Raw genomic sequence first — 136,658 nt, forward strand, 5'->3', positions numbered from 1 at the left:
CCCCACATCGGGCTCTGTGCTGACAGCTCAGAGCCTGGAGCCTACTTCAGATTCTGTAACTCTCTCTCTCTCTCTGACCCTCCCCTGCTCTCGCTGTCTGTCTCTCTCTCTCAGAAAAAAAAAAAACTAAAAAAAGAAAATTACATTATCACACCAAAAAAAACCCCCAATGATTCATGAATAGAAACAGCTATCCAGTTTATATTTCCTCTATTATCTTACAGCTTTCTTTTCTCTCATTTTTTAATTTAATTTTTTTTCATGTTCATTTATTTTAAGAGAGAGAGCACGCGTGCATGTGAGCATGCAGTGAGCCAGGGAGGGGCAGGGAGAGAGGGAGAGAAGGCGAGAGAGAATCCCAAGCAGTCTCCGCACTGTCAGCACAGAGCCCCATGCAGGGCTCCATCCTACGAACCGTGAGATCATGACCTAAGCCTAAATCAAGAGTCAGACGCTTTAACCAACAGAGCCACCCAGGCAGCCCTGGGTTATTTTGTTTTTAAGGTTCACGCTTTTTTACCTTAACACACACCTGAAAAGAGTGAAATACTTACCGGCTGGGCCCCAGGCCAGCGTGAGGGGTCCGCTGGCTCTAGGTGTGTACCCATTCCCTGGGCCTGGACTTCCTACCCCGTGCCACAGAGCTCCAGCAGGGACAGTCACCAGTCTACAAGAAAGAAGGGCTCATGATCTGCCTGGAATTGGGAGATGCTGGCATCGGCCTTCAAAGGCCTAGCGGGGGGCCCTTGCAGTTTTCTTGGGTGGTTAAGGAAGCCCCGTGCATGCATGTCTACTGACTCCCTCAAACTCAGCGTGCCTACTCCTAGTCAGCTCTTAAGGGACCCTGGAACTGAAGCACGCCTCTGGGCTGATTGTATGCTTTGAGAAAAGTACCGTGGAAGGAAGGGAAGGCTTTTCTGAAGAAAGGTAGACTAGGTAGAGAAAGTGAGGAAACTCTGGGTTAAATCTTGGTGCGGCAGCCTGTACACCATATGGTCTTGGGCCAACTCTGTAGGCCTCAGTTTTCCTCATCTACAAAATGGGAACCAAAGTGACTATCCCAATATGGTTTTCAGGATTCACTGAGATAATGCATATAAAGCACTCAGTGACTAGCACATCATAAAGCTTCAAAAAGTGGTAGCGTTAGCTGTTATGATTATCGACTGGCCCATTTTCCCAAATAGGGCACAAAGGTAAATTCCGGGAACTTCAGAAAAGGATGCTTGATTTTCACATTGGACAATTTTAGAAGAAATACTAAAGTATATATTAAGCATTTTGAACGAGTGACATTTACTTCTGTATCTGGCAATATGCAGGCTAGTTGAGTGGTGAAATCTTTCCCTAAAAATGCTGAATATAAAAACTATGTATTTTTAAAAATTCTGTTTTAATGTTTATTTTTTATTTTTGAGAGAGAGACACACATACAACATGAGCAGGGGAGGGGCAGAGAGAGAGGGAGACACAGAATCTGAAGCAGGCTCCAGGCTCTGAGCTGTCAGCACAGAGCCCGACGCAGAGCTCAGACTCACAAACTGTAAGATCATGACCTGAGCTGAAGTCAGATGCTTAACTGACTGAGCCACCAGGAGCCCCTAAAAACTGTGTATTTAAAGCACAGATGAACTAGTGTGAAGGAAGAGAATCAGGCAGAAGCCAGAATAACAAGGGGACACGACCTCCCCAAGAGTTAGCCTGCATCAGAGCCTGTGCTCCCTGAGGGCCTGGTTTGTAAATGGCCGCTCCCAGGCGCTACTTCCGTCCCACTCTGACTCTGCCCACTGCGAAGGCGACCACCTCGTATGGGTTTTAGCCAGTGTCTTGCAGGTGCCACTCCCCTCGGACACTTGTGTCCTACTTCTCACTTCCTGCCCGGGTCTATTCGGACTCCACAGAGTAGGGTCCCCTTGGGAACCCCTGGACCTCCACACAGGTACAGCTGGGGAAGTCAATGCCTGTAGGGCCACTCTTGATCACTGGGTGACAGAAGCAGTAACTGTTTCTCCCTTCAGCCCCTATTTCACAAGGCTCCTCAGAAGGTTCTGTGAGAATCAAGAAGTATCAAACTTGGTAAGGTGACCTTGTACTGGCTTCTCTTCTTTCTTTCTTCCACTCTCCCCATCCCTCACTCCTGTTCCCTGGAATCACTTCCTAAAGGAACTACATGCAAGCCTTTGTCTGAAGCTCTGATTTTAGGAGAACCAAAACAAAGCAGAGAAGAAAAAGCCTTCAGTCTGGGCCTGGGAGAGAAGTCATCAAGGACCCCTTCTCTATCCCAAATTTGGGGCTTCTCAAAAGTCGGGACTCTAGGGAAGAAACAGGGGTAAAAGTTTCATCCACAGAAGGCTTTCCTATATCCACTTAGCTCTGGGTGGAGGAGGAACACAGGGAATAGAAGAAGTCTGCTAGGATTCCTGACACAAGCTAACACCCGTGCAGAGGGAAGCTCCAAATCATGTTCCCTATGTGACTGCATAAAACCCAAGACAAAACTTACTTTAAGTAGTTCTGAGTTCAGGTGCTTTGGTGGCTCGGTTGATTGAGTGTCCAACTCTTGACTTTGGCTCAGGTCATGATCTCACAGTTCGTGAGTTAGAGCCCCACATCGGGCTCTGTGCTGGCAGTGCAGACCCTGCTTAGGAATCTGTCTCCCTCTCTCTCTGTCTCTCTCCAGCTTGCTCCCTCTCCCTCACCAAAAAAAAAAACCTTAAAAAAAAAAAAGTAGTTCTGAGTTGGAAGTACCCTAGGTGACTGGCAGAAGCAAACAAAATCCTCTATGGAGTAATACATTTCATTCATTCATTCATTCATTTTTGAGAGAGAGAGAGCGCAAGTTGGGAAGGGGCAGAGAGAGAGGGACAGAGGATGCGAAGAAGCAGGCCCTGCATCCGATGCAGGGCTTGAACTCACGATCCCAAGAGATCATGACCTAAGGCAAAGTCCAACGCTCAAAAAGCTGAGCCACCCACATACCCCTGTGATAACGGATTTTAAACACAAATCTCAAAGAATTCCAAGGAACATAAGCTCAAAATCAAAGATCAATAAACTCATGAGGAAACAAACCACAAGGATCATGAATTAGCAGAAGCAACACACAGCATGGTGAAATCTACAAATGCTGCATTAAATGGAATAAGAAATAAAATAGAAAAAAGTACTTTAATATGTTTAAAGTTTAAAAATATATTGAAAATATGATGACAGAATAATATACTAACAAAATTATCTAGATATATTTGAATACGAACCAGATAAAACTTTAAGAAATGAAAACTAATAATTCAAGTTAAAAACCTCATAGGACAAGATCAAAAGCCGAGTAGACAAAGTCAAAGAGAGAATTACTAAACTGAAATATAAAGCCTAAAAATTACCAAGAATTCAGCAATGAATGATAAAAATACTAAATATTTTTTTTAAAAGTTAAGAGGAATAGAAGAGATTCAATATTTATTCCTGATAAAAATATCTCAGCAAACTAAGAATTAAAGGGAATTTCTCCAACTCTATGAAAGATGTCCACTAAAAACCTACATCTCATATTTTAAGGTGAAACATTAATGCTTCTCTCTCTAAGTTCAAGAACAAGCAAAGATATACACTCTTACCACTCTTGTTGCGCATTTTTTTTTTTAATGTTTCTTTATTTTTGAGAGAGAGCACAGGTGCATGCACAAGTGAGGGGTAGGGCAGAGAGAGAATCCCAAGCAGGCCTTGTGCTAAGTGCAGAGCCCAACATGGGGCGTGATCTCACCAACCATGAGTAAAATCAAGAGTCGGGCACTTACCTACTGAGCTGCCCAGGCACCCCTCCTGTTGAATATTTAAATGGATGTCCTAACCAGTGTAATCATTCAAGAAAAAGAAATAAAAGGCAAATAGACTGGAAGGGAAGAAGTAAACTGCCTTGGGGCGCCTGAGTGGCTCAGTTGGCTGAGGTCTGACTTCAGCTCAGATAGTGATCTCAGGGTTCATGGGTTCGAGCCCTGCGTCAGGCTCTGTGCTGAATGCTTGCTCAGAGCCTGGAGCCTGTTTCAGAGTCTTATCTCCTTCTCTCTCTCCCCCTCCCCCGCTCACGCTCTGTCTTACTCTGTCTCTCAAAAATAAATAAACGTAAAAAATGCCTCTGTTAGCAAAGAACATAACTGTCTATGTAGAAAATCACAAAGATTACAAAAAAACTACTCTAATAAAGTTACAGGATACAAAGTCTACACAAAAAAACCCATTGTATTCTATATACTTGCAATGAAAAATTCAAATGAAAATTTATTAAAAAAAATTTTTTTAATGTTTTATATATTTCTGAGAGAGAGAGAGACAGTGTGAGCAGGGGAGGGTCAGAGAGAGGGGGAGATACAGAATCTGAAACAGGCTGCAGGCTCTGAGCTGGCAGTCAGCACAGAACCCCACGTGGGGCTCGAACCCAGGAACCGTGAGATCCTGACCTGAGCTGAAGTCGGACACTTAACCGACTCTGCCACCCAGGGACCCCTCAAATGGAAATTTAAAAAGTAGTATCATTACAACAGCAAAAAAGCATAAAATACTTGGTATAAAATCATAAAATATAGGGGCGCCTGGGTGGCTTAGTCGGTTAAGCGTCCGACTTTTGCTTAGGTCATGATCTCGCGATTCGTGGGTTCGAGCCCCACGTCGGGCTCTGTGCTGACTGCCAGCTTGGAGCCTGGAGCCTGTTTCAGTCTGTGACTCCCTCTCTCTCTGACCCTCCCCTGCTTACGCTGTCTCTCTCTCTCTCTCTCCTAGAAATAAATAAAGCATTAAAAAAATTTTTTTTAAAGTCATAAAATATATGCAAGCTTGGTACTCTGAAAACAACAAAATAAGAGAAACTAAAGAAGATCTAAATAAGTATTTAAGGATTGGAAAAATCAATATTGTTAAGAGGTCAATCCTTCCCAACTTGATTTTTAGATGTAATGCAATCCCAATCAGAATCCCAGCAGGTGTTTTCATAGAAATCAACAAGGGGATTCAAAAATATTTATGGAAATACAAAGGAACTTGAACGTCCAAAAAAACAACATTGACAAAAAAACACCCTACTTTATTTTAAAGATTTGCTATAAAGCTACAATATTCAAGACAGTGTAGCATTGACACAGGATAGACACATAAGTCCATTAAACTGTTAAAGTAGTTATACAAGAAGGCCATTAGACTGAGGAGGCTCTAATGCTTTGGCATTCTACGTAAGCAAACTGAACCCAATCCAGAGTAAATCCTGTAAATGCCTCATGGTTAAGAAGTCAAAACTTAGGGGCGCCTGGGTGGCTCAGTCGGTTAAGCGTCTGACTTCAGCTCAGGTCATGATCTAACAGCTTGCGAGTTAGAGCCTGGAGTTGAGCTCTGTACTGACAGCTAAGATTCTGTGTCTCCCTCTCTCTTTCTCTGTTCCTCCCCTGCTCACACTCTGTCTCTCCTTCAAAAATAATAAATAAACATTAAAAAATTTTTTTTTATTTAATGTACTTTAGTCTATCTTTCAACAGATCAGAATTGAGAGTCCAGAGTTATACATGTACGGTCAGCTGAACTTCGACAAAGGTGCTAAGTCTATTCAATGGCAAATAATATTCTTCTCAACAAATTGTGCTGTGACAATTGGACATTCATTAAAAAAAAAAAGAAAAACCTCAACTTATTAAAAAATTAGCTTTAAAGTGGACCATAGACAGAAATAGAAAACTTAAAACTATAAACTTTCTAAAAATACACATAGTAGAAAAATCTTTGTGACTTTGGGTCAGGCCAAGCTTTCTTAGCTATCATACCGAAAGCACAATCTATAAAGAAAAAAAAATCAGTAAACTATATTTTATAAAAAATTTTAAGGTTTTCCTCTTCAAAACACCCTGTTAAGTAGATAAAAAGACAAGCCACAGCCTGGAAGAAAATATTTACAATACACATATCTGATAAAGGACTAGTATCCAGAAGGCATAAAGAATTCTCAAAAAGTCAGTAACAGGAAGGGGGCCTTCTGGCTGAGGTGACATGAAGAGGTTGGCAAATACTCTTCCCCCAAAACAAGTATAAAACTGGACACATTTTTCAAAAAACAAAACAAAAAAAGGAAACAAACAAACAACCTTTAGAGGGCTCCAGAAATTAACCAAAGAAAACAACAGGGTTCTGGAAATTAACCAAAGGCAAACAACTAATTGAGAAACATTTATTCATGAAAAAATGCTACAACTTTGGAACAACAGAGTTTTGCAGTTTTCCTGCCTAGGGCTGTTTCCCGTATCCCCCCACCCCTAGCTCAGTCATTAAGAATGATAGTGTTGGGGCGCCTGGGTGGCTCAGTCAGTTAAGTGTCCTGACTTCGGCTCAGGTCATGATCTGGGCTGTATCCCGTATCCCCCCACCCCTAGCTCAGTCCTTAAGAATGAGTGTTGGGGTGCCTGGGTGGCTCAGTCAGTTAAGTGTCCTGACTTCGGCTCAGGTCATGATCTCACGGTTCCTGGGTTCGAGCCCCATGCTGGGCTCTGTGCTGACAGCTCAGAGCCTGGAGCCTGTTTCAGATTCTGTGTCTCCCTCTATCTCTAACCTTCCCCTGCTCACACTGTCTCTCTCTCAGAAATAAATAAAACATTAAAAAATATATTTTTTAAGAATGATAGTGCTTCAGAGTGGGGAAAATGATGAAAACCAGAAGTATATCTACAAGAGGGGACATATTTGAATTGAAGTAAGTAAAAACTGAAGTCAGCAGCATTGTCAGTAAGTGTAGGAAACAAGTGGGAGAAATCTGCAGCTCCGCTAGCCTGCTTGGGGTGAGCAACCAGCCATTGAGAAATTTAATGGGGAGATCCTTGATATTAGAGAGCCATAGAAGGGCTAGCTAGACTCCATAGAGGCCTGGCTGACTGAGAAGTGTTTATATTCACAAAGGAGATCCAGGAGAGCTCTAGTGAGAAGTACAAGTAAAGGCAGTCTTGAGAACTAGATAAACCATGAATAAACTCCACACCCACACACAGGTCAATCGGCAAACCTTACATACAGATTCAAGGTAGTTGAGCACAGCGTCTGCCCAAATTCTTGGCAGATCACTAAGCTATAGAGATGAAGGGCGATCTCTAGGAAGTCAGGGTAACCCTGAAAATAAGAAAGAAAGATGAGAAAAACACTCTAAACAGAGATGCCAGTGGAGATACACCACAGGGGAGAGAATCTGCAATTTAAGTCCAGGCAAATTACAAACAAAAGCAAAAGCAGAAACAAAACACCCTTAGGAAAAATAAAATCATAACCCAGAGCGTCTCAATATTACTATCAATAAACAATTATGAGACCTACAAAGGAATGAGGGAGTATCATCCACTCAGGGGAAAAAAAGTTCAACAGGAACAGACGGATCGGGTACAGATGTTGGATTTATCAGACAAATATTCAAAGGTGCTTTTATAAATATGTTCAAAGCATTAAGGAAAATATGATGACAAGAATCCAACAAACAGAAATTCTCAATAGAAAAATAGAAACGTTAAGAACTGAAAAGTAAGAGTTAAATTTCTGAAAAGAAAAATTCAGTCTAAAGGCTGAACTGCAGAACTGAGTTAGCAGAAGAAACAGTGGACTTGAAAACAGTTAAGAAGAAATTATTTAATCTGAAGAACAAAAATGAAAGAAAGAAAGATTGAAGAAAGTTGAAATTCTGTACCCATCAAATACTAACTCCTCATCCTCCCCACCAACCAGCCCTGGCAATCACCATTCCACTTTTTGTCTCTATAAATTTAACTACTGTTAGAAACCTCATATAAGTGGCATTGTATGCTATTTGTCCTTTTGTGACTATCTTACTTCATTTAATTTCTTTAAGAAGAATAAAACTATACAAAACAGTAATTATAACATTGTATTGTTAAGTTTATAACATATATTGGGGCGCCTGGGTGGCTCAGTTGGGTAAGTGTCCGACTTCAGCTCAAGTCATGATCTCCCAGTTCGTGGGTTCGAGCCCCGCGTCGGGCTCTGTGCTGACAGCTAGCTCAGAGCCTGGAGCCTGCTTCAGATTCTGTATCTCCCTCTCTGACCCTCCCCTGCTCTCTCTCTCTCTCAGAAATAAATAAACATTAAAAAAATTTAAAGTTTATAACATATAAACATATATGTGTGTATAACATATATAAATGTGTATTTCTATATCTGTATGTATAGGCACCAAAGAAGGGAGAGGAAATGGAGTTGTATTAGAGGAAAGTTACTATATTTTACCAGAATTAAGTCAATATAAAAGTGGATAGTGATAAATTAGGATTTTAACCACTTAGCAACTACTAAGAAAATAACTTTAAAAATATGATTTAGGGGCACCTGAGAGGCTCAGTTGGTTAAGCATCCCACTTTGGCTTAGGTCATGATCTTGCAGTTCATGAGTTTGAGCCCTGTGTCAGGCTCTGTGCTGATAGCTCAGAGCTTGGAGCCTGCTTCGGATTCTGTGTCCCCCTCTCTCTCTCTGCCCCTTACCCCGCTCACACTCTGTCTCTCAAAAATAAACAAACACGGGCGCCTGGGTGGCTTAGTCGGTTAAGCGTCCGACTTTCGCTTAGGTCATGATCTCGTGGTTCGTGGGTTCGAGCCCCGCATCGGGCTCTGGGCTGACTGCCAGCTCGGAGCCCGGAGCCTGTTTCAGTCTGTGACTCCCTCTCTCTCTGACCCTCCCCTGCTCACACTGTCTCTCTCTCTCCTAGAAATAAATAAAAACATTAAAAAAAAAAAAAAAGATTTAAAAAAAATAAAAAAATAAACAAACATCTTTCAAAAATTAAAATATTTGTTTGACACTTAAAAATTTAAATTTAGGAGCGCCTGGGTGGCTCAGCCGGTTGAGCGTCTGGCTCAGGTCATGATCTCAACATTCTGGGTTTGAGCCACGTGTCGGGCTCTGTGCTGACAGCTAGCTCAGAGCCTGGAGCCTTTTTCAGATTCTGTGTCTCCCTCTCTCTCTGACCCTTCCCTGCTCATGCTGTCTCTCTCTCTCAGAAATAAATGAAACATTAAAAAATTTATAAAAATTTATGAAATTTTTTAAATTTAAAAATGAAAATTTTAAATATTAAATTTTAAAAATTAAAATATTTGTAAGCACTCCAAAGAAAATATAGACTGTCAGAATGGATCCAACTATATGCTGTCTATACAGGGTATATTTTTAATTCAAAGACATAAGTAGCTTGAAAGTAAAAAAGATAAAAAATGAAAAATGTCAACAATAACACAAAAGAGTGGGAGTAGCTATGTTAATACCAGACAAAATTAAACTTTAAGACAAGAAACAGTACTATAGACAGGGAGATAGTCTATAATGATAAAAGTATCACTACATTAGGAAGGTAAAACAATTATAAATAAATAAATATGCTCTTAATAATAGGGTCCCAACATTTAGGAAGCAAAAACTGAGAGAATTGAAAGGAAAAATAGACAATTCAACAATTATGCCTCATCAGTAACTGATTAAACATATAATCATAAAGTATTAAGGATGCAGAAGACTTGAGCAGCACCATCAAACAACTTCATCCAGTTTCTATAGAAAACTCAAACCAGTAACAGTGAAACAGCACATTTTTTTCAAGCAAACATGTAACATTCTTTTGGAGAGATAATATACTAAGTCATAAAAGAAGACTCAGTAAATTTTTAAGAATTGAGATCATACCAAGTATTTTCTCCATATGCAACAAAATCAAATTAGAACTCAAAAAGAGAAGAAAATGGTGAAATCTTCAAGTTTTGGAAATTAAACCAGGCCTTTAATAACCCATGACTCAAAAAAAAGAAAACAAAATGCAAATTAAAGGATAAATCGACCTGAAAGAATTCAACACGGCACATCAATATGTACAGCAAGTCATTAAAGCAATGCTTAGAGGCAAGTTTATAGTTTTAAGTGCTTATATGAGATGGGAAGAAAGATCAGGCATTGATAATGTAAGCTTTGCCTCAAAGTGTTTTTTATAAAAGCAAATCAAGCACAAAGTAAGAAGGGGGAGGGAATAATAGAGATAAAAGCAGAAATCTATGAAATAGAAAAAAATACAGAAAATCAGTGATATAAAAATTTGGTTCTTTAAAATGATCAACAAAACTCGTAAAGTTGACTAAGAAGAAAGGCGAGAATACACAAATTACCAATATCAGCAATGAAAGAGAGGCCACCACAATACACTGATTACAAAAAGTCTACAGCTAACTTAACAGTGCAAATGAATGTTCTCCTAAGATTAAGGCAAGAATTCTCTCTTGTACTTTTTTTTTTACTTTTATTTACTTAAGTAATCTTTACACCCAACATGGGGCTCAAATTCACAGCCCTGAGATCGAAAGTTACACCTCTTCTGACTGAGGCAGCCAGGCACCCACTCTCTCTTCTGTACTTCGATTCAACAGTGTACTGGAGGTTCTAGCCAGTGCAACAGGAAAAAGAAGTTAAAGGCATGCAGATTGGAAAGTAAGAAGTAAAAGTGTCTTTAGGGATGCTTGGGTGGCTCAGTTAGTTGAGCATCCAACTTCAGCTCAGGTCATGATCTTGTGGTTTGTGAGTTCAAGCCCTGCTTTGGGCTCACTGATGTCAGTGTAGAGCCTGCTTCAGATCCTCTGTCCCCTTTTCTCTCTCTGCCCTTTCCTCCCTGTGCTCTCTCTCTCAAAACTAAATAAAACAGGGGCGCCTGGGTGGCTCAGTTAGTTGAGCATCCGACTTCGGCTCAGGTCATGATCTCATGGTTCGTGAATTCAAGCCCTGTGTTGGGCTCTGTGCTGACAGCTCAGAGCCTGGAGCCTGCTTCAGATCCTGTTTCCCTCTCTCTCTGCCCCTCCCCCGCTCGTGCTCTGTCTCTTTCTCTCTTAGAGATAATAAACATTAAAAAACTTTTTAAAAATAAATTACTTAGGAAAAAAATTTAACAAAAGAAGTGTAAGATGTACACTGACAACTGCAAGCCATCATTGAAATAAATTAAAGAAACATCACTGAAAGAAATTAAAGGCATAAATAAATAGAAAGATATCCCTCTTCTTGGATTGAAAGACTTGATATTGTTAAGATGGCAATGTTCTCTAAACTGATCTACAGATTGAGTGAGTGGAATCTCTAGCAAACTCCCAGTTACCTCTCTTGCAGAAACTAAAAAGTTGATTCTGAAATCCATATAGAAATTCAAGAAAACCAGAATAGCCAAAATAATCTGGAAAAAGAACAAGTTTGGAGAACTCACACTTCCTGATTTCAAAACTTCCTACTGAGCTACAGTAATCAAGACTGTGTACTGTCATATGGGTAGATATATAAATCAATGGAATATAATTGAGAGTCCAGAAATAAACCCTTATATTATGATCAATTAATTTTCAATATGGGCGACATGACAATTCAATAGGAAAAAAATAGTCTTTTCAACAAACAATTCCAGACAGCTGGATATCTACATGCAAAAGGATGAAGTTAATCCCTTCTTACCTCACACAAAAGTTGCTCCAAATGGATCATATACCTAAGTATAATAGCTGAAATTATAAAACACTTAGAAGGAAACCTAAGCATAAACTTTCATGACCTTGGATGAGGCAAAACCTGTGTAGATGAAACAGCAAAAGCGTAAGCAACTAAAGAAGAAATAAAGGAGCTGTGCTTCAAAATTAGAACTCTTGGGGGCATCTGGCTGGGTCAGTCAGTAAAATATGTGACTCCTGATCTCTGGGTCATGGGTTCAAGCCCCATGTTAGGTGTAGAGCTTATTTAAACAACAATTAAATAAAACTCTTGGCTTCAAAGGACACTATCTAGAAAAATGAAAAGATAAACCAAAGAATGGGAGAAATTATTTGCAAATCATATATCTGCTAAAGGACTTACATCCAGAACACATAAAGAGCTTTGTAATTCAATAGTAACAACCCAGTTTAAAAATGAGCAAAAGGTTAAATAAATATTTGACCAAAGAAAGTTCCTTAAAAAGTTAAACATATGCTTACTATACAATAGAGCAAAACCACTCTTAGTTATCTAGCCAAAAGAAATAAAAACATATGTTCAAAGACTTCCATGTGGACATTCATAGTAGCATTGTTCATAATAGCCAAAAGTTGGTAACAATCCAGATGTTCATCAACTGGTGAATGGATATATAAATGTGATATATCCTCATAATGTAACAGTAGTCAGCAATGAGAAATAAAGAAACTAGAGGCACCTAGGTGGTTCAGCATCCCACTCTTGATATCAGCTAAGGTCATGATCCCAGGGTCATGGGATGGAGTCCTATGTCAGGCTCTGCACTGAGCATGGAGCTTGCTTAAGATTCTCTCTCTCTCTCTCTCTCTCTCTCTCTCCCTCTCTCTGCCCCTCTCCCTTGCTCACTCTCTCTCTTAAATAAATAAATACATGAAACAATCTATTGGTAGACGCTGTAACATCAAGAATCTCAAAAACATTAAATGGAAGAAACTCGACATAAGATACTGCAAATTGTATCATTCCATTTATATAAAATTCAAATAATACAATTCTATATATACAGATTAGTAGTTGCATGGGCTTTGGGGTGGGAGCAGAGATTGGAAGCAAATGGGCACAAGAAAAGTATTTGGGGTGATAAAAATGTACTAAAAGTGTATTGTGCTAGGGGTGCCTGGGTGACTTGGTTGGGTGTTCAACTCTTCATTTCGGCTCAGGTCATAATTCTAGGGTCATGGGATTGAACCCCGTATCAGACTCTGCGCTGACGGTGTGAAGCCTGCTTGAGATTCTGTCTCCCTCTCTCTCTGCCCCTCCCCCGCGGGCACGCACATGCACGTTCACACTCTCTCTCTCTCAAAAATAAATAATAAAAATAAACACTTAAAAAGCTGTATTGTGCTGACATTGCACAACTTTACACTTATGAGGAGTGAATTTAATGTCATGTAAATTATACCTCAATACAGCTGCTTTTTAAAGTCTACAATCGGGAACACCTGGGTGGCTCAGTTGGTTGGGCGTCCGACTTCAGCTCAGGTCATGATCCCATGGTTTGTCGGTTCGAGCCCTGCGTCGGACTCTGTGCTGACAGCTAGCTGAGAGCCTGGAGCCTGCTTCAGATTCTGTATCTCCCTCTCTCTCTGACCCTCCCCTGCTCACGCTGTCTCTCTCTCTCTCTCTCAAAATAAATAAAAACATTAAAAAAAAATAAAGTCTACAATCAGGGGGGAGCCTGGGTGGCTCAGTGGGTTAAGCGTCTGACTTCGACTTCGGCTCAGGTCATGATTTCACGGTTCGTAGGTTTGAGGCCCCTGTCGGGCTCTGTACTGACAGCTCAGAGCCTGGAGCCTATCTTCGGATTCTGTATCTCCCTCTCTCTCTGACCCTCCTCTGCTCATGCTGTCTCTGTCTCTGTCTCTCTGTCTCTCTCTCTCTCAAAAATAAATAAAACATTAAATAAATTAATTAAATTAATAAATAAATAAAAATCAAAACAAAATAAAATCTTCAATCAGGGGTGCCTGGGTGGCTCAGTTGGCTAAGCGTCCAACTTCAGCTCATGGTTTGTGAGTTCAAGTCCCAAGATGAGCTTTATGCTGATGGCTTGGAGCCTGGAGCCTGTTTCTGATTCTGTGTCTCCTTCTCTCTCTCCCCCTCACCTGCTCACATTCTGTCTCTCTCTGTCTCAAAAATAAATAAACATTAAAATTTTTTTTAAATCTTCAATCATATGACCAAAAACAACCTAGTTAAAAAAATTGGGAAAACATTTTAACAGAAAACTCCTCAAAGACTATATATAGATGGCAAGAGCACATTTTAAATTGTCAGTATCATCAGTCATTAGGGAAATGAAAATTTAAATCACAATGTGATACCATTACACACCTATGAGAATGGCTAAAAGAAAAATGGGGAGAATGGAGAGCTTCTGGAATTCTTATGTTACCGAGTGAAACTGTAAAATAGTGCAAAGAATTTTCAAGGTGGAATTGCACAATGGTACAGCCACTTGGGAAGACAATTTGGCAGTTTCTTACAGTAAAATACACATTTACCATATGACTCAGCAATCTGACACTTAAGTATTTAACCATGAGAAAAGAAAACATGTATCTACACAAAAACCTGTATGTTAATGTTTATACCAGAGGAGACAGAGTTGAGAATTCCAGAAGGAGAAAGGGGCTAGAATTTGCAATGCAAAGTACTGGAGACAGCAAAGTTTCATGAAAAAGAGAGCTCCAGTAATCTGCAATCTTCAGATGAGTACTGATCCAGCATAGATCTGTGAGAAAGTTACCAAAGCTGGGGAAAAAGCCACTGAAAAGAATGGAGTAACAATTACCAACACAGAGCTGGGAACAGTTCACGTTTCCAACAGCAGAGAGGAACGACCTCCTGACAAACCAGGCATCACACAGTGGTCTCAGAAGGGTATTGCCAAGTGAGCTCTAGATCAAAGACTATTCTGGACCCATGTTAAAAAGCTTACAAGCAGGTCTCAAGAATCAGATTGTTTCAAGTAACTTAACAACATCCAAGATCAAAGCTCAAAATTAAAAGAATTAAAAAAAAAAAAAACCCTCCAGAACACAACGCTTAAAATCACAATGCCTGACATCCAACAAAAGGTTACCAGGTAGAGAAAAATCTTCTGGGAAGATGGTGGAGGAAGAAGCACAAAGAATCTGTCTCCCCATCTAGGCGACAATGGCACTGGCAGAGTCTGTTTGATAGAACTATTTTAGTGCTCTGGAGCCTGTTGAAGTCTTACAGCTTCCAGGGAAAGACTCTGAAGGTAATGCGGTTAATTTCAGTCAATTTCAGCTCTCAGCACTATAGCAGCTACCCATCCTCCACCTCCAGCCACATGGCAGACAGCTGTACACATATCCCTGGAGAGAGCACAAAAAGGGCCCTGTCCTCTGACTGTCAGGCATCTCGGTTCTGATTTGCTGATTGCTTCAATAGAGGTGCAGACAGACAGGAGGGCAGCCATTGTTTTTGCACCTCCCCTCTGGCTGAAGTGACTTCCAAGAGATGTAAAGGGTCAGCATCCTATTATTCCCCACTTTATTTTTCATTTTTTCCCTTTTGAAAACCAGACATTAAAGACTAGGACATTAAAAAACAACTGCATAGTGGGGCGCCTGGGTGGCTTAGTCGGTTAAGCGTCTGACTTCGGCTGAGGTCATGATCTTGTGGTCTGTGAGTTTGAGCCTGTGAGTTTGAGCCTCGTGTTGGGCTCTGTGCTGATGGCTCACAGCCTGGAAACTGCTTCAATTCTGTCTCTCTCTCTCTGCCCCTCCCCTGCTCATGTTCTTTCTCTCAAAAATAAATAAACATTAAAAAATTTTTTAAATTGCATATAGAGGGAAAATTAGAAAGTTACCATGCATTCCCAGAAAAAGGCTCAGAAAGGCCTAAGAAACCTTAAGTTTACACTTCAGGCTGACTCTCAACACAGGGACAGCATGCAACAATATAAAAAAATAGATAAATAATAAACACAAAACAAAAATAGGAAAATATGGACAACTTAAAGGCAAAAAATAAACATACTCTCCCTGAAAAAGACATAATGGCAGATATACTAGGCAAAACCAAGAAAACAACTATATTAAAGATGCTCAAAAAGAACTAAAGGAAGATGTCAAGAAAGTCAAGAAAATGATGTGTGAACAATGTGGAAATATGAATAAAGGGAGAGAAAACTTAAAAATAAACCAAAAAGACATTCAGAAGTTGTAAAGTACAATAATTAAAATGAAAAATTCACTAGAGGAATTCAAAGACAGATTTGAGCAGGCAGAAGGAAAAAATCACTGAGCTTGAAAATAGGACAATGGAAATGATCGAATCTAAGGAGCATAAAGAAAAAAGATTAAAGAAAGCAAACAGAGCCTAAAAGACCCGCAGGACATCATCAATCAGACCCAACATATATTTTGTGAGAGTACCAGAATACCATAAAGAAAAAAGGGAACAGAGACTATTTGGAGAAACTATGGCTGAAAACTTCCCAAATCTGATGAAAGATATGAATATAAACATCCAAGAAGCTCGACAAACTCCAAGAAAGATAAACTAAAAAAGACCACACTGAGATATGTTAAGATAAAACTTTCAAAAGACAAAGACAGAGTATTGAAAGCAGCAAGAGAGAAGCAAAACATCACGTACAAGGAATCCTCAATAAGATACATGTAGATTTCTCATCAGAGATTTTGGAGGCCAGGAGATAGCCAGGGCTTTATTCAAAATACTAAAAGGAAAGAAGGTCAGCCAAGAAGCCTATATCCAGCAACCAAGAAGCCTATATCCAGCAAAACTTCAAATCCTATATCCTTCAAAAGTAATGGAGAAATTAAGACATTCCAAGTTTTTAAAAAAAGCTGAGGAAGTTTGTGACCACTAGACCTGTCCTGTAAGTAATGTTGAAAGGAGTCCTACAAGATGAAACAAAAGGACATTTGACAATAACTCAAAGCCATTACAGAAATAAAGATCTCAGTAAAAGTAAACGGGTAATTATAAAAGCTAGTTTTATTGTAACAATGGCTTACACCTTTTTGTTCTCTACATGATTTAAGAGATTGATATGTTAAAAGAAAATTATTAGTGTAAAAGCTAGAATTGATGTAACTTTGGTTTTTAACTCCAAATTTTGTTTTCTACACAATTAATAGTAATGCACTTATAAATAATTTTATGTTTATTTATTTCGAGAGAGAGAAAGCACAAGCTGGGGAGGAGCAGATAGAGAAGGAGAGAGAGAATCCCAAGCAGGCTCTGCACTGTCAGCACAGGGCCCGATGTGGGACTCGATCCCATGAACCATGAGATCAGGACCTGAGCTGAGATCAAAGGTCTCATGCTTAACCAACTAAGCCACCCAGGCACCCCTAAAGAATTATTAATTTATTGGCACCTGGATGGCTCAGTCAGTCAGGCGTCTGACTTTGGCTCAGGTCATGATCTCACAGTTTGTGGGTTCAAGCCCTGTGTCAGGCTCTGTGCTGACAGCTCAGAGCTTGGAGCCTGCTTTGGATTCTGTGTCTCCCTCTCCCTTTGCCTCCCCCTGTTCTCACTCTGTCTCTCTCAAAAACAAATAAACATTAAAAAAACAAGAATTATTAATTTATATTTGGGGACATACAATGTATAAAGATCTAATTGTGTGCTATCAACAGCTGAAAGGAGTGGGTAAGGAGCTGTAGAGGAACAGAGATTTTGTATGTTATTGAAGTTAAGCTGGTAGGGGCGCCTGGGTGGCCCAGTCGGTTAAGTGTTCGATTAATCATGTGAGAGTCATGATCTCACAGTCCATGCGTTCGAGCCCTGTGTCAGGCTCTGTGCTGACAGCTCAGAGCCTGGAGCCTGCTTCAGATTCTGTGTCTCCCTCTCTCTCCGCCCCTGCCCCGCTCGGTCTCTATCTCTGTCTCTCAAAAATAAAATAAAGACATAAAAAAATGTTTTTAATAAAATAAAATTAAGCTGGTATAAATTCAAATTATAACTTGAAGATGTTAGCTACAATCCACATGGTAACCACAAAGAAAATAACTATAGAATATACACAAAAGGAAATGAAAAAGAAATTTAGGCATTTCACTACAAAAAAAGAAATAAACACCAAAGAAGACAGTAATGCAGAAATGAGTGATAAAGGGCTATAAGCCATGTAGAAAACAAATAGCACAATGACAGAAGTAAGTCCCTATTTATCAATAATTACTTTAAATGTAAATGGAGTAGGAGCACCTGGGTGGCTTAGTTGGTTAAGCATTAGACTTTAGCTCAGGTCATGATCTCCCAGTTCATGAGTTCAAGCCCCACATCGGGCTCCGTGCTGACAGCTCAGAGCCTGGAGCCTGCTTTGAATTCTATGTCTCCTTCTCTCTCTGCTCACCCCATGCCTCGCTCTCTCTCTCTGTCTCTCAAAAATAAGTAAACATTAAAAATAAAATAAAATAAATGTAAATGGAGTAAGCTCTCTAATCAAAAAACAGATATTGCAAAAATGGATTTAAAAAGTCTGATCCAACTATATGCTGTCTACAAGAGACTCACTTGATATCCAAACACACAAGCAAGTTGCTATTGAAAGGATCAAAAAAGATATTCCATGCAAAGTGACCAAAGGGGAATAGTGGTGGCTGTCCTGATACCAGAGAAAATAGACTTTACTTATTTTTTTAAGAAAAAATTTTTAAATGTTTTATTTATTTCTGAGAGAAAGAGAGAGAGACAGCATGAGCAGGAGAGGGTCAGAGAGGGAGGGAGACACAGAATCCAAAGCAGGCTCCAGGCTCTGAGCTAGCTGTCAGCACAGAGCCCAAAGCAAAGCTCGAACCCATGAACCGTGAGATCATGACCTAAGCAGAAGTCGGACGCTTAACCAACTGAGCCACCCAGGTGCCCCCAAAATAGACTTTAAATAAGAAACAGGTTATATGAGAAAAAAATGACAGCATAGGTGTATGTATTTTTTACATTATTTATTTATTTTGAGACAGAGAGAGAGAACAGAAGAGGGGCAGAGAGAGAAGGAAAGAGAGAATCCCAAGCAGGCTCCACACTGTCAGCACAGAGCCCAGCGTGGGGTTGATCCCATGAACAGTGAGATCATGACCTGAGCTGAAATCAAGAGTCAGATGCTCAACCAACTGAGCCCCCTAGGCACACCTAACCAACACAATTTTATTTTTTTATTTAAAAAATTTTTTAATGTTTATTTTTTTTGTGTGTGCTTTTTTTTTTTTTTTACAAATAGTTTATTGTCAAATTAGTTTCCACATAACACTCAGTGCTCATCCCCACAAGTGCCCTCCTCCATGCCCATCCCTCCTCCCCCCCACATCCATCAGTCCTCAGTTTTTGTCAGCATTCAAGAATCTCTCATGGTTTGCCTCTCTCCCTTTCCCCCACCATTTCCCCCCTTCTTCTCTCCCTTGTTCCTCCGTCATATTTTTGGGGTTTTTTTTGAAAGAGAGAGAAAGAGACAGAGCAAGAGTGGGGGAGGGGCAGGAAGAAAAGGTAACACAAGATCTGAAGCAGGCTCCAAGCTCTGAGCTATGAGCACAGAGCCCAACACGGGGCTCAAACCCACAAAGTGTGAGATCATGACCTGAGCTGAAGTTGGCACTTAACCAACTGTGCCACCCAGGTGCCCCAACAACACACTTTTTTTAAAAAAAATTTTAATGTTTTATTTATTTCTAGGAGAGAGAGAGAGACAGTGTGATCAGGGGAGGGTCAGAGAGAGAGGGAGACACAGAATTTGAAACAGGCTCCAGGCTCCGAGCTGGCTGTCAGCACAGAGCCCAACGCGGGGCTCGAGCCCATGAACTGTGAGATCATGACCTAACCGAAAGTTGGACGCTTAACCGACTAAGCCACCCAGGCGCCCCCCAACAACACACTTTTAAACAACTAATGGATCAAAGAAGAAATCACACGGGAAATTAGAAAATACTTAAAATGAAAATGAAAACCCAAATTCTCAATGTACCAAAAATTATGGGATGCAGCAAAAGTGGAGCTAAGGGGAAATGTATAGTTATAATTGCTTACATTAAAAAATAAGAAAGAGGTGCCTTGGTGGCTCAGTTGGTTGAGCATCTGACTTCAGCTCAGGTCATGATCTCGTGGTTTGTGAGTTCAAGCCCTGCATCAGGCTCTTTGCTGACAGCTCAGAGCCTTGAGCCTGCTTCAGATCCTGTGTCTCCCTCTCTCTCTGCTCCTCCCCCACGCATGCTTTGTCTCTCTCTCTCTTTCTCAAAAATAAAAATTTTTTAAAATTTTTAAATAAATAAATAAAATAAGAAAGATCTCAAATCAGCAACCTAATTTTGCAATGTCAGGATGTGGACAAAAAAGAACAAGCTAAGCTAGAAGAAGGAAGAAAAATAAAACTTAAAGCCAAGATGAGTGAAATAGAGAATAGGAAAACAATAGAGAGGGTCACCTGGGTGGCTCGGTCAGCTAAGTGTCCAACTTCAGCTCAGGTCATGATCTCACAGTTTGTGGGTTTGAGCCCTGCGTCGGGCTCTATGCTGACAGCTAGCTCAGAGCCTGGAGCCTGTCTTCGGATTCTGTGTCTCCTTCTCTCTCTGACCCTCCCCTGCTCATGCTATCTCCACCTCTCTCTCAAAAATAAATAAAAAACATTTAAAAAATTAACAATAGTGAAAGACAATGAAATCAAAAGTCAGTTCTTTGAAAAAAAACTAACAAAACTGACAAATCTTAGCTAGATAGACTGAGGGAGGAAAAGGCTGAAATTACTAAAATCAGAAATGGAAACGGGGACATTCTTACCAATTCTACAGAATTAAGGATTATGAGAGTACAATGACTATTGTACATCAACAAGCTGGATAACCTAGATGAAATGGAAAAATTCCTAGGGGCTCCTGGGTGTCTCAGTCAGTTAAACATCTAACTTCGGCTCAGGTCATGATCTTATAGTCGATGGGTTTGAGCCCCACATCGGGCTCTGTGCTGACAGCTCGGAGTCTGGAGCCCGCTTCAGGATCTGTGACCCCCTCTCTCTCTGTCCCTCCCCTGCTCTCTCTCTCTCTCTCTCTCTGTCAAAAATAAATAAATTATTTTTTTAAAAAAGGAAAAATTCCTAGACACACAAAACCTACCAAGACCAAATCATGGAATGAAGAAAGAAAGAAAGAAAGAAAGAAAGAAAGAAAGAAAGAAAGAAAGAAAGAAAGCAAGCGAGAGGGAGGAAGGATGACAGGGAGGGAGGGAAGAAAGGAAGAGAAGGAAAGAAAATCTGAATGGACCTAGAATTAGTAGGTCTATTGAATCAGGAATAAAAAACCTTCCAACAAAGAAAAGCCTTGGACCTGATGCTTTTACTGGTTAATTCTATGAATTATTAAGAGAACAATTAACACCAATCCTTCTCAGATTTTCCCCAAATACACAGAGTAGGAAACACTTCCTAACTCATTCTATGAGACCCGAATAAGCCTGATATTAATCCCACACAAAGACACTACAAGAAAAGGTAGCTACAGACCAATATGTCCCTTATGAACACAGATGCAAAAATCCTCAATGAATACTAGCAAAACAGAATTCAGCAGCATATTAAAAGGATTACACACAAGTTCATATGGGATTTATTCTTGGAATGCAATGATGATAATAACTTACAAAAATCAACCAATCCGATACTCCACATCAACAGGACAAAAAACCCACCTGATAACCTCAATTGACAAAAAAAAAGTATTTGAGAAAATTCAGCACCAGTTAATTAATTAATTAATTAAAGTGGGCTTCATGCCTAGTGCAGAGCCCAATGTGAGGCTTGAACTCACGACTCTGAGATCAAGACCTGAGCTGAGGGGTGTTTGGGTGGCTCAGTTGGTTAAGTGTCCAACTTTAGCTCAGGTCATGATCTCTTGGTTCATGAGTTTGAGCCCCGTATTGGGCTCTCTGCTGTCAGCTTGGAGCCTGCTTCAGATCTTCAGATCTTCTGTCTCCTTCTCTCTTTGTCCCTCCCCCATTTGTTCTCTCTCTCTTACTGTCTCTTCCTTTCTCTCTCTCTCTCTCTCTCTCTAAAAAATAAATAAACATTAGGAAAACAGTACCAAGTTTTCTCAAAAAATTAAAAATAGAATTATCTTACAACCCAGCAATTGCACTACTGAAAATTCATCTAAAGGATACAAGAGTACTGATTCAAAGGGACACATGTACCCCAATGTTTATAGCAGCCCTGTCAACAATAGTCAAATTATGGAAAGAGCCCAAATGTCCATCAACTGATGACTGGATTAAGAAGATGTGGTATATATATATACAATGAAATACTACTTGGCAATGAAAACGAATGAAATCTTGCCATTTGCAACAACGTGGGTGGAACTGGAGGGTATTATGCTAAGCAAAATAAGTTGGTCAGAGAAAGACAGATACCACATGATTTCACTAATATGTGGAATTTGAGAAACTTATCAGATGATCCTAGAGGAAGGGAAGGAAAAATAAGATAAAAACAGAGAAGGAGGCAAACCATAAGAGATTCTTAAATACAGAGAACAAACTGAAGGTTGAGGAGCGTGGGGAAAATGGGTGATGGGCATTAAGGAGGCCACTTGTTGGGGTGAGCACTGGGTGTTGTATGCAAGTGACAAATCACTGGATTTTACTTCTGAAGCCAAGACTACATTGTATGTTATCTAACTTGAGAATGAAAAAAATAGTTAATTTCAGAGGATTTGTGTGGGAACAAATTTGAAAAAAATAAACATTAAAAAAATAAATAAATAAAGTAAAATCTTAAGGGGAAAAAAAAAAAGATCTGAGCTGAGATCAAAATTCAGATGCTTAGGGGCACCTGGGTGCCTCAATTGGTTAAGCATCAGATTCCTGATTTCTGCTTGGGTTATGAGCTCACAGTTTGTGAGTTCGAGTTCCACACTGAGCTCTTCAATGACTATGTGGAACCTGCTTGGGATTTTCTCCCTTTCTCTCTCTCTGCCCCTCCCTGCTCACATGAGCATGTGTGCTCTCTCTCTGACTCAAAATAAATAAATATTTTAAAATAAATACATAAAAGTTAAAAAATATGACATAAAGATATGAAAATACAACCCACGTTCATGAATTGGAAGGGTTAATATTATTAAAATGTCATTACCCAAAGTGATCTACAGAGTCAATGCAATCCTGTCAAAATCCCAATTACTTTGTTGCAGAAATAGGAAAATTCATCCTAAAATCCACATGGAATCTTAAGGGGACAGCAAATAAGCAAAATAGTCTTGAAAAGAAGGTCAAAACTGGAGGACTCACCTTTCCTGATTTCAAAACTTACTATAAATCTACAGTAATCAAAATACTGTGGTACTGGCATAAAGACAGACATATAGACTAATGGAATAGAAGAGGGAGCCCAGAAATAAACCCTCACATATATGGTCAAATGATTTTTGACATGGGTACCAAGACCATTCAATGGGAGAAGGATATCTTTTGAATAAATGGTGCTGGGAAAATTGGGTAACCACATGTCAAAGAATGAAGTTGTACCCTTATTTAACACCATATACAAAAATTAATTTAAAATGGATCAAGGAAGGACCTTCAATGTTAGACCTAAAACAGTTAAACTCAGAAGAAAGCATAGGACAGAAGCTTCATTGGATTTAGCAATGATTTCTTGGCTATGATACAATAGGCACAGGTAATAAAAGAAAAAAATAGATAAATTGGGCTTCATGAAAATAAAAAGATTCTGTCATTAGTAGACATTATCCACACAGTAAAGGGTCAACTCACAGAACAGGAGGAAATGATTGCAAATCGTATACCCAAACAGGGATTAATATCCAGAATATATAGAGAACTCCTGACACTCAACAACAAAAAGAAACAATCAAGATTAAAAAATGGGCAAACAACTTGAATAGACATTTCTCCAAGGAACATACAAGATTGACCAAGCACATAAAAAGATGCTCAACATCACTGATCATGAGGGAAATGCAAATGAAAACTATAATGAGATACCACATCATACCCATTAGGATGGCTACTATGGAAAAACCAGGAAACAAGTGTTGGCAAAGCTATGGACAAATTGGAATCCTGTGCACTGTTGGTGGGAATGGAAAATGGTACAGTTGCTGTGGAAAGCAGTATGGCTTCTCAAAAAATTAAAAATAGAATTACCATATGGTCCAGCAACTCTGCTCTGGGTATATACCCAAAAGAATGGAAAGTAAGGACTCAAAGAGATATTTGTACCTCCATATTTGCGGCAACATTATTTACAGTGGTAAAACATGGAAGCAACCCAAGTGTCCATCAACAGATAAATGCATATACAAAAGGTGGTATATAAATATTACGAAATATTATTCAGCCTTAAAAAGGAAGGGAAGTGATGCTAGCTTCAATGAGTATGAGTCTTGAGAACAAGACTTGTTTATGTTATGAAACAAGCCAGTCATAACAAATAACCATCATATGATTCCACTTACATGATGTACAGAGAGTGGTCAGAAATAAAGACAGAAAGCAGAATGGTGGTTGCCAGGAGCTGGGGAGAGGGGAGAATGGCGTATTATTGTTAAATGGGGACAGACTTTCACTTTTACAAGATGGAAAGAGTTATGGGGCCAGACGGTGCGGATGGCTGCACAACAGTGGGAATGTACTTAACTGCGCACTTAAAAATGATGAGGTTGGTAAATGTTATGTGTACTTTACCACAGTTTTCAAAAAGAAGAGGAAGAAGAACCTGGAGAACCCTGGAGACTACACTGTTCGACCACAAGCACCATGGGAGTCACAGAAGACTTCACGCGGTCAGATCCGGAAGTATAACTCTGCAATGGTGAGAAGTAGCCACAGAGCCTGACTCCAGGGTAGGCTGGGAGGCGACCGGCTGGCAGGAACAGAGGCCAAGCTGGAAGGCACTCAGAAATTCCATGGCATAGTCAGAGCAAGGTCGCACTGCAGACATTACTGGCAGTGATAGTCTAGAAAGATGGTCAGGAATACAGGACGCAAGCTGGAGCACAGCAGCCACTGGTCAGCAGCTGTGAGCAAGAAGAACCTGAGCTAAGGAGTCACAGCAGAAATAGAAAAAAAAAAAGGAAAGAGAAAGGAAGAGATGGATAGAGGGAGGGAAAGAAAGAGAGGGACTGCCTTAGTGAGAGAAGAAATGGGCACCAAGAAGAAAAAGGCAGAGTCAATCAAGGTCAGTCAGACGCATTATTGCCAACAGAAAAGGCATCCTTAGGAATAGTAATTCAACACCTCACACGTGCTCATCACATCCTACCCTTCCGACAAGAGTTCATAAGAGAAGCTGTTCCCATAATGTAAAAAAGCATTTCTCCCTGTGCCTCTGTCCACTTACTAAATGTAAAATTGTGCCACTGAGCCTGCCTACTAGCAGTCCCCAGCCCAGTGGAAGAAGAGGACAGCATTCTAACTTGTAACAAGGTGACACAAAGTGGGGGGGGAGGGGGGCGGGAGGGGTGGCAAAGAGAGGGTGACACTGGCAAGGCACTCAGAAGGAGCCCGCCCAGGAATCCACAGACACCCCCCACCCGCAAAAGAGGCTTACTCGGGAGCTGGGCCTAAGGGCAGGCAGATGGGACCACGCGAGGAAAAGCACGAGTCAGGAGCCAAGGAACCGAATACCGACCGCCAAGACCGCCGTAGGGACACACCAGGAGAAACCGTGAATTTGTGTGGGAGCCAGACTAGGAGGAGGCTTTAATGCCATCATGCTGAAAGTGACAACAGACCGTAGAGGGATGCCAGCAAGAGAGCCACGCGGAGGTGAAACCGACAAAAGCGGCTGCGGTGGGTCAGAGGCCTTGCCGTTGCGCCGGTGCTGATTGACGCACAGCTAGGAATTCCCTCCAGGAAACGAAGTTGCATAGAAATGTCTTGTCTGTCCGCCAACTAAGGGATGGGCAACCTGCAGGATTTGCATCCCTAAGGTTGAGAAAAAGCGCTGCGGGTAGCCTGTGCCCATTTCCTTTTTTTTTTTTTTTAATGTTTATTTATTTTTGAGAGAGACAGAACGCCAAAGGGGGAGGGGCAGAGAGAGAGGGAGACACAGAATCTGAAGCAGGCTCCAGGCTCTGAGCTGTCAGCACAGAGCCAGATATGGGGCTCAAACTCACACAGTATGGTCATGACCTGAACTGAAGTCAGACACTCAACCGACTGAGCTCACCCCTCCTCACCCCCCCCACCTCACCCCCTCCCCGTGTCTGCGCCTGCACGCCCATTTCCAATTCCCTCCTGTCACTGTGTGGGGCTGCTGGTCTGAGGCGACACCACTTCCTGCCCTCTGCTAATCTGCCCAAGTGATACTGCTGGTTGGGGAGGGGGAAGGCGGGGATGAGCCTAGTGGCTCTATTCATACACAATGTGTCCTCATTATGTCTTTCTGTTCCTGATGACAGGCACCTCAGGCCACCTGACACAGAGGGGTTCTCTGTGACAACCGATAAAAGGATATAGACTTAAGGTTGCCATGATCTTGACAGAAGAACTGCCCCCTTTCCTGTTTATGCAATGTTCTGCTTAGGCAAGCATCTATATCCATATTATTTCACTCTTCCTTCTCACACATTCTTTGAAGCAGCATACTTTGGTCACCTTGCTGGTTTCTTGCTAGCAAGTTAATAAACTTGATATATTCTCAAGAAAAAAAATTATCAGGTATATGAAGAAGCAGGAAAATATGACTCATAATGAGAAAAGTAAGTCAATAGAGACAGACCCAGAAACCACACAGAGGATAGAATTAGTAGACAAGGACATTAACACGGCAATTATAAATATATTCCATATCTTTGAGAAGTAGACAAAAGCCTGAGCATAGTAAGAGACATGAAATCTATTTCTAAAAACCCAAATTTAATTACTAGATAAGAAAAATACAGTATGTGAGGTTAAAATACACTTGATAGAATTAGCAGCAGACTAGACAATGAAGAATGATTAGTGAATTAATATTTTTTTATTTATTTTTGAGAGACAGTGTGAGCAGGGGAGGGACAGAGAGAGAGGGAGACACAGAATCCGAAGCAGGCTCCGGGCTCTGAGTTGTCAACATAGAGCCTGATGCAGGGCTCGAATTCACAAGCCACGAGATCATGGCCTGAGCCAAAGTAGGCCACTTAACCGACTGAGCCACCCAAGGAGCCCCAAATGATTAGTGAATTTGAAAATACAGAGTAGAAACTATCCAAAATGTAATACAGACAGAAAAAGACAGAAAACCCAATATACATCTAATTGAGGTTCCAGAAGAAGAGAAGAGGGAGACACAGAAAAGGGTTTGAAGAAGTAATGGTAGCATAAAATTCCCATATTTATGAAAATTACCAATAATTATAACAAAGCTCACTGAACCCCAAACAGAAGAAACATGAAGAAAATTATACCAAGGAATGTCATAATCGAAATGCTTAAAACCAGCAATCTTCAAGACACTCTACAAGGGACACCAGGGTAGCTCAGTGGGTTGAGCATCTGGCTCTTGATTTCGGCCCAGGTCATGATCTCACAGTTTATGGGATGGAGCCCCACATCAGGCTCCACACTGATAGTGTAGAACCTGCTTGGGATTCTCTCTCTCTCCCTCTCTCTCTGCCCAGCCCCCACCCCCTGATCGTACACATGATCTCTCTCTCTCTCAATACAAACAAACATTAAAAAAAAAAAACACTCTATAAAATGAAAAGGCAATCCATACCCTGAGAGTAGATTTCTAAACATCAGCAATAAAGTTAGAAAATGCAATTAAAAACTTACAACACAGTAAACTATTAAAAAAAAAAACACCTTACAAGAGCAATGAAAAATATAAGGTAGAAAGTATAGAAAGTATAAAAAGTATAGAAAATAAATCTAACAAAAGTTGTGCAAAATCTTTATGTAGAAAATTATAAGACCTTATTGGAAGACAATAAGAAAACCAAATGGAGAGCAATACCATGTTCTTTGATAGAAAGTTTCAATACTGTGAAATTGTTATTTTTCCCTAAATGATTAATAGCTTTATTGCTATTCCAGTCAAATCCTAACAAAATTTTACACACATAAAGCCCCCAAAAATTTAGTAGTCAGATCTTATAAATCAGTTAGGAGGACAACCAATCCAATAGGACATTTTTTAAGAACATGAGCAAATGTTTTCAAAAACATTTGTTTTTCACAAAAGACAAAACACAAATGCCCCACTGAATTTATGAAAATATACTCAACCTTATAAGTAAAAAGAGAAATGCCAATATAACCACAAATTAACATTCATGCCCACTGGTGTGGAAAAAATTGAAAATATTGACAAAATCCTGGTGAAATGTAACTTAAGCTGCCATGGGCCTAGAAACTACTATGCTCACCTTAAAGAATAAGTTTGCATTATTTGGTACAGATGAACATTCATGTACCTGATGATCCAGCAATTTCACTTCTGGAGACATGAAGGGAATATTTTATTCTATTCTATAAATATCACTATTTATAATAGCAAAGAAAGAAAAGAAAGGAAAGGAAAGGAAAGGAAAGGAAAGGAAGGAAGGAAGGAAGGAAGGAAGGAAGGAAGGAAGGAAGGAAGGGAGAGAAACAACTGAAATGTCCACTATAGTAAAATGAAATAAATTGTGGCTCAATCACACAATAAATTATTATCATAAAATAGAAAACCATAGGGTCACCTGGGTGTCTCAGTCAGTTAAGCATCTGATTCTTGATTTCAGCTCAGGTCCCGGTCTCATGGTCTGTGGGATCAGGCCCCACATTGTGCTGTGTGCTGACAGCGTAAGTTCTCTCTTTCCCACTCTCTCTGTCTCTCCCCCATTCATGGATGCATTCTGTCTCTTTCAAGATAAATAAATGTTTTAAAAAATAGAAATCTGTAGCTCCACGCATCAACACGGATGAAGCCAATTATATTTTCCAAAGATGGCCACCACAATATATCCCATTGCACATGCTCTTCTCTCATTCTTAGATGAAAATGACATGAATATTAGATCATTTGTCATAATCCTACAGGTGTCTAAGGCTCTGCTTACTTCTACTTTCTCTCTGTTGTTCAGATTAGGTAATTTCTGTCATTCATAGATTCTTTTTTCTGTCCCCCTCCATTTTGGTGCTGAGCACATCCACTGAGTTTTTATTTTGGTTATTGTACTTTTTAGTTCTAAAATTTCCATTTGATTCTTCTTCATATCTCCTATTTATTTGACAAGACGTTCTCTTTTTTCATGTTGCTAGTGTGTTTACAATTGTTTAATAAAGTGTTTTATGATGGTTGTTTTAGAATCTTCCTCAGATAGGAAATCAAAAAATACATGGAGAAAAATGAAAATGAAAATGAAAACACAATGGCCCCAAATCTTTGGGATGCAGCAAAAGCTGCTCTAAGAGGGAAGTTTATAGCAATACAATTGCTCTAATACAATACAATTCTTCAAGAAGAAGGAAAAAAATCACCTCAAATAAACAACCTAACTTTATACTTAAAGCAGCTAGAAAAAGAAGAAAAAAAGAAAAGAGTAGAAGGAAGGAAATAATAAAGATTAGAGCAGAAATAAACAAAATAGAAACCAAACCTAAACTAACTAACTAACAACAATAAAACAGATCAACGAAACCAGGAGACGGTTCTTTGAAAAGATCAGCAAAATTTATTAACCTTTAGCCAGACTCATCAAATAGTCATCAAATAAAATCAGAAATGAAAGAGGAGAAATAACAACAAACATCATGGAAATACAAAAGACTGTAAGAGAATATTATGAAAAATTATATGTCAACCAATTGGACAACCTAGAAAAAAAAAATGGGTAAATTCCCAGAAACATATAACCTCTCGAAGCTGAACCAAGAATAAATAGAACGTTTGAACAGACCAATCACTAGCAATGAAATTGAATCAGTAATCAAAAAAACAAAACAAACAAACAAAAAAAACAACAACAAAGAAAAGTCCAGGACCAGATGACTTCACAGGCAAATTCTTTCAAACATTTAAAGAAGAGTTAATAGGGGCGCCTGGGTGGCTTAGTCGGTTGAGCGTCCGACTTTCGCTTAGGTCATGATCTCGCGGTTCGTGGGTTTGAGCCCCGCGTCGGGCTCTGTGCTGACTGCCAGCTCAGAGCCTGGAGCCTGTTTCAGTCTGTGACTCCCTCTCTCTCTGACCCTCTCCTGCTCACGCTGTCTCTCTCTCTCTCTCCTAGAAATAAATAAAACATTTAAAAAATAAAATAAAATAAAGAAGAGTTAATAATACCTATTCTTCTCAAACTATTCCTAAAAAATGAAAGAGAGGGAAACTTCGAAACTCATTCTATAAGGCCAGCATTACCCAGATACCAAAACCAGATAATGATACCACAGAAAAAAAGAACTACAGTCTGATATCTCTGATGAATAAAGATACAAAAATCCTCAACAAAATATTATCAAACCATATCCAACAATACATTTTAAAAAATCACTTACCATGAGCAAGTGGGATTCATTTTTTTTTTAATATTTTATTTATTTCTGAGAGAGAGAGAAAGAGTACAAGCAGGGGAGAGGCAGAGAGAGAGACACACACACAGAAGCAGGCTCCAGGCTCTAAGCCACAAGCCCAGAGTCTGACATTGGGCTCGAACTCGTGAACCATGAGATCATGACCTGAGCCGAAGTTGGACACCTAACCAACTGAGTCACCCAGGCACCCCAGGTGGGATTTATTCCCGGATGCAAGGATGGATCAATATTGATAAATCAATCAATGTGATACATCAATTCAACAAGAGAAGGGATAAAAACCATATGATTATTTCAATAGATGCAGAAAAGGGATTTGACAAAGTACACATTCATCCATGATAAAAACTCTCAACAAAGTAAGGGAACATACCCCAACGTAATAAAGACCATGTATGAAAAACTGCCAGCTAACATCATATTCAATGGTGGAAAACGGAGAGCTTTCCCCCTAAGGTCAAGGACAAGATAGGGATATCCATTCTTACCACTTTTATTCAGCATAGTACTGGAAATCCTAGCCACAACAATCAGACAAGAAAGAGGAATAAAAGGCATCCAAATTGGTAAGAAGGAAGTAAAACTTTCACTATTTGCAGATGACATGATACTATATATGAAAAACCCTGAAGATTTCAACAAAGAAGTATTAGAACTGATAAGTGAAGTCAGTAGAGTTGCATGATATAAAATCAATGTACAGAAATCCACTGCATTTATATACAATAATAATGAGACAATAGAAAGGGAAATTAAGAAAATAGTCCCATTTACAACTGCACGAAAACTAGTAAGACACCAAGGAATAAACCTAACCAAAGGGGTGAAAGACCTGTACTCTGAAAACTATAAAACATTGTTGAAATAGATTAATGACACAAATGGGGCACCTGGGTGGCTCAGTTGGTTGAACGTCCGACTTCAGCTGAGGTCATGATCTCCATTCCGTGGGTTTGAGCCCGGTGTCAGGCTCTGTGCTAACAGCTCAGAGCCTGGAGCCTGCTTCAGATTCTGTGTCTCCCTCTCTCTCTCTCTGCCCCTCCTCCACTCACTCTCTGTCTCTGTCTCTCAAAATAAAATAAAGACATAAAAAAATAAAAAATAAATAAATAGATAAAGATGACACAAACAAATGGAAAGATATTCCATGCTCATGGATTGGAAGAACAAATATTGCAGAGATGTCCATAATACCTAAAGCAATCTACAGATTTAATGCAAGCCCTATCAAAATACCAACAGCAGTTTTTCACAGAACTAGAATAAACAGTACTAACATTTGTATGCAACCTCAAAAGACCGTGAATAGCCCCAGCAATACTGAAAACAAAATGCAAAGCTGGAGGTATTACCACTCCAGATTTTAAGTTATACGATAAAGCTGTAATAATCAAAATAGTATGGTGCTGGCACAAGAAAATAGACACATGTACAATGGAACAGGATAGAGACCCCAGAAGCAAACCCATGATTATATTGTCAATTAATCTATGGAGGCAAGAATATACTATGGGAAAAAGACAGTCTCTTCAACAAATGGTTGGGGAAACTGGGCTGCTACATGCAAAAGAATGAAACTGGACCACTTTCTTATACCCTACACAAAAATAAATTCAAAATGGATTAACAACTTAAATGTGAAACTTGAAACCATAAAATTACTAGAAGAAAGCATGGGAAGTAATTTCTCTGACATCAGCCGTAGCTACATTTTTCTAGATATGTCTCCTGGGGCAAGGAAAACAAAAGAAAAACTATTGACACTACATCAAAATAAAAAGCTTCTGCACAGCAAAGGAAACAGTCAACAAAACTACAAGATAACTTACTGAATGGGAGAAGATATTTGCAAATGACAAATCTAGTAAAAGGTTAATATCCAAAATATATAAAGAACTCATAAAACTCAACACCCAAATGCCCACGAAAAATCCAATTAAAAAATGGGCAGGGGCCCCTAGGTGGCTCAGTTGGTTAAGCATCCCACTTCAGCTCAGGTCATGATCTCATGCACGGTTCATGAGTTTGAGCTCTCTGTTGTGAGTTCAGAGCCTGCTTCAGATCCTCTGTCTCCCTTTCCTTCTGCCCCGCCCCTGCTCATGCTCTCTCTCTCTCAAAAATTAACTTTAAAAAATGGACAGAAGATACGAACAGACGTTTTTTTCAAAGAAGACATCCAGATGGCGAACAGACACCTGAAAAGATGCTCAACATCCCTCATCATCAGGGAAATACAAATCAAAACTACAACGAACTATCACTTCACGCCTGTCGGAATGGCTAACATCAAAAACACAAGAAACATCAAGTTTGGTGAGGATGTGGAGAAAAAAAGAACGCTTGTGCACGATTGGTGGGAATGCAAACTGGTGCAGCCACTGTGGGAGACAGTGTGGAGATTCCTCCGGGCACCTGGGTGGCTCAGTTGGTTAAGCAACTGACTTCAGCTCAGGTCATGATCTCACAGTTCGTGGGTTCGAGTCCCACGTCAGGTTCTGTGCTGACAGCTCAAAGTCTGGAGCCTACTTCAGAGTCTGGGTCTTCCTCTCTCTCTGCCCTCTCCTGCTCACATTCAGTCTCTCTCTCTCTCAAAACTAAAAATAAACATTAAAAAAAATAAAAAACAAAAACCAAGAGATTCCTCAAAATATTAAAAATAGAAATACCCTATGATCTAGTAATTGTACTAGTAGTGGTATTTACTGGGTATTTACTAATTTGAAAAGCTATATGCACCCTATGTTTATAGCATCATTATTTACAATAGCTAAATTATGGAAGCAGCCCAAGGGTCGATCACTAGATGAATGGATAAAGAAGAGGTGGTATATATATATATATATATATATATACAATGGAATATTGTTCAGCCATAAAAAAAATAATGAAATCTTGCCATTTGTGACAACATAGATGGATCTAAAGAGTATAACACTAAGTGAAATAAGTCAATGAAAGACAATACAATATGATGTCACACATATGTGGAATTTAAGAAACAGAACAAATGAGCAAAGGGGGAAAAAGAAACAAAACAAAATAACCAGATTCTTAACTATAGAGAAGAGAGAGGTTGTCGTGGGGGTGGGGGGGAATGGGTGAAATAGGTGAAGGGGAGTAAGTACACTCATCACAATGAGCACTGAGCAATGTATAGAATTGTTGAATCACTGTATTGTCCACCTGCAACTAATATTAACACTGTTAACTATACTGGAATTAAAATTTAAATTTGGGCCCCTGAGTGGCTCAGTTGGTTAAGCATCCGACTTCGGCTCAGGTCATGATCTCACGGTTCATGGGTTCGAGCCCTGCATCGGGCTCTGTGCTGACTACCAGCTCAGAGCCTGGAATCTGCTTTGGATTCTCTCTCTCTCTCTCTCTCTCTCTCTGACCCTCCCCTGCTCACGCTCTCTCTCTCTCTCTCTCTCTCAGAAATAAATAAAATAATTTCAACTTTTTTAATTTAAATTTTAAAAAATTCAAAAAAACAAAAACAAACAAAAATCTTCCTTTGATAATCGTAACATTTCTGTCATCTTGACATTAGCATCTATTAACTGTCTTCTTTTCATGCAGTGTGAGACCCTCCTGGTTTTGGGTCTGACAATAATCTCTTGAAACCAGGGCATTTTAGGTAGTATGTTGTGAGACTCTGGATCTTATTTAAACCTTCCATTTTGACACTACTCCAGAAGAGAAAGAGAGACGCCACCTCGTTACTGCAAGGAGGGACTCGAGGTCCAGGTTCCTCACTCAGCCTCTAGGGCTGCCATACAGGAGGTACCACAGAAGGTTATGTTAAAGAACATAAGTTTATTTTCTCCTGGTTCTGGAGGCTGGAAGTCCAAGATGAAGGTGTTGGTAGGGCTGGTTCCTTGATGAGACTTTTCTCTTTGGTTTGAAGACAAACTACCTTCTCACTGTGTGCTCACGTGGCCTTTTCTGTTGGCACATCCCTAGAGTCTCTAACTCTTCTTATAGGGACACTAGTCTTATTGGATTAGGGACTGGGACTCCTTATTATTCCATTTAACATTAATGACCTCCTTAAAGGCACTGTCTCCAAATACAGTCGCATTGGGGGGTTAGGGCTTCAACCTATGGCTGAGGGGGAGGGGCAACAATCCAGTTTCCAACTGTCTCCATTGACTCTTGAGCTGGAAGGGCATGAGAGTTCTGGCTCCCACTGCACCCCCATTGCTAACTCTCTGGCTGTGAGGGGCAGGTATGTCTCCTTACTGCCCCCCACATGGCCTCCACTTACACTGGACTGCTCAGGGCAGTCGTAACCTCTAGAGTGGAAAGAGGAGATATAATTTGGGAGGAGATAAAAGAGGTTTCAAGGAACTGGGAATGTTTTATTTTTTAGTTGGGTGATAGGTATGCACGTGTTCATTTTATTGTTATGTTAACTGCACATATGTTACATAAGGCATACCCTTTTGTATATATGATATATTCTAGAATTTAAAAAGTAAAAAACTAGAAAAATCCACCCCCAATAGAAAAACTGAACCACAACAAAAAAGAAATATGGTCTCTTAAAATATTTATAAGTGGACAGAGAATCTAAATAGATATGTTTCCAAAGAAGACATACAGATGACCAACAGGTACATGAAAAGGTGCTCAACCTCACTCATTATCAGAGAAATGCAAATCAAAACCACAATGAATTATCACCTCACACCTGTTAGAATGGCCATTACCAAAAAGACAAGAAAGAACAAGTGTAGGCAATGACATGGAAAAAGGGAACACTTTTGCACTGTTGGTGGGGACATACATTAGTGGAGTCACAATGGAAAACAGTATGGAGATTCCCAAAAATTTTAAAAATAAAATTACCATTTGACCCAGCAATTCCACTTCTGGGTACTTATCTGAAGGGGGGAAAACATTAATTAAAGAAGCTATACACAACCTCATGTTCATAGCAGCATTATTAACAACAGTCAAGGGGCGCCTGGGTGGCTCAGTCAGTTAAGCGTCCGATTTTAGCTCAGGTCATGATCTTGCAGTTCATGGGTTCAGGCCCCACATTGGGCTCTGTGCTGACAGTCAGCTCAGAGCCTGGAGTCTGTTTCAGATTCTGTGTCTCCCTCTCTCTCTGACCCTCCCCTACTCATGCTCTCTCTCGCTCTCTCTTTCAGAAATAAATAAAACATTTAAAAAAATTTTTTCCTAGAAAATTATTTAAAAAAAAAAATCAAGACATGAAAGCAACCTAAGTATGCACCAGCGGATGAATGGATAAAGAAGATGTGGTCTATATGTACGATGGAATATTATTTAGCCATAAAAAAGAATGAAATCTTGGGGTGTCTGGGTGGTTCAATCGGTTAAGCATCCAACTTTGGCTAAGGTCAAGATCTCGTGGTTTGTGAGTTCGAGCCCCATGTCTGAGCTGTCAGCACAGAGCCTGGAGCCTGCTTCGGGTTCTGTGTCTCCCTCTCTCTGCCCCTTCCCAACTTGAGCTCTCTTTCTCTCTCTCAAAAATGAATAAGCATTAAAAAAATCTTTTTCTTAAAGAATGATATCTTGCCATTTTCTAAAATATGGTTGAAACTTGAAGGCATTATGCTAAGTGAAATAAGTCAGACAAAGAAAGATAAATACTATATGATCTCATTAAATGTGGAATCTAAAACAAAAACAAACAGAGAAAACAAGCTCATAGATATAGAGAACAGATTGATGGTTGCCAGTGGTGGGGTCTGGGGGATGGACAAAATGGGTGACGGGTGTCAAAAGGTACAAACTTCCAGTTATAAATAAGTCCTGGAATGGCAACAGCATGGTGACTATAGTTAATAACAATACTGTAGTATAGTTATTTGAAAGTTTGTAAAAGAGTAGATTTTAAGAGTTCTTACCACAAGAAAAAAAATGTGTCACTATGTATGGTGATGGGTATTAACTAGACTTATTGTGGAGATAATTTTACAATATATACAAATATCAGATCATTATGTTGTATACCCAAAACTAATATAATTTATGTCAATCATGTCTCAATTAAGAAAAGAATATTTAGGGGCACCTGGGTGGCTCAGTCAGTTAAGTGTCTGATTTTGGCTTGGGTCATGATCTCATGGTTTGTGAGTTCGAGCCCCGCATCAGGTTCTGTGCTAACAGCTCAGAGCCTGGAGCCTGTTTCAGATTCTGTGTGTGTGCCCCTCCCTCTCTCTCTCTCTCTCAAAAATAAATAAATGTTAAAAAAAATGTTTTTAAAGAATACTTATAACAAAGCAAAGGTCTTTAGAAATAACAGTCTAACATCTGTGTAAGTAGGCATTATTTATGTAGCAGGCAGTGTGCCTAAGCACTTTACACATATCATCTTATTTATTCCTTACCACACTCCTAGGAAGTAGATATTAACCCATATTACAGACGAGTAAGTTTAGATTCAAAGAGGTTATGTCACATGTCCATAATCACAGAGACGGGGTTCAAGCCCAGGCCTGTCTACAGAGCCCATACTCTTTAATCCCATAACACACTGAACAAGGTTAAAGCCAAGTAATATCTTTCAGCATAATCATTGCATGCTATGTACCTGCCACAGCTAATAAAGCCTGACAGGGAACATTAGACTCCACAGGACAGATAATGACTCTTGTGAGTACAAGGGGTGCCTGTGCCCAAATTAACACAGGCTATGACCTGAAGTGGACCAGGATCCACCCAGGTGAGTGGGGCTTGGGCTGGCCAGCCAAGAGCTGTGTTGAAGCCTGTCAAACCATGTGGGCAGGGCCTTGAAATACAGCAGAATGGGGAGGAAGGAGAGCCAGAGATAGGGAACCATGAAAGGTATCTCATCTCTTCTTTCAGAGGGAGGGATTCCAACAGTGGGGCAGGAGCTGTTGGTGCGGGAAGGCTGGAATGGTGTCTGAAACAGGAAAATACTAGAGATCAGAGCTAGCAGTTGAGGCAGGGGCTAGATCTACAGCCACAGAGACCCAGACACAATGTCTGGGTCCCACACCTTCTCTGAAGCAGAGAAGAGGAAGGCCACAGAAATCAAGTGATGATGTGCTAAGGTGGCCGTGCTGGGGAGCTGCGGGCCCTGCCCTAAACCACCTGCCCAACAACTGAGTGGCAAAGACCTGCCTGTTCACTAGGCTGAGGGAATGGGCTGAGCCACCAGCCAGGAGCCCACATGGTCACTGACCATGGGGATGGTGGTTAAGACCAGCAAGATGGAATTCTCCAGAGAGGACTATCAACCCCCACGCTAAGGTCACAGGCCCTGTAGGCCACTCCAGAGGCAAGCTTGGAGTGATTGTGCACCCCAGATTCAGGCTGAATCCCTAGCAGCTGAGCGCTTGCCTACGATGAGGGAGACATATCTGGGTACTCTTTTAGACCTCAAACAGAGTGACTGTGACTAGGGTGGCAAGTGGCCCATACCCTCCCCCTCAGAGCTGCTGAAAGGGCAGTTCTCCCAGCCCCAGTTTATTTGGGGATGGGGAAGGGCAGCCAATTCACAGCTGATGGTGGCTTGAAACCTGGTCTGGCTGTACAAGTGGGACAAATAGATAACTCCTTGGGAATTTTACATTATGAAATATCCTTCTTTTCCTCTCATAATATTTCTAAAAAGCCTGTATTTCTAATATTAATGTATCCATATCAGCTTTCTTTGGTTAATGTTTATAGGCATCTGCTCTATAACCTTTTCCTTTACTTTCTGTGTTTTTCTACTTAAAGTGAGCCTTTTGTTGGCAGCAGGATTGAATTTTGGTTTTTTATCAAATCTGATAATCCTTGTCTTTTAATGGCATATTTATACTATTTACATTCATTGTAATTACTGATACAGTTGAATGTATCTTGCTATTTGTTTTCTACTTATTCTTTGTACTTTTATTCCTTTTTTCACTTCCCTTTGGGTTAATCAAGTTTTTATTATTGCGGTTGTTATTCCATTTTGCTCAACTATTAGCTTTTTTCCCCTAATGTTTATTTTTGAGAGAGAGGGAGAGGCAGAGAAAGAAGGAGACAGAAGAGGGAGACAGAGGATCCAAAGCAGACTCAGCACTGAGAGCTCAGAGCCTGATGTGGGTGTCAAACTCACAAACTGTGAGATGAGATCATAATCTGAGCTGAAGCTGGATGCTTAACCAACTGAGCCACCCAGGCATTCCTCAACTATTAGCTTTTTATAACTCCATTTAGTTCTCTCCTATCTTTGGTGCTATTGTTGTACATTTATTTTTATGTTAAATTATTATGAGATATTTTTGTTATTTAAAATACTCAATAATAACTTATAATCATATACATGCTTACCCTTTGCCCATAGTCTTCATTCCTTCCTGCAGTTCCATCAGAGGTCATTTTCTTTCAGCCTATAGAACTCCCTAAGGATTTCTTGTAGGGCACCTGGCTGGCTCAGTTGGTGGAGTGTATGACTCTTGATCTCAAGGTTATGGGTTTAGGCTGCACATTGGGTGTAAAGGTTACTTAAATATAAAATCTTTTTTTTTTTAAATTTTTAACATTTATTCATTTTTCAAGAGATAGAGAGTTAAGTCGGGGGAGGGATAGAGAGTGAGAGAGACACAGAATCTGAAGCAGGCTCCAGGCTCTGAACTGACACAGAGCCCAACACAGGGGTCGAACACAGGCTCTGGCACAGAACCCAACACAGGGGTCGAACTCATGGACTGTGAGATCATGATCTAAGCCGAGGTCAGATGCTTAACCGACTGAGCCACCCAGGTGCCCCTTAAATATAAAATCTTTAAAAAAAAAGAACTTCCTGTGGTAGAGATGTGTACTTCTGACAAACGAAATTCTTTCAATTTTTGTCATCTGGACACATTTATTTTGCCTTTATTTTTTAAGAATATTTTGCTGGGCATAGACTAAATTGACAGGGGTTTTTCTGTTAGCACTTTAAAAATGTAATTTCATAGTTTTCTGGCTTCCATAGTCAGCCACCAAGTGTATCATTGATATTCTGTCCTCTCTGTTTAGAAATATGGTTGCTTTAGGGTTACCTGGGTGGCTCTAACTCGACATCAGCTCGGGTCATGATCTCATGGTTCATAAGTTCAACCCCTGCGTCAGCCTCTGCACTGATAGTACGGAGTCTGCTTGGTATTCTCTCTCTCTGCCCCTCCCATACACTGTCTCTAAACAAACAAACAAACAAATAAATAAATAAATAAATGAAATGGTTGCTTTCGGCTCAGGTCATGATCTCACAGTTCGTGGGTTCAAGCCCCACATCGGGCTCTGTGCTGACAGCTAGCTCACAGCCTGGAGCCTGTTTCAGATACTGTATCTCCCTCTCTCTCTGACCCTCCCCTGTTCATGCTGTCTCTCTCTCTCTCTCTCTCTCAGAAATAAAGAAAACATTTTTAAAATTTTTTTTAAAAAAGATTTTATGCTTTGTCTAAATTTTCAGAAATTTAACTATGATAGGCCTAGGCATAGTTTTCTTTACACTTACCCTGCTAGGAGCTCATTGATATTCTTGAATCTGTGGCTTGATGTCTTTCTTCATATTTGGAAAATCCTCAGTCATGACGTCTTCAAATATTGCTTTTGTCCTATTTTTTTTTCTTCTCTCCTTGTGAGATTCAAAACACATATTAGACTTTTTGAGCATGTCTTACACACCTCTTATGGTCAGTTCTGTTTATTACTCTATTTTTGTTCATTCCATGCTTAAATTTGGATAATTTCTTTTTTTTTTTTTTAATGTTTTATTTATTTCTAGGAGAGAGAGAGACAGCGTGAGCAGGGGAGGGTCAGAGAGAGAGGGAGTCACAGACTGAAACAGGCTCCAGGCTCTGAGCTGGCAGTCAGCACAGAGCCCGACGCGGGGCTCGAACCCACGAACCGCGAGATCATGACCTGAGCGAAAGTCGGACGCTTAACCGACTAAGCCACCCAGGCGCCCCAAATTTGGATAATTTCTATTGACTGGTCACTACCCTGTCTTCTGCTGTATCCAATCTTCTGTTAAACCCATACAGCACGTTCTTAATTTCAAATATTTTATTCTGCAGCCTCCAGTGTCACTTTTTCATTTTTATAGATTCAAATGTTCTGTTTAAATACTCAGTCTTTTCACTCACTTTACCCATCTTTTGTTCTATTCTCTTCAATATATTAACCTTATTTATTTTATTTTTTAAAAGTTTATTTATTTACTTTTTAGAGAGACACAGCATAAGCAGGGGAGGGGCTGAGAGGGAGGGAGACAGGAGACAGAGAATCCCAAGCAGGCTCTGTGCTGCAGGGTTCAAACTCCCGAATCACAAGATCATGATCTGAGCCAAAATCAAGAGCTGAACGCTTAACTGACTGAGCCACCCAGGTGTCCCATTCTTACTTGATTTAAACCCCTTGTTTGCTAAATCCAATATCTGGATCATCTCTCAACCCATTACCTCTTTTATCTTTTGATTCTGTGTCATGTTTTCCTGTTTCTTCATAGATCTAATAATTCTTGCTTGTAGTGACTACACTTTAGAATCTGTAAATCTTACTATCTTCCTCTGACAAGTGTTAGGTTGCGTTCTGGGAAGCATGTAAACTACCAGTGGATCACCTTCATCTGCAGAGGTTTGGTTTTAGGCTTTCTTAAGCCTGAAAGTCTTCAGTTTTGCCCTTTCTTCTAGAGTTTAGCCTTTACTCCTAGGGTATAGCCTTTCTAGAATCCTTATTGGAATACTTACCAATATCGCTCCCCTTTACTTGGGCCTGAATTTTAAAGTGTCCTGGGGAGTAGGGCACCTGAAGGGTTTAGTCAGTTGGGCTTCTGACTTTGGCTCATGTCACGATCTCACGTTTTGTGAGTTCAAGCCCCACGTCAGGCTCTGTGCTGACACCTCACAGCCTGAAGCCTGCTTTGGATTCTATGTCTCATTCTCTCTCTGCCCCTCCCCCCCACTTGTGCTCTGTCTCTCTCTGTCTCTCAAAAATAAATAAATGTAAACAAAATTTAAAAATTTAAAGTGTCCCCAGGATTTTCAGCCTCTGCAGTCTGCCCAGCTCCCAGGCTTCTCTGCTGGATCTTTCAAAGCCTCACCCTGAAACATGTGCAGGTTAGGGGTTGACCAAGAAACCAAAAGGAATTTTTACAAAGATGTTTCCATCCTACACTCCAAATCCAAGTGCACATATCTAATTTGGCTGGGGAGGGGGGTGCCGAGTGAGACACTCACTTCCTTCTTGATCCAACTCCCTGCATTTCATTTTGGAAAACAGCCTCAGGGGGAAAACTGGGTAAATTTAGGGCTCACCTGTGTGCCCTCTGTCTGTCAATGATCATAACCCTACACTGGCTGTTGTCTAGTGCCTGCAAACTATTGTTACATATATTTTATTCTGAGGATTTATAGTTGTTTACCAGGGAAGATTCAACCCTAAAACCAATGACCTCTACCATGGCTGGAAGTTCCTCTCTTTGGAATTTAAGAGTTTGAGGCTGAGAAAGTTGAAAGGGGGAGTATCAGAGAGGCCATGAAGCTATGTCTGAGCTCAGAGGTCATGCCGAGTAAGCTAAAAGATGAAGTAGAAACAAAGAATTTGCAGAAGCTATGAGGAAGAGAAAATCTGGAGAGTCTGGAGACATTATCTTTGTGTGTGGTATGTGTGTGTTTTAGCTTCCATTGCACACAGATGAGACTTCAGATTATTTCATTTTCCTACAAAGAAGAAGGAGAAGACTGACAGAAGAAGACATTTCATGGTTATTACAATGCAATGGTTATGCTGCATGGTTATTACGTACAGCAGCAACCTGTGATGATGGTAAAATTGTTGTATAAGCTAAGTTGCAGACCATGAATCTTCAGGTGAGGATATCCTAGATGAATTTCCTCAAATTCAAGAATTGTCCCCATTTTCCTGAGGGATCAGGAAAGAGGAGATCAGAGAGGGGTGGTTCTTGTTCTTGCTCTGTCTTGTTACACAGGGATCTGTGACCGATCCATTCTTTCTCACATCTTAAAATAGGTTCTCCTTGCCACACAGGATAGGGATGGCTCTTGAGGTGAGGAGGCTGTCCAAGTGCTCGAGTGCTGGTGCTCGCCCAGCTCACCCTGCCACCTTTTCTTAAGCCTTGGGGCTCTTGAAGCTGTGGTTTTCCTCTGGGTGGTGACTCAGTGGCCAGGGACCACCCTGAAAGTGATCCTCTCTTCCCCTGGGCCTCACTGACCACCCTGAGGAGGAGGTAGCTGTGGTTTCCCCTGAAGCAACAGCCACAAACTGCCAAGCCCATTCCACCTACCCTCCATTCCCCACCCCACCCCTCAGTGGACTTGCCCTAACCTCAGGGTGTCAACGGTAAGAGAACTGGGAAGGGCTCATACATCCAAGGGTTGTGGTGTTTTTAATGAACATTGCCTTTCACAGCATGAGTGTAGAAGATAAACACATTAAATAGATGTAGAGAAGGAGGCTGAAATGTTTTAGGGGCTTCTTTCAAAGTAATCAACTCATTCATTCATTCAGCATTCCTCAAAAGCCCACTAAAATCCAGGACAGTAGACTCAGAGATGCAGTGCCTATGTTCCCCTTCAGGGAAAGACTTGGTGCCCAGGAGGGGTGGAAGGTCAAGGTGGGGCAGTAGCAGATGCTGGGTCTGGTCTGGGATACCTGGAGGGGAGAAGACAAGAGCGCAGCAGGGAGCAGGCACAGGATGATGGTCTTGATGTACCACTGAGTCATAAAATGTCAAGGCAGACAGGAAGCTGTAAGGCTTTCCTGACCCTTCACCAGACACGGTGAGAAGTAGGTCCACAGCAGAGGAACTTTCCTAAGGTCCCACAGTGACATGGAAGCAGAGCAGAGTGTGGATTCTTGGTATTAAAGATCAGCCTTGGGCAGAAGGGGAGACTGCGTGGCCCTCAAGGCCAGCAGAGGACTCTTGGAGAAGGCCTAGGGAGACAGAGGAGGGGACAGAAGGAAGTCCTTCCTAATTATTTGACTTGTCCAGCTCTGGGACCTCTCCTGGGGCTGATAAGAGATAAGAGTGGCTAGAAGTCGGCCTCCCTCCCAACTGACCCTAGAGGGCTGCCTAGAGGAAACATCCATCAATAAGAGCAGGGCAGCAGCTGCAATAAGCCAGTGTTCCGGCAACTCCTGGAAACCATGTTGGAGAAATGCTGACCTGGTGAAAGATGGGAGTGAAGAGTCCAGTGTGGGAAGCAGCCAGTTCAAGGTTGTATTTGAATATTCTGATTAGTGAGATTACTCCCTTGCAGCAGAGAAGCTGTAAAAAGTGCTTTCGATGCCAGACTCGTTTGTTTTGAGCAAGGATGACTCATCACAGAGTGCACCATGGGCCCCACAATCCTCCACCCGCACAAGGAGGAGCAGTGGGAGGGGACAGAAATGGACTGGGCACAGATTGTGGCTTTGAGTCTTGTCCAAGACGGAGGGAAACCACGTCAGAAAGTTTAGCCAGGCCGCAGCTGCACCAGCTCTGTCCCTGAGATGGCCCTAGAGGGGATGGGACCCGGCCATCCATGTCTTCTAGGCCAGGCCCAACTCATGTTCAGTTGTAAACACTATTAAGGAAGCTAGTGGCAAGGGGGTGAGGGCTCTGTCTGCCACCAGCATCAGGACTGTCTATGACCAGGATCAGGGCTCCCAGTGTGGCCAGGGTGAGAGCTCAGTCTGTGATGGCATCAGGGCCCTCACATTAAGGATTACCCTCCAGGTGGGGCTCAGAGCCAGGGAAGTTGTGGACAGTGTTGGAAGGCAAGGGGTGGGGGCTGCCTGGGGGAGAGGGGAGAGGAGGAAGCATGAGTGCTAAGAGGTAGCTGTGCCTGAAGCCAGCTGAGTAGAAACAGGACAGGCGGTCAGAACTCCAGCTGCGCCACTACCTGGCTGTGTGATTTGGAAGGCTACTTCCCTTTTGGGGGGTCTCTTTTTTTGTATGTGTAAATTGGAGATATTTCCTTCTGCCATGCCTAATACCAGCCAGCTACAAACCATGCCACTTCCTGTTTTACAAAGCACCTTCTCCTTTGACCCTCATAAGAACCCCACCAAGGCCTGCCTCCCAGGCACACTTCTAAGGGTGAGAATGCACTTTGTGGCATAACTGAACAAACTGGATAGAACGATTTGCTCAGTTTTTAAAGGGGAATTGCTTCAGAGGACAGGAAACTCTCAAAAGGGAAGACCCTTATTGTTGTCACGGTTTCTCCTCATGTCTTTTAATTTTTATTTTCCAAGGTAATACATGCAAAGCGTTTGCAGAGTCAAAGTGGGCTAAAGGGCTGTAACAGAAACAGCACTCTCTCAGCCCACTCTGTTCTGCTCTCCAAAAGCAACTACTCTGGCTCATTCAGTTGTTTCCTCTGGTTTTTGACTCCTAAATAAAGCATTTATTGCTATTATTGCTATCTCCAGAGAGGTCCAATCTAGATACCGTCTCTTTGGTCTTCCTACCATGACAAGTGAAGTTCACTTACACCCTTTCTCCTCTCCTTTCAGTATCACAACACCACATTTCTTAGTTACATTCTCATCAGTAAATAGCATTCTCTTTTCCTTGTGCTATTATTATTAGATATTGTTGTTATATATGTTAATACATTTATAAATTATGTTTATAAATGTCTATACATTACATATTCAACAGTACATTGTTGAGATTATTACATTTATATATTTGTATGTTTTTGAAAGAAGCTGAGAGAACAGTATATATAGTTTGTTACTTACCCATTTTGATGTCTTCACTTGTTCCTGTGGATCCAAGTTAAAACTTGTTGTTATTGCCTTACTCCAATACAGCAGTTTCCACCCACCTCCTTTCTGCTGTTATTGTCAAATTTATTCCATTTCTATAGGTTATAGACCGAACGATACAATTATAGATATTGTTCTATACAATTGCCTTCTAACATACTGTCTTTTATAATTACTTTACCAGCACTCTGGTTTTTCATATGGTTTTGAATTACTTTCTGGGTTCACTTGCTTTCAGTCTGAAGAACTTCCTTTAGTACAACTTATAAGATAGGTCTGCTGGTCACCAATTCTCTCAATTCTTAGTTGGGAATGTCTTTATTTCACTTTCACTTAAAAATTTTTTTTAATGTTTTATTTATTTTTGAGAGCAAGGAGAAGAGTGCAAGTGGGGGAGGGGCAGAGAGAGAGAGCGAGACACAGAATCTGAAGCAGGATCCAGGCTCTAAGCTGTCAGCACAGAGCTCCACGTGGGGCTCGAACTCACAGACCACGACATCATGACCTGAGCCAAAGCCAGATGCTTAACCGACTGAGCCACCCAGGCGCCCCATTCACTTTCATTTTTGAAAGCTAGTTTTGCTGAATATAAGATTCTGGGTTGACAGTTTTTTTCTTTCAGCATTTTGAATATGTCATCGCTCTGCCTTCTGGCCTCCATTGTATTTGATGAGAAAGTAGCTGTTATTTTTATTAGGGTTTACTTGGATATAACAAGTCATTTTTCTCTTGCTATTTTCAAGATTTTTCTTTGTCCCGGACTTTCAAAAAGCTACTACAATGTATGCGTGTGTGTGTGTGTGTGTGTGTGTGTGTGTGTGTATCTCTTCATGTTTATCCTACTTGGAGTTCATTAAGCATCTTAGATGTGTAATGTTTTTCATCAAATTTGGGAAGTTTTCAGCCATTCTTTCTTCAAATATTTTTTTAAAAATTTATTTCTAGGAAAGAGAAAGAGAGAGACAACGTGAGCAGGGGAGGGTCAGAGAGAGAGGGAGTCACAGACTCTGAAACAGGCTCCAGGCTCTGAGTTGGCAGTCAGCACAGAGCCCGATGCGGGGCTCGAACCCACGAACCGGGAGATCATGACCTAAGCAAAAGTCGGACGCTTAACCGACTAAGCCACCCAGGCATCCCATCTTCAAATATTTTTTATGTTCTTTTCTCTTTCTCCTCTCTTTCTGGTACTATCATGCTTATGTTGGTGCACTAAACAGTATCCCACTCCTCTCTAAAGCTGTGTACATTTTTCTTAAATCCTTTTTCTCTTCTTCAGACTGCATATTCTCTATCAATCTATCTTCAAGTTTGCTGATTCTTTCTTCTGCCAGCTTAAATCTACTTTGAGCCTCTCTAGTGGATTTTTCATTTCAGTTCTTATATTTTTCAACTTCGGAATTTCCATTAGGTTCTTTCATATAATGTCTATCTCTTTATGGATGCCATTTGATGAGATAGTATCATTGTACTTTCTTTTACTTCTATATGCATGGTTTCCTTTGGTTCTTTTTTTTAAATGTTTATTTATTATTGAGAGACAGAGCATGAGCACGGGAGAAGCAGAAAGGGAGACACAGACTCTGAAGCAGGCTCCAGGCTGTCAGCACAAAATGTGGGGCTCAAACACACAAACTGCGAGATCATGACCTGAGCTGAAGTCGGACGCTTAACCGACTGAGCCACCCACGCTCTCCTCCTTTGGTTCTTTGAACAGATTTATAATGACTCCTGTAAAGTCTTTGCATGTTACGTCTCACATCGGGACCAAGAGGCAGCTTTGTTGTTTACTCCTTTTTTCTTGTGTATTGGTAACACTCCTGTTTCTTTGCATGTCTCATATTTTTTTGTTGAAAACTGTATTTTATTTATTTACTATATTATGCATGTACACTTGTAGTATAAAAGTATATTAACATTTTAGATAATATACTGCAGCAATTGGATATTAGCCTCAACCCCAACACAGTTCACTCTTGCAATTTGCTAATTTATTTAGTGATCTGGCTGGACTATTTTAAAAAGTATTTCTTTTGCAGTGTGCAGCCTCTGATGTCACTCCTAAAAGGCACAACCTTGGGCGTGTTGCACTGTCACCTTGGGATGACAGTGGTTTCAGCAGGGCTTTGTCTCTTTCCTCGACTTTCTGTTAAGCTGTCTCTGTTGGTATCACACCCAGCTGTTAGTCTCCACTAATTGTTAACTGATTACTCTATCATTTTCAACAATGGCCTAGGTCATAAATTGCTTCACAGTCTAATCCAATTAAATTAAGCCCCTTTGCAAGGGCTGTCTTTGAGGCTAGACTTTGAGATCTATTTTGAACCCAGAAGGGCTCTTCTCAGCTGTCTCTTTCCCTTCTCTCTGGTAAACTTCTAGCTGGTTAAATGTTTAGCTTGTTTTTCTCATGGAGCTACCAGTTTTATCTCCGTTGCTTACCACCAATATCTCCATTGTTTTTGAGAGCACCCATAGGCTTGAGTTTCCCCATCCTCTGTTCCAAATAAAATCAGTTCCCTTGGGGAGAGCTTCAGGGCTCTGTTCTCAGGGCCATCCTCTCTCCCTGTACCAAACCTTTAAGGTGGGTGTCTTGGGGTGAGTCCCCTACATTACAAGGGTGTTGGGCTGGAGCAGTAGCCTCTGGTTTTCTAAACTAGCCTCTCCCAGTGTGGAAACTCTATGAGTGAAGCAGAGTGATGAAGATCAGGGCCCAAATATTCTCAGCCTGCCATGTTCAGGATAGATTTCTCACCCTACGAGTTGGGGATGGGTTGAGGAAGAAAGTCCTAGTCCTCTTAGCTACTCTTTCCTGAAATAGAACTTCTGCAACACAGGGATGAGGGAAATGGTAAATGCTAGTGGTCTGTCACCCCCAGAGAGATACAGTAGCCCTCAAGTGGGAGCAAGGGTAGCAAGAGCCCTGTGTTCTTGGCTGTACTCTCCTGGAGTGGTACTTCTGTTACTGTGAGCTGGAAAGAGAGAGGGAGGAAGCAAGTCACAGCTCAAGTGACACAGTCTCCCATCCTTCTTACCAAGTTTTAGTAGATCTTAACCAAATGTTACTTTATTTGCTGTATGTCTTTAGGATACTTTCTAGAGGATTTTTAAATTAAATTTCATTGGTTATCATTGTTTTATTGGAGAGAAGATCTGTGGAGCTTTTCTTGACACCATTCCAGAAATCATCTCCCTAAGATCTTTTATATCCTGGTGTTCTAAGATTTCACAATAATGAGCCTTGGTGAGAGGTTTAGGTTTCTTTTGTTTTCATTTACTGCACCGGACAGTCAGCGAACTCAATCTGAAAATGTTTATTGTGGGTTTTAGCTGTAGATGGATACAGATAGATATAGATATAAACATATGATATGAGATACCATATATCATAAGATATAAGAAGATATATATTTTCCCCCTGACAGTTGTCTCTGTTCTATCAGGAAATGGAATCAGTCAGATTGATGGTGAATCTCACATAGATCTAATTTTCTTATCTCTTTTATCCTGTTATCTATCTCTGTTTCTTTCTGTTTAACTCTCTGAAAGGTTTCCTTGACTATCTTTTCTATCACTTAAATGTACATGTTCTCTCATTGTTCCCCTTCTTGTGGCATCTTGTTCTTGTTTCAGTGTGTAACATTCTTTCCATTCTCTCAGATTATCAATGATAGTTTCTTTGAGGTTTTCTTCTGCTCTTTGCAGCATCTTCACTCTGAGACCTTTGTTTCTGAATTCTTTTTTTTTTTTTTTTCCTGTTGTTTTGGCCTCTCTTACATGCTGGCAGCTTCCCTCAAATGTCAGGAGATTGGCTCTTTGTTTTGAAGCTAGACATCCCATCCTGAAGTTATGTTCATGGCACCTGGAGATCACTTTCCATGGAGCAGAAAAAGAGCCGGCTCTGCAGTTAGTCACACATGACTCACACTTCACCTCCACATCTTCCTGCTGCTTGGATCTGATGGGTAAATCCCCTGAAGATCAGTTTCTCTTTTAGTAGAATAAGAATAATAATACACACTTGCAGATCCCAGCCTTTCCCATTCATAACCCAATGTAAGGCACTTTCGTTAATCCTCATTATCTCCATTGAGTATTGATGTGCACTCTCCTTCTCTCCCTCCTTTCCTATCTGACATATGCTCATGATCATGTCTCTGCCAATTATGGAGGGGCAGACCATTCCTGATCATAAGAACTTGCCATCATGCTGTCTTAAGCAGAGTTGTTAACTAGACAGATTTTGGTGTCAGGTTGGCCTGGGATGCAAGTCCTGCACTGAGCCCTGAAATAACAGATATGACGTAAAAGCAAAGATTCACCCAGTGTCCCCAAGCCTTATGTGAGACCCGTATTTACTACATTTAAAAGGATAAGAGGAGGGGGTTCCTGGCTGGCTCAGTTGGTTAAGCATCCAACTCTTGATTTCAGCTCAGGTCATGATCTTGCAGTTTGTGAGTTTGAGCTCCACTGACAGTGCAGAGCCTGCTTGGGATCCTCTCTCCCTCTCTCACTGCCTCTCCCTTTCTCTCTTCCTCAAAATAAATAAACATTTAAAAACATTTAAAAATTAAAAAATAAGCAAAAATGATGAGAGGAACCAGGAACATACTCTGAGGGAAGCAGAGCCCACCCAAGGGGAAGACCCTCAGTGACAACAGGCAGCTGGACCCCAGAAGAGAGGTTCCTCTCTGCTCCCCAAAGAACTGGAAAGTTGTGTCTTAGAGCAAAGAGCACATCTTCAAGTCTCAACAGCCTGGAGAAGACCCGGTTGGACTTCATGTGCCCCATGCACATGCTTCCCTGGCTCCCCACCCCCTCCAACTCCTTCCTGACAGTGCCACTGTACTGCTCAAGCCCAGGCTCTATTTTCTTGAGGGTACCATGTCCCAAGCAAGGTTATGAACTAAGAGGAGGGAAGGGACAGGCTCTCCCAGGGAAGGGCGGCCAGCAGGGGAGGTCTTGGCCTCCTAGTGAGAATCCATGCCCCCTGAACGCCCTCAGAGCATTCTGCACCAAGCATTCAAAGTCTCCTCTGAGTTGGGTCTGGCCCTATTCCTTCAAGCCTCTGAACCAAACATGGCTAGTGTTCAAACCAGTGGTCTCTGGGCCCAGGTTGGGAGCTTGGCTAGCACCTATACCATAGATAGTGCCTTCTGGGAAGGGCATCCATGCAAGGAGTTCCACACACCCGAGCCCTCCGTTGAGAATACTTGCCTCCAGGCCTGTGTACATCATGGGGGAGCAGAACCAACACACTCAGTGCTCAGGGACTGTCCTGCACTCCCGCGACCCCCTCCCTCATCTCTGTCACCTCTCCCACATTTCTGAGGGACACAAATTGGGCACATATTCTGATATATACTCAGCAAGCTCTACACACCTCCATCTAATGGGCCTCAAGAGGCACCTCCTACGGGCATTGCTCTGTGCTAGGTCAGGATGAGGCAAAAACAGGGAGCAGGATGTATCCCTGTCCTCCAGCCAGTTGGAATAAAAGGCAATACTTGCCAAGTGTCCAATAGTAATGCAGTAGGAGCCTAGAGGGATGGATCTATTTTATTTTATTTTTAATATATTTTATTTATTTCTAGGAGAGAGAGAGAGACAGCGTGAGCAGGGGAGGGTCAGAGAGAGAGGGAGATACAGACTCTGAAACAGGCTCCAGGCTCTGGGCTGGCAGTCAGCATAGAGCTCGACGCGGGGCTCAAACCCACGAACCGCAAGATCATGACCTAAGCGAAAGTCGGACGCTTAACCGACTAAGCCACCCAGGCACCCCAGGATGGATCTATTTTAAAACAATGGACCTGAGAGGCACCTGCATGGCTCACTGGGTTGAGTGTCTGACTTTGGCTCAGGTCATGATCTCACAATTTGTGAGTTTGAGCCCTACATTGGGCTCTCTGCAGTCAGCACGGAGCCCAGTTCAGGTCCTTTGTGCCCCCACCACCCCCAGCCGTTCCTCCATGCTCTCTCACTCTCAAAAATAAACATTTAAAAATTAAAAAAAAAAAAAAAAAAAGACTGGACCTGGAGATGTTCTCGAGCCTGCTCTGGGTGGTAGTCACACAGGTGTATGCACATGCAGAAATTATCAAGCTGTACAGTTAAGATACATATGCTTCAGTTACAAAAAAACTGTAACTGGCCCCAACCCCAGAACTCAGCAGAGAGTAGACAAGTAGGGATGGCAGGTGGCAGTGTCATGGGGAAGAACAGGTCTAGAGGCTGTGGTGGCAGTGGGAAGGAGCTACGAGCACAGGATGGAGCTGTTGTCAAGAAAGACGACACAGGCCTGGGGACTAACAGAATGGCAGAGACAGAGAGGATCCAGAGTGACAGTTCTGGGGTACAAAAACCACAGCAGCCATTTCTTTAGGGAAACAGGAGTTCTGGGAAGTCTCAGCACACGCACAGCTGATGGGGAAGTGAGGGAGGGATTTGTGGGCTACTACCTTTAGATCCTGACTGAATGGGGACCGTACGACGGACAGCTGGAATGTCCAGGGCAGGATCCTGAAGTGATTTCAAATGATGACCAGCAGCAGCCGGCCCACAGCCCTGAGACCTCCCCCTCCCCAATGTCTGGTTTCCTGAAAGCAATCGAAACAGAACAAACTGGAGCCCACCCTAGGCTAGCCAAGGTCAGCCCACCACCATCTTGGCCCGGTATTCTGGGGACGTGTGTGGTAGGTCTCCAACTCAGAGGTGGAAGGGAGAGGGCAGACAGGATGCGCTGCATCAGTGCTGAGGGCCGAATCTAGACCGCCCATTAGGCTAAGCAGGGTCCCTCCCCACATCTCTGATCCCCCAGAGCAGAAGGCTCAGCACCTCACAGTAGCTCCCTCCATTCTTCATAAACCCTAAGTGCCAGGATGTTTTTCTCTCTCTGGGGTGGAACTTTGTCTCCAGTAGAGTCTTTGGAGGTCTAGTACACACTCCTGTCCCCTGGGGGCTGCTCTTCTCTGCTCATCCAGCATTCTCGTGCACCAGTTTACTGGCTCTTCTGCAGATAGTGGGTAGTGAAGGTTCTGAAAGGATCACAATCCTTCAGGTGCAGTCTGGGCCAGAAGGAGAAACAATCACCTCCTTTGATCTGTACGCTGTGCCACTGTTAATGCAGCCCAAACTTCTGGGGAAGATACATGCATTGTTGTGTGTTCTCTCATTTACCTCATGGCAAAGAGAGGAAGCTTTCATTTCACAGGCACCTGTCTTGGTTTCCCACAGCTACTTGCTGTGGCCCCTCCAAACCCTGCCCCATTGGGCCTCTGCCCATCCTATCCACCTTCACCCACTACCCTCTGCCCTATTCAAGACCCATCTTTCAGTTCCCCCAGCTAGCCCTCTCCTTCCTACCTTTGCACATGTCATAGCCTTGGCCTGGAATGTTCTGGCTTATCTTCCCCAACGAGCTCCTGGTCACTCACATTGCCTCTGCTCCTTTCCTCCATAAATCTTCCCCGAAGCCCCTCTCTTGTCCTCACTAACTTAGGCCCCATGGTTACCGCTGAGAGTGGCATTCAGTACTTCCTGGTGCTTATCAGAGTGTTTCCTCTTCCTTATCTGATAAAGGTCTGTCTCTCCCATTAGGTAGCTAGCCCCCAAGCGCAGGGTGCCTACCTGCTTCTGCTCCTCACTCTACCCCCAACACCGAACACGGTGCCGGGCATGAGGTATATGCAGGAAAAACAGGGATCAAGGGAATGAATGAATAAGTGAACGAATGATGTGGCACACCACTCCATCCCGCCAACACAGAGCAGAGGATGCAATGTGGAATGTGGGCTTTAGACACAGGCCCACCTGGGCTACCTGTATTCCAGCGCTGCCACTTAGCAGATGATGTCACTTCACCTCTCCAAGCTTCGGTTCACTCACCAGGAAAACGGGAGTGATAACAGTATGTACCCCACAGGACGACAGGTGAAATACAGTCATGTACACAAAGGATCTGACACGCAGCGCTCAGAACATAATGAGTCTCCTTTCCGGGTCGTGAGAAGGGCCTGTTCCCATCCTAGGACCCCCAACAGGTATGTCCTCATCACCTGTGCTGCCCCCAAAGCAGGCGGGGTGGGGAAGAGGCTGTCCCTCATAGGAGACTTGCTCTGGGGATTCTCTAAGTCCCTAAATAGTTTGGGACTATCTTCACTCTCAGAGGGCCTCAGAGCCCCTTCATCCTAGTCCCTCTATCAGAATCACAGGGAAAGGGCACACTTGACTGTCTCCATTTTCTGACCAAGCAAGCAGAGGCTCTGCGGCCTGGCTGCATGGGGCACCCTCACCTCCTCCAGGCCTGGTGATGCCCCTCACAGGAGGCTCTGGGGCCCAGGAGACTGTGGCTGTGCCTCGGGCTTGCTAGGGAGAGGGGTCCAAGTCCTTGCCCTCTTGGTGGTTTGTTGGCTCACGCTATTAGAAAGGCGTATTCCTGGGGCACCTGAGTGACTGAGTCGCTGAAGCAACGAACTCTTGATTTCCGCTCAGGTCATCATATCCCGGTTCATGAGATGGAGTCCCACATGGTGGGGTGGGGCGGGAGGGCATGCTTCTGATTCTCTCTGCCCCTCCACCACTCACACTGGCTCTCTCTCAAAATAAATAAATACACTGTAAAAAGTAAAAAAAGAAAGAAAGGCATTTTCCTTTGGGATGACTGGGTGGCTCAGTCAGTTGACCACTGGACTCTTGATTTTGGCTCTGGTATGATCTCATGAACCAAGCTCTACATGAGGCTCTGTGCTGACAGCTCGGAACCCGCTGGGGATTCTCTCTCTCCCTCACTCTCTGCCCCTCCCCCCCAAAATAAATAAGAAGAAAAGGGTTTTCCTTTTCCTCCTGCCCCTTTCCTACAATAACCACGAGGGATAAATAAATGGAGAAAACCTTCCATGATCTAAGAAGCCCTTCTAGCCACAGACTCGTGCCAGGTGGGTCTTATCTGCTTCTCTGTGAGAATAAGACTGAGTGGTCAGGGCTATTTCTGGGCAGAAGGGAAGGGGGCATCAGCCCCTGGCCATCAGAAAAACGACCCTGTCCTCAAGGGGCTTGCATTTGAGGCATCAGTGAAAACCTCTGAAGCATCTTCAGAACACATTTAAAGCCACAAACTGCCCAATCCAGTATCTGAGTTTCCCCAGGCTCTTTTTTTTTTTTTTTTAATGTTTTATTTATTTCTAGGAGAGAGAGACAGCGTGAGCAGGGGAGGGTCAGAGAGAGAGGGAGTCACAGACTGAAACAGGCTCCAGGCTCTGAGCTGGCAGTCAGCACAGAGCCCGACGCGGGGCTCGAACCCATGAACCGCAAGATCATGACCTAAGCGAAAGTCGGACACTTAACCGACTAAGCCACCCAGGCACCCCTCCCCAGGCTCTTTTAAGGGCGTTGCTGGCCTAGCCCACACCAGTAAGCTCTCCTGCCTGCTCTGGCCCATCTGAGCCCCTCCTTTTCACACTAAACCCCTTAGTTTTAGGCTCTGCAGGATGGGATTACTCCTGCCTCCACCTACCACATCCAAACTCAAAGCCAGACCCAGAACCTGGATCAGATGTGCCAGCTAGCCCCAGGCCTTTGCACACACTCCCCTTTGCACCCAACTCCTGCTCTCCCTGTCATCTTTGTTAACGCCTACCCCTCTTTTAGAGTTCACCCCAGGCAGCCTCCTTACAGAGCTCCTCATTCCTCTGAAACATCTGCAGGCCCGGTGGGTTGTCCTGCTGAGCTCCCTTGGTACCCTAGGGTTGCTTACCTCGCCCCTTACCCCCTCCCTGGGCTGGTCTATCTGCTCTTCTGTCTTTTTCACTAAAAAGGAAGTGCCCTAAGAACAAGGCTGGGACTTGCTCCAGGACAGTGTCTGGACACAGAGTTCGAAAAATGAATGACTACAAGGAGGCCGTGCGTGTGCTGGGGTTGGGGTATATAGGGACTCACTAGACTTTCCACTCAATTTTGCCGCGAATCTCAAGCTGCTCTAAAAAGTAAAGTCTATTCATTCTTTTTTAAGTGAATGAAGGAGGGGCGCCTGGGTGGCTCAGTCTGTTAGGCGTCCGACTTTGGCTCAGGTCATGATCTCACAGTTCGTGGGTTCAAGCCTCGCATCGGGCTCTGTGCTGACAGCTAGCTCAGAGTCTGGAGGCTGCTTCGGATTCTGTGTCTCCCTCTCTCTCTGACCCTCCCCTGCTCACGCTGTCTCTCTCTCTCTCTCAGAAATAAATAAAACATTAAAATAAATAAATAAAATGAATGAAGGAATGAAGAAACATGATCAGCCCTGATTACACAACATTGGCTTACAGAGACCTCAGGCCACTGTACTTGTGTGAGATGCCCCTGACAGTAGGGTCATCCCTAAGGGACAGGACTTTCCTCCCTTGACAGTCCTGACAACCTGCAACCCACCAGGACGTGGGTACACCTGGGGGAGTGTGGTCTGCCCTGCTGGATGCCCGGCGGCCAACCCTGACCATCCACCTGGGACACAGTATGTCGACGGGCCTGCAAAAGCCATCTGACCTTTGGGCTGGGCCCTCCCCGTCTGCCACTGACCCACTCCCGGGAGGCTAGACCGACCGGTGAATGTAGGAGGAACCGGGAGGCCCACAACCCCTCCAGGCATGCGTGGTCTTACTCACTCTCTGCCCATAACCTAGAGTATTCCGGCATCCCAGACTACCAGTCTCTCCAGGAGCCCCTGAAGGACTGAACCAGAGCCATGGCAGGATCTTTAGACCAGAGGGGACAGTCCTCACCAGGAAGTATGCCACGAGATTTCTCAGTGTTCCTGTTCACCAATCATAGGAATGGGGCAACTCAGTGAAGACTCTTTTCCCCCAGAAATTCCATGCCTTGGCCACTGCACCCCTGGAGGTCCAGGCAGATCAGGAAAGGCTGCAGAAGCCTTTGGGGCCTCCACACTGTCCCAGCCCCCTACCACACACTCACTCACCTTCCCCAGCCGCTGCTTGCAGCCAGTCCTGGAGGAGGCCACACGGAGACTGCAGGGACAGCCCGCCACACAGTCACACTCCAAGACCCAAGCTTTCCAGCTGTTTCTCCAGTTGGCCTCTTCCTCTGGTCATCCTCCAAAGGCTCTGAGCCTGGGAGGCGGCAAGGGCTTCAAGCCGGCCAGCGCTTCCCCACTTCAAAGCTGTAGGAAGTTAAGCCTCAGTTTGCTCATCTGCCAAATGGGGGTAATATCCACATTAGGGACTGCCATGAGGATTACATTATAAACGGTGTCTGTCACTTCCCTCCGGTGCCCTATGTGTAGGTGACCACGCAGCCCGGTTTATTCAGGTCAGTCCCAGTCGATGCCTGTTGTCCTATTGTGTGTGTTGCCCCTTTTTACTCTCAGAAGTGCTCGCTTTGGATGACAAAAGACATCTTCAGCCTACCTGCATGTCTTTCTATTTCAAGTTCAGCCTCTGCCCATGTGAGCAGCACCACCCACCTCTACTCTCTCCTCTAAGAGGCCATCTCTTGGTCTGTAGTCAGGACAACTTTTACACCATCTCTCTGAGCCTCAGCTTCTTTATTTTAACGGGATAGCAATGCCTACCTTGAAGAATGGTTAGAATTAAATGAGATAAGCAAGATTTCCCTTCCATGGCCTCTCTCCCTGGTTCCCATCATGCCGATTTCCCCACAAGAGTGGAGCTCCAGGGCTCCAATCAAGACACTGACTGTTAGGGGGCACCTGGGGGGCTCAGTCGGTTGAGCATCCAACTTCAGCTCAGGTCGTGATCTCACAGTTCTAAGTTTGAGCCCCACATCGGGCTCTCTGCTATCAGCAAAGAGCCCACTTCAGATCCTCTGTCCCCCTCTCTCTCTGCTCCTCTCCCTCTTGTGTTCTCTCAGAAACAAAACATTAAAAAAGAGAGAGAGAGTGATTGTTAAAAGTCCCACATTGGTGAGGGAGCATAGGGAAGCTGACACACACACACACCCTCCCTGCAGGTGGGAGGAGATGTATGACATTCCTCAGTCACTCCTGGCTGCTCAAGAACAACGGAAAGGACAGAAAACAAATGGTTAAATTGATAAGAGTCTCCATCAGTTTACAAATAAATATCTTAGTAATATTAGAAGAAAAGGGCAATCTTATCAATAGCCTAATCTCCAGGAACACCCTACTGTCTTAATGTTAGCGCTTTACTAGAGGGGAAAACAATAGAGATTCCTCCAGGAATCTGTGAGTCATTTTTAGCATATGTAAATCCCTTTAAGAAACTTCCTCTTGACTCTACCTCCCCCAGCTCCATAGTATATAACCAGTCACTCGTCACAACCTCAGTGCAGCTCTTTCTGCCAATGGGTCCTGTCCCGTGCTTTCATAAAATCACCTTTTTTGCACCCAAGAAGGCTCTCAAGAATTCTTTCTTGGCTCTTGGCTCCAGACCCCACCAAAACCCCATCAAAGTGACATAGGAGCTCCCAAGCTGTGCTCTAGAGCCAGAAGTGATCTTCACCCCCGCCCCCAGGCTCCACGGGGCCTCCCAGCCTCCCCTTCCCGCTTGCACCCTTGTGTTTCTGCCCACGCCCGCCGCTACAGCTGGAAACCCTCAGCCCTCACCCACCTGGCCCACATGGAGTGAAGGCACCTTTGAACTCTCTCTGCTCTTCCAGGAATCCAGAGGCCCAACAGGGAATTCGTTGGGCCTCCAATCCCCAGGGACCTGCTATCTGGGCCAACAGGCAAAGGGTAACCATGTAATTTCAGCAGATAAAGCCACCATGGGACCAGCCCGTCTCAGCAAGAGAATGGCCCGTTCTCAGATAATAGCTGGATTCGCAGCAAGTCCTCCAAAGGCCCCAAAGCCCAAGTCTCCCTTGCCTCTTGCCCTCTTGTCCTGACCTTTGCTGTTGGACAACTGACAGTTCCTCTGGCCTGATCCTTGCCTTGCCCCAGGTAGTACCAAACCTGCCCTGAACACTCTAGAATATTCGGTTCCACCAGGAAGCTCTTGGTATAAACAACCTGTCAGTCACCAGGATCTGATTCCAGGGCTCTTTGTTCAGAGGCATTTGCATGACATTTCAGATTTCTGTGCTGCTCTAGAAACCACAATGCATGTATGAAGGAAGCCATGGGAGGAAAAAGCTAACGAGGCAGCTACTGACTTGGGGCTAAGGAAAACAGGCATCTGGTGGTAGTAGTGGTGTGTGGTGGCTGGAGTGTTTCAAAGGGCCCCAGCGACGCAAATGCTAATGCAGGTGGAGCTCAGGTTCTGAGGCCACAGGCAGAGAGGAGGCACCTATAGGACAGAAAGAGAAACTGGGTGGGGGACCCTTACTTGCCCATCTGTAAGATGGAATTAAATCTACTAGTTGACTCCATCACAAAGCTGTTGTGTTGGGAGGGTGAAATGAGATCCAGGAACACACAACACACGCACACAACCTGAATATAATCCAGGGCTCCAGCTAGCTCAGTCCCACACAGAGTCACACTCAGAGGAGCAAACACTGGTGGAGGAATTTTTTTTTAATTTTTTAATGTTTTATTTATTTCTTTTTTTTAATAATTTTTTTTAATGTTTTATTTATTTCTAGGAGAGAGAGAGAGAGACAGCGTGAGCAGGGGAGGGTCAGAGAGAGAGGGAGTCACAGACTGAAACAGGCCCCAGGCTCTAAGCTGGCAGTCAGCACAGAGCCCGACGCGGGGCTCGAACCCACGAACCGCGAGATCATGACCTAAGCGAAAGTCGGACGCCTAACCGACTAAGCCACCCAGGCGCCCCAATGTTTTATTTATTTCTGAGAGAGAGAGAGAGAGAGAGAGGGAGAGCATGAGCAGGGGAGGGTCAGAGAGAGAGAGAGATACAGAATCTGAATCAGGCTCCAGGCTCTGAGCTAGCTGTCAGCACAGAGCCCGACGCGGGGCTCGAACCCACAAACCATGAGATCATGGCCTGAGCCGAAGTCAGACGCTTAACCGACTGAGCCACCCAGGAGCCACTGGCGGAAGAATTTAAACAGAACGCCAATCCTGGGGCACCTGGCTGGCTCAGTCAGCTAAGCGTCCGACTTCAGTTCGGGTCATGATCTCCGGGTTCATGGGCTCGAGCCCAGCATTGGGCTCAGTGCTGTCAGCGCAGAGTCTGCTTTGGATCCTTGGTCCCCCTCACTGTCCCTCTCCCACTCACATTCTCTCTCAAAAATAAACATTAAAAAAAAGTGAACCACGATCCTTACCTGGGTCTCTTGAAGAACCTTTAGGTGTGTCCTGTTAACAATCCTCAGAGATGAGGGAGCGTAGGCAAGCTGACAGGCAGCAAACACCCCACCCCCGCCCCGGGGCACTCCTGGCTGCCCAAGAACAAAGGAAAGGCGGAAAACAAAAGGTTAGCTGATAGAGATCATAGTCCTGCAGGACTTGAGTCTCCATCTATTTACAAATATCTTAGTAAATTATAAGAAAAAGGCAATCTTATCAATAGCCTAATTTCTAGAAACCTATAGACTCCGTTTCCTGGAGCCCCAACATCACCCCTCCACAGTGATATGGGAAACGAAGGCAGAAGGCGATGGCAGACAGAACTACATTTCCTGGTAACCTGCAGCCCACTGACAATTACTTGAGGCAGGCAGAGGGAACGTTTCTCCAAGAACTCCCTACTGTCCTAAAGCATTAGCTTTGCTAGAGGGAAAACCACCTTAGCTTGACAGTAGCTAGGCCTCCAGGATCCTGGGAGTCTTCTTTAGCACTCGGAAATCTCACTGGAAACTTCCTCTGGACTTTACCTCCCCCAACCCCATAGTATAAAACCAGTCTCTCCTCATGGCCCCGGGGCAGTTCTTCCAGTCTCCGTGCTTTAATAAAATCACCTTTCTCTTCAAGATTTCTTTCTTGGTCATCGGCTCCGGACCCCACGAACCCCACTGTCACCCCCAGAAACCTCATCACTCAGCAACATCCCTCAAAAATCTCTTTTTTCCCCACCTCCAGCTTCTTGTGCCCCTTAGCAGCTCAAAGACGATTAAGCTAACACCCAAAGTGTTTCCCAACTCGCGGCCAACCTGCATAGCCTTTCGCTAGAGTCTCTCTCAGCTCATTATTGTGGAGTTGATCAAGTCTCTGCTCCTGGCTTTAATTTCTCTCATTAACCCAGTACCGGAATGTACCACACAAAGGAGACACAACCCCAAAAGTAAGACTCCCTCCCTTTCCCTTTCTTCCCATCTCGCCAGTTCTCTAGCTCAGTCTGTTCTTTGTAGTTTTATACCACAAAATGCCCAGGAACCTGGAGGGCAGACTAAACAATCCCGAGGGGAAAAAAACAGTGGTGGACAAAGCAAAAAATTTTTTAGTGAGTGGCACTGGGGACTGTTCATAAATCTTGCAGTAACACGCACACAAAACTGCCATTAAGTAACCCCCGCAGCCTCCAGCCACGAGGACAGTGGTAAGACTTACACTTTCAAATCATGCGGACTTTTCTTCACGTTGGCACTCGCTTTTGCGCCCCCTTTCCTTTCCAGAACCACGTCTCACTAAGGCCTTCAGCACAGCCTCGTTTCCCCAGCTTCGCATCCGGCCTCCTCCCTGGAGGAGTCTAAAATCTAAAGTAGTGGAGGGTCTAAATCCTCCACTCTGTCCCATGAACCACACGGCTGATCCTTGCCTCACTCCACCTTGGCCCCACTCCCCTGATGAAGCCCCCAACACCCCACTGCACACGGAGCCCCAGTGCCTACCCACGTGCCCCACATGAAGCACCACCCTTCACATCCACTTTTTTTTTTTTTAATGTTTATTGGAGGGGGCAGAGAGAAAGAAAGACAGAGGATCAGAAGCAGGCTCTGCACTGACAGCAGAGAGCCTAATGTGGGGCGTGAACCCACCAACCATGAGATCATGACCTGAGCTCAAGTTGGACACTTAACCGACTGAGCCACGCAGGCGCCCCAGCTTCACACCCACTTTTAACTTCTCTGGTCCTCCAGTCCACATGGGCCTGAGCTCCCCGCCCTCTACAGGGGCCCCTCCCTCCCCGACTTCTTCTCTGTTCTGAACACACTTTGTACCACAGTGTCATGTTTGATTCTGTCATTTGATTGTTCTAAATTAGCCTTAGATCTCCTTCCCATAAGCTCCTTGAGATCAGGGGCCTCAAAGCCTTGTAAGTAGCACCCAGTGGTATTAAAATTTGTCCTCTATTATCTCATGACAAGGAAAACAGATCCGTTTCTACTCCAAAGGCCTTGATGGAAATCTCCAGGCGCCCCTGCCAAGTCTTTCACATTAGCTCCCTGCCAAGTCATTTTTAGGAACTTCTGGCTAACGGACAGAAGGAACCCTTTTTAAAATGTGTGTGTTTACCACTGTCATGGTAAAGAATACACTCATCGGCCTCGCAACTTAAACAGAAGTCAGCCTCTCACAGTTCTGAACCACCTAGCTCTGTGGCCAAGAGGCAAACAATGGCCTGGCTTCCTGTTTATTTTCAATAGGTGTTTGATGCCTCTACAAGCCAATAGGCATCCTTTCTTCCTCTGGGGGAGAGGGGCCCTTTTTTTTTATACACAAGCTAGCATGCAAGGACATTGTTCTGCATCTCACATTCTCTGCTTAGCAATGTATCTCAGGCAGCATCCCCTATCGGCACCTAGAGAGCTTCCTCACACTTATCTTGTAGCTACGTAGTGTCCAGTGTAGGGACAGTGCTAATTTAGGGAACCAAAGCTCCAGTTGCTCAGATAGTGAGGGTGTTCCCAGCCTTTTACAGCCACGTACAATGCGGTAGTGAATAGCCTCATTCAGACATAATGTCATATACATGAGTGTATCTGTGGGACAAATCCCTGGAGGTAGAATTGCTGGGTCAAAGGGTAAATACATATGTAATTTTGATAGATGTTTCCAGATTGTTCTCCAACAAGGTTGTATCAAGTCTGCACTCCCACTAGGGTGCCAGTGCCCTCGCCCTCACTGATCTAGTAGACAAAACCTCCCTTGCAGCACAGTCCCCATTTGGTTTGCACCGCTCTCCTCATGCATGTGGTCCAGTTTCTTTTCTTTTTTTAATATTTATTTTTGAGAAAGAAAGAGACAGAGAGAGTGAGCAGGGGAAGGGCAGAGAGAGGGAGACACAGAATCTGAAGCAGGCTCCAGGCTCTGAGCTGCCAGCACAGAGCTTGATGTGGGGTTTGAACTCACAAACCATGAGATCACGACCTGAGTGAAAGAGTCTGACCTTCAACTGACTGAGCCACCCAGGTGCCCCTGTTTGAGTAGCTTTTAATGTTTAAGAGCCATGTGTCGTGCACACACGTACTATTTTTTATCCTCTGCTCACTTTCCCTTTGTATTCTTGGTCTCTTATTTACTTATTTACTTATTGAGAGAGAGAGAGAATCCCAAGCAGACTCCGCACTATCAGCACAGAGCCCTACACGGGGCTCAATCCCACAAACCGTGAGAAAAAACAACCTGAGCCGAAGTCAGGAGTCAGATGCTTAACCAACTGAGCTGCCTCGGCGCCCCATTCTTGGTCTTTTTCTAATCAATGTATGGTTTTTTGTGCATTAGGGGAATTAGTCCTTTGTTATGTGACCTGCAGATAATTTCTCATTTACATTTGTCTTTTGACCTGGTCTATGGGCTATTGCTAGGCGGAATTGTTTATTTTTCTGTAGGCAAATGTATCAGGCTTTGCCTTTATGGCTCCTAGGTTGTATGTCTTTCTCAGAAACAAGTAGGTTGCCCACCCCCCCCAAACACACACACCTTTTAAAAAATTCTGTTAGTATAAGAAGCTTGGAATGACTTGCCAGGTTTTGTGAGGAACAGGGCTACTCCCGCCCTCCAGATCCCAATTTCAGTGGACAATACTAGGGCCCGGGCAAGGACCACTTAATCTAGCCTGAAGTGACCAAGGTGTATCAAAGGCATGGGTAGGAGTTAGCTGGGTGAAGAATGGCCTTCCAGTATGGCAGCAAGTGCAAAGGCAAGAAGCTACAGGGCTCGGTCAAGACAGTCCAGTCTGGCTAGAAGACAGGGAGCCCTGCGTGGTGGCATGTAATAGGGGTGGAGCTAGAAAGGTAGGCAGGGGCCAGATCATGGGGGGCCAAGTGTACTGCCCAGGAGTCAGGGCCTTACCCTGAGGCAGTGGGAAGGCATCCGAAGGTTGCAGAATAGAAACATTCCAGTGTAGAGGCTGGGCTCTGGGGTGAAAACTTCCACCTCTCACACGGCAGTAGCCACAGGAGTGTAGAGAGGTTCCAGGCTGCCAAATGAGGCTATGACTTTTAGGCCCAAATATTCTATTCTGTCAAACTTCCAGAACTCTATAAACATGATCAGAGAAACTAGCACCTTCTCTGAGAAACACTCGAACTTAAATGCTGACGACTTGAAGAGCTTTGACTCTTGGCAGGGAAAAGCTGTGGCCACAATGCCCACCTCCGCAGTCCTCTGCAGCTGGGGCCTGCTCAGCGCAGTCTGGGAACTAACTGCCCTCTCCTCTTAACTCCAACCTTTCCTTCCAGCCACCAAGGCTCAGTCCTGCTCTGAAGAGCCACAGCTCTTTGCAGAAGTATTAAGTTCAGGCCTATCAACCTCTCTGCTCCTGTGGCCTTTAAAATCAGGCATTGTGGGGGCACCTGGGTGGCTCAGTCTGTTGAACGCCCAACTGCTGAATGTTAGAAAAACTCACTGGCTCAGGTACAATCTCAGGGTTTCGGGGATGGAGCACCGTGTCAGGCTCTGCACTGACGGCATGGAGCCGGCTTGGGATTCTCTCTCTGCTCCTCCCCTGCTCGCACACGCCATGTGTGTGCTCTCAAAATAAACTTAAAATAAAAATTAAAACAGACATTGTGTCACAGGTCTCCTGGGCAGCTGTCTTCCCTAAAGTGCCCAGCACAAAGCCTTGTACACAATAAGCACTCGGTAAATGGCAGCAGTTCCTGGTAATATTGGAGAGCCTCACCACACATTAGCACGTTGCTGAGGAAAACAAAGGGCAACATGGACGTCAGGAGGGAAGTTGGAAACCATTTAAGTGGACCTTTGGGATTGCCTCTGGATGTCAATTATCTCGGTCCTCCCCATACCTCAAGCCTGTCAAAGAGGTTGGTTTGTGATGCTACCATTTTAGTTATAGTTTCTTTATTGCCCTAAGGCAATTTCACCCCAAAGGGCCACTTGATGAAGCCAAGCACTGTAGAGATAAAGGCTCTCGGAGGCTACCGGAGGTCTCGGTCCCAGCCAGCAGGCTTACTGGTGGCCCTCAAAGGGGCCTCTACCATCAGTGGTCCAAGGGCATGTATGGAGAGCCCACTCACCCATGGTCTGGAAGGCAGGAAGCCACCCCTGACCTCAGCTCCAAATGGGCAAACAAGCCCCTCCCCACTGCAGCCGCCAAACAGCAATTAGATCAAAGGCAGGATGGTGGGGTTTCCTAGGGCAGAACATGCTTCTCTTTGGAGTCTACATCCCGGATTCACGGGGGCCACTGGGTGGGGTTGGAGGGGAGGCAGAGACACCCAGGTCCCAGTCTTAGGGGCAGCAAAGCTGATAAGGACATCAGGAAGCAAGGGGCCTGAATTCCCAGGGTTCCGACCCTGCAGTCTGTGTGCCTGCCATTTGCATAAAGGCCATGTCAGCTTAGTGTTGGGGATTTTATTTTTCCCAAAATAAGAGGGTCTATTTCGGTAAATGTTAGAAAAACTCACTGGTCTAAATGCAAATCTAGCTTTAACTTCCCTTTATTGACATTTATTATGTAAGGGGGGGGAGGTATCTTGCACACATTATCTCATTTAATCCTCTCAACAATTTCATGAGGGTAGGATAATATGGATGAGGAAAGTGAGGGTCAGAAAGGCTGAGCCCTGAGCCAAGGTCCACTGCTAGCACATGGTAGAGCTGGAATTTGAACTAGGGTCTGTCTGGCTTCAGAGCCCTCTGCCCTTAACCACCATATGATATCAGCCAGTCGTCAGCCCAGCCCCTCCCTCAGCCACACCAAGCAATGCCCCTGATCTCTGAGACCACAAGTAAAGGAAGGACACAGTCTCCTAAAGGTCACCTTCCTTTATTCCCCAGGACTCCCAATCTCACAGCACAGTCTGTGGAGAATCTGAGCATCTTGCCAGCTTATAGGCTTCCCCAACTGCATGGCAGCCAGGCAGCCCACCAAGGAGCTGAAGCGACTTCCGCCCACGAGGCAAAATCAGGGGTTTTCAGTCAGCCCTCAGTCCCCCTCCCCGAACACAGCACCACGCAGATACAGGCTTGCTGTGGCCATCCCAGGAGAATGTGGGGAGGGGCCCAGAGAGCAGCCATCTCTTGGTTGGAAAGAAGTTGGGACCTGGAACTTTGGTCTAATTTAACCTGAGCAAGCCAGGCCCCTGGGGAGGCTCTGGAACGGGCCCAGGCTACACCCCTACTCAGCAAACCCAGAAGTCTTCACCATATTTTGCCAATGTCCACCTTCTTCACAGACTTGGCCTGAAAACACGCGGAGTGCAGAGGGAGACACACAACAAAAATGCCAGGTTCAGCTCTGCTGAGAGCCGCCATGCCAGAAGAGGACTTCTTTCACCTTGTCCACAATGGTGCCCACCTCAGCCATGGCCCCTAGACCTAGGGAGCAAAGTTCTGCTGTGGCCCGCTGACTGAGGCAGGGCCCATCCCCCACCCACCCTGCTCAATGCCCCTCTGAGTGCTCCACCCAAAGCCCAAGGCCTTGAAGGCCAGAACCCTCTCTGTGTGAGCCAGACCCATCAAATCCCTTCCAAGGCACCCCCAGGGCAGGCCCCAGTAATAGGTACGGGAGCACCATGCACTGTACCTGGGCTGCATGCCAGGGACAATGCAGGCACTTTACATATACTACCTCGTTCAATCCTACCAACTCTGAGAGGAACTATGACTTCCATTTCCCAGATGAGAAAGCAGAGCTCAGAGAATGGGTTTGCCCAAGGTCACATCACACTGGAGTATGACCCCAGAGCTGAGCCCTTCTACGACCCTGGGCTGTGAGCCGGTCCAGATGCCCACCTTCGTCTCCACACACCAACTTCTTGGCCACACAAGGGATCTCCACATAGCCGAAGGCCTTGAGCAGGCCCACCTGCTGCGCAGTGATGGGGTGCTTCCACATGGCCGTGTTCATCGCAGGGCAGAAGAGCAGGGGCTTTCGGCAGTCCCAGGCGCGGATGACACAGGTCTGTGAAGAAGGGCTGGAGTGGGGCAGGTGGGTGCCTGCTGCTCCGCCCCCCCCCCCCAAAGCACTCCCAAATCCCACCCACCATCCTCTGGGTCATAGCCAACTGTGGGCTTGGGATGATCGGGTGCTATTTCTCGGTATTCCCCTACCTTGCATCTCCTTACCCCTCCCCCTTGTCCCCTCCCTGCAGGTGCTGGCACAGGGCCTGACACACAGGAGGTCCTCCAACACTCACGATGGCCCAGCCACCTCCACGCGGACCTCCACTCCCATGCAGAGATCTCTCTGGATCTCTCTGAGCCGAAGCACAAGGCTTCTCCACTGTGGGACATACTCCGCAGACAGAAAACAGCCAGGGGAGAAGAAGTCAAGCTTCACAGTTACCCCCAAAGCAAAGGCCCAGACCACTCATCAGGTGGGGCCCACCTACCCCAACACAGGCTCAACTTTGAGGCCGACTAAAGTTTGGCAATGAGAACACGTGCCATGTGACAAAAACCCTCTGATACGTATTCTCCGGTGCACCTTCACCGCAACCCCGTAGAGAAGGTGCTGTCCTGTTTCCCAGATGGGGGAGTTGCATTCCCCATGGAAACTATGATCCGGGGCATGAAGCTTTGCACGCCACCCCATGTGGTCCTCCACCGAGGCCATCCCACCAAATCCACAGCAGCTGTGAGAGGGACCCGCTGGTTCAGTGACTTGCGGAATCCTGTCGACCTGGGTTCAAATCTTGGCCGTGCTATGTACTATTATTGCTAGCTGTGAGAACCTGGGGGAGTAACTTAACCCGACTCTTAGCTTCCTCTCTGCAAAAGCTCACTGGATGGTTGTGAGCACAGGAGGTGAACATGCTTAAAGCTCTTCACGCAGGGCCTGGCCTCATGTATATACTCCAGAAACAGGAGCTCCTATGATTAATACAGGCACAGGCCCCCTGGACCAGGCGCTGTCCAGGGGAGAAATAAGCCCTGGGGCCCGCAGGAGGATGCTCCCCTGGGCCCTGGTGCTCCAGCACCTCCTGCCCATCTGTGGGCCCCATGGGGAGACAGCAGTCAGCACACCCCTTCCCTGAAGCACGGCCCATCTGGGAAAAGATGGCAGAGTCCAGAAGACGATGCCGTGACCAGGCCAGAGCTGCTGCCCACCCCTCTCAGGGCCCCCTGCCCGTTCCCAGGGACAGGAAGGAAGTGGGACAGCACACAGCCTCAGGATCAGGCTGCCTGCATCGTCCCAGACACCAGCATCTGTTTCCCACCAAGTCCACCCAATTTGGCAACTGGGCTGAGTGGACAGTTTCAGTCACACTTCCTCTTGGCCCCGTGCCACCTGCTGCTTCTGCAAAAGCCACAAACATACCTAGAAGAGTCCCCTGACCGAGTGTGGCGTATGGTGGGGGCTGGGCTGGGGTTTCTGAGCGTCTTCAGAGCAAAGCACACCAAACCAGAAAAGAAACCAGGATGTCTCATGCCTCTCTAGCTTTTCCACCTCATCTCGAAGCTCAGCGCTTCCTGGACAAACCACAGCTCCTCTGAACCTTCTGGCAGCAGGAGGGACTAGAGGAGGCATCAGTTCCTACAGTCATGCTGTTCAGCCAATGCTGTGTTCAGTACCTCAGGCTCTGTCCCTGAGAACCCACCTGGTGGAGAGAAGGCCTAGATCCTGATCAGGAGACCAGCTCCCAGTTGACTGGTGACCCAGGGAAGTCACCTCCTCTTTTTAGATCTGCTTAGCTATTTAAAAAAAAATTTTTTAAAGTAATCTCTACACCCAATGTGGGGCTTAAACTCAACCCCAAGATTAAGAGTTGTATGCTCTAATGACTGAGCCGACCAGGTGCCCCGCTGCTGGGCTCTTCAGCACACAGAAGGGGCCAGGGCCCGGGTGGGTCAGAGGGCAGATGGAGATGCACACACCCAGGCCAAGGGCCCAGAGGTCTGTGCACAGGTCACACACAGCATGCTCTGAAGGCCCCATGAGTTCTAGGCACTGGAAAAGGGACAAGATCTGAGGAAAGGGGGCAGCAGGGCCATCTTTTCAGGGATGAAAGGATAAAACACCTTCTGAGTGAGGACAGTGCCACAAAGCAAGGATAATGACAGTCTGAACTTTGAGATGTGTAATTGCTTGAAATATTTGTGCCTTCAAGAGAAACCTTTAGAGGCAAAAAAAAATCCTGGGGGAACATATTCCACTGGTCAGCCAACTCAGGAGGAGGGAACCCCCAAGATTTCAGGGAGTAGGGGCAGCTATGATGAAAAAAAAGGAAGCAGAGCTCTGGAGGGGAAGAAGAAGCCCTCTGAGAGCCAGCCCAGCCCGGGGCATGGCTCCCAGAGGCCACTGTGTTTCATCATATTGACTGGTGCTGGCCAGCTGGTGGGAAGCCCAGAGGTCACACACGGCCCAGACGTACTGAGATGAAAGTGGCCAGGAGCCTCACCTGCTCCAACTGCACAGTCAGCCATGCACCAGCCCCACCGGGAAGCCTTCCTGATAGCACTGCCCCTAGGCTTACCCCTCTCTCTACTTCCCTACTCCTGCTCCTTGCCCTACAATCTGTGTGTTGCTCTTCTTCCAGTCACCACGTGCTTATTCAAATGATGTTTCAGTCACTAGCAAGTTCTTTGGGAAGTACCTTACGCACCATCAACAAGCATATAGGGAGACTAACCTCCTTTCTGACCACCAAAAATTTAGACCCAGCTTCATTATTCACTCCTTCATCATATTAAACTGTGAAAAACTCCTTGCTCTTTGCCAAAGTAGAATAATTACCTTGCATGTACAGTATTCACTGAGCATTTACTATATGCCCAGCAAAGCGGTGAGTCCACTGTCAAAGGACCAACAGGGGTCATTTAAGACTGTACCACACACCAGAGCACACTGCCTTCTCACCTGTATGGGTAACCAAAACCCTTTCCTTCCAGACCGGGAACTCCATGTGTCCTGTGGGTCCCTCAGCATGGGGCCCGGCTCATGGTAGGAAAAAACTCAGTGCGCGAGGGAAGCAGGGTCCCAATGGAGAGGGAGAGGGGAGAGAGATCACACACCTAGCTCCTCCCATGATGATCGCATAAACAAGGTCTCTTAGGACAACAGGTCCCTGGAGGTCCCTTAGACCAAAGACAGTCTCCATTTTGTGCAGCTGGACTTCTGTTCCTCTCCTCCACCATCCATCGGCTGGCACCGCTCAGCCTTGCTTCTCTCTTCCCCTCTGAGCTTCCCAGAACATACAGGAAAACCGCATTTCTGCCTCGTGGCCAATGCCACTGGAGAGATAAGTGTGCACAAGAGATCCACGAGGAAGTAAACACTCTTATCAGATTGCACACGTTGATTCCCAGATCCCGGGGAGAAAGCAGAGCTAAGCAGGGTAGATGGTGGGACTGGGCAGGGAGACCAACAGCAGACCACGTGGAGGGCAGCCCGCGAACGACGGACAAAGTGTCAAGGGGCAGGTGAGAGGTGGACACCCTCACAGAGCGCACACAAGGTGCATCCATCGTCTGCCCACTTGCTGGAACACCGCTGAGACCCGGCGGGGGGTCAGGGGGCCCAGGGGGTAAACCAGCCCACCATGAAAGAATTCCAGGGCAAGAATCCCATATGAAGGCAATCCTGCAGCTCAGAAAATGGGGAGTGGAGGCCCAGGGAGGGGAGGAAGGAAGGCAGAGTCACTCACAAGCAGGTTGTCACATACGCCACTGGCCACCTTCCCCAGGGTGTTGGCATCCAGAGGAGCCACCAGCATGAGGTCTGCCCACCTCCGTAGGTCAATGTGGAGAACTGGGTCAGATCGGCACTTCCACATCTGGCAGAGGGAAGGAAATGGGGTCACTAAGTTGGCTACTCTCTCGGCATGGAAGGAGGACGCGGTGGGGGGTAGGGGGGTAACGAAGGCCAGGTACACGACGTCAGAAACCGAGGATGACCACCTGAGCGCCCCTGCCTGAGTCCACCGCCGTTCCCTCTCCTGGCGGAGCTGGTGAGCACCGGCTGTGGAGCCAACAGCCTGAGAGAAACCAGGCCTGAGGAAACAAACGCCCCTTGTCTCTCCAAGCTATTCCCTTTATGGTTTGGTTTTCAAGAGAACTGACATCTGGCAGGGAACTCCTGGCCTGTCTGCTAGAGGCGGATGCTTGGGCTGTCCAAGCCAGTGGAAGGGCTCTGCGGCGGTGAGAACGGAGGGGGTGGGGTGAAGAAGACAGGCCAGCCAGAAATGTTCGAGGCTGAGAATGTTTAAAAAGGCCTGGCAGGGCACCCCTGTGAGGCCCACACTCGAAGTCTGGTGAACCAGCCGGTGCCCGCCCCTCCGCGGGAGAGCGGAGGCAGAGCCCAGCGGCCGTGGGAAGTGAGGCGCTCTCGACAGGCCCGACACTGGGAGCCACGTGGACAAGGGTGGTGGGAACAGAGCTCCTCTGTGGTTTCATCAGCCCAGATAAGTACAAGGACACTCAACCTCAGGCACGGGGCCAACGCCGAGCTCTGCCTGGGCTGGGAGGAGACTCCGGGCCTCCTGCAGGCCAGAAGCTAGACAGATGTTTTCCTCATCGCCTCTGCCCAGAGGGGCCCGACCACGGACTTGAGCCGGGCCTGTCTGCTCTGGCCACCAGGACCAGGAGCTGCAGGGAGGACACTCCTGCCCTGTGGGTGGAAACACGACGGAACTAAGCCCTGGGGGCCCCCAGCACTGACCTCCCATTCATCAGCGTCGCTGTAGAGAGTGACAGGAATGTCCTGGGGGCTGTAGAAATGTTTGGCTCTCTCGGTTGTGACCACTGCTACTTCCAGCTGTCACCAAGAGAAAAAAAAATGGAGGCGGGGAGAGAGACGGAAAGAAAACTGTTACCAGAGCCACCGGCCTGGAGGCCATACGGGGCAGGCTGGGCTTTCTGCACAGCCGGGCTGTGGAGACTTCTCCCTCCTCCGCAGGGAGCCCCATGTTTGCATAGCCACTTCCGCTGTCACCCAAAGGTCAGGCCCCACCAGATGTGGCTGTTTCACTTCCCTATCTGAGGGGCTGCCGAGGAATGAGTCACCAACTGCCCAGTGCATATAAAGCCGCAGGCTCCCGCCACTCAGGCAGAAAGACAGAGGCAGACGGGAAGGAATGCAGGGCAGGAGGGCCCTGGAAGGCAGGAGGGGCCACCTCAAAGTGGCTCACAGGTCCTGAGCTCTAATCCACACGGCAACCCTGCCCTCTGCAGGCCATGGTACTGGGGAGCTGGGGCCTGACTCGCAGTGGCTGCCTCCAAGCCCCAGCGAGAGGACAGGAGGTCCCTTCTCTGCTTCTAGGCCAGGCCTCGGGGGCTCTGGTTCCAGACAGACTCCAGGGAAACCAGACCTGGAAGCGTGCCCTTTACTCATGGGGCAAAAACAAAGTTCACCTTCATGCTACTCATTCACAAGGAATTAAAAAAGCAAACAGGGAGGAGGGCTAAGGTGCTCAGCGGAACTAATGGCCATCATTTGTAAAATGAGATGTTAAACTAAGACAGCAGAGTAAAGGGGCTCAGAAGCAGCAGCTGGGAGGGGACAGAAAATCCTATCTTTGGGGGACATTTATCCAGGAGACAGAGGGGTCCAGGGTGACAAAGAGAGAGCCATCAAGTGACTAGAAGAGGAACCATGCGTGGCATGCAGGCCAGACCCAGCCTGCAGACACGCTATTTGGCCTGCATGAGGTTATACATATCTTTGAGCCAATATATACAAAACGGGAGATTTCACATAGAAAATCTAATTTCCTGGCTTCTCTTGAAAACTAAAAGCTCTGGTACTGCCCGGCCCACATTCCTACTCGATAATGGTGGTATTGCGGCCATTGCGTAACAGCCACCTCTTGGGATGGGGCGTGTCCATGCCAACCCTCCCTACTGTCTGGCTGAGGCCCCCTCATGCTTCCTGCCTACCAAGAGACAGCATTCTGCATAGCATGTGAGAGCGAAGCGGGCACCAGGCAGTAGAAGGCTCAGGGAGGCAGAATGCACGACTTCAGAAGGCCCACCGCCCCTAGCTCTGCTGGAGAGCTGTCACACACATCCACTCTCTCACTCCCCCTTAGAACCTAGCATCCCCAGAACTTGCACAAAACCTCGGTGACCTTTTGAAAGGTCATTTAAACCAAATTCCCACTGAGCACCGGAGCCCCCTCTAGGACAGCTCTAAACAAGCCTTGTCTGGCTCTGAACAATGGCAGTGGGGCAGCTGGGTGACTCAGTCAGTTAAGCACCCGACTCTTGATTTAAGCTCAGGTCATGAACTCATGGTTCATGAGATCAAGCCCCACCTGGGGCTCTGCACTGACGGTGCAGAGACTGTTTAGGATTCTCTCTTTCTCTCTCAAAATAAGTAAATAAATATTTTTTAAATTAAAAAATAAAAAATAAAATCTTAAGAAAAAATCCTGAACAGAACAAGGTCAAGAGAACAGCTCCTCCCTAAGGTCCACAGGGTGGGTGTGAGAGATGGGAAAAAAAAAAAAAATGAGTCCTCTCTGGGGTGCTTGGGTGGCTCATTCAGTTAAGTGACCGACTCTTGGTTTCGGCTCAGGTCATGATCTCGCGGTTTGTGGGTTCAAGTCCCACATCAGGCTTTGTACTGTGACAGCGTGGAGGCTGCTTGGGATTCTCTCTCATTCTCTCCCTCTCTCTCTCTGCCCCTTCCCTCCTCTCTCTCTCAAAATAAATAAATAAACTTTAAAGAATGTTTTTTTAAAAAAAGAACATTCTAGTTCATCCTCTTTTCTGAAATGTAGAAAGCAGCTTCCAGATCTAGTTCCCCTATTTTCCCTAACTCCCAAACTGCCTGCCAGTTGTCAAATGAGGATTGTGCCCAGGGCCAGCCTTCAGAAACATTCCCAATTTGGTAATGGTCCTGTTCTAGGGCTCCCTCCTCCCTCTCAACTCTGCCTACATCCCCCTCACGGTTTGAGCTCCACCTCCCCTGGCCCCTAGGGAGTTCTGACCAGGGAGCCAGGTGACCCTCCCACCCTGGGTTCCTGCATGAATTATTCCTCTGAGCTCCTCCCCAGTGTCTAAATCAATCCCTTCTCTGGCAACCCTCCCAGGGTGCATAGCCATTGTTTCGGAGCTTCCCGGGGTCAATGTCCTTACCTCAAATGAAGAGTATGTGATGAGCCAACCTTCCCCTTGACCATCCCCTGACCCCACCGAAGCAGCTACCTCTCCTTGGCAGTGACCCTGACCCCCATGCTGTCCAGCAGGCCCAGGCCAGTTTTTCTGGTTTTAGAAGGATGTCACTTGATCTGATTCATCAGCCCCATGGGCTTTGTTCTTTCATTTTCATTCACTTTGCCAAACGTCCTAGGAGCCAAGGGCTAGGTCCTAGGGTTGCACACACTTTAAAAAAAAAAAGGACATGTTGTGTTACCCACCCTGACCTTTCCCCTAGCAAATGTCAAGGAGCCCTGGTGGGGCAGAAAACTCCTAAAGGCAAGGCCCCTCCTTTCTCTTACACCCTTCATGGGTCCTGGCAGAAGCAGGGCTGGGATGAAAACAATCGCCCCCATGCTAGAGAGTTCCTGAAAGGCAGCTCTGTGCTTGGTCCCCTGGTGAGAGCCCTGCCAAGAGTTTTTATATCTCATATTTAAGACCTGACCGTCTTTGTGTGATGTGACTGAGGTTTGGCCAGACTCTTATCATATAAGCTGTCTGCATTTGGCCTGGCATTTACAGAGGTTCCTTCCTGAAACCAGTTGGCAAGTCTGGTTTCCTTTCCTCTGCTGAAGGTACGTTAGCGATCCCATCTGGGGTTCCTGGAGAGGCAGAGCGGGGAAACGGAGACATATTTGGGGGCGATGCCTCCACTTCGACTTTCAGGCCCCTCGTCTGGCCCAGGTGGCCTCTGTGGCCGACTACCAAAGGATCTTGGGAAGCAGCACTGTCACGGCCATAGGATGAGACAAATCCCATGGCCTGACATCTCCCCTCCAATCCCATCTCTGGCCTCTACCTACTATAACCAGGAGCCAGCAGAACCCCCTGCCCAAGTCAAGCAAACATGTCTCTGAACATTGTCCAATGTCCCCTGGGAGGCCACACTGCCCCAGTTGAGAGCCACCACTCTGCACAATTATCCCACAGGAGTCTGCAGTGAGAGAAACATGTCACACCCATGCTATCCCGTGGGGCAGTCTCTGGCCACATATGGCTACTGAACATTTGAGGCGTGGCTAGAGTGACTGAGAAACTAAAGTTTGGGTTTTATTTAATTTTCATAATTTAAATTTAAATTTGAATGTGGCTAGTGGTTACGGTATTAGACAGCACAGCTCTGGTGTATACGAGTAAAGGGGAGGCCCAGCCGAGTGACCTGAAAGGAGCAGGTGTTTCTAGTAGGGTGTGTGAGGATGGCTCCACGGGAGGCTGACAAGGATCCTAAAGGGGAAGCACCTGTCCCGATACGACCCGCAAGGCAAGGAACCCAGAGATTTGGTAGCTCAGGCCTCTGGGCCGACCCACACAGCAGAGACGCCGATGCTGTGCTGACCAGTGTGGACACTGGCAGTGCCCAGGGCCTGGGGAAGGGCCAAAATGCTGACCCGAACCTGAGCGTGGGGGTGGTGGGTATACTCTAGGAAAAAGGGCTCTTGGTGCCCAGAGCAGTTAGCGCACAGGGTGGGGAGCTGTGGAAGAGATGGCCTCACGAACAAACCCCGCGAGTGTGCAGGCTGGCTACGTGGGTGTCCCAACTCCTAATGTTCCAGCTCATAACGATGCCTTGACTTGTTAAACAGTTACTGAGCCTACTATATACATGGGGGCCATAGGGCGTGGGGGAGAGGGTCTTGGCGAATCCCCTTCCTCTCTGACCCTGGTTTCCCCTTCTGAGCCAGGAGCCACTTAAACCCCATGGCTTTCAGGGGCCCGTCCTGCTCACTCCGCTGGCCAAGCCTTCTGCGGCCCTTGCCCTTTCCCACCAGGCTCTGTGGGGAAAGCTGCTCTCCTCGGCCTCCTCAGGGGCCTCCCGGGGGAGCCTGTGTTCCAGGCTCACCAGCCCTTCCTGCCATTCAAGTGAGACCAAGCTGCCAGTCCCTCTGCAGCCTTTCCCAGCTGGAGAAAATTCTCGAGACTGGAACTGCAGAGTAGAGCCCCTGGAGGAGCAGGCCAGGGACAGAAGGGCCCGGCCAAGGCAGCAGCAGGCCAGGTACGCGCCTCAGAGCACTACTGCCGAACATACCCTTTTGCACAACAGGACCACAGAGCAGGCAGGTGGCGCCCGCCCAGAGAAAGGAAAACCTCAAACCGGGTCGTGTTTCTCCTGCTTCCTTTCCTCCGTGAGCATTAAAAATAAAAAAGCATAAAGTTACAAAGAACGTTCAATCATATTCCCACTAAGAGTCCCACTGACTGTACACAGAGATGAGAAAATTAAGATTGAGCAGAATGATGCCAAATGCAAGTCTCCTTTCCCTGCCCCCCTTTACTGCACAGAGGTAACTACCTCCAGAGGAAAATCTGCAGGTAGTAACTCAGATATGTGAGCATATAAAAGGAACCAGACAATATGCCAGCAGTCAGCACACTTTTCCGATAAAGGGCCAGATACTATTTTCGGTTCTGTCACAACGACTCAACTCTGTAAAAGCAAGACTGCCGTCATAGGCAATACTTAAACAAATGTGTGGCTGCGTTTCAATAAAGCGTTATGGACACACAAATTTGAATTTCACGTAATTTTGTGTTCTGAAAATATTCTTTTTTAAATTTGTTAACCACTTGAAAATATGAAAACCATTCCGGCTCACAAACCATACAAAAGCAGGTAATGAGTTCAGATTCAGCCTGTAGCCCACAGTTTGCTAACTCCCATCACCAAACTCATTTCACTTCTATCTTGAGGACTATCCCACATCAACACAGAGATGCAGCCATTGTTCGGAACAGCGCCTGTCATCCACTGGGAGGTGGCACCAAAGCTCGCTCTCTCCTTGGACATTGTGTTCCCACTTTTATTTTTGTTTTGAAATTATAAGCAATGCTATAATGAGGATCCTCCTACATAGGGTGAATTTCGGCACACTGCAAGATTCAACCCTCTGGATGAATCAAGAGCTGTGAACACTTTTGCCCTCTCCAGACACTGTCGAACGGTCCTCCAGAGAAGCAGCATTCACTTCACACTGCGCATGGGCGGGAACTTCTTCCCCTCACCCTCGGCAGCCCTGAATGTTCTGACAGGCATTCTAGAAACTTAATCTTCTCTAAGCCCAAGGCCTGCCAACTCCCCATGCTTTCTCCACCTTTAGACCTTTCCAGGGGTGCCTGGGTGACTCAGTCGGCTAAGTGTCCGACTCTCCCAGGTCATGATCTCAAGGTTCGTGAGTTCGAGTCCTGCATTGGGCCCTGCACTGACAGTGTGGAGCCTGCTTGGGATTCTTTCCCTCTCTCTCTGCCCCTCCCCTGCTCACATGTTGTCTTCCTCAAAATAAACTTAAAAAGTACTGTAAAAAATTTTAGAAATCGCCTTCTGGCTCCAGCCCTGCTGACTCCTGCCCTGGCAAAAGCTAGAGAGGATACTTTTGCCAAGGGTGCAAAGGGTTTTTTTGTTTTTGTTTTTGTTTGTTTATTTGTTTATTTATTTAGAGAGAGAGGCAGGGAAGGGCAGAGAGAGAGGAGAAAAAGAGAATCGCAAGCAGGCTCTGCACTGTCAGCACACAGCCCTGTGAGGAACTTGAACCCACGAACCATAAGATCATGATCTGAGCTGAAAGCAAGAGGTGGACACTTAGCCCACTGAGCCACCCAGGTGCCCCAGGGCATCACTTTAGAAAACCACTACACACGCACAGAGGGCACCGCTTCTGAAAACTAGCAGAGCTCCTCTGGCACAGAGATGGCACATTAGAGAACTACTCTGACCTCACCACAATGCCCTTCCCTCTATAAAAGCTGTGGATTAAGGTCCAGATCTTGCAGAGAATAGCTGCACAGCACCTGGGTCCTCAACTGCCCAACGTTTCTGCCCTCCCTCCCGCTCATCAGTAAGTTACCCTGAATAAATCTCTATGAACGGTATGGGGTGGCTCAAAGTGCCTTCTCAGCCTGAAGGATGCTTTACTCTCTCTCACCCACTTCTAACAATATCTTCATTAAAAGTATCTTACTGCTGGAGGCACCTGGGTGGCTCAGTCGGTTAAGCATCTGACTTTGGCTCAGATCATGATCTCACAGTTCCTAAATTCAAGCCCTGCGTCAGGCTCTGTGCTGACAGCTCAGAGCGTGGAGCCTGCTTCAGATTCTGTGTCTCCCTCTCTCTCTGTCCCTCCCTACCTCTCCCCAAAGCAAATGTTTTTTAAAAAGTACCTTATTGCTAAAAAGGCTAACTCATCTCAATCTTCAGCAAGTTGTAATCACTGATCACAGATCACCATGACAAATATAATAATGAAAAAGTTTGAAATATTATGAGAATTACCAAAATGTGACATAAAGTGAGCCAATGCAGTTGGAAAAATGTCACCAGTAGACTTGTTCAATGCAGGGTTGGCACAAATCTTCAATGTGTAAGAAAGCTCAGTATCTCCGAAGCACAATTGAACGAAGTATGCCTGCAGTTATGAGCCAGGTCTGTAGACTCACTCAGCCCCCTGCGCCCCACACTTCAGCGTCCTCTCTGCTGGTCAAACTATCGAGATGCCCAGGGAGCTCAGGGGAGACCCAAGCATGTGAATTCATGATGGAGGCAAGGGGCTGAGAAGGATCTTGCCAAGCGACAAAGACCGCTCCTGGGGGTGACCCAGAGAGAGGACACTGGGCAGATCAGTACCATCAGGGAGCATGGGAGTGTCGGAGGTGGGGGGAGGGGAGCGAGGCAAGCAAGGATCCCCCTTTGGCTACCTACACCTAACAAGGACTCCCCCAAGCAAACCCAGGCTCTCCGGAGGGCTGTTCTATCTGGAGGATGAGGTGAGAGGGTGGCGGGCCCCTCCACAGGAGCGGAGGGGCTGTGGCTTTTCCCACATGGGCTGTCCTGCCAACCCAACAACCCCACCACGTGGTTGGCCCAAAGGACATGACAGCAAAGGGAAAGGAGAGGGTGACGGAGAGGAAAGGAACACTGTTAAGTGCTTCGGTGTGCCAGGAGCTACACCTTGTTATTGACACAAGATGAGAAATTGTTTCATTTCTATCCCTCCCGAAGCCTTTACAAGAGCCTCAGGGGATGGGTGGCAGTAATCAGCTTTATTTTATTTTATTTTTTTAAAGTTTATTTTTGAGAGAGAAAGAGAGCATGAGCAGGGGAGGGGCAGAGAGAGAGGGAGAGAAAGAGAATCCCAAGCAGGTTCTGCACAGTGCGGAGCCCACTGTGGGGCTCAAACCCACACACTGAGATCATGAACTGAGCTGAAATCAAGAGTCAGATGCTTAAGAGTCACATGCTTAACTCTTAACCGACTGAGCCACCCAGGTGCCCCAGTAATCAGCTTTGTTTTAAATGAGAAAGGAAGGGAGCACCTGGGTGGCTCAGTGGATTAAGTGTCTGACTTCAGCTCAGGTCATCATCTCGCAGTCCTGAGTCCAAGCTCTGTGTTGGGCTCTGTGCTGACAGCTCAGAGCTCAGAGCCTGGAGCCTGCCTCAGATTCTGTGTCTCCCTCTCTCTCTCTGCCCCTCCCCACTCACACGCTGTCTCTCAAAAATGAATAAATTAAAAAAAGAAAAAACATAAATGAGAAAGGGAGGCTCTAAGAGGCTGAGTCAGGGAGTCTTCCCTTCTAGGTCAGTGCCCTTCTGGCCGCCTGCCCTTCAGCTTCAACTCCAGCCAGAAAAGGAGGGCCAAGTTCCTGTTCTAGACAAGGCTTGTCCCCCACAGTGCGCCAGGCCAGAAGGCCTAGGGTGGGCTGGAGAGCCTCCCCACTTCAGGCAACCCTCTCCTCACACCCCTGTCAATGCTGGCTGTGTGGGATGACAGGAAGCTGTGGAGTTGCCATTTCCCTCCGCTCTGAGGCTGCCCATCTGTTTCCTGGGATAGGACGCCCTGCCCCCACTCACCCCCAGTCCGGAAATCCACTTGCTCTGGGGCTCTGGGAAAAGGGAACTGCATGGTTCCCTCCCTCCAGACGGGGCAGAGGCTGTCACTGCTGCAACAACCCTTTCCAGGTCCCAGGCCTCCCCCTACTTCGTGTGTAGCTAGCCAGCTTGTACCAAAGGTTCTGGGCATGTGTGTGGGTCGGGAGAGGCCACAGGTGGTGCTGCTGGGCAGTCCCAGTGCCTGGCCTCAGAGCAGCCATGAGACTCCCCTTCCTTCCCCCTTCAGACCTGGCTGGCATCCCTGGCGGCCTTTCACTGCTAGTCCCAGCATGAGGGGTGGGCTGAGGAGGTGACTTTCTGGGTAGAAGTTTGTGCAAAGTAAGAAGAAAAAAAATGAAAGATTTCTCACCCCTGCCTTCAGTACTGACATGGTCATCTGCTAGTGAGCACTGCCCCCTGCTGGACACACTGGGCACATGCACCAGCGTCACCGCATTAAGTTACCCACTACCCACCGGGCAGATACAGGGGGAAAGCACAGCCTGGGCCCCAGCAGCGCACACCACAAAAGCAACGTGCAACAACATGAGTAATATCAAAGGCAACCTATGATCCCACATCTTGGCCAAGATGTGGTCAAACTCTAGTCAGGCTCCTATGTGCCCTTTTTTTGACTAGGGCCTTATTGGCTCCTATAGCTCCTGGAGCAGGCTCCAGGCTCTGAGCCCATTTCTAAAAAATTTTTTAATGTTTTTTATTTATTTCTGAGAGAGAGAGAGAGCGTGAACAGGGGAGGGTCAGAGAGAGAGGGAGACACAGAATCCAAAACAGGCTCCAGGCTCTGAGCTGGCTGTCAGCACAGAGCCCAACGCGGGGCTTGAACCCACGAACTGTGAGATCATGACCTGAGCCGAAGCTGGACGCCCAACCAGCTGAGCCACCCAGGCTCCCCTCTGAGCCCATTTTTTTTTAAGTAGGTTTCACGCCTAGCACAGAGCCCAGTGTGAGGCTTGAACTCACGACCCTGAAATCAAGGTCTGAGCTGAGACCAAGAGTCGGATGTTTAATGGACAGAGCTACCCAGGCACCTCTCTGGTTTTTCTTTAATATATCAAATGAGTTTTATTAATCTATTTCTTTAGTTAGTTTATTTATTTTGAGAGGGAGAGAGAGAATGCAAGCAGGGAAGGGGTAGAGAGAGGGACAGAAAGAATTCCAAGCAGATTCCATGCTGTCAGTGCAGAGCCCAACGCAGGTCTCGAACTCACAAACCATGAGATCACAACCTGAGCCAAGACCAAGAGTCAGATGTTTAACCAAATGAGCCACCCAGGTGCCCCCAGTATTTTATTTATTTATTTATTTATTTTTCATGTTTATTCATTTTTGACAGAGTGCGAGTGGGGGAGGGGCAGAGAGAGGAGACACAGAATCTGAAGCAGGCTCCATGCTCTGAGCTGTCAGCACAGAGCCCAATGTAGGGCTCAAACCCACAAACTGCACAATCATGACCTGAGTCGAGGTCCAACGCTTAATCAACTGAGCCACCCAGGTGTTCCTATTTATTTTTAAGTGACTTCTATGCCCAACCTGGGGCTTGAACTCACAACCTGGATATCAAGAGTTGTGTGCTCTACCAACTGGCTGTCCAGCCACCCCTCATCAAATGAGTTTTAAAAGGAGCAGGCCAAAGCCACATGGGATGAGGCAGGCCAGGAAGGTTTTCTTGTGAAGTATTTGTGTAGAAATCAGAGAGGCAGAGGAGCAGGATGGCAGCACAGCCTGGCAGGGGCCAGGCCAAAGCAGAGGCATCGGGGTGGAGTGTAGGCAGTTGGAGTTCAACAGACAAATGTAGGACCTTAGATGCTAGACAAGGAAATGAGGTTATTACCTGCTGGCTTTCACACGGTCTAAAGCCTTGAACTTTTCCCACAGAAGAATCTGCCCCAGAACCCCAATATATTAAAAAATATATAAATACACAAAACTGACCAAAATTAAGGTACCCCTCCTCAATACACTGTGGTGGTCCCTAGGCATCTCTGAACACCTGCAGGAGCAGTTTGACACCAGAGCCACAGGCAACGGGGTGCCCCTAAGGCTCCAGTGCAGGTGGACTCACAGGACAGCCATGGCGTCCGACAAGGAGGGAGAACAGAGCGGCAGCGTTCAAGATGCAGTGGAAGCTGGGGTGGGGAGCCCAAGGCGGCAAGGGGACCCAGTGAATGTGCCGCATTTCTCCAGCTGGCCTTCCTCCCATGCCAGAACTTCAGGGAACCAGGGCCAACATATGGGAAGCCAAACCCTCCACTCAGCAAGGCATTCCTCCACTCATGCTCTGTCCACACCCGCTCATCTACCTTCTGACTCGGGGATCCCCTACACACCAGTGCACACAGAGGGCTTCCACAAACACTACCAGTAACAAAAACCCCATGCGCTACACAAAACAGGCTGGCCCCGGGAGCAGCAGCTCCTCAAGGCCAGAGGCTTCCATGCCTCTCTAACAAGGATACTCACGCCAGGAATGTCCAGAAGCCTAGACACCAGAAGAGGCAACTTCAGGGCTGCCACACTCCCAGTGACGCCCACGAGCACACGAAACGGTCTCTCCGTCACGGGTGCAGCAGCTGCTGGACATGAGACACTCGATTCCATGTGGGGTCTGATGGCTTCGACTCCTGGAAGACTGCCAGGACTGGCCTCCAGTGGGCTCTGGCAGGGCTTAGAATCTAAAAGCAGAACAATGGGCACCCACTTCATTCATACATCCGACCAAAACGTACGGAGTGCCCTGGGCCGGCTGCTGGGGCTGAGGAGGGGTCAGCTGTCCCAGCTGCCGGGAGAATACAATTTTATGGGGTCAGACACGGTGGCCAGACACAGGTCAGTCACCATGTAACGTGGCCTCGTGCTGTGAAGAACGTCTATACCAGGGGCTGTGGCTGCCCAGAAGTAACTGAGAAAGTCAGGGACCAAAAAAATGACATTCAGATTGAGTCCTGAAGACGAGTACGTTTTCCAGAGAAAGAAGCAAATAACTTTGCAAGAGGAACAGTCTCACAAAGGTGAAGAGGCCTAAGGAGGGCGGCAGTTTTGGGAACAAAGAGACACTCAGTAGTGAGGCTAAAGTGTGCTGGGAGCTTGGGGGTGGCAGGAGGTAAGGCTGCAATCAGGTGGAGGGCGGTGAGGGCCAAGTGAGCTTTCATTTTAGAAACACAGTGCTGGCGCCAAGTGTGGCGGGGGCCCAGGGGGTGGGGATGGGAAGAGGCTGGGCTGACCGAAGGGAGGAGCGGGATGCGATGAGCGCAGGGATGCCTGAGAGGCGGTAAAACCCTAGGCAACAAGGGGACTTGGGTGCTCCAGGCAGTTGAGAGATTGGCCTGTCACTGTCCCTGCCTCTCAAACTGGACACCACCCTATAAATCCAAGTCCAGGAAGAAACAAGCATAAAGGGGATGTTGGCCACTCCCATGACACCAGCTGCTTGGTTTCTTCCTCTGGCCCTCAGATGTTTCTAGAAACCAGTGCCACGATAATATGGCTGATGGACCCATCAAAACCTACACTCTGCAAGCCAGGTCGGCAAAACGTACCCACTCCATCGGCAACAATCTCTAGGGACCCTTAGCAATGGGCAAAGGAATTGTGGGAGACATCCCGCTGCCTTCAGGGAATCTGTAGATGAGTTGAGAAGACAGGAGTCACACATGAAATCATCTGAGATGGCCCCTACTCTGGGATGCACCTCTCTGGTGATTGGTGATTCAACGTGTTCATCTGTTTCCTTGCCTCTCCCTCTACATTTCTCCACTGCCACCGCTGCCACCAGCAAGCTCCCTGCACTGTGACCAGGTCTAATCATCAACCACCAGGCACCTGGTGGGTCCTGACCATCTGCTGGATGAATAATAAACTGTGCCTTCTAGAGCAAGGTGGGGCACAGAAGCCTGGCTGGTGAAATAGGAGCCCTAGGCCCTGTCCATGTTTGTGCTCCTGAGCTGGTGTGTGAGCTCGGCTCAGGGTATTTCCCTCCGTGAACCTGTCTCTTCATCTGAAAGATAATGGAGGTAGGACCGGGTGATCTCCTTTCAGCTGAAACTTCTGAGTCGGTGTATAAAAGACAGCAGTAAGGACTCTCTGTACAAGAGTCCTGGGAGAGGCCCTCAAAATGGGCAGAATCAGCAGAAAAGGGAGACACCAAGGACAGCTCCAAGGAGGCAGCATCTGTGAGCTGCTACCTCTGTGACTGCATACCCATAGGGTCTTCCTCTTCACTCTACTGACCTCTTGGCTCCCTAGGGTCTCTTTGTCCAGTACTTGCCGAGACTCTAGCACACACCCACATGAGCTGAGGATCATATTTTGGGTCTATTATCCCACTCCTACTGGAAAGGTCTCCCAGAGGCCCAGACCCCAGGGTTCATCAGCAGGAGTTAAGCACAGGCCAGTTCCCTAGAGCAAGACTCCCCCAAAGTTCTATTTGCCAGTAATTCCAATCTCTGCTCTACATCAGAGCCTCGGCCAGGGCCATGCTTGCCCAGAGCAGAACTGAGTCTACTCCTTGGGGCTTGGGGAGAGCCCTGTTAGCAACTGGCAAGGTCTAGAGGGCTTATGAGCTGACTCCTTCCCAGGACTAATCAGTGTGATTAGCACCTTCAGTAGGTGATGGAAGCACATTTCTTGACTCTCCAGGGAAACCCACCTTCCAGATCTCAAACCCTGACCCTGTCCCTCCCCAGCTGCTGCCAGGACAGAGAAATTCCTGCCAAACCAGAGGCTGCACTTCATCTCTCCAGCCCCTTAACCTCCTCTACATCAAGCTGATATCATTCCTAAGGAACATGTTACTGAAAGTAATCCGCTAAAATTAGGGCACAGATGCATGTTGGCGACCTCAACTACCTCCCCACAGTTAGGCGGTATGGCCCGAGATTTCCTACTTAGCCTGCTGAGCAAGTTTTGCTAAGGGCCAAAGCCTACCTACCTTTCTAGAAAAAGTGTGTGTGTGTTGTGGGGCTGAGGGACAGATGTACTTGGGAATAGAAAGTGGATAATTTAACCAACATTTGAAAGTGGGGTCAAACCAATTTGAACGGTCAACCGTTTTGTGAAGGGTGAGAGCCGGCAGTTCTCTATGTTTACTCTCAAAAAAAGATAAAATCCCAAACCAGTAGGTCTGTTACTCTAGTTAGTTCCTGTCAGAACTACCTACTTGCACAGCCAAGGAAGCTGTGGACAGTGCTTGATTTTTCTGAACTTTGCTGGACTCATAGGAACACCTGAGCAACAGGAAGAGTTGGCAGGTGGAGAGGTTGTAGGGTTGAAGGCTAAGATTACTGAGCCTCAAGCTCCCAGGACACCAGGTAGGCAGTTAAGCCACATCCAGAAAAATGGCAGGTTCTCTATCATTTAGACAGGCCAGAAGAAAGAGTCTCAGCATGTGGCAACCTTCTGATGTGTAAGCCTCCTCCGTTGAGTTTAATTAGGGCAGAGTTAAGTGAAGGTTTCAGAAATACCCGCCTGGCACAATAGGGGCACGTGTGGAGCCCCACGGAACCAGGGCTAAAAAACAGGCCAGACGGTATGAACCCTGCCCAACACAGGAAGAGTGAGGGGCTGGAGTCTAGAACAAAGCAGAACCAAACATGGAGGGCTGGGGGTACAGGGGTCCAGGATCCATTAAGACTTTGTAACTTTTAGCCTAACATCAAAGTCCTTCCCTGCTGGCTTCTGCTCTGGCCTTACCTCCCACCAGTCAACACACTCTCCTCTCTGCCCCCATAAATAATGAACAACTAGCTCCCCCAAATGTCACCCTGCTCCCAAACTCAAAGACACTAAAAGGCCACGGGCACTTTACAATTCCTGGCCCCAAGGTAAGGCCAGGATCTCAAGAGAAAGCTCAAGGGCTTGGTATTCTGTTAAGACTGCTCTTCTCTCTCACTAGAGGCAGGCATGCTTGACTCTGCAGCTTCTGAAATCCCATTCAGCCACTCCTCTTCAAGCCCACGTGTTGGGCATATATACATATATGCTACATTATACGTATTATATACATATTTGTACTACATTAAGTCATATATAACATTCTCACATTGCGCGCGCGCGCGCGCACACACACACACACAGAGGCTACCAGCAAGGCGGTACAGCTACTGCAGGAGATGTGCAGGAAAACCCTGCTCCCCGACATTCACCACTTTCCCTACTTAGGAATCTCTCCTACGTATCCTCCCGAACAGGCCTCTAAATACGTCTAAAGACAGTAGGAAGTTTTTCTCTTACAAAATTTAGCCTCTAACTTAAATACCATTCAGCAGTTTTAGGAGGATCTAGGGGATATAATTCCACCATGCCAAGACTCTACATTTTACCAACTTTTAAAATAAGGGGAAGCGACGGGGCACTGAATGCATTTAGTTTAAATGGCACTAAACAATGGCAGTGCGGCAAAAAGCAGGTGTGGGAGCGCACAGATACAAATCCCCCATTCCGGCCTCGGGCCAGGAAGGTCTCTACTGCTCCGGCCCTACGGGCAGATAGGACAGTACAGTCCCAAAGGTTTGACAGCCCCTACGCAGACACAGCGGCTAATCCCAGGGGCGAGCGGGGCTTCACAGGCACAGATAGGAAATTGAGGTCACACACACACACACACACACCCTGCGGACCCACAGCCTTCACACTCACACACGCGCGCGCGCCCGCATGGAAAGTAAGGTCACGCACAGTCGCTGATCCACAATCAAGCGAAGCTCCCCAGACCTCCCTACCGCCGGGCGGAGAGAACACAACCTCCAAGTACCCTCAGATTCCACTCTCGCGCCAGGGGCGGCTCGGGCAACCCCAAATATCGCGATATCTCGGGCGCCCCCCCGCCGTTTCCGCCTAGTAGGTAACCTCACGAGAGCACCCGTCTGTCTACGTGCTCGCGCAGCCTTCTGGGAGTTGTAGTCTATTTCTCTGCCTTCCGCTAGTGTAGTCTATTCGGTGGGGATCCTTACGCGGACATCCGCCAACTACTTTTGATACTAGTGGTGCTCTCGCCTGGCCGGGACCTGATTGTCTGACCTCCTCACCCACACTCTCGTGCCACATATACGCATTGTTCATAATTGCGGCACTTCATATTGAACATTTGCCAAGCCTTTCCTGTGTTTAAGTGTACAGGATACGGGGCTAAATCAGAACTGTCCGTGCTCGAGACAAGCAGGGACCCAGTGAATTACAGAATAAGATCCTCCATGGGGAAGCCTGGGGGCCAAACAACGAGACACAGGGAAGCCCTCTCAGGGGAGTCACTCAAGGTGAATCTTGAAGGATGACCAGAAGCTTAAAGTGCCAGCACAGCAACCCAAATGGAGGGCACAGCCTTGGCAAAGGGGAAGCAAAATAAGAAAGCATATTGGGTACACTTCACTGCCTTCTTTCTCTGGCATCCAGAGACCCCCAGAAGCCCTGTGTTTGTTGAGGCTGCACAATCAGCTGCCAGTCTCCATCAGTGTGCCCTGAAGTGGGGCCCTCTGTGTTCCACCCTTGGCCTTGCCTGCAGCAACCATCTGGACCAAACCACCCCTCACCCATTAATCCAGGCTTCTACCTCCTCCTCAGCCAACTCAGAATTCCTCCTTCTAACAGGCAGGAAGCCTCTGTGGTAATTTCAAGGCCTACTCAAGGCTGCCTCAGAGAAAGAACCACACACAGATGTATGACTGTGAGCCCTGGGAATGACAGGCCACAGGCCTACTTGACCCACCCTACCTCCAAGTCCCACAGCCCACAGTGAGGCTCCACACAGGCCCACATGAAGACACATGACACAGCAGGACACACAGGGCCAAATGTTCCCCTTTATTATGGTTCACTCAGTTACCACAGACAGACATTAGCTCAGGCAGGTCAACTGCCAGTTGGACAATGGTCTGTGTCTCCCAGAAACAAGGAGGAGCAGTGGGCACCAGCAAGATGCAAAAGCAGGTCACTGGCTGGCCAGACCTGAGGATTCCCAGAACTGACCTGGGCCTTCCTCCACCACACCCCCAAAACAGACCATCCAGCAGAGATGAATTTGTGCCCAGCGCCTACTTCTCATACTGGTTCCCACCCTAGGAAAGTGCATAGTTGCCTGGAGATGCAGCATCCCAGGGCCCGGACAAGCTGGGCCACAACCAGGTAGCAGGCCTTCCCAAGAGCAGAGCCAGGGTGCGGCCATATAGGTCTGAGCCAGGAAAGAAGAGGGGCAGGTAGGACAGCCAATCGACCACAGGTGGCATCCAACAGGAATGGGAACAACCACAACCCTCCTGGAGCCACCAGAGACTAAGAGAAAGGGAGCCAGATGTCTAGGGTAGGGGAAAGGAAAAGTAAAGAAAACCTAGACCTAGGGTCTCTTTTTAGGTACTAGAGGCTGTGACAACTGCCTTCCGGAGAGAAAATGGTAGAGCAGAGAGCCAATCATACTCTGGCCCAAGCCTAAATAACCATTAGGAAAAGAATTTTTCAGAGGCCTTGGCTCCCCTTACAGGAAAATGAAGTACCGGGAGCTCAAAGCCCAGATGGCACCTGGGAGCCCAAGTCCTGGGTTCCAAGCTGGAGCCAGCCCAGAGTGACCAAGCCAGGTTTGGGTTTTCAGACTAAATAGCCTAGGCAGAAGGGAGGATGGAAAACAGGCTCCTTTGGTGAGAATCCACTCCCCTCCAGGCCTCAGAAAGAGCCAGGGCCTCTACTGCAACATTTTCATGATGCTTGGAACAGAACAGCCCCACAAGCCTTAAATCACCACCCTGCAAGGGAAAGAGAGTTCTGACAGGGTGAGGAAGGGCTGAAAACCAAATCTAATAGGCAAAAGGAGCAACTTGATTTGAAAAAATAAAAAAAAATTTTTTTAATAAAAGGAAGCCAGAGGGCTTCCCCTGCCACCCGGCCTAACCTGAAATCCCATTCCAGCCATTCATTGTGCTTGCAGATAGGACTGGCCATGTGCTTCTTCCTGGGCCCTGACTTCAAGTGCCCAGAGCTGCTCTGTGACCAAAAGCAAGCCAGGGTGGGAGGAGGCACGCTCTCCTCACACTAGGCCCTGCCTGCCTTCTCCTCCAATCTTCCCTCCCGGCCCACCCCTCTGAGCCTGCCCCTCTACCAGACCCAAACAATAGGAGTTATTGCTCCCAGGAATCCAGTGGTCTTTCAGAGATACCTGGCACCTGCCCAGTAGGCTTGGGCCAGCCAGATCTCTCCCTCAGAGACCAATAATTATTTACATACCCTCTGCTCCTACCTTTATACCCCCAAATCACCTGGACACCACCCAGCTCTTCAGAGAAGGCAGTGGAATCTGCCCTCATGGGGAGCAGATGTCATCTAGCATGGGGCGAGGGGAGGGACATTGGCAGAGAGGTTCAAGGGGACTCTGGAAGGAGAAGGAGGGGAAGCAGGACAGAGAAGAGAGGAGCCTACCCCTGTAGGCTGAGCTCTGAGAATCAAGGAGTCACCCTGCATTTCCACTCGCTGGGAGTCAGTACCCAGGTGGGCTCTGCACCTCCCTCTGTGTGCCCTCCCACATCACCACTAAAGCTCGGCTCCGTCTACTTCCTTGACCTGGGAATGGGCTCAGTCTCAGGAGCAGATACAACTGGGACACTCAGCCTCAGGGAAGACAAAGAAAAGCCATATAGGGAAGAGAGAGACCCTGGGCAAGAAAAGAAGCCACAGGGAATCTGACACCAGGAAAAGAGGGGCAAAGGGGGAGGTGGGGGAGACCAGATCAGAAGGAGCAAAGGAAGATCCCTGGCCTCTCCCTACCCTCCTACCTACCACCCCCATGAGGGCTAAATACTGTTGCTTCCCAGTAAGACCAAAAGTGGAGACAGTTTCAGCTCGTGACCCTGGGGAGGAGGCCAGGTTTTCTGCTATGCCTCCCCCTGGCCCATGAGGGATCCCTGGGCCAAGGCCAGATCCCTGGTGGAGGGTGGGGGCTGGTTGAGTTCTAAACATACATCTAGCACCACAACAACAGAGACCTCCACTGCGTACTATTTCACAAGGGGACACGGACATAGCTACCACTGCACGGGACAGCTCCACGCGCAGCCCACAGCTCTCAGAGTACTGAGAGCAAGATCCAGAGGGGTGGGGAAAGGGGGGAGACATATACATATATATATATATAACTCTGATTCTTTGTACAAAGTGAGGGAGGAGAAAGGGGAGGGGGGGAACCCTGCTTGGTCACCACAACTGACAATGTGGCTTGAGTCCCCGTCCCAGTGACCCCCAGCCCTGCCCTCCTCATAGGCGTGGCTGGCTCACATCTCATTGGAGTATGTGTAGTTGGGGGTGGCGGAATACTGAGTCTGCGGCTGATTCATGGCACCCTGGGCTGCCCCCATGGCTGCATTCTGGGCCGCCTGCTGCACATGTGGGTTCTTCCATGCCCCCGTGGTCCACTCCTCCTGAGCTTTGCTGAAACTCCCCCCACTGCCCCGGTAGAATTTATGAACCTGTAGGAGGAAGAACACAAGGAAGTGTTAATCAAAGGGAAGGGGCAGACCATCCAGGAAAGACCTGGAAGCCAGAGACAAGTCCCTGTAAAAGCCAGTCCTCCCTCCCACACCTTCCCTGTGTACTAGGAGCCAAGTCCACCAAGCCATTCTAAAGTGCGTCCCTTAGAAGCCCTCTGGGTCCTCCTGTAACTTGGAGGAGGGTTGTTACAGATCGTAGCCCCTTCCCAAAGCCACCCTCCCAACCTTGAGGTGACCACATACCATGCTGAGGGCGATGAAGGAAAACACAGCCACAACCGTGAACATGATGGTGGGAATGAGCATCACCACTGCTGAGCCAACGTTTGTTCCGAAGAAGGAGATGGTAGCAATCCAGCCGCTGTAGGAAAAGGCCAGCTGTGGGGCTGCCGGCATGGTGAGGGGTAGCTGGGAGCCACCCAACCACAACCAGGAGCCATCTCAATGCCACAAGGAGGGGCCATATCATCGGATGCAGAGACCATCCAAAGGGCCCGTGTCAATGGTTCAAAAGAATCCTTCCCCGTGGCTCAGGAAACAAGCTCCTCAGGTATAAGGCTTCCTTCCCTTGGATTTTCTCATGATGCTTGACACCCCTTGTACCCCCAAAAGCCACTGAGGTTCTCCTTCTCCTCTGATGCTATGGGTATGTCACAATGATGACTAGACTACCATGAATCCTCTCACAGGCTAGGCAGCTAACACACAGAGGTACACAAAGGACACACCCAAAGTGCCACCCACACCAGCCCTGGGTCAATCCCGGACACCCCGGTCTCTTACCAGACACCCCAGCCTGGGATGCCCACAGCCTGGATGATGCTGATGACCAGCTGGGCCATGAAGGTAAAGAAGAATGCCATGAAGCTGAAGGAGCTGTCAGTCCTACACCAAAAGAGATGACTTCCATCACCTGGGAAGAGGGCCAGCTTTTCCCTGCCTTCAAGACCCCCGAGCCCTTCCAAGTTTAAATGAGTATGCAATGGACAGAAGACACTCAAAAGCCTTAATTGAGAGGCAAAAAATGGGACAGTATTTACATGGATCTTTGCAAGTTTTCATGTGTTAATCTTGTGTGTGCAACATTACATAGGGAGAGATCTCCTCATAAATAGACCACTCACAGTACATGGATGGGTGGCCCTACTGGCATAGAAATGGAAGGGTCGATTATAATAGGAATAAATAACCCCATTGTCAAGGAGATGGACAGCCTTACTGGCACCAAGATATCTAGCTCCACTGGTACCTGGATGGACATTCCTATAAGCTCAAAGACAGAAAGTCCCATTGGTACAAAAATGGAACCTACTGGCACCAAATTGTAGCCTAACTGGTATACAGTTGGATGCTCTGATTGGCAAAGACAACTGAGGCCCCATCAGCACTGAGATGGATATTCCACTGGCACCAAGACAGATGGCCTCATTGGTACACAGATGCATGTGACCAAGACAGAAGATCTGTTTTATACAAGGTAGACACCCACTGGCACCAAGAGAGTCAGCCCCACTTGTACATGGACGGGTGTTCCCTTTAGCACACTTAGCATCCAATGAGTTGGAGAGTACCTGGATGACTGGTTCCATTAGCACGTGGGAGACAGTCCACTCGGTACCAAATCAGCTAGCCCCACAGGCACAAAGACGGGCAGCTCCACCATGACAGGTGGCCCCATTGGCAAAATTTAACATACAGCTGCCTGGGGAAGGCAAAACTAAAACAGGTCTGATGTCTGTGTTGTGCCCACCCAAGGAAGTGAGAAAGTAAGTGAGGAATGAGGGGTGAGAAAGGAAGGAACTAAGACTCTGACTCCCAGCACTGAGCTCTCAGGAAGCCCAAGTTCTACCTGGCGGTCTGAGCTGAGGGTGCACAAGTGACAGTGAGTATAGGGGGTAGTCGAAAAAAAAGTGAGAAAATACATAGAGAAGAAACAGGGTAGATGGGCAAAGAGACAGGGTTAGGATCTGGGGTCCGCACCAACCACTTACTTGAAGGCCTTGTAAATGGGCCGAAACCAGCAGACGTAGGAGCAGGGTGTGAAGAGGATGAGCCAGAGAAAGGCCAGGCCAAAGTTGGTGGCTCCCCCGCCTCCGATCAGCCACGCGAGACAGCCCACCAGGTTCACGGCCAGCGTGACGCTGTTCACTGCAGACCCAGGAGCACATGCACACACAGAGACAAACACCAGACACGCACACAGACATCCAGGCCCATGCAGAGATACGTGAGTACCCGGACATGGACACACACACCCATAACTCAACGGACCCACAATCAAACACATGGAAACAGCATATGCACAGAAAGGTAGATACAAACATGCACGAAGACCACATTTACAGAGATTCACACCCACAACGCACATCAGGGAATACACACACAGATACAAGAGACACACACACATAAACACACAGAGGGAGTACAGACTGTAAGAAAGAAAGCTGGAAGCTCAGACCAATTCCATTCCCCTCCCCACACCCACTCCTAGAGATGAGAAATCCAGAGAACAAAGAGTCTCCAGAGCAGGAACCCAGAGCCTCAGCCCAACAAGCCCCAGCAAAGGGCCCCCAAAGCCTCCAGGTAGTAGAAATGCTCTTCTTATAAGAATGCCCTCAGCTGCTGACCCTCCCAGACTCCAAGCAATCACCAAACCCAAGGGACAGGCGACCCTTATATCTTCTCTTGCAAGGGGTCCAAAAAGTGGAAAGTAAAAGGCCTCTGGAAACATCTCTTCAAGCCATTGTACCCTCTGCCCTGCTCTTAAAATGGGGCATGCAGCAGTGGCTGGGATCTCAGGCTCTAGCTAATTCATTTCTTAGATAACTTTCATGCCACTTCCTCCAAGGAGCCTTTCTTTACTACTCCAGCCTCACTCATGCCCCATCCCTCTGACCTCCTGCAGACCTGGGCTATTCTTGTGCATTGTTCCCCAAGTACAAATCCCAGCCCATCAACCACACTAGAAGCTCTCCAAGAGCAGATCCAGGCTCCCTCTCCTCTGTGCCCATATACTCTAGGTAAATTCAGAGTCACAGGATCACTGAGACACAGCCAGCAGACACCTCACACACGGGCTTCTGACCTCAGGGTGCTCCCTTCCTCAAACATTAGGTTGAGTCCCTTCGAGGCTCCACAAAGATCCGCTGAATAAACAAAGGCAGGTGGGCTCACTCGTGGCCTCACACAGCCAGGCATCTGGTCTTGGTTTCTGAATAGAACCCTTAAGTATCTCAAGGGTTATATACGTTTCCTTGGGAGCATAGCATCTGGCGGGGACCTAGTGAGGACTTAGGAAGATATTTATAACCCTTAAATCCAGCCCCTGGATAAGATTTTCTCAGGGGCAGAGTTCTGAGAGCTCAGGGTCAGGTGGGGTGCTCCCCAAGTCTGCCCTGACAATGCTGTCACCTGGGCAGGAACACCCATCTCAGGGCCCCTCCTAACACCTGGGAGCATTTCTTCCGGGCACTTCAGCCATGTTTCCTCCATCTCTGTGTACTGCCCCCCAATACCCCACAACTTTAGTGTTCTTCCTGATTTTATTTGCTCTTTACATAGAATAGACATTAACTTGTTTTTATATTGGTTTATGGCTCTCTTCCCAGATCCCATCTCTCTCCAGCACCTTGGATCTAGTAGTGCCACTGTTGTAATTATTCCACTACCTCTTTGGAATAGACATTCATTAACTTGGCTACTCTCTCTCCAGCCAATCAGCCTTTTCCTATCTCCACTTCTCTCTCTGTCCAACTTGAATTCCATAATTCATTACACCTTTTCTAATTCCCTCCCGTGCCCTGTCTTCTGGTTATAATCACCCATGATGAACACAATGCCCATCTGCACTTGAACTCAATGTTGCTAGAAAAGGAGCCTGCAGAGAAGCCTGGGAGGACTATGAATTCACAGCCACCAACCCCAAATGGACCCTGAGCATGGTCAGAAATCTGGGGGGTCATGTGTCTTTGGATAGTGTCCTCACCCTCTGTCCACAAATTCTCTCATTCTAGTCCCACTCTCCTCAAAGCTCCCCTCCTCACTTCTATATCACATTTGATGCGAAGAAGTAGAAACCATCAAAGGCAACCCTTTCATTCTCTTCCCAGCATCTACAGACCTACTCACACCTGCCCCATCTCTTCCTTCTCTCATGTTACAGGGGGTTCCTGTTAAAGGTTCCTTCTCTGCCCAAAGGCTAAGCCAGGACTTGAATGTGAGTCTGTCTGTCTCCACACTCCTTCTATCACTCCATGAAGCACCTGCTGCAAAGACAGCATTCTTTACCACCTTCCTGCCACAAGCAATCACCTCCCCAAGTCAGCAGCTAAGTGCAGGCTTGACTCAAGGCAACATCACACCTGACTGACCCTGCTGTGGTCACACTACAGGTCTAAGGTCCCTTGAGGCCAATACCCAGCACAGGAAAACCAGCCTGCCTGCCTTGTGTGTACACGCCTAAGAGGTACCTTTGACCAGCCTGGGCACAGACAAGTACCATCCCCCTAAGATAGCGTTTTCCCACCAACTTGCCCTAGACCATCAGCAACTGGGGCCTTTAAACTCTGGCTCTCGACACTGCAGAACATCAGAACTCTAGATTCTTAGAGAAGTACAGACCACACAGCACAGAGCTCCTTGGGACCACAGTGATCACTGAGCCAATGCCCTCTTTCTATCAGTGAGGAATCTGTGGCTTAGGAAGTAGGGCAACCAGCCCAGTTTGATCCCGTATCTCGCAGGTCCCAGTCAGTGCTCTTTTCTCTGAGCGGTTTCCCAAAGAAAGCGAGACAAATGTGGCTTTGAGACAAAGATTCCGCTCCGAATCCAGAATCCTGAGGTCCTGGCAGCCACCTGGGGGAGAACCACTCTAGGGGGAAGGGGAAGGGGAAGGGAAAGCAAAAGCGAGAAATGCTGCTGCAGACAGAGCTCCTCACCCAGATGCTCTGTGAACGGGAAGTGAAGGGTGAGAAGGGACGAGGGGCCTAGATGGGGGCCAGGGAGGAGGGAACCCGGGAACCAGATGGGGAGCCAGCCCACGAGTGGAACATGCTAGAAGGTGGCCTGTGCAGATGCTGCAAGGGTGGACAGCCAGGCCTGCAGGCACCCCACCCTGATGCCCGGCCCGCACCAGCCCACTTCCCTCCCCCACTCCACCCCGTGGCCCACCCCCATCCTACAGCACTCACACATCCAGAGGTAGTAGAGGCGCTTGGTCATGCTGAGATGCTGAGGAGGAATGTCTGCCTCAAAGTCTTGGTAGAAACATGGCTTCAGGGGGATGAATTTGGGCAACGGTGGGAAGTTGTTCACTTTCTCTGTGGGTGAAGAATACCGCATAGCATCACCATGAACATCCCCCTCCTCGACGCCCCATTGCAATCATTCTTGCCCTGGTCTCAGCTGCCCCCTGGCCCCTGTGGTCACAGGTGACTTTGCTATCCCCACACGGCCATCCCTGCTTCCTCATATCTCCCACAAGGGTCCCACAATGACCAAAGGCCCCATGGCAGTGTGCTGTCTCTCAGAAGAGGAACATAAATGCTGTCCACCAGAGGCACAGCCCCCTCCATGGTGGGGGAGCCAACTCCAATGAAGCAGGTGGGTGAGCCTGGGGACAGGAGTGCCCGTGTCCACTCCAGTCACATTCGGGGGCAAGTTACCACCCCTCCCAGGACCTCCGTTTATCCAGTTGGATGGGGCTTGAGCTAGATAGTCTCTAAAGGTCCCTCCGGCTCTGGCATTCTGTACTTGAGCCTTTGGAAACCAAACAACTCAGAAATCAGAAGGAAAGGGTCTCAGAGTATTAAAGAGCAATCGTGACAAGAGGGGACAGGGACTGAGCCACCCATGCTGTTCATCATTCAGTCAGCAGGATCAGGGCATCAGGGTGCTCAATCTCTGGTCCCAAGGGTCGGAGATCTGACAGAGAGCTTGACAATGTCATGTTGAGGGTCTTGGATATATAGGCCTAAGTGGGGGGCCAGGGAAATCCTGGGGAGGACTGAAAGAAGGACAGAAACAACTTGACTTCCAAAAGCTAAAAGAGATAAGGAGACTGGGAAGGGGGCCACCCACCCTGTGCTCACCTGCATGTCCTATCCACATGACCCTGTCCTTACCTGCCATGATGGCACAGGTGGCACCAGCTGGCCCAGAGGCCTGCCAACGCCTTTTGTCTCAACCTGGAAGGAAAGAAAAAGCCAGAGAAGGATGAGGATCAGGCCCGGCCCAACCCAGTCCCTCTCTCAGCCCCTGCAGGGCTGGGAGCTCCTCGGGGAAGAACCGGGCTCTGGCCCCCACAGTGGGATGAGCCCGAGGGAGGCAGATCCCACACACTGAGGCACCAGCCCTCCAGCCCTCCTTCTAAGCCCTCCTGCCCTTTGCCTCAAGGCATAAAGTCCGTCTTCACAGAACCAGATCCAAGGAACCTGGGAGGGGACCCCATGAGGGAAAGGCAAGTGACAGAGAAGGCCTGAGGAGACTAGAGACCTCCTAAAGAGAAAATTCTATTCCATGGCCCTGAACATGGCAGACTTGGCATCAGTCACAGGCGGGCCTCCTTGCTTTCCCGCCTTTGCCTTCGGTCAACTGTTCACTTAGTGGGGGTTTGTAATACGCCAGGCACAGGGCAGGCAGCACAACGTGGTTCCTGCCCTCGGCATGAAACCGTCAATAATGCCTTACCTACTCTAAAGGGGAAGGGGGACCACCATGAAAATATGCACAATATGGCGCAAGGTGATCTAACCCGGTGTGGGGAGTCAGGGAAATTCAGTGTGAGCAGTGAGCCTGAAGAATACAGAGGACTTGCCCGGGGCAAGGCAGCTTTCTGGGCAGGTGGAAAGCAAGCACAGACTCTAATGCGGGAAGAAGCCTCACACTTTTAAGGGAAAGAAAGCAACCTTGGCCAAAGCAGAGTACAAATGGGAAGCAGCAGGAGTGAGGCTGGGGTGGGGGGAGCAGGGAGTGATTCTTGAGGCCCTTAGGAGGCAAGTTGGAAAGGGCTCTGGGGTGGATTTGGGGAGTGGGGGGAGTGAGACCATAAAGATGACTTCCTGCCAGCTTAAACTGCTGAGTGCATGATGGTGGGGCTCTTAACTGAGAGTCTCATCATGGGCAGAAACCAGAAGAACAGGCGCAGCATCCCAGGAAAGACAAGAAGCTGCTGCCTTACAGACATACTGACTCCAGGGCCCTGACTGCCTTGTAGGCCCTGGAGATATTCAAGATCAGAAAATGGTCTATGAACAAGCTCCAAGGTAATGCAACACTTAAAAGTTGGGTAGAGAGTTCTATAAAGCTTAAAAATAAGCAAAACACTGCTTTAGATTCTGTGTCTCCCTCTCTCTCTGACCCTCCCCTGCTCACATGGTCTCTCTCTCTCTCTCTCTCTCAGAAATAAATAAAACATTAAAGATTTTTTTTAAAAAATAGGCAAAACAGGGGGAGCCTGGGTGGCTCAGTTGTTTGAATGTTGGACTCTTGACTTCAGCTCAGGTCATGATCTCATGGTTCATGGGATCAAGCCCCATGTAGGGCTCTGTGCTGACAGCACGGAGCCTGCTTGGGATTCTCTCTCCCCCTCTCTCTGTGCCCTTCCCTGCTCTCATTCTCTTGTTCTTGCACTCTCTCTCAAAATAAATAAACTTTATATATATATATATATATATATATATATATATATATATATATATAGGCAAAATGAATCTATGGTGTTAAAAGTCAAGAGGCAGGAAAAAAAAAAAGATTGCAGTTAAGATAGTGTTACCCTTGAGGGAGCAGGGAGCATAAGCTGAGGTTTTGGTAATGGTCTGTTGCTGGGTCTGGGAGCTGGCTACATAGTGTTGACTTTGTGCAAATTCATCAAGCATGAGATTAAATTTGTACACTTTCCTGTGTGTTAACACACAGGGGGGAAAAGTGTGCATAAAAAACAAAACAAAACAAAACCAAAAAAACCCTCCTAGAGTTCCAGTCATATTTTTCTTTTTTTCTTTTTTTTTTACGTTTTTATTTATTATTTTTAAGAGACAGAGACAGAGCATGAGCAGGGGAGGGTCAGAGAGAGAGGGAGACACAGAATTCGAAGCAGGCTCCAGGCTCCACCCTATCAGCACAGCTCTAAGCAGGGCTTGAACTCCAGGAACTGTAAGTTCATGACCTGGGCGGACATCAGAAGCTCAACGGACTGAGCCACCCAGGTGCCCGGGGCAGTTACAATCTTTAATGGCCCCTTTGTCATATGAAATCAAATACAGATATAAAAACCCAACAACACCTACCATAAAAGGGAAAAAGGCATGATAGAGGCCCACATGAAATGATACCCTTATAGAGCTGCATTCATTGTAACATTGTTTGTAACACCTCAAGATTGGAAACAATCTTCACATCAATGGGGGAGGACTGATTAAATAAACGGTACAAGTCATACAATGGGCTGTTTTGTAGTTTTTAAAATCCCCTGCAGCTATTTTTTTTAATGTTTATTTATTTTTGAGAGAGAGGACCAGCAGGGGAAGAGCAGAGAGGGGAAAAGAGGATCTGAAGCGGGCTCTTCACAGACTGCAGAGAGCCCGAGGCAGGGCGAGGCAGGGCTCAAACTCACGAGCCAAGAGCCGAGCCGTGAGATCATGACTTGAACTGAAGTCAGATGCTCAACAGACTGAGCCACTCAAGCAACCCTCTCCGCAGCTATTATTTAAAAAAAAAAAAAAATACTGATGTAGGGGCATCTGGGTGGCTCAGTCAGTTAAGCATCCAACTCTTGATCTCAACCTAGGTCTTGATGTCAAGCTAGTGAGTTTAGCTCCGCAGTGGGCTCCACGCCTACTTAAAAAAAATACAGAAAGATCTTCAGTTACTATTCATTGGAAAAATGACAGACATAAAAACAGTCTAGACAACAGACAACAAAAGATACATAGTCAAAACAATATGCAATCCTTCATAGTAAAAAAAAAAAAAAAAAAAAAGGAGGGGAGAGGAGAATAAAAATGTTTTTTTTTCCCTTTTGACCCAAGAATCCTACTTATGGTTATCTACCCATAAATAAGAAACAATAAATACGTATGTCATTCACTGTGACACTATTTTGCAATAGCAAAATGTTGGAAGTAACCTAAATGCAACTGTTTGAATAAACTAAGGTATATCATCGATATCTACATAGATGTCAAAAAGAATGAAGATGATCTCTATTAATTGCTGTGGAATGAGGTCCAGGATATACTGTTAAATGAAAAAAGCAAAATACAAACAAGTATGAATACTATGATATCCTTTATGTAAAAAGGGGCGGGAGGGGGAAAGAACATACATACAAATTTGCTTATTTTTGCAAAAGAAGCACAGGAAAAATAAACCAGACACTAAAAAAAAATGGTTACCTACGTGGGAGAAGAGCTAGGAGGAGTAGGGAGACTTCCCTGGGTACAGATTTGCACAGATAATATCTTACACATTCAAAAACTTAGACCAGAAAGAAAAGCCACCCTAAAACTGAAGTAAAATCAAATGACGCTAACTGCACTGGAAAGTGATAACACAACCACATAGAAAAAAGAACTGCCCAAGTAACTTGATCAGAGCATTCTGTGTTCTCTTACAAAAATACATCTCAAGGACAAAAATAACCGGAAAGAAGCCTGAAATATAAGCAGCTTTACTGTTACTGTTGGTATAGTGTAGCAGTGCCGAAACCTTATCATATGTACCCGAGGAGAGGACATAGGATGTATGGGTTGATGTTGTTGGAACCTGGGTTCTCACTGTTAAGAGAGAGAATATGCAATGTGGGAAAGTAAGAGCCCAGGGAAAAAAAGTTTTTTTATACATGTTTCAGTATTATAAGATCTTAGTATTATTATGAAAATATGGGGTTTTTTTTAAGTTTATTTATCTTAGAGTGTGTGTGCAAGTGCAAACGGGAGGGGCTGAGAGAGAAAATCCCAGAACAGGCTCCAGGCAGTCAGCCCAGAGCCCAACATGGGGCTCGAACTCACAAACTATGAGACCATGATCTGAGCCAAAATCAAGAGTCAGACGCTTACCCCACTGAGCCACTCAGGCGACCCCGGGACATCTTTCTGAATTAAAAATCACATAAATGTATTTCCTGTTCAAAAATATAAATGGGAGGGGAAAGAAGTCAGCAGAAGAGGATGAGGTGACAAAGAATGAGAAGGAGCAGCCACTGAGGCAGGAGGAAAGGCAGGAAAGCCAGGAGTAGACAGTGGACAAATATGACAGATGCCACTGAGAGGTCTGGCATGAAAAGGGCTGAACGCTGAGGTGTGTCTAACACCCAATAACATCAAGTCACCTGTGACCCTGGCAGGAACTGTTTTGATGGCCATGGAGGTGTGGGGGGTGGGCAGTAGAAGCCAAATTAGAGCTAGTTGAACAGGCCAGCTAACAGTAGGCAGGGACAGCTCTTTGAAGAAGCCTGCCCAGGAAGAGACTAGAGATAGGTGAGATAGTCAGGTGAGAGACAGAGTCCGGGGAGGGCTATAGTTGATGGATGACTGCTTGTTTCAGGAAATAAGCTAGGGATGTGAAAGATCCAGGGAAAGGCTGCAATTACAACAGACACAGAGGTTAACCAATAGAGCAAGCCCCTAAAAAGGGGAGATGCATGAGGTCAAGGAGATGAAACAAGCCCCGATGCTAGCAGATGGGAAAGGGAACATGATACAAGCAGATACAGGTTTGAGACCCCGGAAAGGACAGTAAGAGTCGCATCTTTATATGTGCTTCAATTTTCTCTATCGTATAGGAGACAGGGTGGGTTGAGAAGAAGGAGGTCAGGGAGGAGAACCCAGTTAAGTCAACGGGCAATTACAACACAGCCTGAGAAATGCCCTAGAACAGCAAGTACAAAAAGCTGTGGGAACACAGAGGAGCACCTCCCTGGTCTGTTCCTGGAGGAGCCACAGAGGGCTTCATAGAAGAAGCGATGATATCAGAGCTGAATCCTGAAGGATGACTAGGAGTCAGCTAGGAAAAGATAGGAAAGCAGGTGCAAAAGTCAGAAGAGCAATAGTACGCATATTCAAGGGATTGCAAGGGTAAAGCAAGGATGAAGCTCAAGGTGAAGGGAGGTGAAGAAAGGCAAAGATAGTGTTGAAAGGTAGGAGGGGCCAGGTTATCCTGGCCTTGAAGGCCAAAGGCAGAATTTGGGCTTTATCCTCAAGAGTCTTGCAAGCCAGTGAAATATTACATTCCTCTTCTTCTTTTAAAAAATATAGCTTTGGGGCACCTTGGTGGTTCGGTTTGTTAAGTATCCAACTTTGGCTCAGGTCATGATCTCATGGTTTGTGAGTTCGAGTCCCACATTGGGGGCTCTCGGCACTTCCACTTCAGATCCTCTGTCCCCCTCTCTCTCTGCCCTCCCCACTCATGTTCTCTCTCTCTCTCTCAAAAAAAAATAAATAAATAGGGGCTCCTGGGTAGCTCAGTCAGTTGAGTGTCCAACTTCAGCTCAGGTCACAGTCTCATGGTTCATGAGTTCAAGCCCTGCTTCAGATGACCTCAAGCCCCACTTCAGGCTCTGCACAGACAGTGCAGAACATGCATGGGATTCTCTCTCTCTCCCTCTCCCTCTCCCTCTCCTTTTCCCTCTCTCTCTATGCCCCTCACTCACTGGAACTATTTCTCTCTCAAAAATAAATTAACTTTAAAATATATTTAAAAAACAGGGGCGCCTGGGTGGCTTAGTCGGTTAAGCGTCCGACTTTCGCTTAGGTCATGATCTCGCGGTTCGTGGGTTCGAGCCCCGCGTCGGGCTCTGTGCTGACTGCCAGCTCAGAGCCTGGAGCCTATTTCAGTCTGTGACTCCCTCTCTCTCTGACCCTCCCCTGCTCACGCTGTCTCTCTCTCTCTCTCTCCTAGAAATAAATAAAACATTAAAAAAATTTTTTAAAAATATATTTAAAAAACATATATGTAGCCTCGTTGGGCACCTGGCTGGCTCAGCCAGTACAGCAGGTAACTCTTGATCTCAGGGTTGTGAGTTCAAGCCCTACACTGGGCATAAAACTCACTTAAAAAAAAAAAAAAGAAAGAAAGAAAAAAAGAGGAGGGGAGCAACTGGCTGGCTCAGTCAGCAGAGCATGGAACTCTTGATCTCAGGGTTGTAAGTTCCAGCCCCATGTTGGATGCAGTGACTACTTAAAAACAAAATCTTAGTTTTTGAGAACTAGGGAAAGAGAGAGAGAGAAAAAGTCTCAGTGTTAACTAATTGTAATTTAAATAAAAACTAAAAATATATTTGTATAGCCTCACCATTTTTTTATAAAATGAAAATATGTTGCTTTTTAGCTATGTATAAAAATATTTGCGAGTTATAAAAAAAAAAAACAAAGTGTACAGGACACTGGGGTGGCGCAATCGGTTGAGTGTCCAACTCTTCATTCTGGCTCAGGTCATGATGCCTAGGTTGTGAAATTGAGCCCCATGCTGGGCTCCACACTAAGCATGGAGCCTGTTCAAGATTCTCTCTCCCTCTGCCCCTCTCCCATGCTCAAGCTCTCTCACTCTCTCTCTCTGTCAAAAAAGTGTTTTCAGGACACCTGGGTGGCTCAGTCAGTTGGATGTCCGACTTTGGCTCAGGTCATGATCTCATGGTTTATGGGTTCGAGCCCCACATCGGGCTCTGTGCTAACAGCTCAGAGCCTGAAGCCTGCTTCAGATTCTGTGTTTCCCTCTGTCTCTGCCCCTCTCCACGCATGCTCTGTCTCTGTCTCAAAAATAAACATAAAAAATTAAAAATAAATAAAATAAATGTTTTTAATCTTAAAAAAACAGTGCATAAAGTTGAAAATAAAAGTTCTTCTAAATCCACCTTCTCAGAGGCCACATCTTGAACAGTTTGACCTTTACGGTTTTGTTTTTAAAGTATATATTAGCATACATGACCAAAACGAGATCATTTTATACATCCTGTTTTATAACCTGGTTTTTTCCACTCAGCAATATCTCTTGAAAATGTTTCATGTCAATGAATACAGGCCATCTCAATATTTTTAATGACCAATCAACTGGGTTGACACTATCATGGTCATGAAGCAGTCAGGTATGACACGGGCTCATTTTGGAGGCCAGTTTCAGGAAGTGGTGGGGTAGAGGCCAGCTGCCAAGAAATGATAACTGGAGGGAGAGGAAGAAGGAACAAGTCTAGCAGACTAGGTTTTCAAAAATTTTGATTGCAATTTTAAATACACACACACACAAAATCAGTGACAACACTGAAACGCCATATACCAAAGAATGAATAGCAGTCATCTCTGGATAGTGAAGTTATAAGTTTTTGGTTTTCTTTTTATCTTTATTTTCTAAAATTTCTACAATGGTTTCATATCACTTTTGTAGAGGACAAAGCAACAGGTTTAAAACAGCAGCAGTTGGAGGAAGACATAGGGTTAGAAAGGTTTATCCAGATAGAATACTTGAGCATATATACTTAGAAGTGGGAGGAAGGCAGTACAGAAAACAGTGGAGAGGGTGAAGATACAAGAGAAGGGAAAACAGCTGATGGACACTGGGACCTCAGAAGACAGAAAGGGCCAGCATCCATAGCACAGAGCAGGAGCCTTAGACTACAAGCCTTCCTTCCACTGGGATTTGAGAAATCCAGTTCAAGAAATGGGGAAACATGGGTACAGCTTCACCTCCCACCCACCTACCCAACCACCCTCTCTGTGAGTAAAGGGCTGTGGGAGAGTAGTCCAGTTTGGAAAACTCCTCCCATGAAATGGAATGGGAAGCTGATGGGAAGAGGGATAGGGTTTCTACAAGTGATGGACGGACAGCTGAGGCTGTAGACCATGCTCTGAACTAGAACCAGACTGCCCTGGTATGTGACAGCCCCCACAAACGTTCACATCCTGAGTGTAGAATCCAGACTTGAGGGGTCTGCTGCTAGAGTGGGACACAGACAAAGCTGTATGACTGTTGAGAGCACGGGCCAGTGGGCCATGGGGTCTGGGAAGGATGTGGAAGGTGTGGGACAGAGAAAATGGAGATGTCAGAAAACTAGAGGTCTCCTTGAGGTCACAAAGCAGATAAAATAGAAGTTGGACTGTGCTTCAAGGAGACTGAAGCTGGGGCGCCTGGGTGGCTTAGTCGGTTAAGCGTCTGACTTTCGCTTAGGTCATGATCTCGCGGTTCGTGGATTGAGCCCTGCATCGGGCTCTGTGCTGACTACCAGCTCAGAACCTGGTGCCTGCTTCAGATTCTGTGACTCCCTCTCTCTCTGACCCTCCCCTGCTCACGCTCGCTCTCTCTCTCCTAGAAATAAATAAATAAATAAATAAATAAATAAATAAAAAAAGGAGACTGAAGCTTAAGATTTCAGAGGTAGTCATATGCCGATGATGACCTGACTCAAATGTGGCTGGTAGAAAGGGTGGTAGGAGGCACTGGAGTGAACGGCTGCAGTCCAGCGCTAAAGTCCTCCAGGAAAACAAGGAAGAGGGGTATGTATGCATAGGGGGCAGGTCATAACTTAGATTGTGGGAGACTCAGAGCAGGAGACTCTAACTCTGCTCCAGCCTGACTTCCATCCTGATCCCAGGCTGTCTCCCAAAGGTGTGCCCATGGTTACGGAGAAGTCGGTGTAGCACACTATGGATGACTCAGTGCAGGAGAAGCCAGAGGACAGAGCAAGGCTGCTTCCTTTGTTAGTCCAGAGAATTTAGGCTTGGGAGGGCTATAGATGGTTAGGGCCACAGTAATGGAGGGCTCTAAGCTACTCTGCCCTTATTTCAGGGCTAGCCTCTGTGTGTGTGTGTCTGTGTCTGTGTCTGTGTCTGTGTGAGTGTGTGAGTGAGAGAGAGAGAGAAAGCATGCAATCACTGGCCTCTGCAAATCAAAATTCTTTTCTTTTTTCTTTTTTTAAAATGTTTTATTTATTTCTGAGAGAGAAAGAGAGAGAGCATGAGCAGGGGATGGTCAGAGAGAGAGGGAGATACAGAATCCAAAGGAGGTTCCAGGCTCTGAGCTGTCAGCACAGAGCCCGACGCGGGGCTCAAACCCACGAACCATGAGATCATGACCTGAGCTGAAGTCAGACGCTTAACCGACTGAGCCACCCAGGCACCCCTGAAAATCAAAATTCTTAGACTGCAAAATGGGAGAAGGAACAATTTGCTCTTCAACTGAGGTTTTCATAATATTAGGTAGAGTGCTAGAGCGGTGTTACAAATCCCCTAAAGATGTAGATTGAAGGAAACCCCTCCTTAGTTATTAGTAAGATAACAAACACTGCCTGAATTTTGTTCCAAAGAACCCAAACTGGCATTTATTCCATTTCTTACTATGAGGCTGGGAGGACAGAAGACCTTAAAGTGGAGTGAGTGAGGTCCATGGCAGAGAGAAGGGAGTCAACTCTGGCCTCAGATCAGGCTAGAGATCTGGGGCTAGTTCCAGGGCTTCCTGCTTCCCAGCCTTCCCTCCTCTCTAGCATGAGTCTCTCATCCTTGGCTTAGTAATGGTCATTTTCTTCCTACCTGTCCAGAGCCTATCTACTAAGATGGAAGTTCCTCCCTCTTGCTCTACCTCTGGTCCCCTTATCCCACCCTAAGCCCCACATCCCCAACCCTAAAGTCCCAGAACTATGAATCATCCTCAGAAAACAGCACTCTCCTGGAATTGCTATCACTGTCCTATGATCACTCTTCAGTACCCATGCTGATCCCGAGCTTCGCATTCAAGGCCTCGTGTCAATCAGCTACAAATATCCCAAACCACCACCTTTGCCTCTCCACCAGAGGCTGACCTGCCTCCCACACAACCCAGTTTCATGCAGAAGATCATGTCCAGCCACCTCCTTGGTCTCTAGTGTCCCTAAGTCCTGTCAACTCCTCTTAGTCCTATTTTTTCACATCCCACCTTTCTAGACATCCCTGCTGCACATCTCACCGCTTAAATCCTGAACCAGTTATTGGGCAGCAAGTGCTCACTCATTCTCATCCAATCACTTCCTCACTCCCTTATGGATGTGTCTTCCAGGAGGGATGCGGCATAGGGTTGGGCACAGAGCACAGTCAATCCTGTTCTGGGTTAAGACTTGAATACCCCACCAAGGGGTGAGAATGGAGCACCTGCTGCCCTCCCCCCAGTCAGGCTAAGCCCACAACCTCTGCCAACCCTGCTCTACCACACTTCCTCCAGAAACTTTCAGATTCCAGGCTGTCAGCAGGGAACAAAGTGCAGCCAGTAGAGGAAATGCTGGGGGGGAGGGGGGACAGCAGGGACAGAGGGAGGGAGCAGAGGGAAGGGGCAGGAAAGGAAAAGGAAGAAGAACTGAGAGGGACGCTCTAAACTAGAACAAGCCGGTTCCTCAAGGGAGGACAGTACTTAGTCCTATTACTTCTTCCCCAGAGAAAGGTGCTGGCAAAGAGCTGCCGGAGAGGGGAATCGAGGTGTTCAGAGGTAGCCAGTCAGCCAGGGAAAAAGTTAAAGACACAGCTGCAGAGCCCAAAGGCCTCTATCCAGAGCCCTCCTCACAGGACCCCACTAACTCTCCACAGGGTTTGGCTACACCTAAAACTCTCTTTCTGTGACCCGTTCACCAGAGACATCCTCTCTCAGCTCTAGGGACTTGGCCTTCAGGCTCACCAAGTGAGCCCAGATCAAATTTAAACTAACAAGATTTGTATAGCCCCAAACACAATCTGTCAGTCATGCTCCTGCCAGAACTGCCTCTCTCTTTCAGAGCCCTGCCCCAGTCAGGTAGAACAGGTAGGGCACAGGCTGCAAAATTTTCCAGACTTCCGCCACCCCATGAGCACAGTCACATGGCTGGGGTCACAGGGGGGCCTCCCCATCAGCTGTGCTCAATTCCCACTTCTTTGCCCAAACCACTCTCAGGGAATGATGCCCTCTCTTGACTCTCCCCCATCCAAATCTCCCCTCCCCCAGGAGGTCAATTCACTGGCTCTTGCCTCCCTTTCTCCTTCTGTCCGTGGGGGAGTCGGCCAGGCCCCAGCTGATTTCCCCATCCCGGGGCTGGGGCATTAACCGGTTTGAACCGCCAGAGATTGTGATGAATTCTCAGTAGAAGTCTACTCGCTTTCCCCAACCCTCGGAGCAGGAGCTCCCTGAGGCAGGGGCAGGGATGGGTTCCCAAACACCTTACCCTCGCCCTCCTTGCCAACTCCTGCCATTATTGGAATGAGCTACATCCAGCGCCCCCAACTCCCAACCCCAAAACCCTGGTGGAGCCCAGAATCAATCAAGCCAGTGCACTCATCTCCTACAACCTTTAGGCGCTTCAGACCCGTCGACTAAAGGTCGGCAAAACCCGGGAGGGGAGAGGCGACACAACCTGGGTCCACCGGCAGGCACCTCTTGAGAGAAAGGACCCAAAAGAGGCCACTGTCCCCCCGTCTCCAGTCGCCCCCATCCTCGGCCATGTGCGCCATATCCCCCCTCCACCCCCGGAGGAAGAGAGGAAGAGGCCGGTTTCCAGGGAACACCAGGTGGAGCTGGGGGGAACGAGGGCCCAAGGCCCAGGCTCCAGAATCCAGGGGTCTGACGTCACCCAAGACTGGGTTCCCTCTGTGGGAGCCGGGAATGGGGACGGTGGGGGTTAGAGGGACCTGGAGACACCTGGGGCGCTCTTCTTCCGCCCCAAACAGGGAAGGTCACCTCGACTCCCCACCTCTCCAGCAGCTCGGCCTGCCCCTGCATGCAAAGGTGAAGCGTAGGGGTACAAAGCTGGACAGTGGGTGACCGCATCTCGCCCTCCGCCCAGCTGCCCTGGAAATCCCTTCTCCCGGCCTTCAGGCCCAGGACTCACCCGCCGCTGCCGTTCGGCTGCCGAAATGCCGTAGCCCTGCGCTGCGCTGCGCCTCACCCAGCGATGCGGCGCGGAGCCTGCCGCGAGCCGCTCCGGGGCTGGGGGCGGGGAGCGCGCGCGCGCTCCTCCCGCCAGCTCCTCACGCGCCCGCGCCACCCGCGCCCGCAGCAGCAGCCGCTCTCGCGAGACTCCCGCGCCACCTCTAGGGCCGCTCCTCCCGCGCTCGCGAGAAGGAAGGCCAGGCTACCCCCGCACCTAACAGGAACTGTCCGAGGTGCTAAGTTCCCAGACACGGCGGATCAGGTGGTTGGCGGGCACAAAGAGACCAAGAATGCATGGAGAACTAGAACGTAGAGAAAAAGACCCGAAGATGGGAGCCTGGTACCAGCAGCCAGAGCCTCAGCTTCCAAATCTGTAAACTGGGAAGAATGACCGCCCATGCTGACCCCAGGGGCTGCTGGGACATACCAGAAAGGAGAGAGCGCTCTTTGTGAGCAGGATAACTGATGAAGGTCCTTCAGATCCACAGGCCCAAAGTGACAGAGAGAACATAGAGGATGGAAAATTATAGATGAGACATGAAGAGACAGAGAGAAGACATAAGGGGAATGAACACATAGATCCATGGAAAAATTGACATAGACGAGAAGAGTCACAAACATAAAGACATAGAAACATGGAGAGACAGAGATAGACACAGAAAGGTCAAGATTTGGAAAGAACAAAGACATGGGAAGATAGAGAGGAAAGAGAGAACACGAAATGAGAAAGAAATGAGGACAGGCAAGCTACACAAAGGAATAAAAAGACAGAAGCTTAGAAAGAGACACAGAAAAAAAATGAAAGAGACTAGAGACAAGGGTAAATATTTAACAACCCAGAACTAACGACAGTTGAGAGACCCACATGGAGAGACGGGGCTGGGAGTGAAAGATAACCTTTTATTGTAAACGATGTTTACATTGCAAACCTCCTGTGGGATCTCTACTGCCAGTGCCACCCTCTGTCCTGACAGCCAATGGCTCCTGCCCTCCACAGTGCCCTCTACTCACACCATCCTAGGCCTGGAAGGGGGCATCGGTGGGTGGGAGACACTGCGGGGATTCTTTGCCCAGAATAAGGGCCCATTGTCTGGCTCTAGCCTGCTGGGAGTGGGGCTTCACTCCCACAGCTGGATGGAAAGGGGGTGGGAGTGAAGAAAGGCACACAAGAAATAGTGAGGGAAAGGAAAGAGAAGGGAGGGAGCCTCAGGGGCTATGGAGGGTTGAGCAGGAAGCATAATTTAGCCACCAGGCTAATCAGGAGGAAAGAGTCATGTGCTACAAGGCAGGACACTGGGTTCTGCTGTTAGTCCTATGCCTAGTTCACTCACATGGTCACTGCTCTCTGTCCCTGCTATAATGCAAGCTTTAACTGACTTACAGAGCTGTGAGGAGGACCCAATAAGATGATGAACAGAAACCTGATGAGGTTGTCAAACATGGCTCCTACAGGAGAGATTCTGGGAGTCCACGTGAGCCTCAGGAAAGATATAGGGATTCCCATGAGCCTTTAGGAGAGAGGTATGAGGTCCACATTGGAACTTACAGAGTACATGTCTGGGATCCACATGGAATTTACAGGAGATATTTTGAGGTTCATGTGGGTCCTACAGGAGAAATGTTTGGGTTCCCATCTGATGACCACAGATGACATTTTCCTAGTCAGGAGAATCAGAAGGGCCTTTAATTTCTCCAACAACTAAGGCAAGAAAAGTATCGATGTCCAAAGTCATAAGCCCATCTTTGTCCCAGTGGATTGCACCTTTAGAAAGTGGGTCAATAGAAGGGAACAATGCTATCACTAATGACAATCATTTAAACAAACTTTTATTCAACAATCATTTGTTGATCAACTACTGTGAGAAACAGCATAGTGCAGTGGTTCAGAATATGGACCTAGAAAGCAAACTACCCGTCTTTTTCCCCGCTGTGTTAGTTTGATCAAGGTACTCATTCTTACTGAACCTTAGTTTTCTACATATATAAAATAAGGGTGGTGATTAGTAGGACGTGTACCTTAGGTTTCCTGTGGTGATGAAATTAATTAACACCTGTAGACACATGTAACACATGGACAGTGCCTGTTACAGTGTTTGCTTATACTTGTGTGAAGCACTGGAAGTATGCCTTTCTGATGGTTAAGGGCAGGAATGAAAAATCCTGAGGCAAACTATGCAATATATATATATATACATATATACACACACACACACACATACATATATAGTGGTGAATATATATATATATACGCACACACATAGTGGTGAATGTCACATGTATATATACATAGTGGTGAATATATATATATATTCTGTGGTATATACTACTATGTGTATATATACACATAGTGGTGAATGTCACATGCCACTCACCAAAGCTTGTCATATGGCTAAGGCATGAGAGACAGAAACACATGCTCTCTCTAGAGGATTGCAAAGCATGAAAACAGTGAGGATGTCTAATTCTATTGCAGGGAGGGAGAAAGTAATTGGGAGCAATAATCCAATCACTCAGAGGGCCAGCTCCGGGCTGACTGTCTTTTCTTGCCCAGCTATGGCAACTGAGGCATGTCCACCAAAGGGTCTCTGGGTTAATATATATGTTACAGGCCAGTAAACGACTGAAAATACAAGAGGATTTCTCTAGCATTTACTAAACCCTTAATTTGTATAAGTGAGATGCTAAGCCTCATGACTGTTCCATGAAGCTGTGCTATTATCCCCAATTTGTATATGAGGAAAGTGAGGTTCAGAAAGGTAAAGTGATCAGCCCAAGTATATACGCTCAAGTATTCTATCTGGATAAACCTTTCTAACCCTATGTCTTCCTCCAGCTGCTGCTGTTTTAAACAGCAGGTTTAAAAGGAAAGGTTTAAACAGGAGGTTCAAAACAGCAACGTCAGAGTAGCTAATCAAGCCCACTTACTACCCAGGGGGGCAACCCTGAAACTCAGAGAGTTCACCCTAGGCTTCCCCATACAATGCCTCTCCCCTCCACACCTCCTCCTTACCACCCTACTCCTTGTGTTTGTCTTGTCTCCCCAGCCAGACTAGCAACTTCCCAAGGCAACCCACAGAATGGGAAAAAGTATTGACAAATCATATATCTGATAGAAGACTTGCACGTAGACTATATGAAGAATTCACAGGGTCATCTGTGTCCAACTCGTGATTTCAGCTCAGGTCATCTCACGGTTTGTGGGAATGAGTCCTGAGTCAGGGACTGGGATTCTTTCTCTCTCTCCCTCTCTGCCTCCTCCCCACTCAAACTCTCTCTCTCTCTTAAAATAAAGAAATAAACATTTTAGGGGCACCTGGGTGGCTCAGTAGGTTCAGCTCAGGTCATGATCTCACAGTTCATGAGTTTGAGCCCTGTGTCGGGCTCTGTGCCGTCAGCTCAGAGCCTGGACCTGCTTTGGATTCTGTGTCTCCCTCTCTCTGCCCCTCACCCACTCACACTCTGTCTCTGTCTCTCTCTCGAAAGTAAATAAACATTAAAAAATATTTTTAAAAAGAAATAGAAGAAAGAAAGAAGGCAGGGAGACAGAAAGAAAGAAAGAAAGAAAGAAAGAAAGAAAGAAAGAAAGAAAGAAATTTCTCCAAAGAAGATATACACATGAAAACATGCTCACCATCATTAGTCATCAGAGAAATGCAAACCAAAACCTCGATGAAACACCATTTCACATCCACTGGAATGGTTATAATCAAAAAGAGAGTAAGTATTAATGGGGATGTGGGAGAAATCAGAACCTTCATACACGGCTGGTAGGATTGTAAAATATTTTAGCCACTTTGGAAAATAGTCTGGTAGTTCTTCAAAAAGTTAAACATAGAGTTACCGTTTGACCTAGCAAGGTATAAACCCAACAGAAATAAAAACATAGGTTCACAAAAGACTTGCAAATTTGTTGCAACTGTATTCATAGTAGCTGAAAACTGGAAACAGCCATCAACAAGAGAATGGATAAACAAATTATTGTATACTCCCGCAATGTAATATGACTCAAGGATAAAAATAAATAAGCAACTGAAATGTGCAACAATATAGATGAATCTAAAATACATTACACTGGGGCGCCTGGGTGGCTTAGTCTGGTAAATGTCCAACTTCAGCTCAGGTCATGATCTCATGGTTTGTGAGTTTGAGCACCGCATCGGGCTCTGTGCTGACAGCTTGTGGCCTGGAATCTACTTCAGGTTCTGTGTCCCCCTTTCTCTCTGCCCTCTTGCCTGTTCACACTCTCTTTATCTCTCTCTCTCCCTCAAAAATAAATAAACATTATTTTAAAATAATAAAATAAAATACATTATACTAAGCAAAATAAGTCAGACACTCCCCCTCAAAAAAAAAAAAAAACAAAAAAAAAACCAAAACCCATTCCACTTATCTGAGGTTTAACAACAGGAAAATCAATGCAATACAAATAGAATAATGATTGCTTATCGAGGGATAGACTGACTAGAAAGGGCAGAAGAAAAGTTTCTAGGGTGATGGAAATACTCTAGATCTTGTCTTGGGTGGTAGTTACAAGTTATATAAAATTGTCAAAACTTATTAAACTGAAAACTTAACATCTGTGTACTCTGTTGTATGTAAATTATAACTCAGTGAAGTATTGTTAGCTTTAAAAGACGGGGGGATCCTGGGAGCAGCTTGCATCTAGAAAACACAGAGGATTCCCAGCCCCAACCTCTTGCTGTGTAATAAGCCCTAGTCAATGGCCACTCCTCAGTGCTTTCCTTTTGCAATCAGTGCCGCCAATAGACCACTTGGGGGCACCCAAGCCTGCAGTGACTAACACTTGCAAGACTTCATTTTCCACCGCTAGGCTGCTCTGCCGGCAGCTGTAAGTACTGGGTGCTGTATATGCCATGTACCGAGTTGGCCTACACACGGCTTATCTTCTCACCACCACCTCTTACAGCCTAGCCAGCAGCTCTGAACACGCAATACCCACTGCTTACTTGTCGAGTTAGAACAGAGGTGCCCATTCAGGGGCACCTGGGTGTCTCAGTCAGTTAAGCGTCTGATTTTGGCTTAGGTCATGATTTCACAGTTCCTGAGTTCGAGCCCCACATCAGGCTCTGAGCTGACAGCGTAGAGCCTGCTTGGGATCTTTTTACCTCCTCTCTTTCTACTCCCCAATTCCATCATCTCTGTAGTAGTGTCCCTAAAGTTATCACATCCTCCAGTCTTTCTCCACCTGACGCCACCTCAAGACACTCTCCTGTGAGCAGCCACAGGGATCTTAATCATGCCACTGTTCTGAGGCTTCTCACTACTCCGATGGATAAATACCCTCTCTTGGCTTGGCTCACAGCCCTCCTTACCTCACCCTTGGCCACTTCACCTCTTGCACACCCTCCCCTAAAGACAGACACTCCAGCCTCCCAGTACTGCTTACAGTTCTAAGCACATGTACATTGTCCTCTCCTCCCTTCATCTGACTCCCATCCTTGTTCTTTGGCTCAGAAATTCTTACTCTTCCGGAAGACCCTGTCAAGTGAAAGCTGGTCTTTCCCCACCCTCCAGGTATCACAGGGCCAAGAAAAGACCACATGGCCTGCCGGTTTCTCTCCTACCTGCAGGCATACCACACCCTGGGTCCCTCAACTTCCCACCCTCTGTCCCTATTGTTTCTCTCAATAGCTCATGTTGGTCTTTCGCCTAGCTGATTCCTACTAATCCTTTGAGTGCCCACCTGAGTCTCAGATTCTCTGAACACCTCCCTGGACTAAATACCTCAGCATCTTTCCTCCCCGCCACCCAGTTGTTACCTAGGTAACAGCTCCCCATCAGACTGAGTTCTGGGCCGGGGTTGAAGGCGCAGGCCCACATCTGTGTTGCACACCACCACCCCACTGCCAGTCTCAGGGACTGGGGACCTCAGTTGAGCTGTGTGTTTGGTAAATGTTTAACATCCAGCTCTTTAGGGGAAAAAATATACACATATATTTATTGTAAGTTGTACTGATATAAAGGATGTGTAACATAACATGCATAATAAAACACACAATAAGACCTTATTGTAAATCCCATACAGCCAATTGAGTCTCACAGAATACTTCCATTGGTTTTTTCCTTTAATCTTGTCTCCATAGCAGCCTACAGTTACAATTGATGAATGAGCATAGATAATTAACAACAACAAAAATAACAATAAATCAAGTTCTGTATTTTTTTTCAATGTTTATTTATTTAAAAGAGAGTAGGGGGGAGGGATGGAGAAAAAGGGAGAGAGAGAATCCCAAGCAGTCTCCATGCTCAGCAAGGAGCCTGACACAGGGCTTGACATGGGGTTCGATCTCATGACCCTGAGATCATGACCCTGAGACCATGACCTGAGCAGAAATCAAAAGTCAGACACTTAATTAACTGAGCTACCCAGGGGCTCCCAAGCTCGGTGTTTGTAGTGTTAGTCGATTTCTGTGATGTAAGTACTTCTCCCACGGCTGATTTCAAGCTACCAATATGATGTTACTAAATACAGTGCGGGGCAAAGATACCCCATAGCGCACCCTCCTATAGTATTGCCACCACACAGATATGAGAAGCATAAATTAATTCAAGAGCATGAATAGTAAGATGCCATACAGCTACTAGAAAGTGATGAGTTCTGAATGATGAGTTGAAGATTTATTACTTTTCTTTTGAGAGACAGAGAGAGAGAGAATGAGTGAGGTTGGGGCAGGGAGAGAGGACAGAGGATCTAAAGTGGGCTCCTTACCAACAGCAGAGAACCTGAAGTAGGGCTCAAACTCAACAAACTGTGAGATCATGATCTGAGCCAAAGTTTAACACTTAATTGAATGAGCCACCAGGGGCCTCTTTTTTTTTTTTTTTAAGTTTATTTATTTATTTTGAGAGAGAGCATGCAACATGTGTATGCATGAGTGGGGGAGGGACAGATTGAGAGGCAGAGAGAGAGAATCCCAAGTAGGCTGTGCTGTCATTACAAAGTCTGACTCGGAGCTCCGTCTCACAAATTATGAGATCATAGCCTGAGCTGAGATCAAGAGCTGGCCGCTTAATCAGCTGAGGCACCCGGATGCCCCTATTGTAACAGATTAAATGCAGAAGCAGATATGGGACTTCAGCTGTCTTTTATTCATGCAGACATTAAAGAGATCTACAAAATTGTAAAACAGTGCCATATTTCTCACTACTTTTTTTGTTTGTTTGGAAAATACAATTATTTTAAATAAATATATGTTTTTTATGTTCCCATGTGACAAGGTTACTGTTATTTTAAATGACTTTATAGGTAAATATTTTTTAGATTCCCGATTTTAATTTATAATACAGTAAATATCAATAAATAACTCATGCTTACAAAGTGCTCTTGTGTTAGGATTTTTTTAAATTTTTTAAATGTTTTATTTATTTCTGAGAGAGAGAGGCAGCGTGAGCAAGGGAGGGTCAGAAAGAGAGGGAGACGCAGAATCTGAAGCAGGCTCCAGGCTCTGAGCTAGCTGTCAGCACAGAGCCCGACGTGGGGCTTGAACCCACGAACTGTGAGATCATGACCTGAGCCGAAGTTGGACGCTTAACCGACTGAGCCACCCAGGTGCCCCAGGAATAATTTTTTTAAATGTATAATGGGGGCACCTGGATGGCTCAGTTGGTTAAATGTCTAACTTCAGCTCAGGGCATGATCTCACAGTTTGTGAGTTCGAGCCCCACGTCAGGCTCTGTGCTGACAGCTTAGAGCCTGGAGCCTGCTTCAGATTTATGTCTCCCTCTCTCTGTCCCTCCCCAGCTTGTACTCTGTGTCTCTCTCTCTCTCAAAAATAAACATTTTAAAAGATAAAAAAATAAAAATAAAAAACAAGTACTTCAGAGATCTGCCTATCCCCATGACTTCTGGAGGGCAGAAATGACAGGGGCTAGTGACATCCACTCGTAACCCTATTACCTTTTCCGAGGCAGGCTCACTAGGAAGGTCAGTAATCAGCAAATATGCATAATTTCTAGGCAGAGAGAGTCCTTCCAGAAATCCTGCAAACAAAATACGCTCTTTCCCTTGTTGAAACATATACACTTTATCTTTCGGGACAGTATGTACAGGGCACCTTGTGACTTATTTCAAAACAATAGATGGCAGACACACTTGATTAACTTCATCTCTTGCTCGAGAGAAGGAAAGACAAAATTAATTACCTGGTGATAACAGGGAACCCTCATGGCCATAAAGGGATTTAACCAGGTAGCTCCCTGAACTGAAAGGAGCCCCAGTTCATCCAGCTTGATTTGGGGGCTCTGTTCTAGGCTGATAGGGCAGGGGGATGGGGTAACAGAGGTGTTATATAGAAAGAGCTGTTTCTATTCTCACCACCACAGAGAGGGAGGGGGCAATTGCCAGGAAGAGAGGCGACCCAGGGAGAAGAGAACTATTTCCTGGCTTCTTCCCAGTGCTCCAGACACTAGGTGCCTCTACAGCAACAAAATGACAGTTTTTCATAAGCTTGACTCCAACAGGATGTGATGGGAAAAAGGCTCTATATGCGTAGCATGCAAAAAAGCTGATACAGCCACTCCCCACTGACATGAAACCCAAAGCGTTAAATCACATGCAAGCCAAATAAAACCACTGGGCCTGCATTCCTGCCTGTCAACAGCTGGGGCCCAAGAGTCCTGGCTGCCTCATGGAGGTTAACATTTTGTTCTGCCTTTCTCTCTCTCTCTCTCTCTAACCCCACCTTCTGTTTGCCTACAAGATTTATTGCTCAGTGGCTGAGTGTTTGGGCAAGGGATTTAGCCTGTCTCTGGAAAGTGGGAGCAAGGACCCAATGGCGGCATTGGGAAGATAACCTCACAATTCCAGGAGGTAGGTACCATTATCACCAACATCACTGTTTCTGTTTAACAAGGAAGGAAACTGAGGCACAGGGAGGTCCCAAACTTGACCAAAGGCACAGCCAGCAAGTGGCAGAGCTGGGATGCAAACCCAGGCAGGGGGCTCCAGAGTCTATACTCTTCACCGCTGCACTAGCTGTGTCTGTGAGTCAGATGGGCAAGCACTGTATAACTTGTGGAAAAACTCAGTGCACCCCTGAAGGATAGTTTTAATTCTAGGAAGGCATAAACTTAGCACTGTAGCTCTGCCCCAGGTTGGAGGAGGAAGAGCAGCCCTGGTGCCCCCCATCCTGGGCAAGTGCTGGCAGGGCAGAAAGGTAATCTGAAGTTCTGGAAGCTTCATTATGGATAACTAGGGAGGCCTCAACCTGATGGCTTTCAGCCCTGCTGCCCTTCTTCCACAGGGGGTCAAGTGCCATGGTTAAGAACAGATTCTGGAGCCAGGCTGTCTGACTTTGGATCGGGCTCTACCTTACTTATAACATGGGTAGTTACTGCATAGTGCTTGTTGTATGAAATGAGTTAGTATGTGGTAAGCACAGAGTATGGTGTTGGGCACACAGTAAGTGCTAAATAAATGTCAGATATTATTGGTAACTTATTCCCTCGCCTTATCAGCTCTCTACCTTCCTCCCACCCCAAGGTTCTCAAGCATCCTGTTTCTTTCGTTTTGGGTCAATTCCCACCTTAGAAGTGTAACCTTATCAGCACCCGGGTGGCTCAGTCAGTTAAGCGTCCGATTTCAGCTCAGGTCATGATCTCATGGCTTGTGGGTTCGAGCCCCGTGTCGGGTTCTGTGCTGACAGCTCAGAGCCTGGAATCCCCTTCGGATTCTGTGTTTCCTTCTCTCTCTGTCCCTCTTGGATTCGCTCTGTCTCTCTCTCTCAAACAAACAGACAAAAAAAAACATTAAAAAAAAAAAGAAGTATAATCTTATCTTCGGAGGATAAAGCTTATCGTAAGGTGTAAGCAGTAATGGAGATTTCAGGGATCACTGCAGGCTCTTGGAAAGTCTTTTAGGGACCAGCACTCTCCTGGGAACTCTGCCCAGGTGAGTGGCTTTATACTATACTTGACTCTGGAGTCCAGAAGGAAGATGGCGGGTGGGGAGGGTGGAGGGTAGTGGCAGCACCCAACTTTTGGGAAGATGGAGAAACAGCTCTGATGGCTTTTTGCTTCTCCTTCCCCCTCCTACACTCCTGTCTCCTCACTTATTCCCTGCATATCCCCTCTCTTCTTCTTCCTCTTGGGACTCAGGTGACTTGGCCTGATGCTTGGAAAGAAACTGAATTTCATGGAAGGTTGATGGCTCACTGGGTCTGCACTGCAAACTTCTATTCTTCATCTGTAGGGCCAGAGTCAGCACTGGAGAAGGAGCAGCCTGAGGGCAAAGGCTTGGCTGTTGTTGGAACTCCGAGGCTGTCCTGGCTGGCCCATGGGCAAAAGCAAGAACCTGAGATGAGACATGGTAAGGAGGCTGGGCTGGGGGGGGGGGAGGGGTAGGGAGGGTCCACAGAGATGGGAAGCTGGAATTAGAGCACCACCCTAAGGCTTGAGACTCAGTCTAAGACAGGAGGAACCAAGCCTGGGCAGGGACTCCTCCAAAGCAGAGCCCTCCTTAGAGCTCTCTCAGGCAAGTTCCCCTCCAGGCTTCCTGCCTAGCCTTGTTAAATTTGCAAAGAGCTCCGATAGCTATCATCCCATGCATCCTTCAGGAGGGCCCTCTTTTTTTTTTTTTTTTTTTTAATGTTTTTCATATCTGACAGAGACAGTGTGAGCAGGGGAGGGTCAAGGAGAGAGGGAGGCACAGAATCCGAAACAGGCTCCAGGCTCTCAGCTGTCATCACAGAGCCCAACGCGGGGCTCGAACCCACGAACCGCGAGATCATGACCTGAGCCAAAGTTGTACACTTAACCGACTGAGGCACCCAGGCGCCCCAGGAGGGCCCTCTAAAGTAGTGACTGTTCGGGGCGCCTGGGTGGGTGGCTCAGTCGGTTAGGCGTCCGACTTTGGCTCAGGTCATGATCTCACGTTCGAGGGTTTGAGCCCCACATAGTGCTCTGTGCTGACAGCTAGCTCAGAGTCTGGAGCCTGCTTCTGATTCTGTGTCTCCCTCTCTGACCCTCCCCTGCTCATGCTGTCTGTCTCTCAAAAACACAAAAAAAAAAAAAACACACAAATTAAAATAAATAAATAAATAAATAAATAAAGTAGTGACTGCTCTTATGCTCATGAGCAAAGTCTTGAAAACAATCTTAGAAAAGTTGTCATGCATGCACCCATTTAGCAAACCTTCATTAAGTGCTCTCTGTACACCAGGAAATAAATCCAGCTTTCCTGATTTAAGGTCTTGCCATGTATTTGCCTCCATATATTGATTCCTGATTGCCTCTCCTACATCTACCTCCCAAACACTCCCTTTCTGCTGTGGCTTTGAAGTATCTACAAATTTTTTGACACTGCTCCCTTCAAGAAGTAGAACTTAATTTCTCTTCAGACAAAGCTGGGCTACAGAAGGCACTGTGGCTTCCTGCTCATCCCCTCTCTCTATCTCTCTCTCTGATCACTTGCTCTGGGGGAAGCCCACAGATATGTAATGAGCACATCTATGGAGCCATCCAATGTGATAAGGAACTGAGACCTCTAACCAACATCTCTGGCTGCAACCTCAGAAAAGAACCTAAGCTAGAACCACCCCTACAAGCTGCTCTTAGATCTCGAGCCTTCAATAACTGTGTAAGATATGAATGTTTTTGTTTCAGCCTGCTGAGTTTGGGTGAGGGGGTACTTTTTAAAGCAGCAATAGATAACCAATATATCTTCCTCACTGTAGGAACCCCCCTTTCCCCAAAACCAACTCACACCTTTACCGAGCAGCTCAAATCATTTAAGTTTCCTTCCCTCTTTTTTCTCCCAAATGTTTTTAATGTTTATTTATTTTTGAGAGAGACAAAGAGAGAGTAGGGAAGGAGCAGAGAGAAAGGGAGACACACAATATGAAGCCGGCTCCAGGCTCTGAGCTGTCTGCACAGAGCCCGACGTAGGACTCGAACTCATGGACCGCGGAATCATGACCTGAGTCGAAGTAGGACGCTTACTCGACTGAGCCACCCAGGTGACCCAAGTTTCCTTCCCTCTTATACTCAGGGGAGGTAGTAAAGTGAATCAGCAAACCTTGCATTCATTTTATATCTGTGGTTGCTGCTTTTTAGCTGTGGTGCATTGGGCAAAGTTACTTAACCTCTCTGTGCCTCAGTTTCCACATCTGTCAAACAATGATGAAAAGAAAGATTATAAAGACTGAATCAGGGAATAGATCTGTAAGAGTACCTGGCCCAATGCCGAGCACTTGGTAGGTGCCTGATAAATCGGAACTCTGGCCCCCTTTGAATTTTCCAGTTCCTGACTCCTTTGCATGTTCCCAAGTCCTTGCCCAGAGAGGCTGAGAGTAGGACCAGCAGCTTTAGGAGGTTGCCATTCTCTTCCTGCCACTGGAGACAGAGGAGGAGGAAACCTGTCTTTTTTTTTTTTTTAACTTTTTTAAATTTTAATTTTTTTAATGTTTATTATTATTGATACAGAAAGAAACCAGCATGAGTGGGGGAGGGGCAGAGAGAGAGGGAGACACAGAATCTGAAGCAGGCTCCAGACTCTGAGCTGTCAGCACAGAGCCGGATGCAGGGCTCAAACCCAAGAACCTGTGAGATCATGACCTGAGCCAAAGTCAGACGCTCAGCCGACTGAGCCACTCAGGTGCCCCAGGAGGAAACCTGTCTTGCGCCTGAGGGTTTCTCCCAGACTTGGGGTGAGAAGAGACTTGTCCACAGAGGCAGGATGCACTGCTGCAAAGGTCCTTTTGCAGAGCAGGGACTCCAGCCTAACCACCCCATCACCTCCTCTAAGGATAAAGGGAGTCTAAGGAGCCACTAACTAGTCCCTAGCATGTTAGGAAAACTGCTTTTACCAGGGCTTTGCCCATTTTCCTTTCCTTTCAGCAGCCCACCCTCTCACCTCCCTTTAAAATTTTTAGAAAATTTATCTTAATCTCAAATAATATGTGAAAAATATTTTCTCGGAGAATTTACCAGCCAAGTTTCTAAGATGCTACGTGTCTCCCAATCAGTTTATGAGGCAGGTTTCTATGTTAGCCCCATTTCACAGTTGAGAAAACCAAGGCATAGGAGTTAAGTAAATTGCCCAAGGTCACATAGAGGCAAAAAGAAGCTAAATGAAGCTCAGGCTACAAGGTCAGTACCTCATTTACACAGTCTGTTCCAAGGCTCTGTGCGTAATTCCCTATTCATATTTAACAGTTCTTTTCTTAGAAGCTCACAAAAACTGGATGCTGCCTCAGAGGCAACAGATGCAGTTTGCTCTTTTCTTAAAGATACTTTAAAAATATATCTACATCTACAAACACATATGGAAATAGATCCCCCGTCCCCCCCCCACCCCCCGCTGCGCGCTTAAAAAAAAAAATACTTACGGTCCTACCCAGCTCTTTTAACTGAAAGCCCTGACTGTCTTTCCACGTTTCTAACCTTCGCGGGGTATGCGCCACTGATACGCACACAGATTTGCCCACCTTCCCATAGTTCTGCCCTCTACTCCTCTGCCAACCGCGTTCGCCTCTCCTCCAGGGTTCCTGGCCGCCTCCCCGCGTGCTCCTCGTCCGCGTCTGCTCTCTCACGTCGCACCTCCCCATCCTCGCTATCCCCTCCCGTCCCCATTTCTAGCTGTCTGAGCATTTCCCCCCTCTTCCTGCCTCGCGCGGGTACATCGCCTCCTGTTTTTTACACCCCCACTGGCCCCTCTCCCGCCCCCTCTTCCTCCCCGCCCTGGTGCTCACCCTTACTCACAGCCCCCCACTCCTGACCCCTCCCACTTCCACCCCTCCAGCCCAGCCACCCTGCTGCCCAGCGGGAGCGCACAGCCGGCAGGCTAGGACGCGCGCTGACAGGGTAATGAATGGCTTCAGCGGTAATTAGCGACCCGGCGGCTAATCACGATGTACATTTACATTTTAAGTGCTGCAGAGGGAGCAGGGAAGGGGAGGGGACCCGGAGGGAATGCGGGCCTTTTTGGCGCTCTCCCTTCACTGGGGAGCCAAGTGAATCCGAGTCTTCTACAGCTGGCACTAGTAGAAAGGGGGAGAGGGGTGCTTTCGAGGGCCAACCCAAGCACGCAGAACACCCGCGTGCTGACCCAACGCAAACCCGGAGCTCCCAGGCCCATGCCTCCAAATTGCAGACCCTGCCTATATCCCCTCCAAGTGAAAGTTCAGCCTAGGCTTGCATACTCCTGCGGATGGAGAGCTCGCTTTTTCCCTAACCAGCCCGTTCTAACGTAGATTTCACCCATTCCAGGACTTTCTTCCAGGCCTAGCCGAAACTGCTGCATGAGGTTCCCTGCGCCCCGCCACGCGCTGCAGTCAGTCTTTGTGTTCTATCGAGGCTGCCGTGCCGGTTCCTCGTGGGGCTCGTGAGAGCTGGGGCAGCGCTGAAGTACGGGTTCCAAGCGGAACGAGCCCTCGAGAGCCCCCGAGCCCAGAATGCGAGCAGGAGATCCAGGCCGGAGTCGGTCACTCACACGTTGGGGCGCAAAGGTCCACCACCAGCTCCAGCCACTCCCTATGGGGCGACAAATGGGGTCAGCCCCCGTTCTGAACGGCAGGGCCGAGAGCTAGGACATACAAGATGACGACGAGGAGACGAGAACAGCTGCGAGAAGGGAGAAGGGGACCCCGGCAGCCCCGCCAAGACTGGGACCCAGCTACCCCCAGGCACTGTCAAGCCGCCCTCACTTTGAGGTTTCCCGCCCGCCGCAGCTCTCCGGGAGCCTCCCCGCCATGCACGCCGGGTGGTAGTACCCGCTACCCGGATCAGGTCTGCACGCCTGTCTGACTATGCGCGTGCGCAAGGGAGTGGGAGGGTGAAGGGCAAGGCCCTAGGGCACTTCTAGGGAGGGTCTAGCTCCTTTTAACTCCCCTGCCGTCAGCTGGCCTTCAATCCCAGTCTCACTCTCACTGTCCACGTCTCCTGGTAGGAGGTCGGGCCATTCTCCCGGTCCTATGGATTTCCGGAGAAGGGCACCCAGTAGCTTCATAATGCCTCCGAGGCTTCAACTTCCCACGTTTCTTCCCCCTTGTCTCAAAACCTGCTTTGATCCAGCCTCCTTTTTGAAAAAGGACCCCACTGGGTCTCAGGGGGGCTAAGGCTGACTAACAACGAGTATCACCTGGGAAGAAGGGGGTTTCACGTTACCAGGAGACAATGCCTGTTTTACCCTAAAACATGCAGCTTTAATAATAGTGGACGTTGCATGGGTGGAGGAAGCTTAACTCCGCTCGATAAGGTCTCTCCTTGTTCTCTTCCCATTCGCCTCAGGGTCAGCCTGGCCTAGAGCCTCACTCCCTCGGCCCAGGAGAGTACTGGGGTCCGGGAGCCCCCAGCCCCCGTCAGGCGCGGCGAGCCGAGACCCCAGTCTCCGGCCACACTGGGAGGACCACGCCGCGACGTAGTCGCCCGAGGGCGGCACGGAGTGCAGCGGCAGCCAGCGCCTCTGCACTCTGCTGACCGTGCACAGGCTGTCCTTGAGGCGAGAAGAGCGGCTCCGGCGCGGGAGGGACGGAATGGGGGGTGGGGGTTCCCCTGAGGAGTGCGGGAAAGAGGCCCCAGCAGGCCTCTTGGAAATCCCTCCTTGGGAGGGGACAAGGGGCGACCTTCAGTTGGAAGGGCTCAGGAACCCGGCTTGAAGCGGCATTTGCATCGCAAACGCAGTTTTTATTTAGGCTGTCCGTTTATGAGGGTTGGCTCAGGGAGGGCACTGGCGATTATGGGGGAACTTCCTCTGGCAAGTCACCCGCTGTCGCTGCCGTTGCACCGAACCGTGCGCACCGCTCCCACGCCCCTGTGTCTGGATTCGGGACTGGACCCTGCAGGCGGGAGAGGCTAGGACGGGGGCGGGCCGAGCCGAGTTAGGGGCGGGGCCTGGCAGAAGGGGCGGGGGCTTCCCGGCTCCCAGGCGGGGCCTCAGCTAAAGGCGCGGAGCACTGGGCGCTTAGAGCGCGGCGTAGATCTGCGTCCACAGGAGAGAAGTCGGAGGCGAGGATCGCGCCGTCCCACCCCGCCCAACAGCGTCCACGCCGCCCCGGCACCCTTACCCCTGCCGGCCCTTGCCGGGCGCGACCGGCGGCCATGCAGCCCCGGGGCTGAAGCGGCCCCATGGCGAAGCCCGCGTCCCCGCGGTCCGGGCAACGACGGCGCATGGAGAACTTCCGTAAGGTGCGCTCGGAGGAGGCACCCGCGGGGGGTGGGGCCGAGGGGGGCCCGGGCGCCGGCCCTTTCGCGGATCTGGCGCCGGGAGCCGTTCACATGAGGGTCAAAGAGGGCAGCAAGATCCGGAACCTGCTGGCTTTCGCCACCGCCAGCATGGCGCAGCCAGCCACGCGCGCCATCGTCTTTAGCGGCTGCGGTCGGGCCACCACCAAGACCGTCACGTGCGCGGAGATCCTCAAGCGCCGCCTGGCGGGCCTGCATCAGGTCACGCGGCTGCGCTACCGGAGCGTGCGCGAGGTGTGGCAGAGCCTCCCGCCGGGGCCCACACCGGGTCAGGAGCCTGGGGAGCCTGCCGCCAGTCTCAGTGTACTTAAGAACGTGCCCAGCCTCGCCATCCTACTTTCCAAGGATGCGCTGGATCCCTACCAACCCGGCTATCAGCCCCCGAACTCCCATCCTGCACCCTCGTCCCAGCCAACTGCACCGACGTCCAAGAGGAGCCTTGGGGAACCCGCGGCTGGAGAAGGCTCTGCGAAGCGATCACAACCCGAGCCAAGTGCTACGGAAGAGGACCAGACGGCCTGAGAACTCGTGGATCCGGGCGACCTAGACCGGCTAGGGCTCACCCGCAGCGCCTCGACCTTGAGAGGTATCTCCAGCATTTTACGCCTCGGTGCTCTGGACACAGCTCCTCAGACTGTCAGCTTGGAGCACAAGGCAGCAAGAGAGGATCCTAGGGAAGCTTCGTAGGTGGTTGCCCCTCCACTTGTGTTGCCTGAAGACGCAGAGCTCCACCTTCAGCTTTTCTGAGCCATACTAGGACCTTCTTGGGGGCGTGGGGGGAGTGGTGGGCAATGGGGGTCTTGAGCCTTGGTCAAGACCCCCAAGGGTTAAAGACATCCAGTTTTTATGACGGGGGCCTGGAGTGTGGAAGCCCAGGAGAGCTCTTGGAATCAATCACCTCCATCAGTGGCTAAGGGCCCAGGGTAAGAAAGTGACTGCTGAAGGGCAGGGTAGTCTGAACTGGGGGGGGGGGGGGGGGGGGGGGGGGGGGGGGGGGGGGGGGGGGGGGGTAAGGTCTATTCTGCCCGTCCCCGGAGACACCCCTTCCTTCTAGTTTTTCTTACCCTGCTCTTAAGGAGCATCCTGAGATCATAGTGCAGGAGTGCCTCCATGGATGGGCTCTAGCTCTTTTAACATCCCCTTCTTCCCCACTGGCCCAGAAGGAGAGACCCAGGACAGAACTCTCTGTGCCTGCTCCCCTGAATCCCACAACTGGAGCCCTGCTTCCAATAAAACAAACAAACAAACAAAGACTCTGGCCCCAGGTTTTTTCCTTATCACTTAACCTATGTGCAGAGGTTGCTTTGGCCTCCCCCCTGGGTCTCAGTCCCCGCCAGCCTGGAGTCCTGGGCCTTTGGAGTCTTCAGGGTCAGGCCCAGAGACTGGACTGCTTCAAAATGGAGCAAGAGGCATACTGCCCAGTCATTGGCTTCTCCCTCTCCCAGCCTTGCCTGTGCCTAGCTAGCTCTAGCCTCAGGGGCTTGTGGCCAGAAGGGGGCCTTTGTCCCCTGATGCGTTACCACTGAGGGAAAGGGAGCAACACATTGCTTTTCTGGGAAGGGAAGGAAAGCAAGCACCAATGAACTCTTGCTGGGGGTCACTGCCAAGGGAGGCCCACCCCACTAGGCTCCCTGAACCTGCAGCCTCCTGCCAATTGACAGCCTTATCCAGAAAGCTGGCACAAAACCCCTCATCACCATGGGGAGGATCTCCCCTTCACTGCCTTCTCTCTCAGAAAGGACAGCACACCCTTGGGAGAGGGGGAGGAGAGAGACTAAGCACAAATCTACTGCTGGAAATTACTATTCAGCAGAGAAGCTGGAACTTGGGCTGTGAATCACTGCAGGCTCCCTGATAAGCTGATGCTTCCAGCCCCGCACAGCTGTCTGTTGAGAGATAACAGCCTCATAAGCCTCTCTGCCCAGCTCACAGTTGGGGGCGGGGGGGGGGGGGGGGGGGGAGAGGAACGGGTGCTGTGTTCTGGAACGACTCTAGCAGGTGAGGGTGGGGGTGGCACATAGCCCCAGGATCTCAGAAATGGACCCTACCATGTGCAACTCAGCAGCACCTCTGGAAAGGAGATGGGGAGAATGTAAGTCTCTTTGCTGGCAGAACCTTGAATAAATTCTTCTGGTGACAAGAAGGGAGTTTCTGCAGCTGACAGGAGGGGCTCTTCAGGGAGTTGTCCCCCACCTGTATTTCTCCTTGAGCTTTGGATCAGTGAGCACTGTCATCGAGACTCTGGCACTGTCCCCCCCCCCCCCAAATTTCTTCTTCTTGATGCGTCCCTGGGAAGGGCCAAGGGGTTTATGTGCACTTGTCTGACCCTCTCACGGGTGGTCCAAGAAGGTTGGGAAGAAGGCACTATTCTGCCAGCTAAGGTGCCCTGGGCACCTGGGTCCTGGGCTGGTGAATCTGAAGTAAATGATCAGACTTGGAAGAGGCCCTGCACGGTAGAAGCTTACAGAAGACTGGTCTTGGTTCTGGAAAAGGGCCAACTTCCCCAAACCAGTATCAGAAGTCCTGATTTGCCAGGTCACCAAGACTATGCGAGCAGAGGCTCGTCAGGGAGGGGAGGCTGCAGAGGCTTTCTTTTTTCCATCCCTAGGATCAGCGAAGTCCCTTTTCTGCCTAGAAACTCATCCTGCAGTATGGGGAGGAGAGGGGCTTGTTCCCCCCTTTAGGGCATTAGCCTGCCCTGATGGTGGGCTGAACTTCTGCTTCCTGTGCCAGAAAGCAGGTAATGAAACATTTTCTTTTCTGCACCCCCACTCCACCCCAGCACATTCAGTTCCCAGGCTTTTGATAGGTGCTCATGGGTGCCAGTGGCACCCCACCCCTGCCTTACTGATCTTCTGGCCTGTTGGCCCAGAAGCAGGCTCTGAGGGAAGGTGACAGATATTTCTATACACCCCCACCCACAAGACGGAGGTGGGAACCTGAGAAGTGCTGGAATAAGGGGGGAGCGGCTACAGGAGCACCTCAGAGATGGCTGACTGACTAGTGGCAGAATGGGAGGGAGCAGAAGCTCCTCCGGGAGACCCCATCTTTCCAACGGTGACCTCTATCCAGAAGCTTCCTGGGCCCTGGCTTGGGGCACTTGCAGCTAGGGGTGGCAGTGAAGTCTCACACCCATAAAACTGTCAGGTCACACAGTCAAAATCCATTTGGGAACATAAATGTATATAACCCAAGGCCAGAGCCTGTGGTCATTGGGCAGTAGACCTCCAGCTGGGCATTAAGGGACTTCATTGATGTTGTGCCAGATCCCAGTCTAGGTACAGGGTGGGGCCAGGAGCTTGCGGGGGAAGAATCACAGTATAATCAGACATTATTCCTGCCTCAAGGATGTCCCAGTTGGTGAAAAGAAAGAAAAGAGCATGGAGGAGGGCACTTGTGGGGATGAGCACTGCGTGTTATATGGAAACCAACTTGACAATAAACTATTAAAAAAGAAAAGAAAGTTACAACAATGCAATGATAGTGGGAGAAGGTGGGATATCTGAGAAGGGGTGCTTAATGCACCCAGAGGTGCTGATGCAACTGGTTCTCCAAGGACCAGAGGAGTTGGCCAGCTGCGTAAGGCTGGTCAGGCAAGAGGAGTGATGCTCTGTCTGGTGCTGAGGCAGCCACAAGTATCTGAAGGATACCTGGCGAGAGAGAGGCAGGTGGGGCTGGAGTACTTCAGCTCAGAGCCAGGTCACTGGGTGCCTCTCTGAAGTGGGAGCCAGAGAGTGTCCCAGTCTGATTGGCATTTGAGAAGCAGCCCTCTGACACTTGTGTTAAGTGGGAGGTGGACTGGAAGGGACCTGACTGGAGGGCCACAGGGAGGTAAGAGATGAGACGGTGGTAGTAAGGATGGAGATGGAGACAGATCTGGGAGCTACCCAGGCTGGGTGGGTTTCACTGCCATTACATCCAGGACAGAGTGAGGCTTCTCTTTGTGGCATTAACCCTACCCTGGCTAGGGCTTGGCCTGCCTTCCTGGCTTCCCAGGGGACGTGTTATGTAAGGGCCAGACAATAAAGGGATTTTGGAGAGGAGGAGGTCTATAGCTTCACACTGGTAAAAGCTCTAGGAGCTGTTGTCCACCGGCCATGAGTCGGCCAGGGCAATGCGTTCACTGCACAGAGGGGAGCACCCCACCCCTCCATTTCCCAGCCTTTACTCCATTAATTCTGCAGTTTGGGTTGTTGCTATGCCTACACTGCTAGTCCCCTGTTTTGCAGAGATGTTGCAATACCTGCAGACCTCCCAAGAGAGGTAATTGGTAAAAGCACAGGATGGAAGGAAGGAAGGGAGGGAGGGATGGAAGGAAGGAAGGAGCTAGGAGGGAAGAAAGGAGCAAGGAGGGAAGGGAGGGAGGAATGGAAATACAGCCACAGGAGGGTCTCCTTGGTGACACCGGAATTCTTAGAGCACAGATCTTAGTTTGTAATTGTGCCATCATTAGTGTGATCCTCTGGTTGTCAGTTGCCCCAATAAAACCGATGTCATGATTGAATGGATCCTGCCTGCCTTGCTCCCTACCCAGCTCATGGCACACAGGAAGCCCACAGAGCTGTTGACTGAGTAAATAAAGTCTGGTTGAGCCAGATTTATGAATTGTTCTGATGCCACATCCTTGACTGTCAAGCCCCATGGATAGTGGCCAGCTTCCCCTGTGCCCACCACAGCTTCTCTTCCCATCTGGGCCCTTAGGTTCTACCTGCCTTCAGAAGAAGCTAAGTGTCAGGGTGCCTGGGTGGCTCAGTCGGTTAAGTATCTGACTTTGGCTCAGGTCATGATCTCACAGTTTGTGAATTCGAGCCCCGCATCAGGCTCTGTGCTGACAGCTCAGAGCTTGGAGCCTGCTTCAGATTCTGTGTCTCCCTCTCTCTCTGTCCCTTCCCTGCCCTCACTCTGTCTCTCTCTCTCTCTGTCAAAAATAAATGAACATTAGGGGGAAAAAAAGCTAAGTGTCACCATAGTGATTGGGTTTGTACATCCAACATGAGGATTTTGGTTTGACATCTGCTGATTAGCATAGATATTGTGGGTTGAAGTGTGTCTTCCCTGTACCCCCCCAAAAAAAAGATATTTTGAAGTCCTAACCTTGGTACCTGCAAATGCGACTATTTTGAAACAGGGTCCTTACAGATGTAATTAATATGTAAGAAGAGGTCATACTGAAGTAGGGTAGGTCCTTAACCCAATATGACTGGTATAAAAAGAGAAGAGACAGGGGCTCCTGGGTGGCTCAGTCGGTTAAGTGTCTGACTTCGGCTCAGGTCATGATCTCATGGTTCGTGGGTTCGAGCCTGGCGTCAGGCTCTGTGCCGACAGCTAGCTCAGAGCCTGGAGGCAGCTTCGGATTCTGTATTTCCCTCTCTCTCTGACCTTCCCCTGTTCACGCTGTCTCTCTCTGACTCTCAAAAACATAAATAAATAAATAAATAAATAAATAAATAAATAAATATTAAAAAAAAAAAAGAGAAGAGACAGACATGCAGAGAGAAAAACATTTGAAGATGTAGACAAAGACTGGAGTCCCACAGCTGCAAGCCAAGGAGTGCTGAGGATTGCCCACAAACAACGGAAGCTAAGAAAAATGCATGAAACAATTATTCCCTGATCCTTGAGAGAGAGCATGGTCCTGCCGACAACTTGATTTTGGACTTCTAGCTTCCAGAGCTGTGAGAGAATAAATTTCTGTTGTTTTAAGTCACCCTGTCTGTGCTAGTTACAGCAGCCTTAGGAATAAAAAATGATAGGTATTCCCACCATATTCAGTGGAAATAGGGAAGAGGAATATAGGGTGTTTGCCAAGGTCCTTGCTATCAGAATTTCCAGTCCTGCATGGAGAGAGGCTCTCTATTCTGGAGGCCTGTGCTAGCAAATGCAGTGCCTGGTGTCATATTGAACATACCATAGGCTTTGGAGAAAGTCGAGTTGGTTGTGATTTGGAGCAACTTAATTCTTCCCTGGGCCTCACCTTTCTCCTCTCCAAAATGGGCCGGGTTGCTGTGGCATAAAGGATATAATACCTTGCTTCCCAACCATGGTTCATCATCAGAATCACCTAAGGCACTTGTTAAAAATACAGAATGCCAGTTAAGCGTCCAACTTTGGCTCACGTCATGATCTCGCGGTTTGTGGGTTTGAGCCCTGCCTCGGGCTCTGTGCTGACAGCTAGCTCAGAGCCTGGAGCCTGCTTCAGATTCTGTGTCTCCCTCTCTCTCTGACCCTCCCCTGCTCACGCTGTCTCTCTCTCAGAAATAAATGAAAATTTAAAAATAAATAAATAACATTGAAAACAAATTAAAGAAAAAAGAAAAACAGAATGCCCGGACTGAACTCCAAACCAACAGGATCAGAATCTCCTACGAAGGACCTGGAAACAGGTACTTTAATAAGATCTTCATGTGCTTTTTGATGGTTAAGCGGGGTTGACTATTCCCTGTGCTAAAACATAGAGAACAGCACTCACACTGGAAGGAGAGACACAAAATTAAATCAATCCCCTTTTCTTGCCCTTCACACTCAGCCACAGTTTGAACCCTTTTCTGGGGAGAGAAACTGTAACTGTTGAACTGTTGTAAACTGCCCCCTAGAGGTGGTTCTGGGAAAGAGAGACTGGGCTCAGGGAGCTGGGAGGTGGAGGGAGATCCCTGTTGAAGAGCAGCTAATGGACTCAGAGCACAGAGCTCCCCTGCCCTGGGCCCCTGTTTCCCAAAAGGAAACTGAGGCTGTGGGGCCCTGCTCAAACAGTTACAAAGACTTATCTTTCTTTGCTAAAAAATAAATTATAAGGACATGGAAAATTGCTGGCGGGAATGCAAAGTAGTAGAGGCTGCTTTGGAACAATTTGGCAATTCTTCAAAAAGTTAAACAGTTACCACATGACACGTATCACCCCACTAGATGTATACCCCAAAGAATTGAAAATATATGTCGGTAAAAAAATATCACAATGTTTGAACACAATATCCCTAGCAGTCTTATTAATAGTAACCAAAAGGTTAGAAACAACTCAAATGGTTTATGGAAGCTGATGAATGGGTAAACATAATGTGGCTTATCCACAAAATGGAGCATAATTCTGCCATGCGAAGGAATGAGGTACTAATTCATGTTACAACATGGATGAACCCTGAAAACATGCTAAGTGAAAGACCCCAGACACACAAAAAAAAGCCCACGTATCATATGATTAAATTTATAAGATATGTCCAGAATAGGCAAATCTATAGAGACAGAAGGTAGATTAGTAGTTGCTTAGGATGGAGTTGGTGGGTGCCACTGGGTAGAGAGATTCTTTTTGGGGTGATGAAAATGTTCTGGAATTAGTGATAGTGATAACACAGTGAATACAACAACTGAACTGTACACTTCAAAAGGGTGGATCTTGGAGAGTCTGGGTGGCTCAGGTGGTTAAGGGTCCAACTCTTGATTTCAGCTCAGGTCATGTATCACGGTTGTGTGAGTTTGAGCCCTGCCTCAGGTTCTGTGTGCTGACCACGCAGAGCCTGCTTGGGATTCTCCCTCTGTCCCTCTCTTTCTGCCCTTTCCCCACTCATGCTTTCTCTCTCTCAAAATAAGTAAACAAACAAACAAACAAACAAAAGATGGATCTTATGGTATGTAAGTTATATCTCAATAAAAATCGCATCCGTTAATGATTTTCTGATTATAAAAGTAATACTTTAGGGGGCACCTGGGTGGCTTAGTCAGTTAAGACTGACTTCAGCTGAGGTCATGATCTCCCGGTTCATGGGTTCGAGCCCTACGTCGGGCTGTGGGCTGACAGCTCAGAGCCTGGAGCCTGCTTCGGATTCTGTGTCTCCCTCTCTGTCTGCTTTTCCCCCGCTCACCTGTCTCTCTCCCGCTCAAAATAAACAACATTAAAACAAACATTAAAAAAAAAAATTTAAACCTAATGGCAGCCCTGTAGGATTACCTTTGAAGGCTGTTTCCTTCTGCACCCCCTTCTCCCTGATTCTCAGGTGAGCACGGTGGCATATTTGTCCCTATCACCTCCATGCCTTGTTACCCATATCACAGCCTGCCCTGCCTTGGGAAAAGAACTATAATTTTACAATAGGAAAATACTTTTTCTAGCTACCATTTATTGAGCCCTTACTGTGTGCCTGCCAGGACAGTGTTTCACACACATTATCTTATGTAATTGTCCCAATAACCTATGAGGTAAGGTCCGTTATTATTCCCATTTTCTGGCTGAGAAAACTGCGGTTCAAGAAATTGAAAGTAACTTGTCTAAGGGCACGTGGCAGAGCTATAATTCAATAGTAGCAGGAATGTCACGGTCTCAGGTACCTTCTCTTATTCATCCCCAGCCCGCTAGTAGTGAGATCCTCATCGCTGGAGGTGCTCAAGAAGGGACCCGAGGAAATGGAAGCAATGCAGGATCAGTCAGACTAACGGCCTCAAGGGTGATCTCCAACCTTGAATGGCAGCATTCATTTCTTTTCCCAGTACCTGCTTCATTCCCATCAGAGAAAATAAGAGCTCTTCTGCACTGTGATCTTCCCTTTGCTAGACATCCACATGGTGGGACAGGGCCTTTATCTGCACAAGCTCCTCAGTGACCTCCTCCCCCCTTTTCTGCACACATCAGAAGTGCCTTATCACAGGTCTTCCAGGCTGAGGGCTCTGGGCTGCGGCCGGAAGCTGAAAGGCTGGTGACTGACACCCCTGTGGCAATAGAAGTCCAGCAGCTGCTTCTCCAGAGGGGCAGAGAAGGATTTCGGGGCAGAGGATGGTAGTAAGCGACAAAAGACTCTGCTGGCCTTGAGCAAGGGCCAGGACGTCTGGTCTCAACCGTTCTGGGAAGGCGCACTCACCAGAAGCAGCAGAATGGACTGGGGGCCTGGAAGCACAGCTGGAAGCAAAGGCAGCCCCCGAGAGTCATCCCCCCAGGTGTATATGCCTTGTATAACTGGGGTGGAATCTGTGAATGCTGACTGGATATCATTTCCAAGATGAGGCTACTTATCCGCTTACTTTGACTTAATCAAAAGAAGAGAATACTCTGAATGTGCCTGACCTAATCAGGTGAGGTCTTTAAAGAGGGTAAAGTGGGGGTGCCTAGGTGGCTCAGTCGGTTGAACGTCCGACTTCGGCTCAGGTCATGATCTCATGGTTCATGGGTTTGAGCCCCGCGTTGGGCTCTGTGCTGACAGCTCTGAGTCAGCTGTCAGCACAGAGCCTGGAGTCTGTTTTGGATTCTGTTTCTCCCTCTCTCTCTGACCCTCCCCTGCTCACGCTGTCTCTCTCTCTCTCAGAAATAAATTTTAAAACATTAAAAAAATTTTTTAATTAAAAAAAAATGAAGAGGGTAAAGTGTTAGAGACCCTCTCCTGCCGGCCTAAAGATGTAAGCAGTGGTGCTGTGAGAGGGCCTAGGGAGGGGCCGTGTGGTAAGGCCCTGAGGGTAGCCTCTCATAGCTGAGAGTAGTTCTATGCTGACAGTTAGCAAGAAAGAAAAATGGGCACTCGGTCCTACAACTGTGAGGAACTGAATTCCGCCAACCACCTGAAGAAGCTCAGAACAAGACAGAAGAGGACTCTGAGCTCCAGGTGAGACCATGGACCGGACACCTTGATTTCAGTCTTGTGAGACCCCGAGCAGAGCACCAGTCATGCCACACCTGGACTTCTGACCTAGGGAAACTGGGCAAAAATAAATGGGTATTGTTTTAAGTTGCTTAGCATGTGGCAAATCATACAGCAATCAAAAACTAGTGTAGGTGATAAGGGCTGAGAACAGCCCTCAAGGTGGCCCTTCAGAATTCACTGAGAAGCCATCAAAGCCTCCCTTCAGGGCCAGTTGGGGGAAAATCCACAATTTCTAGAATCAGACAAACCTGGGCTCAAATCTAAACACTCCTACTTATTAGCTGTGTGATTCTTGAGCAAGCGCCTTTTGAGTCTATTCCTTCATCCATAAAACAGGAATAAATACTTCTCTCACAAGGTCATTAAGGGGCTTAGATGGGATAATAGTTTGCAGGAGTGCCTGGCTGGCTCAGTCAGTCGAGTGTGGGACTCTTGATCTCAGAACCGTTGAGTTCAATGGGAATGCAAACTGGGGCAGCCACTATGGAAAACAGTATGGAGGTTCCTCAAAAAATCAATTAGAATAGAACTACACTACAATCCAGCAATTGCACTACTAGGTATTTATCTAAGGGATATGGGTGTGCTGTTTTGAAGGGGCACATGCACCCCAATGTTTATAGCAGCACTATCAACAGCAGCCGAAGTATGGAAAGAGCCCAAATGTCCATCGATGGATGAAGAGATAAAGAAGATGGGGTATATATACACAATGGAGTATTACTCAGCAATCAAAAAGAATGAAATCTTGCCATTTGCAACTACGTGGATGGAACTAGAGACTACAATGCTAAGCAAAATTAGTCAGAGGAAGACAAATCTATGAATTCACTCATATGTGGATTTTAAGATACAAAACAGATGAACATAAGGAAGGGAAGCAAAGATAATATTAAACCAAGGAGGGGGACAAAACATAAGAGACTCTTAAATACAGAGAACAAACTGAGGGTTGCTGGAGGGGTTTGGGGTGGGGGGAATGGGCTAAATGGGTAAGGGGCATTAAGGAGGACACTAGTCGGGATGAGCACTGGGTGTTACACATAAGGAATGAACCACTGGAATCTACTCCTGGAATTATTATTGCACTATATGCTAACTAACTTGGATGTAAATCAAAATAAATAAATACATAAATATGTAAATAAATAAATTTAAAAAACAAAGATGCTAATCACATTATTCTGAACCTAGAAAATAATGACTCTATGTAAAAAAAAAAAAAAAACCCACACACCAAAAAACAAAAATGGAAACATGAGTTCGAGCCACACAGCAGGGGGATAGAGCTTCCTTTAAAACCCAAATAAAAAAAGTAGTTTGCAGCATGCAGTGACACAGAATACGTTATACCCATAATTGTATTGAGCAACAAAGCTCCAGGAGCCGATCCAAGGCACTGTAGGCCACATGTGGAGACACTGAAGGCAGAGAGACCAGCGTGCTTCAGGTATATAACCCAAGACTCTCCTAATTATGAGAGTCCTGACCTCATCTTGCGCCTTCAGCTTGTGGAGATTTGAAGACTATTAATTAAAACGGCAAAGCTTCTCCAGGTACCCGTTTGGTTAGGCTGGTGGGAGAAGGTGAAGGCAGATACTTTGGAAAGAAAAGCTTTTTTATCCTTTGCTAGCCTACACAGCCACACTGCTAGGGAGGGAAAAGGGAAGGGTAGACGCGTGGGCCCCAGAGAAAGGGCTGGAAGGGCTGGAGTGAGCAAGAGGAGGCTCAATGTCCATCTCTTCTTTCCTTGGTGCGTCCAGGGATAGACAGTGAAGACAGACTTCTTGTTGGCTCTGGGTGGCAGTGTGGTAATTCAGGCCTGGGGAAGTGGTCCAGGCCATATCCTAACTATGTCAGGATGTAGTTAATAAGTCCAGGTTAGATGTTAAGAGCTTTGGAATGTAATCAACCCCATTTCAGAGCAGTCTGCTATAGAAAGTCTACTCTAGGGATTGGGGGCAGGCATTTGGCCAGAAACATTGTTTTGTTTGAAGCACGTTCAGGAGGCTTGGGACTGTGTTTGCCAATAGTTTACTTAGGACAGATTCACTGTGTTAATTATTATAATAATGTTTCATAACCCAATAGCATACATGATAATGTCTCCTAAGGAGCCAATAAGAAATACCATACTCCATGGGGCGCCTGGGTGGCTCAGTCGGTTAAGCGTCCGACTTCGGTTCAGGTCATGATCTCGCAGTTTGTGAGTTTGAGCCCTGCGTCGGGCTCTGTGCTGACCGCTCAGAGCCTGGAGCCTGCTTTGGATTCTGTGTCTCCCCCTCTCTCTGCCCCTCCCCTGCTCATACTCTGTCTCTCAATAATAAACATACATACATACATACATACATAAAGGTTACTATACCAGGCACCACTACATGGCTTGTGCCACTACGTACAAGAAGTGGCCTTGCCAAGGCAGGAACAGATGTCCCTTATCTACCTAAAACTGCTGTGTGATTTAATACCACTGCCAACCAAGAGCAGCCAGTGTGGCCACGGCAGGAGCAAGTGTCTCAAGTGCTTCAGAGAGAACAGCAAAGGGTAGTCTTGTTCAGACGACACTCTGATAAGTCCTCACAAATTCTTTTTTTTAAGTTTATTACTTTGAGAGGGAGAGAGGGTGAGAGCGCGCTCACACACACACAAGTGGGGAAGGGGTAGCGAGAAAATGGGAGAGACTCCCAAGCAGATTCTGCACTGTCAGCGTGGAACCCCAACGCAGGGCTTGAACTCACTAACCGTCAGATAATGATCTGAACCTGAAGTTGGATGCTTAACCAACTAAGCCACCCTGGCGCCCTCTTGCAAATTCTTTATATTCAAAATTTAAAAGTCCATCATGTGATGGACACCACTGCCCTCACCATGCCGCCAATGACCTAATGGTCCTCTGCGCTCTGGGTGCCAATGTTCATTCCAAAGTACTGATATCTGGGGCGCCTGAATGGTTCAGTCGTTTAGCTTTCAACGTTAGCTCAGGTCATGATCTCATGGTTCATGAGTTCAAGCCCCACATCCAGCTCTTTGCTGTAAGAGCAGAGCCCACTTAGGATCTTGTCTCTCTCTCATTCTCTCTGCCCCTCCCCCCGCTCTCTCTCAAAATAAATAAACATTAACAAAAGTCTTAATATCCAACTTCAAAGAAATTTCAACAAAGTAAGTTATTTCAAACAGATTGAAACCACAAACAACTTTGTCTAAAACAAACTTTCAAAACATGGATTTGAAATCATAAGTCAGAAGACAGCAGATATTCGGTAAGTCCTCAGAACTTGGGACTTGAGAACCCTGATTGCCAGCAAGCAACCTACTTTCTGAGCCTATTCCCTAATCTGTAGTGAAGTGGTTGAACCCATTTTTTAATGCTTGCGGGTTTATGATATAAGAATAGTTACTAATAAGATCCCTTATTATGCAAGCAGTTGTGTTTTCTCCCATTCTCTTCTTTTAGGCTCAAACAGGGGAAGTTAAACAAAGTAGGTCTTTTTATTACAACTTGACATTGTTATTA

The 136,658-nt window shown here is 46.8% G+C and overlaps 3 protein-coding genes and 1 long non-coding RNA gene across 16 annotated transcripts; 1 reads left to right on the plus strand and 3 right to left on the minus strand.

Annotated features, from left to right (window-relative positions):
• Window positions 1-39,536: 39,536 nt before the first annotated feature.
• On the minus strand, window positions 39,537-55,955 carry LOC120235753. The gene is made up of 3 exons (XR_005529494.1): window positions 55,734-55,955; window positions 44,765-44,788; window positions 39,537-39,647 (listed from the first exon to the last, which is right to left on the minus strand). It is a non-coding gene; the product is annotated as an uncharacterized LOC120235753 (long non-coding RNA).
• An 8,853-nt stretch (window positions 55,956-64,808) lies between these two features.
• On the minus strand, window positions 64,809-89,323 carry PPCDC (phosphopantothenoylcysteine decarboxylase). Of its 13 annotated transcripts, none has more exons than XM_039238136.1 (7): window positions 89,269-89,323; window positions 81,481-81,692; window positions 70,663-70,758; window positions 69,650-69,778; window positions 66,200-66,285; window positions 65,796-65,977; window positions 64,809-65,378 (listed from the first exon to the last, which is right to left on the minus strand). In XM_039238136.1, the coding sequence occupies exons 1-7, from the start codon at window positions 89,273-89,275 to the stop codon at window positions 65,293-65,295; spliced, it is 798 nt and encodes a 265-aa protein (XP_039094067.1). In that variant the 5' UTR covers window positions 89,276-89,323; the 3' UTR covers window positions 64,809-65,292. The 13 variants fall into 13 exon arrangements, with proteins under 13 accessions (XP_039094067.1, XP_039094066.1, XP_039094070.1 ...); XM_039238135.1 differs by having other exon boundaries at window positions 66,200-66,297; XM_039238139.1 differs by lacking the exon at window positions 89,269-89,323 and adding an exon at window positions 85,769-85,824 and having other exon boundaries at window positions 66,200-66,297.
• On the minus strand, window positions 86,793-107,381 carry SCAMP5 (secretory carrier membrane protein 5). The gene is made up of 7 exons (XM_039238148.1): window positions 107,287-107,381; window positions 95,603-95,665; window positions 94,670-94,798; window positions 91,472-91,628; window positions 90,264-90,365; window positions 89,724-89,841; window positions 86,793-89,459 (listed from the first exon to the last, which is right to left on the minus strand). Exons 2-7 carry the CDS (start codon window positions 95,607-95,609, stop codon window positions 89,265-89,267), a joined length of 708 nt encoding a protein of 235 aa, XP_039094079.1. The 5' UTR covers window positions 95,610-95,665; window positions 107,287-107,381; the 3' UTR covers window positions 86,793-89,264.
• Window positions 107,382-123,245: 15,864 nt separating this feature from the next.
• Window positions 123,246-124,498, plus strand: RPP25 (ribonuclease P and MRP subunit p25). Its single transcript, XM_039238150.1, has one exon. The coding sequence runs from the start codon at window positions 123,411-123,413 to the stop codon at window positions 124,047-124,049; it is 639 nt and encodes a 212-aa protein (XP_039094081.1). The 5' UTR covers window positions 123,246-123,410; the 3' UTR covers window positions 124,050-124,498.
• Window positions 124,499-136,658: the final 12,160 nt, after the last annotated feature.

This window comes from Hyaena hyaena, unplaced genomic scaffold (genome assembly GCF_003009895.1).
Source record: "Hyaena hyaena isolate Hyena2069 unplaced genomic scaffold, ASM300989v1 scaffold_137, whole genome shotgun sequence".
Classification (NCBI taxonomy): domain Eukaryota; kingdom Metazoa; phylum Chordata; class Mammalia; order Carnivora; family Hyaenidae; genus Hyaena; species Hyaena hyaena.

What these genes read in the sequence shown, in the direction of transcription:
- PPCDC (XM_039238135.1), bottom strand. An exon ending in GCGACGCTGATGAATGGGAG is followed by an intron (nt 69,779 to 70,662) that starts GTCAGTGCTGGG and finishes TCCCTCTGCCAG; the next exon opens with ATGTGGAAGTGCCGATCTGA. An exon ending in GTGGAGGTGGCTGGGCCATC is followed by an intron (nt 65,978 to 66,199) that starts GTGAGTGTTGGA and finishes GCCCCACTCCAG; the next exon opens with CCCTTCTTCACAGACCTGTG.
- SCAMP5 (XM_039238148.1), bottom strand. An exon ending in CCCATTTACAAGGCCTTCAA is followed by an intron (nt 90,366 to 91,471) that starts GTAAGTGGTTGG and finishes CTTTTGGTGTAG; the next exon opens with GACTGACAGCTCCTTCAGCT. An exon ending in ATCCCAGGCTGGGGTGTCTG is followed by an intron (nt 89,842 to 90,263) that starts GTAAGAGACCGG and finishes CTTTTCCTACAG; the next exon opens with CGGCTGGATTGCTACCATCT.
- RPP25 (XM_039238150.1), top strand. Translation starts at nt 123,411, where the DNA reads ATGGCGAAGCCCGCGTCCCCGCGGTCCGGGCAACGACGGCGCATGGAG.